Source organism: Cyprinus carpio, chromosome A14 (assembly GCF_018340385.1).
Source record: "Cyprinus carpio isolate SPL01 chromosome A14, ASM1834038v1, whole genome shotgun sequence".
NCBI lineage: Eukaryota > Metazoa > Chordata > Actinopteri > Cypriniformes > Cyprinidae > Cyprinus > Cyprinus carpio.
Genome location: NC_056585.1, coordinates 9215005 through 9359183, shown reverse-complemented (window position 1 = coordinate 9359183; position 144179 = coordinate 9215005). Strand labels below are relative to the sequence as shown.

The 144179-nt window shown below is 35.6% G+C and overlaps 5 protein-coding genes, 1 long non-coding RNA gene and 1 pseudogene across 9 annotated transcripts; 2 read left to right on the top strand and 5 right to left on the bottom strand.

The window, feature by feature from the left end:
- Positions 1 to 13009, bottom strand: part of LOC109085891 — a 38291-nt pseudogene extending 25282 nt beyond the window's left edge.
- Positions 13010 to 25867: 12858 nt separating this feature from the next.
- LOC109085888 (H-2 class II histocompatibility antigen gamma chain) lies at positions 25868 to 30612 on the top strand. The gene is made up of 7 exons (XM_042770622.1): positions 25868 to 26025; positions 27811 to 27980; positions 28226 to 28335; positions 28433 to 28484; positions 29157 to 29252; positions 29362 to 29562; positions 30298 to 30612. The coding sequence occupies exons 1-6, from the start codon at positions 25949 to 25951 to the stop codon at positions 29559 to 29561; spliced, it is 705 nt and encodes a 234-aa protein (XP_042626556.1). The 5' UTR covers positions 25868 to 25948; the 3' UTR covers position 29562; positions 30298 to 30612.
- A 6618-nt stretch (positions 30613 to 37230) lies between these two features.
- LOC122147568 lies at positions 37231 to 38284 on the bottom strand. The gene is made up of 2 exons (XR_006161673.1): positions 37579 to 38284; positions 37231 to 37452 (listed from the first exon to the last, which is right to left on the bottom strand). It is a non-coding gene; the product is annotated as an uncharacterized LOC122147568 (long non-coding RNA).
- Positions 38285 to 38816: 532 nt separating this feature from the next.
- Positions 38817 to 40693, bottom strand: LOC122147511 (SLC35A4 upstream open reading frame protein-like). The gene is made up of 3 exons (XM_042770528.1): positions 40659 to 40693; positions 40385 to 40550; positions 38817 to 39236 (listed from the first exon to the last, which is right to left on the bottom strand). Exons 1-3 carry the CDS (start codon positions 40691 to 40693, stop codon positions 39036 to 39038), a joined length of 402 nt encoding a protein of 133 aa, XP_042626462.1. The 3' UTR covers positions 38817 to 39035.
- Positions 40694 to 41727: 1034 nt separating this feature from the next.
- On the top strand, positions 41728 to 57591 carry LOC109085853 (HMG domain-containing protein 3-like). The gene is made up of 21 exons (XM_042770620.1): positions 41728 to 42243; positions 43529 to 43655; positions 43726 to 43900; positions 45147 to 45584; positions 45723 to 45821; positions 46560 to 46691; positions 46955 to 47265; positions 48032 to 48135; positions 48234 to 48317; positions 48429 to 48520; positions 49839 to 49937; positions 50085 to 50231; positions 51295 to 51578; positions 51663 to 51790; positions 52947 to 53078; positions 53162 to 53346; positions 53641 to 53860; positions 54295 to 54428; positions 54723 to 54842; positions 54925 to 55131; positions 56486 to 57591. The coding sequence occupies exons 2-21, from the start codon at positions 43531 to 43533 to the stop codon at positions 57008 to 57010; spliced, it is 3741 nt and encodes a 1246-aa protein (XP_042626554.1). The 5' UTR covers positions 41728 to 42243; positions 43529 to 43530; the 3' UTR covers positions 57011 to 57591.
- Positions 57592 to 58942: 1351 nt separating this feature from the next.
- Positions 58943 to 89311, bottom strand: LOC109085854 (macrophage colony-stimulating factor 1 receptor). 2 transcript variants are annotated; one of them, XM_042770581.1, is made up of 22 exons: positions 88954 to 89311; positions 87648 to 87843; positions 78320 to 78601; positions 76524 to 76811; positions 75295 to 75431; positions 74445 to 74607; positions 74062 to 74263; positions 73772 to 73887; positions 72694 to 72805; positions 71446 to 71636; positions 71274 to 71365; positions 70057 to 70183; positions 68787 to 68891; positions 68197 to 68307; positions 67829 to 67982; positions 66208 to 66290; positions 65438 to 65547; positions 65160 to 65282; positions 64729 to 64840; positions 63538 to 63637; positions 60327 to 60435; positions 58943 to 59830 (listed from the first exon to the last, which is right to left on the bottom strand). In XM_042770581.1, exons 2-22 carry the CDS (start codon positions 87694 to 87696, stop codon positions 59672 to 59674), a joined length of 2925 nt encoding a protein of 974 aa, XP_042626515.1. In that variant the 5' UTR covers positions 87697 to 87843; positions 88954 to 89311; the 3' UTR covers positions 58943 to 59671. The 2 variants fall into 2 exon arrangements, with proteins under 2 accessions (XP_042626515.1, XP_042626516.1); XM_042770582.1 differs by having other exon boundaries at positions 87648 to 87795.
- A 1848-nt stretch (positions 89312 to 91159) lies between these two features.
- LOC109046274 (platelet-derived growth factor receptor beta-like) lies at positions 91160 to 142162 on the bottom strand. Of its 3 annotated transcripts, none has more exons than XM_042770577.1 (23): positions 141770 to 142162; positions 119405 to 119478; positions 118459 to 118743; positions 117102 to 117359; positions 114121 to 114251; positions 108486 to 108651; positions 107211 to 107382; positions 107008 to 107123; positions 105669 to 105792; positions 104153 to 104361; positions 103529 to 103623; positions 103319 to 103451; positions 103054 to 103158; positions 102861 to 102971; positions 102604 to 102760; positions 101592 to 101758; positions 100777 to 100892; positions 98135 to 98257; positions 97899 to 98010; positions 96669 to 96768; positions 96357 to 96462; positions 93059 to 93300; positions 91160 to 91941 (listed from the first exon to the last, which is right to left on the bottom strand). In XM_042770577.1, the coding sequence occupies exons 2-23, from the start codon at positions 119445 to 119447 to the stop codon at positions 91824 to 91826; spliced, it is 3189 nt and encodes a 1062-aa protein (XP_042626511.1). In that variant the 5' UTR covers positions 119448 to 119478; positions 141770 to 142162; the 3' UTR covers positions 91160 to 91823. The 3 variants fall into 3 exon arrangements, with proteins under 3 accessions (XP_042626511.1, XP_042626510.1, XP_042626512.1); XM_042770576.1 differs by lacking the exon at positions 141770 to 142162 and adding an exon at positions 139984 to 140158; XM_042770578.1 differs by lacking the exon at positions 141770 to 142162 and adding an exon at positions 119553 to 119771.
- Between the last annotated feature and the right edge of the window lie 2017 nt (positions 142163 to 144179).

Here is a 144179-nt window from a genome sequence, read left to right as displayed (position 1 = left end):
CGCTAGCCTAGCTTAGCACAAAGACTGGATGTGAATGGATAATGGTAGCATAGTAATCCCAATAAGTGACAAAATAATTCAAACATTTCCTATTTACATGTTGTGATCTGTATAGTCACAGCGTGTACAAATAACAAGGCTATATGAGACAGAGACCATTTTTAATCGTATAAATACTGGGAACTATATTCTCACTAGGCGTAGGAGCACAGTTAAAGGTTACTTGGGCGGAGTGGCTACTTGGGCGGAGTGATTAGCGCAGCACACGAGATGCCCTGTTGATGGTTCCGTAAACAAAACAAACGTGACTAACTAGCTAGACGTGACTCGTGATCATGGCTGACTTTGAGGAATTGTAAGACTCAGAGGAATTTTACTGTGTATCAAACCAAGATCCAGAACCATACAGTTTTTGAGCCAGAATACACAGACGAGGAGTTACAAAGTGCTGTAGAACACTCATCTCATCCTGATTGATAATTATCACAGAAAATGTATAAAGAATTATTACAGGAATTGATATATTTGAAATGCAATTTATTACAGCTGACCAAATACATTCAACAGCATATAATACAGTAATGTTAGATAATTGCATTACAATAGCCAAGAATATGGGGAAAGTAATAGCTCAAGGCAAATAGTTTTTGCACAATGAACCCACAGACAGTAACGTTAGCCTACTATTTCACAAACATTTTCTCAAAAAAGAAAACTGCCCATCCCCCTCCAATTCATTAGCAAGTTGAATGTATTAGTCCTGAGAGTTACATTTAGCGCCGCTCATTTGTTATTGAGCGACAGTGTGTTCATGACAACACAATAATAACAATAAAGGGGATACACGGAGCCCCTATTCACGTAATAGTGTCACTACTAAGGTTATATTACATTAGCATGGCACTGTTACAGTATGGCTAATTTTAGTCATCTCAAAACATAACGGAACACTTACCGCAGCAACAGGTGATCCAATTTGTCCTGTCTTTATTGGGATGGCTGTATCCTTTATCACACGTTTCATGGCCCGTGTGGCAACTTGCTTTTTTTCAAAATAGTCGTCTACAGTAAAATGTTCAGAGCAAACGAAATACTTCGTGATGGTGTTTACAGGTGTGTTTGGAACTATACCCAGAACAAGTAGCCATCGATTCATCAGGTCAGCGTTTTTGATTGGAATTCTATGAAACATCATAGTATTACCTGGTCTCCCCTGTTTATTGTCGCAGCTCTTTACAATACAGCGAACACCCATGATTGTACACTATAAATTTACTATCTAGTAATTTGCTGACTCTATTACTCCAACTCTGAGCGAACTCTCTGCTCCTCACCACGGCGCGTCTCGAGTGCTGCGCTAATCACTCCGCCCAAGTAGCCACTCCGCCCAAGTAACTTTAACTGTGCTCCTACGCCTAGTGAGAAGATAGTTCCCAGTATTTATACGATTAAAATGGTCTCTGTCTCATATAGCCTTGTTATTTGTACACGCTGTGACTATACAGATCACAACATGTAAATAGGAAAATGTTTGCATTATTTTGTCAACTTAATGGGATTACTATGCTACCATTATCCATTTACATCCAGTCTTTGTGCTAAGCTAGGCTAGCGGTGGGTGCGTCAAAATAACACTTACAGAACGCACAGAAATGAAAAAGGTATGTATGGACTTATCTAACTCTGGGGGATACTGTGAATAAGCTAAAGTCCCAAAAAGTCGGAGTGTTCCTTTAACGATTCTAGAACTCCCTCAGCAGATTCTCAAATTCTATCCACATCTGCCCACAGATCCACACAAGCCAATTTTATTAACACTTTTTTTTTTACTTCCTTTTACCCTGCAACATCTCTATCCATCTCTCTCTTTCCATTAAATATGAAATAGAATAATCAATCTTTTCTTCTGTAAACACACCACACAGGCAAACATTTCTGTGGCCCATATTCTGCCTCATAACCTCATTCTGACTGTGATGAATTCAGAACATAAAAGACTTTTATTATGAAGTCAGAAGTGGATAAATGACTGAAGCAGAAACCCAGAGAGCAGCACAAGAGGACGAGGTCATCAGACATCAGCGGGAAACACAATCATGAGTGACAGATCCATGATGAGAAAATTAACAGTAACACCTCAGGCCATGTACGACACACCTCACACACTTTACACAACCCCATCGACCCACACGAACCAACCAACACACACACACACGTTTGTGTAATTGGATATGCTAGAAGATTAAACTGCGCAGATTCCCTTGAGACAGCCAATAGAGACCTGAAGGGCAGAGCAGCCACTCATTTATCACTTTTGGCAGCTCTGGGGTTTGTGGGTTTGTGCTGAACACAATGACATGCTGGAGCGAGCGGCTCATTCAGCGCCGTGTTTAGAAACAGCTGCAATCAACACTTTAAATGCAACCAAAACTCAAAGTCAATAATCACTGCAGTTGCTCTGTGCAGGTGTGACGCCATCGGCGATGATGCTAGGATTTGATTTCTACCACCATACTTAGTTCTGGCTACGGTCATGCAGGCTAGCAGATCAAAACATGCTTTTATGGTGAAAAGAAGATGAGTTTATTTGAATAATTTAACGGGAAATTATCAAAATGTGACAGTGTCTACAGATACAGACATAGTTTGTATACGTGCATTATAAATTTATTATACTATCTATATTTATCTATCTATATCTATCTTACTGTATCTAACACAGAATCACATAAACCTTGCTTTTAAAACTTCAAATTTCAGTTGTTTTTAAATGAAAATCCAGCCATATTTTCTCCATGAAACATATTTGCTTTTCAAGTTTGAAATAACAATTATAACTTTTTTAATTTCTGTTATTTTCTTTTAATAGATTTCTATTTTTATTCATTTTACCGCATATTAACCTTCCTCACATTCAAAATTCATATGGCAATTCTGCATCCTATTTGCTGCCTCAATTCAATTTCAAGAATTTAAGTGGAATTTAAAATGATTTTAAATGGATGGGACTTAAAATTCTATCCAGAACTTGCTAGCAACCACCTGTCAATGCCCTAGTAAACACAGACTAGAATTACAACTAACAAGCACTTCCCAGTGGTAAGGATGATGAGTTAAAACCACAGGCAAAGGCAAAACACGTTCACCTTTAAATCTAATTAAGATTTATTATAAATGTATGCATTTGAACCTTAATATTTATTTAAATGTTTTAAGAGTCTTACAGCAGCCTTGTAAAAGGTTTGAGCTGTTTTGATTCTATGATCTATGAGATGACTGATGCTGTACTTTCATCAGCAAGACTGATTTCCTGATTCTTGATTGTTTATATCATCGCAAAATGTAAATATCGGTCTGCTCTAATCTGCAAATGAAAGAAAATATTAATACATTAAAAACATTACTATGATGAGTTTCTGTAAAGATGTTTTGAAACAATGCATATTGTCAAAAAGTGCTTGATGTTCCTTGTCTGAACTGACGTGCACATGAACACCAGAATGACTGAACGAATAGACAATCTGAAGAGAAAGCATTACTTCAGCATTTTCATGATTAAACACTATTTCAGTGCATCACTAAAAATCATGTGTGGTTTAACAAAATACAGAATCCACATTTTTTTGCACGTAAATTGCATTAAATTAGAACAGTAAAGACATTTATAATATTACAGAAGATTCAATTTCTAATAAATGCTTTCTATAAATCTAAAAACCCTAAAATATAATAATAAGATTGAATTATGGTAATAAGAATTAATAATAATCAGAAATATTTTTTGAGCAGCAAATCTTTATATTAGAATGATTTCTGAAGGATCATGTCACACTGAAAACTGGAGTAATGATGCTGAAAATTCAGCTTTTATCACAGAAATAAATCAAATTTTTGATTAAATAAATACACCCTTGATGAGCAGATGAGAGAATAAAAATTAAAAACCTTTTCAAGGTATATGTATGCTATGAATAGCAAGGTCTGTGCTCACATTAGCCAGCTATAACGCAGTAATGACCTCAGCGGAGACGTACTGCTTAATATGAGATAATGAGCCCCGCTGAGACGAACGCTGCGCTTAATTACACGTGTTGACTGTAGGTGATTGATTTCCCCCTCATTAAGAGCCGAAGAGCTCTGTGTTTCTGACTTAGAATAGCTTCATAGCCATAATTCAGTGCTGAAATCTGAATCGATGAGATGGAAAATGACCTAAAAGCGAAAAACTCTTTAGTTTCAAACCAATACTGAGCAAATCTTTCCTAAACCCAGCAGTGATGGTGAAATAAAACAAACAGCTGCTAGAACATGTTGGATAAACGAACATGCTGAAGAGAGAGAAGGTGTTGCAATATCGGCCATCCATTATTTAAAGAGATCAATTATACATGAAAGTCTAAAAGAGCAGCTACATGCGTTCAACCTCTGTCCACTGCAGCATTCTCAAGTGTCCAGTTTCTCTGGATTCAAAAGTCTCACTATGAACTCATTTCATGCATCCAAGAGCAAACCTTGTATAACTTTTACTCTCATACTGAATAGTGAATTTTGGAAGAAACATCTGACACAAAGTCGATACTCACATGAAACAAATGAGAACTCATAACTGAGAGGGTTTGTAATACCATTTTCAGGCAATAATTTCTCATTCTCACTGATGTTGATAATGGAACGATGCTCAATAAAAGCTTCAACTACATCAACAGGAAAAATCAACATATGTCATAAAACTCTTATCTTTAACTAAAAAACAAAACATACATATATATATATTTTTTTTTGATGCTGCTCACGGCTGTTCAGGTTTCTCGTTCTTCAAACATGATAACATCATGCTAAACTGATTTAAAATGGTAACTTTTTGGCTTAAATGTTTTCTTTTTGAAAGAACATGTTTCAATCAAGTAGCTCAAAATAAGTATTACACTTCCCATCATGCTTTGCACAAGGCGTTTTTTTTTTTTTTTTAGCAAAATGAGAAAATAGGGAGACTTGTTAATGTCTAATGTTCTATTATGTTGGCATTTTAACTTTGTTACGTTAGTGGTTTTTGTGTGAGTTACCATTGTGGTGAAGTGTGGAAAAGATTCTAAGTTGCTTTAAATAAAGAAGCAACTCCAGTTTGAGAGCTAAGGATGAGCACAGTGCCATTCTTAAACAGCCAACAACTAACATCATACGTGTGAAGAAAAAAAAAAGTAATATTTTACTTGCTTATATATTATTTTAACACTTTGGCTGAACTTGCATGGACAGTGGTCCTCCATGATGTTATCTCTACTCAAATATTTAAAAGTAGGAAGAACTGAAGCAAACTGAGCAAACGCAACAAAATTAGACATGACTGTCCTGACTGCTCTTTACAGCAGATAGAGATGTGTGTGTTACAGAGGGACATGGGTAATGAGATCGCCTCACACACTGGCCACTGATTTGAGCTGGACAGCAGATGATTCTTGTGCCCTGTGACCTCTGACCTAAATATGAGTCTAGAACCGGTGTCTGGATTGGCCGAGAGCTGGTAACGGGTCAGATGATGTAATATAATCCTGTCGTCTGACACCTCTGAGACTGGGGCAACCACACAACCCCTCACTCACTATCAGTGTCTCATGTGAAAGTGCACTCACACTACACTTCATGTTCCCTTCAAGCATTCAAAGACTACATACACAAGCACATGCAAAAAGCATCTTAGTCTTCCGCTCAGTACTAAAGGTCAATTTTGGTGACCTATGAGCTGTTGTGTTTGAATTTTGTTGCATACTCACGACTGACTAAACAACATCAGTGATGCACCATTACAGTAAGTGGCAGTAATGAGTAGGGCTGCAATGGACCGCAGTTGATCCATGATCTATCTCTGATATGTCCTGTCCCAACATCATGTCTGATGAGGAAGTTGTCTCTCTATGAATGTGAGTAAAACTAAAGAGCTGATTGTGGACTTCAGGAAGAGACAGCAGTGGCCCTACACTCCTCTTAAGATCAGTGGGACCCCTGTGGAGAGGGTGAGCAGCTTCAAGTACCTTGGTGTAAACATTTCTGAGGTTACTAAAGGTTAATAAAGCTAGGCAAAAATGGTACCATCTGTGACAGCGGAGCAATCCTGAAAACTTCCAATCAAGGGCCAAAAAAAATTTAATTGACACACAATATATCTCAGTGTGATATGGGACCGGCTCCAGTCAAGACCGCAAAGCCCTGCAGAGAGTTGTGCACACAGCTGAGCACATCTCAGGGTCTGCTCTCCCCTCTCTGCAGGACTTCTTCCTCAAACGCTGCAAAAGCAGAGCTGTTAAAATCATTAATAGGGGTGGGGGAAAAAAAAGATTCTTAGATGCATCGCGATGCAGACGTGGACGACTCTGAAACGATTCACAAATGTCAAAAATCAATTTAAAAAAAAAAATTATATATTTATTTATAATAATGTAATATTGACGAGGAACTCTGAAGTGCGGAAGTGCAGTGCCCGGACCATCTGTGGCATGCACATAACAGAGACGCAATGGCTGAACACGAAATCCAAACACCCTCCTCGTTAAAACTGACGTGTGGAAATATTTTGGCTTCTATGAAGCTGAAGGGGGAAGGAGCTGGACAAGAGCCATACTATTTGTAAGTTCTGTAGAATAAAACTAAAATATTTCGGAAACACGACAAATATGAGAAGCCATATGACACGTTTCCACCCAGAGGAGGAAAAACACTCAGTTGTACCGGTCGTTGCTGCCAAACAGAGGGCCATCGAGCAAACTATATTGTCGAAGCTTCCACCCGGCTCGGAAAGGGCAAAGCGCATTACACAATCAATCGCAACTTTTATTGCCAAGGATTTGCGTCCATATTCAGTCGTTGAGAACCAGGGCTTTTGCACTATGTTGCACACTTTGGAGCCGAGATACAATGTCCCATCTCTGAGATATTTTACAGACACAGCGATCCCCACACTCTACAACAAGACCAAAACCGAAGTCATGGAATCACTGAAGAAAGCGGGTAGGATAGCTGTAACATATGATGCATGGACATCCATTGCCACAGAATCTTATGTCACCGTAACTGTGCATTTTATTACAGATGAGTGGCAGCTAGCGTCTCATGTGCTTCAGACAAGAGCAGTGAATGAGAGCCACACAGGTGTAAATATGGCTGAACTGTTAAAGAATGTAGCAGAGGAATGGAAGGTCACTACAAAACATTTAGTTTTAGTTACTGATAACGCATCCAACATGGCTGTTGCTGCCGAACTGTGTAATTTCCTGCATGTGAAGTGCTATGCCCACACGCTTAACCTGGCCTCTCAGCGGGCGCTGAAGTTGCCCACTGTGTCAAGGCTACTAGGCAGGGTGAGACGCATTACTACGTATTTTCACCGCAGTACCACTGCAAAACACCAGCTTGAAGAGAAGCAGATTCTACTTGGTCTGCCGAAACACAAGCTGAAAACAGATGCGAGTACCAGGTGGAACAGTGCGTATGAGATGGTTGACAGGTTTCTGGAGCAACAGTCTCTGCTGCCTTACTGTCTCCTCAGGTAAAGAGAGGAGAGTCTGACATCTGCACGCTCAGTGAAGCACTCATCTCAAATGCAGAGGATATTATTAAGTCCCTAAAGCCAATGAACGATGCAACTACTCTCATGTCAGAGGAGAGCAGCCCCACCATCTGTTTGCTTGCTCCTTTGCAAGCTCAACTCATCCAGGACACGAAGGACTGTATTGGAGAGTCATCAATGGTCCGGGAGATAAAGCAAGCCATCAATGTGTTCGGATTGAAGATAATGATTTAAAAATGTAAGGCTTTTGTGTTGACCTGTTCTTCTCATTGTGTTTACCTACAGCAAGAGGTGAGAGTTGAAGAGAAGGAAACCCCAGAGCACAACACATTGAGGTAAGAAGACACCCTGACCACTGAGGAGGAGCAACACCAAAGCCCTTCTAACAAAAGAAAGTCATCATCTTCTCTGCAAGAGAATCTGCTGGGGCAGACCTTTACTGATGCTAGAGTCCAGCAGCAGCCTATGTCCGCTTATGCCAGAGCGGAGGAAGAAGTGACCAAGTACTGGAGTGCTCTCCGAGGACCCTCTTAGCTGGTGGAGTAAGAATCAGATGATGTTTCCTCTGATTTCCAAGTTGGCCAAAAGATACTTGTGTATTCCTGGCACCAGTGTCTCTACAGAGAGAGTCTTTTCTACGGCAGGAGATATAGTAACTGCACAGCGGAGCACACTAGCATCTGAACATGTATACCAGCTCCTGTTCTTACACAAGAACTTACACATTTGATCTAGCTAAGCACATTTGCACTGCCACACATTTGCATAATTTCATTGTGGTCTATTTTGCTACTGCAAAATGTTTATTTTTTTGAAAGATTATATTGCACATAACAGGAGGATGTTTGTTTGAAGTCCATTTTATATGTTAGAGATTCAGAATATGCTGAAGTTTGTTATAATTTGTTATTGTTATATTATTAATTTACTACAAGTATTCTGCTAGTTCAGGCACACATTTATTTTCCTGTTGGTTCTTTGCAATGTTAATAAAATATATTGTACGAATATTCTTTATGGGTCATTACTTGGTACTTTTAAAGCAAAAGCTGGTAAGCGCTTCCGTAGCCTGATGATAAAACCGAGAGACTTAGGAGGAGCTTCTTCCCCCAGGGCATCAGGCTCCTAAATTCAAACTCAGTCTCTTAACTTCTACATGACTTCACTTAATTATCAGTAAGACACATAATACATATTGTCACTTGCACACAGCAATTTCTGTCATTTTTATTTATTTACCTCTATTGCTGCTATGTAAATACCATGTACAACCTGTTTGCACATTCTTCTCTTGTACATTCCTGCTCATCTTAATATTCATTAAGTCTACCGTATACGGTCCTGTGCATTTTATTTTATAATCATTTTATTTTATTCTTATTTTATCTTACTTTTTCCATACCATAGTTATATATAATTTTCTTGTGTTTGTATCCTTTAATAATTGCACTGTCCATGGAGTGGACCTGACTTACATTTCACTGCTGGTCATATGCTCTCCATATAACCATGTACGTGACAAATAAAAATCTTGAATCTTGAAATATGTTAAAACGGGTGGGAGAACTGCGCTTATCAGGCCATTTAGAGTGGTATTTAAATGCAAAAGCCAAAGTTGTTTAAAATATTTTTACAGTAATTAGCATGAATAACAAGAAAACAACAGATTCATTACAACACTGTTGAGAATCTATCAGAAGGAAAGAGACATCAGCCCTCCATGTGTAAGCGTGCGTGTAACGTCCTGCTCAACACACGCTGACCTCACATATCCCACAACGCACTGCATGATGAATGAGCGCGGCACAAGCTGCTGTCCTCCAACACACATCTCCCATAATCCTCTCTGCTTCACTTCCTCTCTCTCCACCTGCCCGACAGAGTGATTAATGTCTGTTCTGTGCTGCTCGACACAAAGACACATTACACAGACCCCCACTCAGTGTTCTGTCATGTTTTCCAGTACAAATATCTATAAACATTCTTAAAATTTAGATACAATTGTTTAAGAAGGAAAATGAGACTTGTTTTCTGAGAAACTGATCAAAATTACTTGAGTTTGTGCTTAAAACAAGAACAAGTATCTGCCAGTGGGGTCAGTGTTTTCACTTTGAAGTAAGTTATTTTTCTGAGCCCACTAGCAGATATTTCTATGCATAAACTCACTTGATGCTTTTTTCAGAAAACAAGACTTTATCTAAAGCAATTTTGAAATTGAAGTAAATGGCTTTTGATTTAAGAACGTTTCGATATATGTACTGGAAAACAAGACAAATACTGATATATACATATAAATATATTTCAGTAGTATATAGTGTTTATTGTGCATAGAACATTTTGTGTGTGTGTGTGTGTCATAGTTCCTTCTGTTCACCTTGAGGGCAAACGATTTGAGTGATGACATCATCCAAAATCAGACCCCACTGAACAGATGAAGATTTCAAAGTCAAATTACCCACAATCCATCACCCTCTGCCAAACAATAGCTGCCAACCTGCCTCTCCTCAGGACAGAATAAATAAAGGTTTGTAGCTTCCTGAGAATTGCCAGTGTTTGTGTTCCTAAACAGACGGTAACTCATTATGCAGCAGTGATATTAAGGGTTAAAGCAGCTCACAGTCTGTCAGGACCATTAAAGTCTCTGATCAGAGTCTCTGAGTTACTGAACGGGTCAATGTTCGGCTGTAAAGACATGAATTCACAGACAGAGCGGACCTAAAGAAAGAGTTTCAGTAATAAATCACATACATAGTTTGTTTTATGAGTCACTTTATTTAAAAAAGAGGCAAAACAAAAAAAGAGGCAAAACAACATTGTGTATGTAACTTTGTTATAAATTAAAATACCAACTCCCAACAATTGTGTAATTTAATAAAAAATTATGCCTAATTTGCACAATCAAGTCAGTTTAATGTTTTCTTTTGTGTATTTGAATATACAATTTGAAAAAAAAAGTGATTTTTCTGATAATTGCGACTGTAATTTAAAGAAAGAAATCTAATTTTGTCCCCATAATTTTGTGATTATACATCAACATTGCTATAAAACAAAAGCAACGTTAACTATTAATTACTGCTACTAGACTGTAAAAAAATACAAATAATATATAATAATAAAATTTTAAAAATAATAATACAGTTTTTACAGATATTACAATTAATAATTATTATTATTATTATTATTATTACTATTATTATTATTATTATTATTATTACTACTACTACTTATACTACTACTAAAATAATATATAAATTACTAAAAAAAAAAAAAAAGAATTGCTTTTACTGTTGTAATATTTCACTTTAAATTAAAAAAAATATATAAAACAATATAATAATTTTACTTTCCATTACTTTCTTCATTTTTTTAATTTTTAAATGATTACAGTTTTATTTCAATTAATCATGCAGCCCTAGATATAAATAACTAAAAACAGTAAAACCGTATCTGATTCAGACTGAATCCTTCTGACTCTGCTGCTGGAAACACAATCAATCTATCAACCCATCAAATCAGCACTTAAAGAAACAAATCAACCAATAATCTCTTCCTCTTCAGCCCCAAAGACCCGGAAAACCACCTAGGTGTCAGTTCAGCTAAAAATAAACTTCACGCACACACGACAGCTGTAAAGTGGATGAAGTTCACGAGTCACGTGCAAACACACACACAAAAACGCAATGGTTTTTGATCTAATCAAAGAGATTAAAAAAAAAAAAAAAAAGTCTGAAACTGCTCATGATTCTGTTAGATTCCTTTTGATATGAGTCGGATACAAGTACGAGATACAGATACGAGTTCGTGTCTTAAGTGAATTCAAACAAGGATTATGTTCAAAAGATTGAATATCTACAGAAAAACTGCCAGAAACATCTGACGTCCATCTGCTTCATGACAACAGACAACCTCAATATATGACACTACTAAAGCATGTACTCAAATCAAACATATGAAGCACTTAAGATTTAAAAAGCAAGAAAAACAGATGTAACATACACTTTAGTTTTACATGCAAACCAGAATCTCATGCACAACTTCTGTGAAAAATAAATGGAGAGATGAGACCTTCCTAAGCACTACAGACTCAAATATTTCTCATCAAAATCTCCAGACTTACATGATCAAAGTTTAGATACATTTGACTGAATTTATGTTTCCTCCATGATCATGAGGCTTCTGCTTAGATGCTTAAAATGAAAAGCTGTAGACATAAATACTTTGATTCTGCAATGCTCTACATGTATGAAACACACTTGCATCATTCTCATAGCTCCTATTGTGTAATTTCATCATCTTGATGACTTTGTTATTCTTACATGCAAAACAAATCATAATAAAGAGGACACTTTGACTGGTACAATTTTGTAACTAAAAAAAAAAAAAAAAAAATAAAGACCAAAAATCTTCATACAGTTTAAGTTTACTTACAAGAGTCTACTTGCAGAAAAAGGGAGATCATAAATAATAGCTTTTATTGCTTACCTTAATAGGCTGATTCACATAAAATATAGTTACATATAGCACAAAAAATAAAATAACTGAATTTACACAAATGACCCCATTCAAAAGTTTACATGGCTATACATTTATCTCCTGAGAAACATGGACTTATTGGTCCATTTTTTTTTTTTTTTTTTGCTAATTCTGCTAAAAGAATGTAAACTTAAGACTCTCCTGAGTTTAGAAAGAGCAAGATCTGAGCAAAATACAGCTCATACATGTCTGTCATGTGACAGAATCTAAATCATGTGTGTAATCTAAATCACGTTTTACACACAGTTCATTTAATTAACCCCAATAAAGCAATCTACCCATCATGTGATACTTTATTCAGTTACAGTACAGTACATGATTTAACTTAAGTGACTGCATCTGGCACACACACACACACGTATGCATGCATGTATGCATTCACAGAAAGTAAGGTGAACTGGCTTCATGCATCCATTATAAATCACCAAAACACGAGCTAAATTCTTAATACTTAAGTATTAGTGAAATACTTAATTCGTCTGTAAAGTTTAAACACATCAGAACATCCTAAACACTGATTAATGCAGTAACAACAGGTGCAATAGCTTTTGGACTTCCGATCCCATCATTGGTACAGTTCTGTGTCAAGAACACATAAAATAATACGAACTCAAGCCTGTTAGTGTCAGAACATGCAGCGGATTTTCACTTACCTGATTCACAGAAGAACCGGGCTGAGCGCGTCCATGCGCGTGCCCTTCCCTCACCGCTCATCCTGAGAAATGCTCACCCTGTGGTGGCGTTCCGACTGTACTCCGATAAATCCGGGCGTGCGTTTCGATCAGCCTGCGTATGCTGCGATGTGCACGAGCCAACTGATGAGACGCCAGCTGAGTGAAGCACACGTGCCCTGAAATGACGCGTTCGGCGACAGAAACCAGATACACAAACACACAGCGTGTTATTAAAAGGGTTAGAGGGCGACGACTAATGGTCAGAGAACGATAATACAATCCGATGCCAGACAATTAACAAACTCTCAGACCCTTTGGTGTGTTCAAGTCCTCCTGGGAAGTTCGTATATACAGTACGACATCGAGTGCGATCATTTGGTCGGAGCAAGATAATGATGTAGCTTTCCTTCAAAAACAGCAAGATTTTTAAACTCTGCTTCTAAATGATTAATAAAGAATGTGCATCAGTGTATTTTTATGTTTTCATTAAGTTTTTTAAAGATGTTGTTTCATCATTATATATTTTACTGTAATTTACTTTACTATAATATTTTGTACTTGCAACTTAGTTGGTTTTATTCTAATTGAAAAAGAAAATAATTTCATTAATTTCAACCAATTTACCGCCAATACAGAAACTGCATCAATGAACCCTTTTCACATTTCCGGGTTTCTCAGCAGTGGAAGTTGTCATAGTTGTGTTAACTTGAACGGGAGAGTACCACAAATATATATTTTTTTGCATTCCCATTTGCTCAAATAGCAAAAGAAAAACTCCACGATAGTTTTTTCTTGACTTTCAATAAAATAAAAAAAATTGAGATAGACTGATAACGGGCAGTCAGAAGAGAGAACAATGTCAAATTTACCGTAAAAATTTTACCGTTAAACACGTCAAATGACTGTTAAACACGTCATCAGTCTTGTGAAAAGGGTCCATTACGTCAACCATGTTTTCTCACTGACACGCCCACAACTCAAAGTAGTGTAAGGGAAACAGGTCAATTTAGCTCAAAGGGAATCATTTAAGATTTTAAAGGGAATTTGAACAGAATCACTGTTTCACGGCTGATCACTGAAACGGCCAGCGATTCACTGAACGAGCCGTATAACATCGAATCTGCGCTGGATATTAATATCCAAAGTATAGTGAAAACACTATTAATTAGCACAGTAACAAGATCGGCAGTTTAAGACATTAACTTGTGAGCACAAAACACAAGATACTTCTCTTTTCAATATAAATAAGGCTTTATTAGATAAATCTAAGACATATAAACTAATCTAACACATAAGCACACGCACTCACACATTCACACAAGTTGCAGGAGGATAGAACGTTAGGAAAGAGTGAGTTTAAGAGAATGAAAATGTGAAATCCCAAGTTTACAGCAATACGTGAAATTGCATAGACATGAACAACCATTTAATCACTTAATTAACCCTCACACTGAGTTCCTCAATGAGGTTAAAATTATATTAGATAACACCAGTACAGATGTGAGTCTGGAGGTTACTTGCGTTGCCTGTTTAACGGGGTTCCCTTTTGTTGTCGCTGAAAAGGGGGTTTCCCGAAGTTGCTGATTGGCTGGAAGTTCAGTAGTCGTTGAAGGGACGTCTTGGGAAGCCCGTGGTTGGGCGTTGGCTGAAGATGCAGAGTTGTGGGCTAGTTGTAGTTTCAGACGGGCACGCGAGGTCAGACTCGGAGACACGGCGTTACAAAACTTAACTCAGAACACGAAACTCTCAAACGGAAAAGAAAAGAAACTAAAGTAAAAGGACAGAAGTAAAGTTTGACGAGACTAGGTGGTGTTTCTTCTCATCGTGGCTAAGTAGCAGCAGGCGTGCAGGCCGAAAAGAACTGGAACGGCGCTCGAAGAACGCTAAAAGTGATGACAAAGCATGACTAAAAGCTAAAGCTAAAAGCAAAAGCTAAAAAGCCGGCATGACTGATAGCAAAAGCTAAACGCAAGCTCAAAGCTAAAAGCTAAAAGCATGACTAAAAGCTTAAACTACAAGCAAAGCTAAAAGCAAAATTTGATGGTGTCCTGAGTATTTAAACTGGCATTTTGGCCACACCTCAAATGTTGTCTTGACCAATTAGATGCTGGTCTTTTCTCAGGGTGTTGCATTGTCTGTCCCACCCATTCATAAATCATATGTTATCTTATCAAGCTCGTGGTCCGAATTTTCCCGCTCTTGCAGGGTATAATTTGGACATGATTCCTATAACAAGAATATGATACATTTGACAAATAACTGATGGTCAGAAACCTTTCAAGCAAGAAGATTCGAACACACACATACTAAACATGAATATGATCCCTTAAGCTATTCAAGAGTTATTTAAAAAGACATACACAATAAGTGATTAGAAACATTATAATCAAATGTGGGGGTTACATGTATGATATGGAGTTGAGTAATGGACTGATATCCATTTAGAAGTCTTTTTTGAGTTCATTTTGGTGCATATATGCATTGGAAGGCATTCTCTGTGCCATTCTGGGGAGTAAGGATATGTCCTGTGGAGACCAGAGGGGTTAACAGGTCTCCTTAGGAATTTCAGTCTGGTTTTGCTAGGTGGGGGGGAAGTCAATCCGACGATCTTGTTTAATCTCATGGCTTTACATGTGAGGGTCAGACTGTCCATCTCTTCGATTACTTGCCCCAAATTAGACAATCTCTTCTTCGAATTGAAATTGTCAATAATTGTTCTAATGGTGTTAATGTTGAAAGCTGTTCTGTGACTGTGGTGCTGGGAGTTGATTTACAACATCCTGCCTTTCTGTGGAATTCGGCTCATGTTTCAACCAGGCTCCCGATCGAATCTTTAATTTGTCTGGTTCACGCTACAGTAGATAAGGTTCCCTTATCCTCCTAGATGCTGAAGCCTGACTGAATCACTTTATTGCTCTGCAAAAGCCAATGGCGTCCAATTTACCACAGAATCAGTGTTGCCAAGTCTGCGGTTTTCCTGCATAATTGAGCTACTTTAAAACTGTTGCCGTGGGTTTGTTTTTCATGTCCGGGGGTTGGAGCAACCCCAATAACATGATATTTACCTCCTAAAATGTGAATTTTACCAGGGGAAAAAAACAAACATGTATTTTATCCACCAGAATGCAATTTTTATTGGGGGACCCCCCTCAAAATGTGATTGGGCTAGTTTTGAGTAGCAATTGGGCGGGTTTTGTTGTGAAAACCTGGCAACACTGCTCAGAATCGTTCTCCTTCACTTAGCAATGCTGTTTTCAAGAAGCCTCTTTCCGTTCACCATTGAAGGTACACTCTTCACTGGAAGGTGACCGGATTGTCATCCATTTTCAAATTGTACGGATAAGCTGTCCGTTCATTTCTTCACCTCTGCCAGTGGGGAAATAGCCCTGTTGCTGACAGTGCTGTTTATGAGAAAAGGTTTACAGAGGTTCACAGACCCTTATTCTCATGATTTAAGTAGCCCCTGCCTCAGATCTACGGCCTGCCATGTACAGAGCATGATTGGTCATTCACACAATACCAGCAGCCCCTTGATACAACAGTGGCCACTGGCCAGTCATGTGCAGAGCACGGAAAAGTTCCAGGTGCTCACTAACTCACTGGATGTCAGCTGCCCCTTGCTTTAGAGCAGTGCCCAGCCGTGTGCAGAGCCTGGAGAAGTTCCAGTCACTCGATCGACCATCCATGAACTAAGCATAAAAAAGTTCCAATTGCTCATTCATTCATATGATGTAAGCAGTCCCCTGCCTCAGCCCAGCAGTTAGCGGAGTACAGAGCACAGAGCAGTTTTCGACTGCCCACACAGCCTTACGCAGCCCCCTATCTCAGTGCAGCAGTCAGCCATGTACGGAACACAGAGGAGTTCCAGTCGCTCATTTGTTCACGTGTTATAAGCAACAACTGCCTTGGAGCAGTGGGCAGCCATGTACAGTGCACATGCACACTTTGGCCACTCATTAACTCACGCAGCACAAGCAGCCTCCTGTCTCAGTGCAGCGGTCAGCTGTGAATGTTTTGTCATCCACTGGCATGCAGCCCTCGCCACCACAAACACTGCTGCCCCCTTTATCGAGCCACCTGAGCGCGTGGGCAGAATTGGAATAGTCCTAGAGGTGTTCAGAATGCAGTGTAGGGTCTGGACTCAGCATTGACGGGTACCTGCCAGTACACCTTACACAGGTCTAATGTGGTAATGTACTGGGCTCTTTCAATCTTCTCCAGCAGATCATCCACTCTTGGCATGGGGTATGCACCAAACTTAGATTAGGCATTGAGCTTGCGGAAGTCGATGCAGACACGCAGGAATCTGTTTTTCTTGGGGACGATCACCATTGGGCTGCTTGATCTCCTCCTTCAAGGGTTCCACCAGCTTCTCAAGCACCCGGTAAGGACGTTTGCGTGATGGTGATGGATCGGAAAGGTGGATGGTGTTTAAGGTACAGAACAAGAGGACGACAACAAGATGGTACAATTAAACATGTCACATCATTGGTTCGCACATACAACACCCCATTCCTCACTACATATTCTTTATTGCACAGATTTGATGGTTAGGCTCGATTACTCCTAGCTCCTTCATAAGCTTGATCTCCTCCTTCAAGGGTTCCACCAGCTTCTCAGGCACCCGGTAAGGACGTTGGCGTGGCGGTGATGGATCGGAAAGGTGGATGGTGTGTTGGGTTAGCTCAGTCCGTCCAGGCCTCTGACAGATCAATGCAGGAAACTGGCTCAGGAGGTGCTGCAGCTCTTTTCTTTTGGAGTCTTCTAGGTGATTTAGACTCACCACAGATGGCTGTCTTTTTGCAACCTCTGAATCCTTTTCTTCGTCTATCTCCACCTTCCTTACAAGAAGTGATGTTTCCGGTCCCTTACCGGGTGGCACCTTCCACTCCTTTACCAGGTTCACGTGTAGGTCTGCCTGGTCTTGCCCTTGTCTGGATGATGAACTTCATATGTGACTGGCCCCATCTTGCGGACCACAGTTTATGGCCCTTGCTGTTTAGCCAGTAGCTTGCTCGTCGAAGTTGGCAACAGGAGTAATACCTTCTGCCCAGGTTGAAACTGTCATAGTCTGGCGTGTTGGTCATACCATCTTATCTACGCTTGCTGCTTTTCTTGTAGGTTCTCTTTGGCTTGCTCGCTGTACTGCTCCAAACGATCTCTAGCACATACCTCACAATGCCTGTCTTCTCCATCTTGGATGCAGGTTCCTCCTCCCAGATTTTATTCAGCAGGTCCAGGGGTCCTTGTACCTGCCATCCATAGAGGAGCTCGAACTGTGAGAATCCCATAGACACTTGGTGTACCTCTCGGTAAGCAAAGAGAACAAATGGTAGCCACTTGTCCCAGTCTCGTCCTGTGTCTGCAACAAACTTCCACAGCATGTTCTTGAGAGTTTGGTTAAATCTCTCCACAAGAACGTCCTTCTGTGGGTGGTATGGAGTTGTTCAACTGCTTGTTCAGCTGCCCCATCAGGTGTGATAGGTGAAGTTTGTTCCCTGGTCCTTGAGTTTCTTCTCGGGTATGCCTACTCTGGAGAAGAGTTGAACCATGGCATGGATGATCTTAGGTGTGGTGACAGAACGGAGTGGGAAGGCCTCAGGATACCTTGTGGCATACTCGCTGACTACCAAGATGTAGCAATGTCCAGCACTGCTCTTTTCCAAAAGCCCTACAGCGTTCATGGCGATCTGCCTAAAAGGTGCAGAGATTACGGGGAGCGTTTGCACGGGTGCTCTGCCCCACTGGGACACAGCACTTGTCTTTTGGCAGATAGCACATGTGTTACAGTGTGTTTGTACATCAGTGTATAGTGTGGGCCAATAAAAACGTGAGCTAATGCGTGCATATGTTTTCTGTTGGCCCAGGTGGCCAGCCCATGGAACAGTGTGTGCAAGGTACAGAACAAGAGGATGACAACAAGATGGTACAATTAAACATGTCACATCATTGGTTCGCACATACAACACCCCATTCCTCATTACATATTCTTCATTGCACAGACTTCAAGACCCTCCACTGAGGCCTCAGAGGCTGGGGTACCCAGGTACTTCTCAAGCCGCCGTTGGTGCCGTGACTTTTTAGGGCCTTTAGTCCCGCCCTGCAACAGACTACCGTCCAAGTCTGGCAGTGGCTGAAGACCTGCCCTGGCTTGACATGACATGACAAATGACATGACAAATCAACAGTCGCAGTTGCAACAGAGTGTTCAGAGTCCTTGATGGTGGGTTGCAAGAGTTCATATAATACTGGCAAGCCTCTTCCTAGAATCATATCATCTGGTAAATTGTCAACTACGGCAACATTAAGTAAGTACATTTGTTCCTGTACTTCCACCATTACCTCAGCTCAGGGATACTACTTTACATCCCCATGCACGCATTGAACAGAGGTACTGTTCACATAATTGACATTATTTACAAAGCATGATTTGAACATTGACAGAGAACTTCCAGTGTCCAAGAGTGCTCTCAGTTCATGTCCATTAACAGTCACATCATATAATTCTTACGTTCCCCCACAGAGTCAAAATCACATTCCCCTTATACTGTAGTCGATCGGAAGTGCTGACGGTAGGTTTCTGGAGAAATGTTGTATTTCTCCAGCAGTGCTTCCTTCAGGTCAGCGTAGACATCAGCCTGCTCCTCGTCCATTGCCAAGTACAACTCCAATGCTTGCCCTGTCAGCAACGGAACCAGACGATATCTCCACTCCTCCTTAGGCCCCCTCCAGGTCCTGGCCAGACACTCAAACCGCCAAAGATAATTCTTGATAACTTCCCCCTGCTGGATGCTCAGCATCTTCGGAAAAGCCCACTGCACTGGCTCTCTCGGCAATGTGACATTCAGGGAGTCTTGGTCATAGGCTGGTCTGTGTCTTGTGGATACCTTTGATGCTGGCATCGGTAGCTCCATTTGGACGCTCTCTATGTCGAGCGAGGTCTCTGCAGGACGAATTGATTGCAAGATGGACTCATGGAGACCTTGGAGCTCATGCAGATATTGCTCCTCTCACTGCTCTTGAGTGCTGATAAATCTGCACATCAGGGAAATCATTCCCTCGCCAGCTGTAGCGTCTGGAGTGACGGGCTTGGTCGGTGGTTGACTGGCCTTTGAGGAGACTTTGGGAAGACTTGTGGCTCGCTCCTCATCCTCCATAGTCTCAGCAGAGTTCCAGGCTGCATCCTCCTCTGACACTACCTTCACTTGGGATCGTAAACCCACACTGGGTTTTCTACCTTTCAGCGCTGTCTTGCGAGTAGCCATTTCACCGCTGCCACCAAATGTGATAAAGTGAGCACCACCAGCTCGCTTGGGAAGTAACAAGTGTCCGTAAAAGATGTTTAAAAAAAAGATGGCTCACTCACAACAGCACTTCCGTGCACAGTGTAATTTATTTACAGTGCCAAAAGTGTTAGTCCACAGTAAAGTATTTACAGGTGCACAATAAAACAAAAACTCAAAAGTATCAAAGAAACAACAAAAGTGGAAAACAAAAAGAAAATCCAAAATACTTATGTACAGGTAACACATATTCACAATATACAGGGTTGAGGTTCGCATGAGGCACCGCAGTTGCACTCTCACTTTGACTTGGTAAACAAGTCCCGTTTTAGGTTTGGCCTTGGCTTATATAGGCCAAACACCGTCCCCTTTCAGGCCAATCCCAATCTCAGTTAAATATAAAATTTAACACACAAACAAATACCACATCTTTTTTGTCATCTGTTATATGATGTCAATAATAACCAATTTCCAATCTATATATGTACAGTATATGTATATGTACTCTGATAGCTGCAACGGCAGGGAGGAACGGTACGGAGGATGAATGAGGTAAGTAGGCGGGTGTGTATGTGTGTTTGTGTGTGCCAGTGCTGCTTCCCCAGCGGTGGCAGGTAATGTGACTTTATCACACCCACTGTCCGTTATTCTTCTTGATAAAGACTGCCCCCTTGGAAGGGGACATGCTGTTGGGTGCTGCACACAATAACAGAGGCTAGAGCCCCTTTGACGAGGCGCCTATGCACTTTGAAGAGGAAAGTGTCAGCAGACATGAGGGCCCATCGAGTTGCAATATCCCCACTATTTTGAACTTCTGCAGGAACGCAGAGATGTGGGCAGCTCTCCCTCAACGCTAAAAGTCTATGTGGCTGCTATCATTGCCTCTTATGTCACGTTTGAGGATAGCTTAGTGGGTAAACAACCCCTAATAACAAGCTTTCTTTGGGGCACAAGATGGCTGAATCACTCCCCTGCCCTGTGTGTGCACTGCGTGCTTATGTAGACAGAACTAGACTGTTTCGAATTTCGGAGCAGTTTTTCATCTGCTTCATGGGTGCAAAGAAGGGCGGCCCACTATCGAAGCAGAGGCTGTTACACTGAATTGGAGAAGCTGTTTGCCTAGTTTATTCCTCTCTGAGGACTCGACTGCCCAATGCATACCCAATTCATCGGGAGTCTGGCTTCTTCATGAGCCTGGGTTAAGACATGTCTGTTCAGGACATCTACCTCGCAGCGGGCTGATCGTCCCAGAACACTTTCCAGAGTTCTTTCAAACTGGATATTCTCTTTTTTTGCACCGCACCTTCTGTCTGTGCAGGAGGGGAAGGCTGAGCAACCATTGAACAACAAAGTCTCTTGAAGCCACGCCCCTTTCTGGCATGTGTCTCAACTAGGTCATTTAGGCACATGAGACAGCGCTGCTGTATGTACGTGGCCTTATGCATTCTTAATGGTTCAATAAACCCGACGCTACCCACGACCTGCAAGGATGCTGTGAAATACTCATTCAGCCGTGGGCAAAGAATTATGTGACCATAGTAGGCACTGTATTGAGCTAATCCGACTGACTCCAAAACCCAATCCTAATCCTAAACCCACCCTCCCTATAGTGCCTACTAGGGTCACATAAATCTGCAAAATCCATGCTGATAATTTTTCCGGGTTGCATCTGTTGCTGGATTGGCTGAGAAAGTCCGCTGTCATTATACAGTACGACATCGGCCTCTAGAGGCGGAAATCACTGACACCACATGCTGTTTGGTTTGACATGTGACACTGCATGCAGCACAGAGCTGGGGTGTGTTCCAGAAAGAAAGGTTAATTTAGGGTGACATATACCCTGAACTTTCATTTGATTAACCCTGGCTTACTTCGGTATGCTGGTTCCAAAAATGCATCCGGGAGTAAGTTCGGTCAACTCAGAGTATATTCATGGTTAACACACAAGACATTCTCAACAGAGCAACAAATAGACAAGTCACCATGGAAACGGATGCTAAGAAAAAGAAAAATTTGAATAAAATAAACATTACCTTAACATTATTACCATAATTTATTTATTTGATAACTATATTGTAATCATATATAATAGTCAAGCATGTGCTGACAGCGCTGAAGTAAATTAACCCTGAAAAATAACCTACTCCAGAGCAGGTTATGTTCAGGGAGCAACTATGGCTACTTACATACCCTAAGAGTTACCTCCGTTTTTGGAACCGAAAGCTGAGTTCATCCACTTACTTTCCCTTTAACATACCATAATCTGCTTTCTGGAATACCCCCAGGACACTTCAGATGCGGATTTAAAACAGACAACAAAACAGTGTGTATACAGTACAATATATAGTGCATGTTACACTGACAGTGAATTCAACTGAATATGTGACTTAATCAATTTGCTTAATAGGCTATAAGCTAGTAGTCATATTTTTTACTCCAGGTAATATTTAACTAATATAGATTTACTGATAGATTTATTATGTCTATATAGTGTCTTTATAGTGGGGTAAGTTGTCACAATAAAAACCAGCCATTAAATCTTATTCAGAGCCTTTTATAGACAATTCTGAATGTATAAAGGGAAAACTATTATGAAGGGCAACATAGTACATGAAGGTGAGGGAAAGTGAAGGACCCTGTTTATATCTTAAACATCACTACAGTTATGATGATGATGATGATGATGATGATGATAACACTGAAAGCAAAATAAATGAGATGTGATCGACCAGTTTTACATATATTTCTGTCGTTGTTGCATGAGGGAAAGATTATTTGAAAAATAAAAATGTTTCTTTGTTTAAATGTGTGGTTTTGAATGGAGTTCATCAACATGAGCATCTACTGTATGTACAGTAAGAGTTCCAGAACACAAAACACTCTGTCTACTTTGTGTTTATGTGCTTTTCAGTTGTCTTTAAAATTATGAAATGTATTTCTTCAGAGGTCAATTTCTTCAAAATTCAGCCTCAAATTGTCATGTGACAACAGCAAATCTGAAAAAAAAGTCTAATATTTATTTAGATATAAATATGACCTGTGTGATCTTATTCAAGAAAACAGAAGAAGAAGAAAAAAACATCAGTTGTTTGTATACATTTACATTTAGTCATTTAGCAGACACTTTTATCCAAAGTGACAAATGAGGACAATGGAAGCAATCAAAATCAACAAAAGGGCAATGATTCAATTATAATAAAATAATATAATTATGTAATGTAACATAATAAAACAAACATAGCCTAATATAAATATCTAAAATATAAAATACAATATAATAGAATAAAATAGTTGCAAAAATACGTATATATTTATAAGAACACAGACTGCAAGCACTTGAGCAAGGTTTGACGAATCAGTGGTTTGGCACGTGCAAGTTAAGATTCCTAAAAAAAATTTAGATTCCCCTTTGCGCATGTGCAAAGAAGTGCTCGCACAACCGCGATTGATTTAATTTTCCACTCAAGTAGGCGACCCTAATACTCAAGATCAGGAGGCAAAAATGCCTCTGTATGTCTTTTATATCATTTAATATAAATAATCTATACCACACGAAGAGTAATGTTTTTCTCCAGATATCAGCATGATAACATAATTTCGATTTTATAGCTACAATATAAAGTTAATATAAAGTGACTTACATCCTAGACACCATATTTAGCCTGTTTGCTCAATTTCTCCAACGAAAATAGTCCCAAACAATCCACAGCACTGTTTTGCGTCGCTGAGGAAGAGCAACATGCAGGATGGTGTTTCCTTACTGAATGAATCAGCTTTGAATCAGCACTGAATGAATGATTCAGTGACTCACTCATTAAAAGAGTCAAATGCTTCGTTCGTGATTGAATCAGCCGTTGAATGAATCGGTTGAATCTCAATGACTCGCTCAGTAACAGTAATTTGCTGCCACCTTCTGGCGGTTTTAATTTCACATTTCAAGTGGCTTTTCGTGTTTTAAATCATTTCAAATATCAGTATTTAACGTTTTATGTTTAAAACCAAGCATTATTTATGCATTTGTAATATCTGCAGGTTAAATGCATCCATGTCCCCTCTGAGCTTCATTAAACAGTCTGTGTAAAATGCCACTTCAGATCCAGATTCCATAGGCCTACTCGTGAGAAATGTTTTCTTATGTTGGAATGAAAGAGTCTTCGTACCATATGAAGTGGCTCTTATGCTAACCCAAAGACACATAATGGAAGAAAGAGCTAAAACTGAACACAATCTTCCTGCTCAAACTGTGTATAGAACAAATTTGAATATTTATTTGCTCCTTTTCAATTCTACATTTACTTTCAATACTTAAGTAAGTTTAATATTTAAAAAAAAAAAAATGTTATATACAATAAAATCGCATAGCCTACTTTAAAACTTGTACTTAAGTAATATTCTAAACTTCTACCAAAGTCATTTTCTGGTAAGATATCTATTTTTTTACTTAAGTGTGGCTTTCAGGTACTTTATGCGCCACTGACATCAATGATATGTTAAGTGCTTAAATGGGCTTTATAAGTAAAATTTCAGCACTCAGACTTATAATAAAGTTTTACCCAACAGTCTTTACACAGCTGTAAAATATTGTAAGAAATAAAAACACGAAGATGATGAAATGTGAGGGAAATAGAGCAGGTTACACCGTAAAAAGAAAAAACAAACAGAAAATGTATGTACAAGATCATTATATGAAAAATTCCCTGAATTAAATTAAGAATTAATGCAGTATATTGTGTCCTATTTTTTTTTAACAGTGTGAATGTTATTTAGATCTGTTTTCCATTCTTCAGACTGCAAGAACATAAACCTGTTGTGATTAGCCTTGTGCATTAATTATCTTTTATCTCTTTTTCTTTAGGCATAATGATATATAAGCCTTCATATCTTCTCATTTCGTATTGGTCCTCAAACTAAGATTTGACTGAATTGTGTCTGAAAGACATCTCATCATTTGATTATGTAGATTACAGACCTTAAGTGATTGTTTTTGCAGCAGCAACAGAAAAGCATTTCCAAATATTTGTTGTTTTTATAGTAAATGCCACTTTTGTAAACCTCAACTGGCTTCACCATTTCTGATAAATACGTCAGAGATTTAGTTTCCGAAAATCAAGCCATAAATCAAAGATCATGTAGCCTACTGATTTCACTTCACGTTTGATATCTGGAAAGGATGGCGTATCACAGTGAATTTTGACAACTTCATTTCTTCTTTGCGGATTCTTCATTTCTCAGTTTTGCCTTTCAGGAAAAATCAAAACATTTATTTACAGGAAAACCAATGAATGTTAACTGTTTTGTTCTGTCCTGTCAAATCAGAGAAACTGGACACGTGAATCAGTTGTATCTTGGCAGAACCTGAACTAATTCCCTCACATTTCATCATCTTTATGTTTTTATTTCACAGTAATGCCACTTACAATATTATAAGTTTGAGTGCTACAACTCATAAAACTCATTTAAGCACTTAACATATATATAATTTAAAATGGTTTCAGAAATTTATGATACAAAGATATAAGTATTACAAATGTCTGATTGATTATTATATTTTACATATATAAATGCATATTTTCTAGCATACTTTTATAGTGATTTAACTCACTATTAATGAGAGTTGAAAGATTAACTTTATATGGGTGTCAAATCAGTCTCTGAAATACGGATTTATTCTTCATTTGAAAGAGGAATTGGGATATTTGTTTAAAATGTTATTTCTCATGTTTGCAGCTTGAAGTATTCGTCTCTCCAACAACTAATGACGCTCTTCTCATCAGCCAATCACATTTGGTTCACCTTCACATCCGGGACTTTCACAACTGAAGAAGTCCTGAAAAACGGGTTCTAGAGGCGCATAAAACCTTTCAGTATTGGAGACATAAACACACATACAGAAAGTGATGGATGAGCACCAGGACCAGGCGCTTTTTCAGCGTGTGCCAAGCCAAGAGACCGTCGTGAACCGCGGTGGCACAGGGTAAATTATTTTATTTTATTTTATTTTATTTTATTTTTGCTATCACAAAGTTTGTGGGACATAATCTTTTTTGCATTGCATATAAAAATAGTAGCTATATATTGCATTCCATTAGTGCATGGTGGTAATTTATAAAACATTTTTACATAAATGTTCAAGAATTCATGCTTTGAAATGCTCTGTGGAACTTATTTTTTTGTTTTGTTTGTTTTTCAAAACTTTATTTTGGTAGCCTGCTCAAATACAGTATTGTGCAAATAAAACATTAATTGATGATGATCACGAATAATTATTTAACTCATATTAGTGCATAGCTTGTTTGGGTTATTTAGTGTGAAATTCCCATTTAAAAAGGGGAAATCAGAAGGAAGGAACACAAAGTCTGCCTCGCTACTGGTGACGTCACAGGCGCTGATGTTATTGATTGGTTGTTTTTATTAAATAGACAGTAGAGCGACAAGACTGTTTTGAAGTTTTTATACATAATGATTTTAATATATTCAGTTATTAGTGATTTAGATTTAAGACCATACAATCAAATAGACTTAACATTTAAGGGAGTTATTGACAAATAACAGACATTTACAACATTGATTTGTTTTTTTATGCTCTTTGCATAATAATTTTATAAATGAAATAATTTTCAGTATCTTCTGTTTTCATTTTAAAGTTTAAGTATTATGCTGTGTTTTGTCATTTTTTAAATGTCTATTTAATTAATAATTACTATTAGTATTTTAGTTTCAGTTGTTTTAGTAGGCTAGATCAAGTTAACTAAATAACTAACTAAATAAAATAAATGCTACCTTGACAACAAGCTAAAATAAAACATTTTTTTTTTGTTAATTTTTTTTCATTCTCAGTTCCCCTGAAAACCAGAACCAGCCAACATAATCGATGATGAATATATTTAAAAACTGAAACCATTTAATTTATACTTTCATTCATTCATCTCATGAACACTTGATAATAACTGTGAAACACACAACACTATTTATACACACATACACTTATTTATCTAACACACATACTTAGTCTACACTTCAAATTTGCATGTAATATACCTGTACATACAAAACTGCCTATTGTAATATACCTGCACATACAATTGTCAATTTGTATATTGTTATTACATACCTACTTTTTTGTATTTTATATATTCTTTTATTATGTGTTTTTTGTTCTGTCGCCGTCATTCTGTTGCACTGCGGAAGCTTCTGTCACGAAAAAAAAAAAAAATTCCTGGTATGTGTAGACATACCTGGCAATAAAGCTCATTCTGATTCTGATTCTGATAAGAGACTCATAGGTGTCACAGATCCTGTTAGTTTGGACTTTATGTTTGCGCCGTTGTCATCGTCTTGTTTGTTGTCATGGTTTTTGATTTAATTTCGTCTGATTGCTTCTAATGTTCTCATTTGTAAGTCGCTTTGGATAAAAGCGTCTGCTAAATGATTAAATGTAAATGTCATAAAGAAGATGCTTTTATCCCGAGCAACTTACGAATGAGGATTATGAAAATTCCCCAAATTAATTTCTCTCTTTTTATAAATCAAATTAATAGAAAATCAACCACGAAAAAATTCGCCTGGATCGCAAACGATTTAAAACTGACACGTTGTGAATCACTGCAAAATTCCATTTTAAGGGGAATTTCACTTTCTGTGCTAGAGAGATGACCATTTCATTAAAGATCATCACCATCACCCACACACAGAAACAAACATGAGAAATGCCCCTGAAGAGTAGCAGGTCTCAGATGTTGTTCTGTGGCTCCTCCTGCAGGGGCTCTAATGGAAAGGCGCTGAAGGTGACCGGACTGACGGTTCTGGCCTGTCTTCTGCTGGCGGGACAGGCGCTGACCGCGTACCTCGTATGGGGTCAGAAGGAACACATCAGCGCTCTGACCACCGGCCAGGAGAAGCTGAAGACGGAGCTCACCAGAAAGATGTCCGGTGAGCAACACAGCCGAGCAAAAAACACCAACTAAATACACAAAACACATACACATAAATAAAAATACACTTACAAAAAAACAAGTATCCTTCACAACAAATTATTCATGTGTATTATTCAGGGCCGATAATTAAATGCAGTTCTCAAAAAATAAGGGGCTTAAAGCTGTTTCTCTGGCACCTATGTATGGCTTAAGAGCTAAATGTATCATGTTCATATTGTCTGTCTATGTTTGGTCTGACAGGTGCTCCTCCAAAGGCCATGCATCTTCCCATGAAGAGCATGCCGCTGCTGAAGGATTTCTCTGATGACTCCTCTGACCAGACCTCCAAGAAGAGCAGCGTTCCTCTCACTGTGAGATTAAAGATCTAATAATAATCGTCAATACAGCTGCAATACACTTTCATTCAGTTTGAATATCTGATTCTTATTCTTTTTTTTTTTTTTTTAGAAACTGCAACCAATTTTCACAAACCAGAAAGAGGGCAGTGGACAACTGGATGGTACAATCACCAACTTATATATAATACAAATTTTATATATATATATTAAATGTTATAATTTAATTCAGATTTTTCAGATTAATTCAGATTTTTCCATTATGGATTATATTAGCAGCCAGTGTTGTTAATAAAATTAAAACTATTCTTTTTTTTTGGAAAAACAAAAATAAATCTGAAATACAATAAAACGTAAAATCAAAAAAAATAGTTAGAAATGTAACTGAAACAGATGCTGATATTGTATAAAACAGTGATTTTATTATTTAATGAAAGTATAATTTACAGTGAGTACAAAACAATAAAAAAACAGATAAAAAATAAAAATGATAGGCATTGATTAAAAAAAAATATATATATACACACACACTATAAAAAAAAAATAAAATAAAAATATAAAAAAATTAAAAAAAAATAAATACACTATATAAATACACAATATTATTGTAGAATATAAATAAATATAAATATATATATATATATAGTTAATATATAAATACACTATATTATTGTAGAATATAAATAAATATAAATAAAATATATAAGTTATAACTATAAACTATGTATTAAATATAAACTTCTGTATATCATAAACATTCTGAATATATGACATCGTCTTGTCCAGTAAATTAAATTAAATGATTGTTGATCTAAATCTTCATGTTCTGTGTAAAGCTTCCAGACTGATGCCAAAGCAGATGCAGCTGCCAATGAGGAGCCTCCCACTGCTGATGGACACGGATGATGACGTGAAGAGAACCCCTCAATCACGCAAAAACACACAAAAACAAACCACACACACACAAAACACAGCACGCACGCACACACACACACAAACACACCCTGCTCACATCTCACACATGTGCGTATCTCCCCGCAGCTGTTGAGGTTCAGAGTAAGTGTCAGCTGGAGTCTCAGAAGCAGATGAAACCCGGGTTCTACAAGCCTCAGTGTGACGAGCAGGGCAACTATCTGCCCATGCAGTGCTGGCACAGCACCGGATACTGCTGGTGTGTGGATAAAAACGGCAACGAGATCCCGGGCACAAGCGTCCGTGGTAGAAGACCCGATTGCAGTTAAGGTGCGTTAACACTTTCTTTGATGAACTGAACTTTGAATAGACCTACAAAGTGGGCTAACTTAAGAATAAATGATTAATAAAAAACTGTTATGCCACTGACTACTATTTTAGGATTAGTAATATTTATACGTATTTATTCATATTTTGAATTAGCTTTCTTTTTTTTCTTTTTTTTATCTTTTTAAAAATTCTATTTAGCTTTACTATTTAATTTTTTAAAATGTATTTTAGTACTTATCTTTCTTTATTTTTAGGTAGTTGCCAAGGCAACATTTCAAAACCATTAAGGGTCGTTAAATTAGAAAAATGCACAGCAGAAGCACATACAGTATAAATACATACTATGATCGAACAAACTAGAAATGATTTCATGCACCGTCCTTTACAAGAAAAAAACATCAGTCAATAATACTGACATCTTTGTCTGTGTTTATTTCATGTATTTCTCTGCTGATGGATATTCACAGATGCTGATATTCAGTCAAATGCAGATTAGTCTGCTAATACGAGCATCTAAACCACTGATATGCACTAGTAATACTAGTAATACTAGTAATATTTACTTAGAAATTGCTAGTAGATTTCAATGAAGAATTACAAAGAAACAGCTAGTGTGATTTTGAATTAAACAACATTTTGAAGCATAAAGACTGAAATACTATTGTCTTGTAGCACGTACTCTGATGATCTTTGTTGAAATAATTTTCTGATGTATTTGTGTCTCTGTTTCTTCAGTGTGAATCAGCACGTCCAGCGATAAAGAGAAAAACTCCTGTCTCCTGTTTCAGTTCCTGAGTATGATTCAGTCATCATGGATGATATTCGATGGGAATAATCCAATAACCTTCCTACTAAAGATCTCTTCTTCTGATCTGTGTTCGGAATAGATTAACATACGCAGCATATTAGCACTGGGCTAAGCCTTATTCTAATAATATCTTCTTTGTGATACCATTTCTCTGTTTTAATTTTAACTCACAGCATTTTGTTAGAGGTAGCATGGATGAATATGATTATGACTGTAAATAAACACATGCTGTTTCCAAATAAGATTGTGGGTTTTATTTAAAAATGATTTAAACTATCCATAACAACTGTGAAAATATACTATTTATTAAACCCGGATATTTTCAATTCTGTCTGAACGATCTCAGTGTGTTTTAAAGAAGAGAAGAGAAGATCATATGAACATATGAAATTAACAATATTACATTTATTGTGTAAACATGTACATGTAAAAGTGGCAATTAAATAAGGCACAAAATACATTTTTTAAAGTATTTATTAATTAAATAATTAATGTTTTAAAATTTATTATTTATAATTTGTTAAAATGTATTTATTTTATAGTTTTTTTGTTATTATTTAGATAAGATTCAAAACTAAGAATTTCTTAATATTTCTGTTTAGCTTTAATTAGCTTTACTTTTTTATATATTATTTTATTTTACAGATATTTTTATTTATTCAAGATAAATATAAATAAGTAAAATAGATAAATAAGAAATGTATAAGGATAAAAAACATTAAGCTTTTTTTTCATTTAAGTCATTTAAGTTACCATTTAATACTTTTATTTTGTTTTATTTTAGCTTTCAATTTTAAGTTTTTTATTAAAGTTCTTAAGGTTGTTTTGTGTGTGTGTGTGTGTGAGTGTGTGTGTGTGTGTGTGTGTGTGTGTGTAAAAGAATAATCTCATTATTAAATCCGTACTTACTGAAATGTTATGCTGCTTACAGTTTATATACCATTTTAATACTTATATACCATTATAATACAAAACAATAATTGAAAAACTGAAAAAAATGATGTAAGTGCTATTTAGTCTGCACTAAACATGACTCAAAACATCAGATGCATCATCAGAATTTTGATTAGCGTAATAAGTTGCAATTAATCATGCAAAAATGCTCATAGAGCAGGACAGCTGCACATACAGATGTAAACACGAAGTGTTCTGTGAAATACAGCACAACCATTACACTTCCACTTCCAGAACACATAAAATCAATAACAAAAAAATAACTACAAAACAACAAAAGAATTCAAAAATCAAACATGAATATTTAAAAAATGTCATAAATATTCTGTTTCATCTTCCTCTGAATGCACCAGACATTAGCAGGTCAACAGAAGTATGAAATAACAGAATCTACACTGATTGTTTAGGACGGTTATTCCACTGAAATACTTTGTAGAGTCACTGAAATTATGAATATAGTTAAACTGATTTGTCAGATGTTTTGCTCAGTTCAGCTGGTTTTTACACTGATAAAACATCTACATTTTTCCTAAATGATCTCAAGCTTCCTTCTCTTTTTCGAAACAGAAATGCTCAGTATCACTTCCTTATTCATTTCAAGGTAACGTCATTAAAAAGACTTCCTGAAAATCAGGCATCTGAATATGACACAGACAGAAGGAAAGTGTTGCATGAGGTCAAATGAGGAAATGAATCTCACAGGAAGAGGTTCAGCATAAAGTGACCACAGGGTTTATTTATAGGACGGAGCGGACATGAGACGCAAGCAGTGACATTTTACTATCATTGAGATAATATTATAGCTTTTATTAAGTTTATTAAGTTTATTAAACTGTTTTTATTTTTACAATTGTTTTTAAATACTATACTATACTGTGCAACTTTATTTATTTATTTTAAAACACACATAGAGTCACATAGAGTATATATACATTATTTTTAAATTTAATACTTCTTAAATTACATTTTGAAATGTCTATGTAGGTTTTTTATTTTTATGTCAGTTTTGTTGAGACGTATTTATAAAAAATGTCATTTAAAAATTAAGAATAGATCCAAATAACAAAAAAAAACAAAAAATAAAAATTAAAAATAAATAAAAAAAACAAAAAACAAAAATTTACATTAAAAAACTGACATGACATTAAAATTTTTTGTATTATTTTTTTTTTTTTTTTTTTTTAAACTTAAACAATGAAAATTAATATATAAAATATCCAAATAACAAAAATAATATAATAAAAGTAATAATATTAAGCATATATATATATATATATATATATAATAGTTTTAGTCAGCTATAATAACCCTGAATGCAACACATTTAAACACACACAGGTGAAAGTGAACACTAATGAATATTTGAAGAGAGAGAGACACAAGCACACCCACCTTGATCTTCAGCTCAGAGCCGCGTGACACACAAACATGGACTCGTCTGTGAGTAACAACACACTCATAATCTCATCTATATGATGCATTTCTGCTTGTGTTTCGTGTGAAATATGAGTTTAACGCTGACTGGGATGATTTCTAGCTTGTGCGTTTGTGTGTTGTAGGTGGTTGAGGGAGGAAGAGCTGAGGAAGAGTGTGAGACAGCAGACAGGAAGAGGAATCTGCAGGACCTCCTCAGACAGGAAATGGACATGCATCTTACTGGTAGGCATGAGGAGACTCACATCAGTCCGTGAGATGATGACGTTGATGATGAGGAGGATGATGATGATGATAATAATAATAATTAAGATGGCAGGGCCAGCGTCAGAGGGCAGGGCCAGCGTCCAAAGGAATCAGGAGAGAGTGAACCGCATCACACAGCTGAAAGAGGAGATCAGGTTACAGGAGACGCACAGAGAGTCTGACCAATCACACGCCACCAGCACAGTGAGTGACCAATCAGGAGACATTGCGGAGAAACTCAGTCCACTGCTGACACCTGATAACAGTTAATCATCTGACTTCTGCCTCCTCTACCCTAGTGCAATATTTATTATTTTAAATGAGATTTTATTTTGTATATTTTCAGTTTATATTTTAATGTTTGTTTGAGTTTTAATAACTTTATTTATTTATTTATTATTAGGTAGGTCATATATATATATATATATATATATATATATATATATATAACAGTACAGACCAAAAGTTACAGACCAAAAGTCACACACACACACACACACACACAACATATAGCTTTTATTTAACAACATTTCTATTTGTCATTGTTCATGAAATATTTGTATTTTTTTTTTCAATTTAGCTTTATTTAAATTACCAAAAATGATTTTAAATAGTTTTAGTAATTTTGTTATATGATTTTCTCATTGTTATTAGTTTGTCTTTTTTTTTGTTTTTTTGTTTTTTACATATTTCTTTTCAGCTTTATTTTTTACATTTCAACATTTCTATTTGCCATTGTTCATCTAATATTTGTATTTTGTGTACCAAAAATGATTTTAAATAGTTTTAATAATTTTTTACAATTTTGGAAATTGTTACAAATTTCATGCTGTTATTAGTTTTTATCTTTTTTATTTCTATTCAGCTTTATTTTATTTTTATTTTTTATTTTTTAGTTTTTGCACTTTAATTAAACATTTATTTCAGTTAGTTTCCAAGGGAACATTTCTATTTGCTGTTGTTTTTATCTAATCTTTATATTTTATTTTATTTCATTTTTTTTATAATGACTGACAAATTATTATTTAATAGTTTTAGTTATTTTAGTCATTTTGGTATGCACTTTTCACATTGTTATTAGTTTTTGACTTTTTAGAAATATTTCTATTAAGCTTTAATATTTTTAGATTATTTTTATTTGCAATTTTAGCATTTTAAATGGTTGTTTTTTATTTCAGTTAGTTACCAAGGCAACATTTCTATTTGTCTTCTATTTGTTAGATTTTATTTCAGCCTTATTTAAATAAACAGTAGTTTTAGTTAACAATACCAACACTTGTTGCTTATATAATTTGTAATGAAGAAGTTGAATTAAATAAAAAAAATGCAAGTAAGTACATACAGTGTGTACACAATGTGATCAACCAGTCAAACATAAACTACAGATGACTTGTCTTTATGAATCTATATGTGAAATTATGATTGTTTATAAATAACACAAAATGCATACATTAAAATAATCTCTTATTTATGAAAAAACAATCCAAGCCATCAGTCCAGCTCCGTCAGCACCAGCTCCAGCAGTCCAGAGATCTCTCACACCAGCACAACCCCCACATCATGAGAAACTCCTGGAGCGCAGAATAAGACTGAGAGAGAGTCACGAGAGACTGATCGAGAATGAACTGATGAAGATGGAGAGAGAATTACAGGAGGAGCAGGTGAGAGCGGAGGACACGTGAAAAAGAACAAAAAACAACACCTCTTAAAAATACAAAGTCATGTGTTTATATCAAAATGTTCTCCCTATTCACCTTTGTGTGTGCTATTAAACAGATATGTCCAGTCCTGGCTTCTGATTGGTCAATCTGTTTATAAAATGTTGTATATAAATTATTTTCAGTGTTTTATACCTATAACAGTTATCATTGTGGCTTTCAAGTGAGTTCTGGTTGAGTTAAACAAGCAGAGCTCAAACGGGCCGCTCTGATCATGTGACTGACTCTGTCCCGTCGGCAGATGGGTGGTGTGGAGGGCGAGATGTCGTACCTGCGCAGAGAGAGACACATCCTGGTTCTTCAGATCGAGGCGCTGCGCAGGGAGAACCAGCAGGCGTCTGCAGACCTGGAGACCCAGAGCAGACAACACCAGCAGCAGATCAGCAACCTCAGAGAAGAGAGTCTGCAGGTGAACATCTTTGTTAGTTTTTTTTTTTTTTATGGTAAAAAAAGTTGGTACTCAAATTACAATCAGCTATAAAAATGAAGGTTTCGTAAGGTGATATGCCATAGAAAACCATCTTTGGTTCCTCAAAGAAGCCTTTAGTGAGCAGTTCTTAACAGAACCTTTCTTATCCTTAGTGTGAGGAACATTTTAAGAAACCAAAGGACTTTTATTCCAATATAAATACAACTAAATATATGAACAGAAAAAAAATTAACTTAAATAAAAAAAAAAATAAAAAAAAATACAGACTCAGGAGAATAAATACAATTATTCTAAACACAAAAAAGGCATATCAAAGAGCAGAAAAAATATCCCAGGTATATTAACACAATTATAAAATTATAATAAAAAACCTAAATCAACAAAATCCCAGCTTTTAATTTTAATGTATGAAATATTTTTTGAAAACTACAAACGTGCATGCAATATGTAATAAATATTTGCTTTATGTATATATATATATATATATATATATATATATATATATATATATATATATATATATATATGTAATATATATATATATATATTATATATATATATAATATATATAAAAGTAAATTACACATAATATATATATATATATATATATATATATATATATATTATGTGTAATTTACTTTTTATTGTTGCATAATTTTGTGTATTTTATTGTGTTAAATTTGCTATTATTTAGCACTTTGGTTGGCTTTGCCATTATTAAATGTGCTATATAAAGAAACTAACCGATTATAGTGGCGACTGTTTTTCCAGTTCTGAGGGTGACACGTGACACATTTATGCTAATGCAACTGAAAGCATGAAAAGTAATGCAAATAAATTTAGCGCTCACATAAACTTTCAGAATCTGAAATTGGATGGGACACATTCAGATTGAATCCTAATTGAAAACTGACATCACTTTCAGTCTGTTTCTCATACAACCATCATATTTATAAGAAATCAAATGGTACCTCATATTCATTTGAAGAATATAGTTTATACACACACACAAAGACATCAAGTTATGTAGCTGCATTTCCTTTAATATATCATTATGTCATCTAGTGGTCTGAATGGGTGTTTTTTGTGCTGGTTGTGTTTGAAGTGTTCAGGGCGTTTCGTGAGGTTCTGGAGGAACAGAGGTGCATGTCTGAGAGAAGGTACAGGAATCTGCTGTTAGACGCCATTCAGGATGCTGTGCATCTGTCCTCACAAAACCTGCAGCTCCAGGACGAAATCCAGCAGCTCCGGAAAGGTCTCAGTCCCACTCCATGACGCATCTGATCCAACACAGATTAATTCATCTGTGGGTCTTAAAGTCTTCATTTGCCCTTCCATAAATTAAGACCTAAAAACGTCTTTAATCAAAGCAGAAACTCTATAGAAATGCGTATAGTCATGGCATTAAATGTTGCATGCAGTGCAAAATGAATATCTTCCACACTGTTTTTTTTTCTTCCCCCAATACAAATATCTAAACATCTTTAATCACAATACATTTACAAATTGAACAGTTTGATGTCTTGTTTTCTGAGAAATTGAACAAAATAAAGTGAGTTTATGCTTTAAAACAAAAACAAACATCTGTCAATCTGGAATGAGAACTTGTTTTCCTTTCGAACAAAGTTGATTTTTCAGATTTTTCTAAAGACAACTTTACAGGTATAACCTCAATAGACACAAAACACATCAGAGACAGTGTTGTTATTGTTAACTAATACTAAGACTATTAAAAATGTATTTATCTTTTTTGTTAACTGAACTAAACCAGAAATAAAATAAACATTTTAGATGCAACTGAAAAAAAAAAAAAAATTTGAAGAGGAAGTATATTTACAAATATGGAAATAAAAATAAAGCTGGCAAATTAAAATAAAAAAAAATAAAAAAAAAAAAAAAAAAAAAAAAAAAAAAAACCAAAAATAAAAAAAAAAAAAAAAAAAAATGAAAAAAATATATATAAAAATTCAAAATATTAATTAATGATATAAAAATACAACAACAATCAGACAGAAACAGCATTTTTCTGTATAATAAATATTAATCACCTCATTATCAAAAACACTTGACCAGGCCACTGATTGCTCCATTATATTTATTTGTTAACCTTTATTTAAGCAGGTAAGTCAGTTGAGAACTAGTTCTCCTTTACACTTTGCATAAATTTGCCTTAAATATGAGTGCTGTACCATTCATTTCAACATTATTTTAAAAATAAAATACGGCACATGAATAAAACCAACACATGAACAGAGATTCAGTCTTGATGAGATGGTGTTCATTCACAGTAAGATGCACTTCTAGAAGGAGGACAAAAGCAGAAGACAGAGATATCTGACGGCACATGCTAAAAAAAATAAACGCTTCACTACAGATAAAGAGAAATAAAAAAGCAATAAAATCATCTTTGGTGGCGTCCCATCTACCTGTAATACAGGCCCATCCAATCAGCAGCACGGGAAACAGGAAGTAAGCTGTATCCCCAGAATCATCCATGACAACACGTCATTCACCTGCACAGAGGAGCTGACAAACAGCCACGTGATTCATGACGACGGACACGAGGAGCCCGTTAGCAGCCTGTCCCACAGTAATGAGCCAAACGAGAGTGGAGAAACCACTGCTGCCCGCTGGGTTTTCAGCATCCGTTCGGTGTAAACGGCGGCCAATCCTGAGATGAAACAATAGATGAAGAAGAAGGAGACAAACCCAGCGTCTTCTGCGAGGAGGTTCTGCTTTAGATGAACCAACATTATCTATCACAATCATGCTCAGCGTCTGTCAGCAACAGCTGCTTCTGAAAGAACAGGAGGAAGTACTACAAAAGACTGAAACAAAGCACGGTTCAATGGTGCAGTATCAAACAAAACAGACATGATGCTAGAGCCACGTGATTTGGGGCTGAAAATACGGAAAAAAAAATTAAATTAAAATTTTGATTAAATTATTTATTTTTATTTTTTTGAGGTTTGCTGTGCTAGTCTGTAGGGATGCACAATTTGGACAAAGATTTTGTGATTATATATCCATATGATTATAAAAGAATAACAACAACAACAAAAATGACTAACTACTAAATAAAAATAATAATATTGTAATTTCACTGTAAAATAAAAAAAAAGAACATTCAAGAAAAATATGAAATATTAAAATATTAATACTATTAAAATAATATTATAATACTCTCTCTTTATACAGTATATACTGTATGTGTGTGTTTATAAGAATTTTATTTTACAGTACAGCTGTAAAATTACTTTTTTACTGAATTGTTATTACAACTAAATAAATATACAAAGAAATATTACTACTGTAATTTCAATGTAAAATAAAAAATTTGTATGTAAGAATATTATAATATAATAAATGTATCTAATAGTGCAGCTGTACAATTATTTTATTACTAAATTATTACTACTAAAAATAAAAATATGAAAAAAACCTACTAATGTAATTGCACTTAAAATAACTGAGTATTTAAGAAACAAAATATCATGTAACATTTTTTACTGTAAAATTACAATACTAATATTTATGTATGTCTAAATTTCTTCATTTTCAAATGTTAAACCGACTGAGCACAGTGACACATTTCACTCTGAAACACGCATCACATATTTAATTAAATAAACAGCCACTGCAATTTGATAATCGTACTAAGCTCTATTGTGATTTTGATTTTATTTCGATTAATTGTGCAGCCATACATGACGCCCACTTTTCATCAAAACATATTAAAGTCCAAATCCACACACACACACATAGACCTCGAAACACTGTTTTCTCTAACTCAACAGTTCTGTTCCGGAGGGAAGGAGCTCCGATGTGACGCTGAAGGACACACGCGCTCCTCTTCAGTCTGAATTTGGTTGCTGAGGAATTGTTAATCACTCGGTCCTTTCTTCAGAGAGCTCAGGAAGTCTCGCAGGCTCGTCTCAATGTTGGGCACCTGATAGTTCTGAGCGGCGTAGATTCCCGTCAAGGTTCCCAAAGCCACTCCCAGGACGGCTGAGGAACGCAGTTTGGAAATCACATACCCGGCCAGGAATCCTTTCAGGAAAGGAGACGCTAAAAGTGAGCCACCCTAAGAAACACAAACAGGACAGCCTTCAGCTGCTGGGAAGCATGCAGGCGGTCGATCTTAATGTGTATGAAGTGCAACATGTTTAGAAAATACACCACAGGAGTTTTCGGACTGGGGTCCGGGGATGTCAAGGGGGTGGGGGTCCTTAAAAAAATTGGGGTTTTTTTTTTTTTTTGTTTTACTATATATACACTTAAGATATTAAGTATGTATTTTTTTATTCACTAAATTATTTTTAAATAAAATAATATAATTACAATAATACATACAAAAACAATTATGATATTCATAAACATTTCGCGTTCTAAAGACAAGTCAAAAATCTTTTTTTTTTTCCCAAGAAAATATTTTAACAATTTGTTTTATTTAATTATTTAATTGAGATAAAAAAAATATATATTATATATATCGCTGTCATAATATATATATAAACTTTTCCAAAAAAAACAAATAAAAAAAATATTAACATAAAATAAACTTTGACTGAAATAAAAGATAAAAAAATATATAATATTAGATTAAAAAAAAAAAAAAATATATATATATATAATATATATATATATATATATATATACACCTATTTTTAGGCAAGGCAACATCTCTCATTTTCATTTAGTTTATACTAATGTACTAAAATAACAAAACTAATTAATAAAACTAAAACTGAAATAAACATTAATAAAACTTATAACAAACTAAAAAAAAAAAAACTATTAAAAACGCCAAAAACACAACAAAATTACTAAACTTTAACAAACATTAAAACGAAACCAGAAAATATAAATGAAAATATCTATATAAACTATATAGATAAAATTTCAAAACTAATAAAAATAACAAAAACAGACAAAAAAAGGAAAAAAATGAAAAATGAAATCAGAAAAAAAAATAATTATAAAAAAATAATAGTAAAACTGGTAATAATAATAATAATAAATATAACATTAACCCCACAAAGTATAAATTGATTTTATACATAAAAATGTACAGCTACCGTTATATTTATCAGTGGGGTCCCTCACAAGGGGACCTTCTCATTACCAAACTGAACTATTCATCAGTACAGCAGCACACTTTCTGTACGTGTTCTTTAGTAATCGTTGGGACCGGACCGATCCGGATCAGTCGTGGATCTGGTTCTGAGGTACCTGAGGGATTCCTGCTTGAACCTCGTTCTCCACCTTCTTCTGGATCTCCTCAAGCTGGTCTTTGAGCTGAGCCAGATCCTTCAGTCCACCCAACCCATAAACAAAACAAAAACAAAACACACCATACCATACCACACCACACCAAAACAAAACAAAACAAAACAAACTAAAACAAAACACGTCAGACCACACTAGACCACGTCAGACCACACGAGACCACATCAGACCACTGACACATCCAGACCATACAAAACCACATCAGACCATACGAGACCACATCAGACCATACAAGACCACACCAGACCACATCAGACCACACTAGACCACGTCAGACCACACGAGACCACATCAGACCACTGACACATCCAGACCAGACCAGACCACGTCAGACCACACGAGACCACATCAGACCATACAAAACCACATCAGACCATACGAGACCACATCAGACCATACAAGACCACACCAGACCACACGAGACCAAATCAGACCACTGACACATCCAGACCAATGATCGAAGCAGCACGCTGTTGTTTATGATTAGACAGATGGCAGACCGACTGCAGTGATCAATTTTACTCGATTTCAAGGCACTTTCAGTCTAGTTAATGAACTCTTATGTTTGATGTTGTGTTTTCTGTCAAATGCCAAGAGTTCAGAAACACAGCAGTGACTTAAAACATACATAACTCCAATAAAGCTTTACAACAGCGCTAATTAACAAACAGCAGGTGCCATTGATAGCACATCGCTTAAATATACACTACATACGCGTTTTGCTACTAACTGTACAGTAATTCGTTTTAAAACAGGGTTTGTTTTGAAGACAGCCAGACTTTCTCTCACCTTGTCCTCCGCCATACTGCAGAAATGACAAACGATTCAATCTGTGCTCGACTCGCCTGGTCTGAATCATGACGACTCGCTCGAACAACACAAATCACGCCTGGGCTGTTGTGAATATATTTTATTTTTATTTTTTGTTAGAATTAACGATATACGCAACAAAAGAAGCGTTATGTATAAGCTACAATAATAAATACATGAGCTTCTCAAAACAGACAAAGCTTAGCGACTCGAAATTCCCTGTAATTTGTCAGGTATGACGGCTCGAGAGTATAAGTAATAACAATCACATACTAAATTATGTTTTTTCCCCCCATGTAATGCCTATTTAAAGTTTTTCGGTGTCATTACTGAGGTGTAAATAAACGATGCTAAAGCAGACGGCGTTGTCACGTGATACGCGTTACTTTTCTCATCGCTCTTCGCGGTTGCCCAATCACTGTCATTCCCCATTACAGTTTGGTGTTATCATCCTATAGAGACTGAAGGGGATGATTTCTGTTTGCGTCTCAGGAAAAGATGTCTGTAATTAAAAGGTTTATATGATGCTAATTTCTCTTGAAAACAAAAGCCAGCATTAGGAAAACATTCAGAGTTTCGAACACGACTCAACAGAGGAATCGGCACGTGACGCCACCAAGCGCCCACTGCGGGAAGGACAGTTTTATGTATCCTGGGAAAGTTATTAACAAATATATATGTCACCATATGGCTTTTACATACATATAAAATAAAATAAATCCGTGTAAAAATATCGCTTAAACCCGAGGGGGAAATAAACGTCGTACTATTCAGTTGCAGCCGCCGCAGACCAAACTCTCATTGGGCCTCCAGTTGTTCATCTGATCGCTCCTCCGCCATTTTATAGCAGTATACTGCAGGAAACACACGCTAAACCCGCGACTGAACCCTCACGCCGCACACACACATGATCCGGACCGCTGGTCCCGCGGCTTTAGCGCCGGTGTGAGGAGAGATTTGTCTAGATTTGGACCGATCCCGCGCTCGCTCAGGTAAGGCTTCAATAAGAGACGCGCTCATTGGCCGCGGACAGTCAGTATCAGCGCTCAACAATAAGCGACATCGGGAGCGAACAAAACACACTCGGACGTGCCGCAAACACTCCGCCACCTGCTTTAACCTCTTAAACTGTGCTTTTATGATAATAAAATGCAGTTAAAATCATATTTGTGTGTATATTTGTGTGCGTGAAGGCGGTTAAGGAGTGTCACGTGACGCGGTCCAAATAATGTTGCTGTTTACCTGCAGCTGCTGCAGTAGCACAATGTTAACTAACAGCAACAACTATTACCTTGTTTATAAAGTAGCGCCATGTGTTGTGTAATACAGAAATACCATATACAATATAGTAATACCATAGTATTCCCTGAAGTACAGTAGTGTCATGTAAGTAATGTAACGAATCCTGTCAAGAGCAGCTACAAAATTAAATAGGATAATACATATTAATAAATATTTATAATAGAAAATTTATTTTGCAAAAATAAAAATAATATATATATATATATATATATATATATATATATATATATATATATATATATATATATAATATTTAATTTAATTTATAATAATAATTTAATAATGGCCGGGCGGTAATTTGCAGCCATTTTTGCTGCTTTTTTATTTCTTTTTGCTGTTAAAATAAGCAGGACCTATATTATTTTAAAATGAGTGGTGCCCATTTACATTTGTATGTATCTGTAGCACTTTACTGTAAGGTTCATTAGTTAACATGAACTAAGAATGAACAATACTTCTACATCATTTATTAACTAATTTTAATTTCAACATTTGTTAACGCGTTATTAAAATCTAAAATTGAGCTTGTTTTCATTAGTTAATGCACTGCAAATTAACATGAACAAACAATGATTGATTGTATTTTCATTAATTAACACTAACAAAGATTAATAAATACTGTAATAAATGTATTGTTCATTATTTGTTCATGTTAATTAACTAACATTAATTAATGAAAGGTTATTGTAAAGTGTAACTGAATTTTCGATTGATAATATTCCATATTTTAAATTCAACATCATTGACATAAGACACTGCATTTCGATATGTCTATTATTTTTGTATTTATGAAAAAACAATTCTCTAATTTCTCTCATTAAAAAAGCATTTCCAAAACCTTAATCACCTGTTTTTAAAGAATAAATCTAGTGAACAATCTTGAATGACACCTCTCTAATTTTATTGGTAATACATTATTTTAAAGGCCTCTATCCTCTATCGTGGTTCTTTGATTCTCTTTCTCTGTTTCTTCAGAGATGGAGGCCATCTATGGAGAGATGGAGGTGGAGAGCTGCTACACGCTTCTGGAACTTCCTTCACCCAAGAAGAAACGCAAGAGCAAAGGCAGCATGGAGAGCTCAGACAAACCCAAGAAGCCCAGGTAGATCTTCCCTGAGAAACATGAACACGCAGGCAGTTGATTTGTATTAACGGCCCGTCTGCTGTCACAGGTCAGCGTATCTGCTGTATTACTTTGACGTGCATCAGAGCGTCCAGCAGGAGCATCCGGACCTGCCGCAGTCTGAGATCAACAAATGCATCAGCGACAGCTGGAAGAGGCTGAACGTGGCGGATCGAGGTTATTACCTGGAGAGAGCGCGCATGGAGAAAGACGGCATCGACCCGGTGAGCCAGTTAACTGAGTAACTAAATATGGAGTTACGTGTACTTGTGTCGTTGCATTTTCCTGAATTTACATTAAAAATACTTATGAATTAAAAGACAACTTTCGATTTTATTCATCAAAACTGATTACATTTTGAAAGTTATGAATACTTTATGGTAGGGCTGCATGATTAATTGTAATAAAACCGAAATTGTGATATGACTTATTATTATATGGCGATTATTAGTGTGCAAAGGCTGTTTAATGAAATAAATATGATTTCAGAGTGAAACATGGCACTGTTTTTTCTTCCCAGACTTGTGATGAGAAGTGCTTATAAACTGGCTGCTATCCACTAAATAAATAAATAAATAAATAAAAATGAAGATTGATGGTTTAACACTTGAAAATGAAGAAATTAAGACAACCGTAAATATTAGTATTGTAAATTTACAGTCCTGTACTGTAAAAAACATTCTTATATAATTTTTCTTAAAAAATTTGTTTTTATTATTTTACAGTGAAATATTACGATATACTTATTTTTAAATATTACAAATAATAATATGTTATAATAATATTAATATTAATAATAATTATTATTACTGTTATTATTAGGGTTATTATAGTTAACCAATACTAAAACCATAAAAAAATTATTGTTATTTTAAATAAAATAAACATTAACTGAGATAAAATATTAAAGAAAGAAAGAAACTTGAGCTTATAATATTTCAGCTAGTTGCTAAGGCAACATTTCTCATTTTCGTTTAGTGTAACTTGAAGTACTAAAATATCGTAAACTAAATTAACTAAAGCAAATAAATAATAAAACTATATAGACATATTTTAAAAAATAATAAAAATGAAAACAACATAATTACTGAACATTTTAAAATTAAAGTGAAAACAGGAAATATATAAATAAAATCTAATTTAAAATATTACTCTTATTATTAAAATCTTACTATATTATTATTATTATTAAAATATTACTATATTACTTTTATTAAATAAATCAATAATACATACATTTTTTAAAATATAAAAATTAATAGTATATATATTTTTGTAGTCGTACTAATATATTATCACAAAAAAATTTCATTTAGATTTTTTTTTTTTTTTTTTTGGATCTTTTTTCTGCTGCACAGTTGAATCTCCACAAAACTGTAAACAACATGTCTAGGTCATATTTCACAAATAAAGAAGAAATTATATTTTCCTAATGTCTTATGACAGTAAATTTTACGTCTCTTTTCACAGAGCAGCCAATCAGCAGCTGCGTCCTCTCAGGACGTACCAGGTTTCCGCAAGATCCTCCCGAGGGCCAATTACGTGCTTCTGCCCAAGAGTTCAGCGGGAGGCGAACAGGTGGAGGGAGACGGCGAGACGGACGCGCTGGTGGATGGGGCCGTGGATGGAGCCCCTCAGGCCCCGGCGCAGGAGACGCTGGTGTCCCCCATGACTCTGGGCAGTGAGGTGGAGCTGTCGGAGCAGTGCATCGCCATCGAGGCGCTCAGTGAGGACGCACCGTCCCAGAATCACACTGAAAGACTACCAGCTCTGCTTGTGAAGAGGGAGGAGTCTCGAGTGTCGTATGGTGACGTTGGCATGGCGATAGAGAGTGGAATGGAGGGCGGGGCTTTGATGCCGCAGATCAAAGCAGATGCCACTCATCTAGTTGCTATAATACCCAATCAGGTGAGCTGTCAGTCATCCACATTAAAACATAAAGGTGCTTTACAAGCACATGAATGAAGTGAATGTACAGGTGATGCACAGGTTTTTAGAAATGATAAATGAGTGATTAATATTTACTCTGTGTCTTGTGTTTTTCAGGGTGTCATGGAAAATAAAGTGATTAACACAGCCAGCCCAATAATGATGTTTCCATTAGTGAGCAGTGTGAAACCAGAACCCAAACTCTCCTTTAAACTGGTCAGTAAATCATCTGTGAAAACCATAAACAGCATTTTCATATGGGTCATTTCTAGGGCTGGGCGATATATCTAACGATATAATCATGAGCATCTAGTCAGTAAAGCCGGTTCCCTGATTAGCGCTAAATCGCCATCACCTGCTTTCAAATGATCGCCATAGTCAGCTTTCAAAGGACCGGCATTTAATAGACAGAGCGCTAGATCGCTGACAAGCTACGCAATATCACGTGCATTTCAAATGCGATTCATCTGCATAATAACCCGATATAGCTTGACAGATCTACCGCTCGTAGATCAAAGCAGGTGACAAGCGGGAACTACGCACTATGGCTCATGATTATCATCGTTGGATTATCGCCCAGCCCGATCATTTCATCTGCGTTATTTTAGTATCAATTAAGTATGAAATGTTTTTACCAATAAGTTAATTTTATATCTAAGAAAATATATAAATAATTTTAGTTAAACAATAAATTAAACTAAATTAAATTTATAAAACAAAATAAAAAATAAATTATAGATTTTACTTATTTCACCAAAAAAAAAAATTGAAGTAATGAAAATGTTTTTTTATATTTTTACAAAAAAAATCAAAAAATATGAACTAAAACAAGTCTAAATTTTTAGTATAAAACAATAACTATAATGCACCTCAAGAAGTCTGATATGAGCATGAGATTTTTCCAGTTCATAATGCATCAGACATGTATAACTAAGACATCTGTTCTGTTCTCAGCCCATCAAATACACACGGCGAGGACGGGGCAACTGCACCACACCCGGGTGTGTGTTTTCATACGTCACCCGTCACAAACCGCCCCAGTGCCCTGACTGCGGACAACACCTCGGGGGGAAATGGGTTGCCCCTGTGAGTCCTCAAACCTGTGCTCCTGTTATTCTGTGTTACTCTAATTCAATGTTACTCATGTCTGATACCCATTCAAATGCATTTATATTGTATATACTGTACAGTGGGTGTAGAAAAGAATTACCCCTCTTTAAAATATATATATATTACGTTTTAAAAATTATTTGAACTGATAATGTGGCTTTTGTTTTTAAATTTGCATTCCTAATTATAATCCTAAAAATATAGTAATATAAAACAAACTGTATTTCTCTCTGTTACAGGCTAAGAGAAGCTCGGTCAAAACTTCTGACCCGTCTTCAGGAAAACAGTGTGACGATTCCAAGCCTCATCCGTCAGACCCTAATGAGACCTTATCAAAAGACACAGAACGCACAGTAGAGCAGACAAGCGCTTCTGTTATTACTCAGAAAACCTCTTCAGATAAAGCTCTGGACGGCGGGACTGCGGCTGCTCGCAGGGCGGCCCGTAGAAAGAGAGAGCGGGTGAATGCAGCGTCAGCCCAACAAACACCTGATCGAGTCGCTGTCAAAACATCTGATGGAGCGCAGAGCGCCGAATGCACCGCTGTGCTGTAAGAAACCCAGTAGTATGCATACTGTGAACATAATTCTCTGTTATGCTTGAAATACCTGGATGACTTTCTGTATTTGCCAAAATATGCAGTTTACAGCAGAATCACACTGTGAGATGATGTATCCCACAATGCAATGCACTGACTCGACCTTCCATGTGTCGTAATATATATAAATAATTAAAATATTTATTAACATTTTTATACACACTATTTACAAACTAACTTTAAATTTTACTTTTTCATTATAATACATGTCTTTTTATTTTTTTTTTTTCATTTCTTTTTACATTTTAAAAGTGATTTTCTGTAGCTTTTAATTAACTTCAGTTTTTGTCATTTTACTACATATTTATTTTAGCCAGTTTTAGAGAGTTTTTAATATTTTTCATCTAATATTCATATATCAGTTGATTTCAGCTTTCAATTAGTGAAAATGATTTTTAATAGTTGTATGATTCTTTTGATTCTTTTTATCCGACTGCAAACATTTCCTACAACTAAGATTATTAACACAAAATTGGATAAAAAATTAAAAATGTGAAAAAAATGATAAATTGGCGGCACTCGCTGAATTAAACATGCAGCGTAATGAGGTCATGTGACTAAAGTGTAGCTTGTATTTCTGTATAAAATGTCTATTATTGCACACTGTGTACTGTTTCACATAGTATTATAATAGTGGACGGCACACAGTGTGTACTGCACAATATGCATAGAGTACTGATGGTCTTCTTCATTCAGCTGTGTGTTTTGCTCGTTTCAGATCATTGGGTGCTGGTCAAATTCAGGTTGTCACGAGAGAAAAAGCAAGCGGTGCTTTACAGAAACGCCGGATACGAGCTATTCTTCCAGCTCCGGCACAGAATAGTGAGTCAAGCTTTATTTAAAAACACTAAACTAGTGCCTGATCCCATGCACATGTGCAGAAAGTGAAAATGTGAATGAAATGCATCTGATGTGGACAGATACAGCCGCTCAGTCTGCAGTTGTGCAGTGGATCACGGTTCCTCCTGATAAAGTCAAATCAGACGCTACTGTCATCAAAGCTGGTGAGAAACATCTAATGATCTGTTGTTCTCGTGTTTATATCCGTTGGGTTTCATATTATCTTATTATCTGTTGACTCTCTGAGGTGTAATGTGTTGTGTTATTGTTTCCAGTAAAACCATCAGCCAATGAACACATCGCAGGACTGAAACCCAGCACCCTCAAACAGCTGGGTCACATGATCACACCCAGTGCCTTACAACAGGTGACTTTACTTACACTGCACTCTGAGAGAATTATGATGATAATACATAAAGGTAATACTATTTATAATAGTAGCAATGCAAAATAAAACGAATCTGAGAGAATAATAAAGTAATAAAAACAAGAAGAAGAAAAAAATCTGAAAAAATAACAATCAAATAATCTGAGAGGACAATAAAAATAACAACAACAATATTAATAATACATAATATTGCTAATAATAATAATAAATATAATAATTATAATAATCTGAGAGGAGCATAAAAAATAATCTGCTAAAGTAATAAAAACAACAAAAATAAAAACAACAACAACAAGAATCTGAAAAAAGAACAATTAAATAATCTGAGAGGACAATAAAAATAATAACAACAATCGTAATAATACATAATAATAATAATAATAATAATAATAATCTGAGAGAAGAGTAAAAATAATCTGAGAGAATAATAAAGTAATAAATATAACAATAATAACAACAAGTAAAATAATCTAAAAATATAAATAACTGACAATAATAATAATAATAAGGATAGTACAAAATAATAATAATAACAGTAATAATCTGATAGAATAATAAAGTAATAAAAACAACAAGAAGAAAAATAATCTGAAAAAAGAACAATCAAATAATCTGAGAACAAAAAAAATAATCTGAGAGAATAATAAAGTAATAAATATAACAATAATAACAACAACAAGAAAAATTATCTAAAATAATAATAATAATAATAATAATAATGATAATACAAAATAATAATAATAATAACAGTAATAATCTGATAGAATAATAAAGTAATAAAAACAATAAATTAATAAAAAACAACAAGCAGAAAAATAATCTGAAAAAGAACAATCAAATAATATGAGAACAATAAAAATAACAACAATAGTAATTATACATAATAAAAATAATAATAATAATCTGAGAGAACAATAAAAATAACAACAACAATAGTAATAATACATAATAATAATAATGATCAGAGAAGAGTAAAAATAATCTGAGGGAATAATAAAGTAATAAATATAACAATAGTAACAAAAACAAGAAAAATAATCTAAAAATAAAAATAACTGTGACAATAATAATAATAATAATAATAATAATAATATAATAATAATCTGAGATAATAATACTAACAATAAAAAATAACAACAACAATAAGAAGAATAAAAATAATCTGAAATAATAATAATAATAATAATAATAATAATAATAATAATAATAATAATAATAATCTGAGGTGATGATAATAAGAATAAGTTGAGCCTGGTGTGTGTGATACAAGGTAAAAGCTGTTGAACTGTGATTTCAGAAGCCCATCACGGTCAGCAGTAACCAGTACATCATCACAGACAACGGCGTCAAGATCCTCTCCATGCTGCCCTTCAAGAAAACAGCTGGATCCTCCCTAGTGAGTGTTCACACACTGCTGAGACAGACGACTCAACCTCTGAGCATGTTTGTGTTTCTCTGTGTTTGTGATGGATTCATGTGTACAGATTCAGGGTTCAGTCTGGTGACGGTTGATCAGCTCTGTGTGTGTTGTTCTGTTCCTCAGGCTCTGGGTTTGTCTACAGCGAGAGGTCGCGGTCGATGTAAGAATCCTGCGTGTGATTACGTCTATAAGAACAGACACAAACCTCAACACTGTCCGACCTGCGGCTGTGAACTCGCCAACAAACCCACCAAGAAGAACAAACTCACAGTTAGTTCCAGCACTCACTGCACAGCCGACAGTCAACTTAAACCAAACTAACTCAAATTAAGCTCAAAACAATTCCATCTGAATAATGTTATTATTATTATACTATTATTATTTCCATTAGTATTTTGAATTAGTTTTTATATTTTCATTTTGATAAAAGTTTTAGTAATTTTTTTTGTCACTTTTACTTATTTATTTTTAGTTTTTTTATATATAATTTTCAATTTCATTTTGGTCATTTTTAGTAATTTTAATTTGTATTTGTCATTTTTATTTTATTTATTTATTTTTTACATATGTTTATGCACTTTTTACTAACATATAGTTACTAACATATAGTATATTTTAATATATTTAGAAAAAGAAAATAACTTGGAAACTAGCTGATTTTAAATAAGTTGTATATATTGTATTTAAGTAGTTTAATTTATTCCAAGTTTAAGTAGTGTTTTTTTTTTTTTTTTTTTTTTTTTTTTTTTAGTACATCAGGTTAAACTAAACAAAAATCAGAAATGGTGCCTTGGCAAATAAAGGAAATTAAATATTTTTTATATTTTATGTTATTTCAGTTAACATTTATTTTAAGTTTTAGCAATTTTGTTGTGTTTTTTGTGACTTTTATTGTTTTTATTGTCATGTCTTTTCTTTAAATATATCAATAAAGTTTTACTAACAGTTTTAAATTAAGATACCCTAAACAAAATAGGAAAATTTTGCCTTGAACTAGCTGCGTTAAAATAATATTTGTACTTTTCTTGTATTTTTATTCAAGTTGTTATTATTATTATTATTATTATTTTTTAAATTAGGGATTTTTAATGTGTCAGTTTTTGTCACTAAACAAAAATGAGAAATGTTGGCAACTAACTGAAATAAAATAAGTTTAATTTTTTATTTCAATTAATTTTATTTCAAATAATGAAATGGTTTTATGGCCATATTTTATTAAGGTTTTAGTTTTAATTATATCAACTGGTTTCAGCTCTAGTTGCAATGTTAATGTTTGTTTAAGCTGAACTGAAATTGTGTTTCCTCTGTGTGTGTGTGTGTGTGTGTTCTCCAGCCGTCTGCTGAGGATGTGTGTGCTTCTGCGCTTCTGTCGGATGCGTCTCAGCCTCTGAGCAGCGCTCAGAAAGATCAGCAGCGTCACTCCACCGTCAGTCTGCTGCGCTCCTGTCTACAGTTCCCTGAGAGTGAGAGCGAGCTGCAGGATGTCTTCAGCCTCATTCAGCAGCTCAACGGCCAGCAGAAGCTCACCGAGGAGGGCAGCGGATGGCCGAGCTTCTTCGAGCCGGCGGCCACACACTGCAGTCTGTGTCAAGACCCACTGCTCAAAGGAGACCAGAGGTGAGAGCAGACTGATCCGACAAAACTCATATGTTCTCAGATGGAGATTTGCATGTTGTGTTGTTGTTGTTTTGTATTTTATAGTTCGCTTGCGGGGTTGGAGGAATGCTGGTTGTTGACGGAGTGCTCGATTCGTCCTGTAACTCTACAGCTGAAAGTCTGTACAAATCTCCAGTGTCTGGCCATACACAGTTTCACAGACCTGCACCCGGGTAAGAACACACACACACACACACACACACACACACACACACACACACACACACTAAAATATGTTCATTTGTCATTAAATCAGATGTTAAATATACTTTTTATATAACTTCTTCAGATACTTTTATATAAATAAAATAAAGTTAAAACAAACAAAACTTAAACTTATTTCATTTCAGTTATTTGCCAAGGCAACATTTTTAAGTTTAGCTTAACTTGAAGTACTAAAATTATTAAAACTATAACTGTTCGTAAAAAAATATATAGACGTATGTAGAATAATAATAATAACAATAATACTAATAATAATAATATAAATGACAAAAAGCACACAACAAAATTACGAAAACTTGTAAATAAATATAACTGAATGTTAAATGTTAACTTAAATAAACTGAAAAATAAATAAATAAATAAAAATCCTTTAACTTATTTTATTTCAGCTCTTTGCCATGGCATCATTTTTCATTTTCATTTAATTTAACTTTATGTAGTATAAGATAACTTATATAAGAAACTTAAATAAAAAATGTATCCATAGACATATAAAAGAAAATTATAATAATAATAAAAAATGACAAAAACACAACAAAGTTACTAAAACTTTAGCTGAAATTAAAATGAAAGCAGAAAAATGGAAATAAAAGCTAATTCAAATAAAAAAAAAAAATATATAAAAACTATATAGGCATATTTAAAAGAAAATATTTAAAATGACAAAAACACAAAATTAACAAAACTTTAAAATTCAAATAAAAAACGGAAAACATGAAAATAAAAACTTACTCAAAACAAAATATAAAAAATAATTAAAAAAACAAACAAACAAAACAAAAACCATTAAGAACACAAAAAACACACACACACACACACACACACACACACACACACACACACACACACACACACACACACAACAAGACTACTAAAACTGTAACTAAATTAACATAACATTTAAAAAAAAAATGATAAAACACAACAAAAAGTCAAATTAAAACGAAAACAGAAAATACAAAAATAAAAACACAACAAATTCACCCCCAAAAAACAAACAACAACAAACTAATGTTATCTCAGTACTAAAATCTAACACTGATAAAGCACCATGTTGATATGTATTACTGCAGTTAGCGTTTCAGTGTGTTTGTTTTTTCTCAGGTCTGTTTAACGTGGGTAACAAGCTGCTGGTGACGCTGGATTTGTTCTTTAAGATGAGACATCAGATCAGACTGGGCGATGAACCCGCACACGCCGCTCTCAGTATAATCAAACACTCACTGACGCTCACAGGTGCTTCATCATCATCATCCTCCTCATCTCTCATCTACTGAGCGAGTGATTGAGGTTAACGTCTCTCTCTGTGTGTGTCTCAGACGGCGCGCTGAGCTCGGATCAGGTGTCGTGTGTTCAGGACCTGTTCTGCAGCGGTTACTGGGCGTTTGAGTGTCTGACGGTTCGAGACTATAACGACATGATCTGTGGCGTGTGCGGCATCGCTCCCAAACTGGAGATCGCACAACGCAACTCCAGCAATGTGCTACTGCTCAAAAACGTGGAGGTAACGGCAATGTTATATATATTTATATATTTATATATATATATATATATATATGCGATATATATGCGATATAATTAATAATTAAATGTATTAATATAAATTAACACTAATAGAAATATTTAAAAAATAAACTTAGTTACTAAAAAAAAATAAAAAAAAATATATAAAAGTTAAATCTAATCCAAAATAATAATATACTATGTCAATACTAAATGCACAAGTAATACTAAAATAATAAAAAAATTGTAATGAGGTCAAATATAGCACGGTAACTCTGTTCTTCTCTCTGTGTAGTTCACATGGCCTGATTTCCAGGCGACGGATGAGGTTCACGTTGATGAGTTTTGGCTGACGATGGAGAACGAGGCGCTGGAACAGGCAGCGTTTCCCTCCAGCTTTCCCATCACGCGCTTCGACGCCTCTATCATCGCCCCATTCATCCCTCCTCTCATGAGAAACACCAGCGTCATCAACACAGAGAAAGACAAAGACACGTCTGACACGCAGCTCAGAGGTACTGAGATGACCGAGTGAAAGGATCAACACGATCAAAACTGAATCTAGTACAATCCTTCTGTCGTCTGATTGTTTCGACTTCTGTAGAAAGTAATGGTCTTTTAGTAAAAGAAAAAAAAAAAACATTTTACAAAAAAAAAGAATAAAACTGAGCTGTTTCTTCCTCCATATTCTCACTATATCAGGAATAAAATCTTGATGGATCAAATATGACACAAAACATAAAACACATATGCAAACCTTTTGTTAATATTTTGTCTAAAGGTTCGATAAACTGTTCCATTTCAGTCTATATTTCAGACTATTATGTCATATGCCAGGCTTTATTATTAAGGTGACTCGGCACTTTGATGCTTGATTTCAGTGTTATTCTCTCTCTCTGTGTGTGTGTGTGTGTGTGTGTGTGTTTGTGTGTGTGTGTGTGTGTTTCAGGAAACCCATCTGTCCGGGTGCATCTGATCCATGAGGGTCGTCTGATTCCAAATCAGAAGGATCTGCTCAGTGAAGAGGAGCTCAGAGACGTGCTGGAAAAGTGTGGGATTCCTGCTGCTACACACACTGATAAAGTACACTGTGACACACACACACACACACACCTTAACTCAGCTATCTAAATGGGTACATACTAGAACCTAATATTAACAGAAAAAATGTTGTATACAAAGAAAAAACTAAAAAAAAAAATAATAATAATTAATTATATATATATATATATATATATATATATATATATATATATATATATATATATATACTTATATATACACTTTCTCCTCCTTTCACCTGCCACTTCTAGACAGTAAGTCAGATTACTCTGAATATTCCTGTACTGTAGTAATCATGCTGGTCTCGTTTGACAGGACGAGCTGCTGGCGTCTGTGTCTTTGTTGTATTCACACTCACAGAACGGCCTGTGGACGGCACAGCAGCCCGACGCGCTCCTGACGGCAGGCAGAGTCAGTAAAGTGTGTCCTCATCAGGTACCAGACTCACTACAGCACAGCTCTATGATGATGATTTGATTTGGTCAGATGAGCTGATGTGTGAGTCTGATCTCTGCAGGTCGTGTGCGGATCCAAGTACATCGTCCGCAGAGAAAGCGCTCGAGATCATCTGGACCTGCTGGTTTCGTCCAGGTTTTGGCCGCCGGTGTATGTGGCGGATTGTGCCCAGAAGGTGGCGCTCTGCACTGATGTATTATATCCTGAACTGGCCTCACAGATGTGGGGGAAAAATCAGCGATGTTTCTCCGACACCACCACACCACAAAAATCGACAGAAATACATCAACAAAAAACCCTAAAAATTTAATTATTATTTTATTGTTAATTGTAACGCTTCTGTTGCATTTACATATTTCACAAAAGTCCACTTATGAATTGTTCCAAAAAACAATCATAACTTATCATGCTCTTTCAGTATTGCTGCAGAAACAAAAACATATAATATTTATAAACAATAAGGGTTATTATAATGAACTGAAACTAGACTTAGAATAAAATAAACAGTAACTGAAATAAAATAAAAGATATTAAGGGAAAAAAAATTATTCTACTTCAGCTTGATGCCAAGACAACATTTCTCATTTTCATTTAGTTTAACTTCATGTACTAAAAGAACCAAAACTAAATAAATTCTGATTTTTTTTTTAAATATATCGAAACATTTAATAACAAAAAACATATAAAAATTACAAAAAACACCATTTAAAATTAAAATGAAAACAGAAAATATAAAAAATGAAAAATAATAATAAAAGCTATAATAATATCTCAATTATACTAAAATAACATATACAGTTTATATATATTACTTTTAATTCATTATTAAAGCCAGATAAATATTTACTATAAATTATAAAATAATAATATATATAAATTTAATAATATATAATATTAATAATATATTTAAAAAATACAAGTTATATTATTAAATAATATTGACAATAATATTCATCATCATAATATATCATTAAAAACATTTAAAAAAAAAAAAAACTCTCCTTTTAAAAACAAAAGAAATAATTTTTTTTCTATTACATTTTAGTTGCTGTCTTAGTAATTTTGTTGCCATTTTTAGGATTTTTAAAATGTTTTTATTCATTTTTATTCCAGTTTTAGTTATTTTAGTACACCACATAAAATGAACTAAAATAAGTTTAAGGTTTTTAAATTTAATGTAAGTTACATACAAATAAAATTGCTGATATTTTTTATTTTTTTTTATAGCTTTAGTTTTATTTACCTGTGATAACCCTGCACACACAGACATTATATTATATTACCACATATACAAATAAAATGTCATTTTGGTGAGGCTTTTAGCTGCATGTTTAAGAATCTCTTTCTGTACGACACATTTATTGTGGCAATTCCAAGAAGGAAATTAAAATATCATAACTTAGTCCATTTATTTCTAAAAAGCTACTTTGAGATGTCACACTCAATACTGTGAAAAGCACTGTATATATAAAAATCGAAATGAAAATATTCCTTCAAAAAATAGGTTTTTGTTGAGTTGTCCACCTCATGGTGAATTTTCCTTGCTGTGAACATGTACACAGATTTTAAAACGCCTGATTGACCATTGAATGTGTCAATCACATCTGTCTCCTCCCCTCTTTCAGTACGTCTCCTGCTCGGAGCTTCAGGACCAGCCGTACAGTTTGGATCTGACAGTGACTGAGTCCAACCCTCATCTGCACCCGCTCACCAAATCCGCCTCTCGCTGGATAGTGCGACCCGACGGACCGAACGCCCTCCACGACGCCCACCACGCCATCACGCTCTGCAAAGAGCTGGAGCCGTACACTGCCGCCGTCGCAGAGATCTGTGACGAACCCGAGGGTGAAACCAGCATCAACGACAGCAGCGCAGCGGCAGTCCGGCGGAAAGCTCTCGTGTTCGATAACGCAGCGTATTACTACCTCTATAACCGCCTGCTGGACTTCCTGAGCAGCAGAGACATCGTGAACCATCAGATCACGGAGGCGCTGAGTGCCTGTCAGCCGGGAGAGGTGGTGATGATCAGAGACGCCCTCTACAGGCTGGGAGTCGCACAGATCAACTCGGACCCGCAGGAAACAGCTGACGGAGGACTGGACAAACACTCAGATGGAGTCGTGTTCGAGGAGGTGATGCTCATCTGACTCAGGTTTACTCAACATTTTTAAAATAAAAAAGACAAAATGTGCTTGGAAAGACCAGTTTTTTATTTTATATTTTTGTTTATATACATATATATGCATTTCAAATACATAAATCTTACATTTTGTCCTAAAAATCAGTGTATTGTGCTTTTTGGAGCTTTAAATCCTGCTTAAACACCATTCACTTACATTTTATGGAGTGTCTACTTTTGTGTACAATTTAAAGGTTTGGAATGATATGAGAGTGAGTAAATGATGCCTGCAGATTCATGTTCCTTGAAATATAACTGGCCTTGTGTGTCTCTGATGTTGTATCTGACATATTTATGATTGTAAATAAGAAGCATTTTATTGCCCACAGAAAAGTGAAACCCACTACAAGTGGGAAACTGACAGTATTTATTTGAATTTCACATTTTGATGGCTTTTTCATGCATAGAAAATCTTTTTGACATGAAGTATTTATTCTGAGATCTGGTTCAGAACAGATAATGTGCTCAAACTCAAATATGAGTTTGTGTTTGACATGGATTGACCTCTCAAACGCTCCCAATAAACTGTATTTTCACTGATAAAAACAAGATCACGTGACATTTCCATGGTTTATTAGTAGCTTTCAGTAGCAAAACTAAAATATACAGATGTGTAGCTATTAAAGGTGCAGAACTCATTATGATAAGACTCATGGGAACTAACACAGATAAACAGTCCTTATAATGATTAAACAACACATAATTGAACTATGAAAATAAAATTGTTGCATGAGAATAAATGTAAATAAGAATATAATATAAACATATAAACATGGCAGTTTGTGCTTTGAGAAAGAAACATCAGGTTAATCACATTCTACACAACCTAAAGTTACTCTGGCAGCGTGTCTGTTCAAATAAACTTTGATGAAAGCAAACAGTTTGGAATATAAAATCAAAGATTTACCCATTTCAAACTGTTAATAAACTACAGAACAAATTACAGATTTTTCTGTTTGAGAGTTTGACTCTTGTTGAAAACAAAATGTGACATTCAGCTTACATTTCTCCTATATAAACATTGCCTGCACATCAAAATAATCAAGTGTAAATATGCATATGAAAATGAAATTAACTAACTATCAACTATTAAATTGACATTAAAGGAAAAGCAAATGGTTAGTTTTTCTTCCTGAAATGGTTTCTGTGCAGTCAGTCATTGTCCTCAGGATCCATTTCTAATGCTTCAGTGATAAATGAGAACGCATTTAACCTTTGACCCTCATTTATCTGAATAAATAAGACAACGTTCAGCCGAAACATTATTGCACCAACAGCATGTCAATATTTCACCCGTTGGAGACGTGAATCTGTCCTCCAAACCTGTGCTGACCTCACGCTATCACTCTAAATGACCGTAATCACTCTGGGAAGCAATAAAATGTTGTGTTTGCCTACAAGGATTGACTAAGAACTAGAGCAGGAGACAAACTGACAGAATGTTTTCATATCTGTCCTCCAACCTGCACTGATTACCTTATTGAGATCCTGCATGAAACTCAACCGTGTCGGGGACAGGTGTTATATGTGATGGGGAGTTAAAACTAAAATGCAAAATTAAAATAAAATAAAAAAATTAAAATCCAAACAAAATAAAATTAAAATCCAAATTAAGATGCGAAAAATTTATTTAAAAATAAAATGCAAAATTAGAACAAAATAAAATTAAAATCCAAAATGTGAAAAGTTATTGCATACTGTTGCATTGGCTAAGTCATATATGGTGTATACACTATTTTTAATGTAAGAACATGGCCATTTGTAACTTGCAAATGTGAAAAAAAAAAAAAAAAACTTTAGAATGCTAAATTATAATGCAAAAAAAAAAATAATTTGCTGAATATGCTAAGTTACAGCATATTGTTGCACTGCCAATTTAACAAAAAAATAGTAGACTGTATATGGTGTATACACTTTATTTTTAACATAAGATTGTGGCCATTTATAACTTGAATGTGCAAGGGTCAGGGGCACTTTAAAGGGGAGGTTAGGACAATTCCGAAGGCCTGATGAGGAAGAGGGGGCCCAGAACGGGAACACCCACCCAACGCTGCTTCCCCACCAGAACACAATCGTGGAAGGGGCCCCGAGTCACTATGCTGTTCAGGGGGCCCCAGAAACCATAGTGACCCCTGACCGGTGTCATTCCAGTTATTTTAGCAGCATAAAAAGTGTTACGTGTGTCTGTATTCATTTTCATTTACTTTAAAGGAAGAAGCACAACTGACACGCAGATCAAGTATGAAGTGGAAGTGGAACATGTAGCGTTTGCATTTAAAACGCTGAACAAACTGCTTTCCAACCTGGGCAACAGAGAAGTTCAAGTAACAAAAAAGACGCACGGTTATCAAAAAGGCACATCGGACAACAAACAAATCCGAGATTTTGAGGTTTTCGACTTTGCTAAGAAGTGAAACTGGTTCATTTAAACACGCTTCAACTCTGAGTTCAAGACTGTTTACGAGATTTCAACTGCAAAAGCAGAGCGGGCAAAATCACACAGTGAGCGTGTTTGGGGACAGATCAGATCTTTGTTCACATGCATGTGATTGTGGACGGATTGTGCAACTATTGTTGATGTTAAGACAGAAGATCCCTGTGTTAGTTAATTAGCTGGTTAGTTAAGCCCTCAGCAGAACTGGTAGGTGTTGGGTTTCATGAGTGGCTGATCATCTTCTTCTTGGTCACATGACGTCTCAAATGATTCATCTTCATGGTTCACAGGGTCACATGACTCTAGTTGTTCGTCACCTTGTGCGTTGGACTGGACATTTTGGTACTGTGTCTCCTATGGAAATATTTAATGAATATGACTCGTTCATTACTCACTCAGACTAGATTGTGCTCAAAATAACACATATTAATAACTAATCCTATAGTATGTTCACAGTTTTTCTATATGCATGGAAGGAATGCACTTAAAATTATATCAACCTCAATTTTTAACATCTCATCTCATGATCTGATCAGACTGCAAAAAGTTGCCTGCAATGGAAATTGCTATATGGAAATTTAAAATATCCACAATTTGAAATAAAATGCAAATGCGAAATTGAAATGGAAAAATTAAAATGAAAAATGCCAATTATAAACAATGGTTTGTTGCACAAATAGTTATTTACCTATAGTGGCTAATGAATCGGAAGTCTTACCAGTAACTTGAAATATCTTACTTCTGCTTTGAAAAATAAGGTGATGTAAATATGGGATGGATGTTCATTCAAAAGTGTCTGGCCTAACTGTGTCTTCAGGTCTGACTGCATGAAGTCTCATGAGTGATGTACCTGTGGATCGGCTGTGTCTCCCAGCATCCTCTCGATCAGCTGACTGATCTTACTGAATGTTGGTCTCTCAGCAGCATCCAGGTTCCAGCACATCTTCATGATGGTGTACCTGGACACAACATGTGCTTTACTATCACAAAACCTCAATCACATTCACCACAAAACCAAAAGAAAGAAATTAGAATATATTGTATATGAACAGCAAAGCCTTTGTGTTTACGAGCATTATGAGTTGTTGCAGTAAGTGTTATCATTAATACATCATGTTAAGGACATTTCATTAAGCACATTTATTGCTTGACATAAACTGTAAAGTATGAGTGTCATAGTAACACGTTTTGTATCGTCTTGATTTATTATGATTAAATTACAGTATTTTTCTTTAATCGATTCTCCCTCTTAATGGTGCAAACAGAATTATTTTAGATGTATTAAAATAAGTAAAACTGAAATAAAAATGAATAAAAAGTATATTGACATTTAAAAAAACCTAATAAAAATAAAACACAAAAAAATACTAAAACTAATTACTAAATTAAATTACTAATATAAAAAAATATATGCAAAATTAAAAAATAATAATAATAATAATAATATATATATATATATATTTTTTATATATATATATATCTTCATATATATATATATATATATATATATATATACATATATATATATATATATATTTTTTTTTTTTTTCTTCATATTGTGAGGTGAAATGTGGCCTGTTTCTCATAACAGGGGTTTTTGTTGTGAGTTGAGTGTAGCGTGACGAAACACTCGATTGCTGTTATTTGGTCACATTATATTTTGCACGCAACTTTCAGGCAGCGTGAACTGAAGAAATAATCAAACCCTCTTCTGGTTTTGTAACAATATAATTAAAATAAAAAACATACAGTATTATCACCATGTTTCAGATTCAGTCTTTATAGTTTTATTAGTTGTTTTAAAGCACTGAAGCACCTAATTGAGATGCTCAATGAAAAATACTGCTTAGTTACTTAAAATAGTGATGTTTGTGACTCTTTACTCTGTTAACCTAACATACTGAAGTTCAACAAAGCCACTGCAGAGAGAGAGAGAGATGTAAAGATGAAGCTGAGAGGACGAGCATGAAATGTGTGGAAAATCAAAGCCTCGCTGTCAGATCATGTGCTTAACACGCAGAACTAAAGATCTGAGCAGAACATAATAAAGCAGCAGAAATGGAGCGAGACGCAGGATCTGAATCAGAGCCACCCATGGAAAATGTCAATATCAGCCACTGTTGACTTGCGTGAGAACTCATAATCTCATGCTATTTTTCTGTTTGTGTGATTTGTTTAGTGCTGAGTCTCTAGAAAGCTTCATACGCGTCATGATGTCATGAGAATAAAACTACACACTACAAAGATTAGGACAAACTCAACTACTGATGTTTCAAAACCTTTTCATCCAAAAGTTTCTGCTTTAATGCTTTAATTTAGCTTTGGAGACAAATACATTTTGGTTATAAATGCCTTTACAAAAATGAAATATACAGATTTAAAAAAACACACACTAAAACAAACTGAAATAAAATATTTTTAAACAGTCTTATTTTATTTCAACTAGTTGCCAAGGCCACATTATTCATTTTCAATTTAATTGTTGTACTAAAATAACTAAAACTTAACCTGAAATAAAAATTAATAATAACTATATAGCCATATTAAAAAACTGATAGAAATGACAAAAAATAACCCAAACTGAAAAAAAAAAAAAAAAAAAAAAATATATATATATATATATATATATATATATATATATATATATATAATATAATAAAAAGACACGATCAGTTGGCAAATTTACAAGACTGTGGGATGGATAAAAATATTTTATCCATCTCTGATAATCACTGGTTGCTATGGTCATGCAGGTTTGTTTATGCATTTAACTCGTGGCCATGAGAAAAATATGTTGTACATCTCGAGACCACAACTTCACATCACATAAGGATGTTGTTACCTTGACAAAATGATCTCGTGGCCACAACATTTTATCACATTCCCACAAATTAATATCTTGTGGCTACTACAAAATTAAGTGAACCGAACATGTCCCCTCCTGGTCACCGTACGTATCAATCTTTGCAATAATTTTTCTCTGTTAAAATCCATACTACTAAATCTTCATATCTCCACAACAAGATCAACAGCGCTTCATTTATACGTTATCTCTTTAAAACATTAAATTCTCTCCTCTGTCCCCTTGTCCACCTCCCACCACCAGCTGATGATTTTGCTATATTCTTCACAGACAAAACTAAAACCATCAGCAGTCAGTTCTAAGCTCCACACACACAGGAACTCAAACCAGTTACATCCACTGCTGAAACTCTCCTCTCCTCCTTCTGTCCCCTCACTGAGGCAGAACTATCTAAACTTCTCCTCTCCAGCCATCCTACAACCTGCCCTCTAGACCCAATCACCTCACACCTTCTCCAAGCAATCTCTCCTTCACTTCTGCCTTCACTCACACATATCATCAACACATCTTTTCTCACAGGCATTTTCCCCACCGCATTCAAGCAGGCTCGGGTAATCCCACTGCTTAAAAAACCTATTGAAAACTTGACTTGTAGATAGCTACAGACTGTCCACCCTCTCATCACTGGGCATCACAGGGATTCCTATCTCACAGGTAAGTCTTTCAGGGTTGCCTGGGGAGGAGAGCTATTCAAAGCACATCGACTGGTCACTGGGGTTCCTCAGGGATCAGTTCTTGGACCCCCCTTCTTCCCCTCTTCTCACCTGTAGCTCAACTCTACAGCATTATTTTACCATCCAGCTAGATTCATCAACAATTACCTCTTCAATTTTGGGTCAGAAATCTTGGTGTGATCTTTGACCAGCTGACTTTCAAATACCACATTGCAAAAACCACTCAATCATGCAGGTTTGCATTGCACAAAATCAGAAAGATCAGGCCCTTCCTAACACAGCATGATGCACAACTTTTTGTTCAGGCCCTTGTAATTTCTAGGCTGGACTACTGCAATGCTCTTATGGCTAAACTTGCATCATGCACAATCAAACCTCTACAAATGATTCAGAATGCAGCAGCACGACTGATCTTCAACAAGCCCAAAACCACTTGCATTTGTGTTATTTCATTGTTTTGTTGACTTCACTATAACATTGTGAAAGAATGATTATGTGTTTGTTATGCTGTTCATCTCACTCACATCTCTGGAGGTGCAAAGTCAGGTCTGGACATCTGATAGCCACATTTGATCATTTTATAAAACTTGGAGTCCACCAGTATGTTGGGATACGGGCTCTTACCTGCAGAAACAAACATTTACTCCAATAAGAGAAAATCATGCAATTGTTACAGAGACTTCAAACCAGAACCCAGCATTCAGTGAGACTGGAAATTATTTAATATATTTTAATTAAAATAAAGGTTTTGGGTTCAGCAGAGAAACCACATTTCAAACCATACAAACTTCTTGTTGTCAGAAGTTTTGATTGTAAAGTGTGTTTGTGCATCTTACAATAAATCTCTCTTGCTATATATATATATATATATATATATATATATATATATATATATATATATATATATATATATATATATATATAATATATATATATATATATATAAATCTGGGTATGATTGTGATGTTCAGAGTCAAATTGACCCCAGTTGGATTCAGTGTAATTTAGCATAAAATAAGTAAACTAAAATAAAATACAATTTACAGTATTATAAGTTATATATAGTTCCTGTTTATTAAATTTATAAACACTATTATAAGTATTTTAACATAAATAACATTTTAAACAGAAGAAGTGTGTGGAATATCACTTTTTGTGTGTGGTTTTCATAGCTTAAACAGTATAAGCACATGACGCTTGCAACACCAAGATCATGGGTTAGATTCCCAGCAAAATGAACATGCAGGAACTGATAAAAATGTATACCATCAATGCAGTGTACATGTCTTTAAATAAAAGCAAATGCATAAATATGAATGCCATTTTTTTAGCCATGAAATTAAAGGGGTCATGGACTGAGAAATCAAAATTCCCTTGATCTTTTGATATATAAAAAGTCATTGTACTATTAAAACATCCTGTAAGTTTCAGAACCCAAATCTTTCTTGTTAGCCTAAAAACAGCTTATATTGAACCAATCTGCCAAAATGACAGGTTGTGGAATGTGCCACTTTATGATGTAATAGTTTGGCTAAACCTCGCCTCCGCAGAAGATCATCAACGCCTGCTTCGACATCACTGCCTGTTTAGCCCCGCCCACTGATTCGTGCGTGTAGTTTAAACAACAAGAGAGGAAAACACAGATCTACGCAGAAATCAAACTTCAGGGTTAAATTGACCCGCAATGTAGGCTAATATAAGGGTTTCAGTCTCACCCAGTGAGAAGATCTCCCACAGCAGGATCCCGTAAGACCACACGTCACTCTGAACCGTATAAACGCAGTCGAAAATACTCTCTGGAGCCATCCACTTCACTGGAAGACGCGCCTACACACACATACACACACACATAAACTGTATATTTCTCTCAAAGTTAAACAAATGCTCTTCCAGCAACATTAATAGAACGTTCATTCTAATTTATCTGCTACTTTATAATGTTCCGAAAACACTGGCACAAAAACATTTTTACATCATTTTTGGAACGTTTTTTTTAAATGTTTTTTTTTTTTTTTTTTTAAATGTAACTACTCATTTCAGAATGTTCAGAGAACTTTCAAAACTAACGTTCCCATAATGTTTACCAAACGATAAAATTGAGTAAAATTGAATTTGAAAATTGAATTTGTGATGTTTGTTCGCTCACGTTTCCTTTGACTACATAGTTGGAGTCGTTCATGATGTCTCGTGCCAGACCAAAATCACAGATCTTGGCCACTCGGCTGTTGGTGAGGAGCACGTTTCTGGCCGCCACGTCTCTGTGGATGCACTGCCGAGAAAATATGACACCAATTCATTTATGATCAGTTTTGGATTTACTAAAGATGAGGTTTAAATTGAGTTATTGTTTGTGATTGTAACTTCCTCCGGATCTCACACAGATCTCATTGTTTTTAGTGAAGGCTGCTTATTTTAGGGACTCACATTTTTAGCAGTGAGGAAGTCGAGTCCCTGCGCCACCTGATATGAGAATCTGAGTAAGTCGTCCATGTCCAGCGGCCATGAACCATCAGCCTCGCTATCCAAAGAAGAACCTGCAGCACAAGAAGAAGCAGCTGAATGCTAGCAGCTTTTTTTTTGTCTCTTAAAGTTAAGATGTTCTTAGTATTTAGTATTATATACTATTATAGTTTTTCCTTATATTTTGAATTAGTTATTTTTGTATTTTCTGTATTTATTTTAATTGTAGTTACATTTTTAGTAATATTGTTGAGTCATTTTTATTAGGTTGTTTTTTAAAAGTATGTCTAAATAGTTTTTATTAATTTGATTTCCGTTTAAGCTTTAGATATTTCATACGACAGCGTTTAAGTACCTCGTAAAAAAAAAAAGATTACAAGAACAATGTCACAATATTTTGGGAATAAATTCAAAATTATGAGAATAAAGTAAAGTAATATGAGAAATAGTCTTATATGTGATTAAACGTAATATATTTTTGGAAATAAAGTCAAAATTATGCGAATAAAGTCTAGCAATAAGAGAATAAACTCTTATATGGGATGAAAAAAAAAAAAATATTTCTAGTATCATTTTTAAAATAGTTTTTAGTTTTAGTTAACTGTAATAACCCCGGTCCTCAACTCATTTCACTTCAATATTGAGCAAAAAAAATATTTCATACATATAATACATATATCTACCGTCTTTAATATCTGATGACGTGTGTCTGAGGAAAGCGGATTGTGACTCACTCTGAGCTGGGTTAGTGGGTCTGGATGAGGCCGGTCTCATGTCCAGATAATGACCAGAGCAGGTGCTGGAAATCCCACTGTCACTGTCACCGGTAACAAACAAATAATGAGGAAAAAAAACATGCACTTTCAGTTAAACACAATCAAACATACATATATATTATTAATATAAACTCAAAAGGTATGGTCACATTTACTGCTGTTCTGCTAAAATCCAGTCATTTAAATATGAATCCACGTGGTCAGGAATTTTGCTTGCAGATTTTGCAACAGGTTTCATACACAAAATCCAATAGTTTACCTTACTTAGATTAATTAGTTATCTTTACTTAGTTGTTATAACTTAAAAGGTTTTATTAAGTTTCAGCTACTTTCAAGGCAATTAAAACAATTTACTTACTGTTTTGAGTGACACTTAATTAAAATATTCAAGTAGCCACAAAGGAACCAATGACATTAATAAACCAGTGAGAGGCAGCAGTGCACTAATATGTTACTAATGCCGTTTTTTCTTTTTTTTAGCTCACCATTATAGTGATTAGCGTTCCCTTTGGGTTGGGCACTTGAAACTTCAGTTATGTTACTATAATTTTCTCTCTATTAATGCATCATGAAATCAGAGTTTATTTGATTTCAAAGAGAAGTAATAAGTAGGTTGCTTTTATAAAATGACCTATTTTTTTTAATTAAAGTATTTTTCTGTGTGCGTTTAATAATGACATTTTTGAGATTTTATTTTTCATAAATATCTTGATATGCTTTATATATAATCCTTAAATAGTGTGTGGTAATATGCTGAAGTCATACACAGACTTAAACATTCATCACGTGAATCACAACAATGGTAGCAATTAAGTTAATTTATTTTCATTAATTGTAACAATAGCCATTTAATTTGCTCTTTTTGTTGTGCTACTACTGACACAAGACAGCAAATAAAAATAACAACTGTAAAACAAAGCAAACTGCATAAATTCTGCGCAATGCATTCTGGGAGTCAGTGAGTAGCTATACTAAGTTGTGAGTAAACCTAAATGAAAGGATCAAGTACCCCCTACAGTTCTTTTTTAGTTACTAGAACTCTTGTGTAAGTTAACTATACTAAGCATTTGTCAGTACAAGCCTATTTCTGCAACAGGTTTCATTTCAACACAATCAGTTTGCATACTTTTTTTAAGTAAGCCCAACATATTAAATTTAAACATTCCAACAGGTTTCAGTTTGTCACCTGGACTTTGCAGATTCCTTGCATTGATAAAGTGACTTCTTTGTAAAAGCAGTGCTTTTTATGTTGTTACACTATTGGTGGTGGTTGAGGATATTCCCCCTTCTATGTAAAGCACTCTGAGTGCCCAGAAAAGTGCTATATAAATGTAAGGAATTATTATTATTATTGACAATGGACATTTTGGACATTTAGTGGACATTTTTTGTCCACAAAGTTTCACCAAATTTCCGTGAATGTGACCGGACCTTAACTGGCAAAGACTAGTGAGTCGAAACAAATCATTTCATGGGGTTTAAAAATTATGTTTTTCTTTTAATCTGCTGAAATGTTTTGAGATACTGTATAATGTTTATTTTTATTATTATTCTCATTATATATGTTTGCTGAACGGACCTTCTGAAAAACATTCGTTCAGTGTCTACGTTCTTATAATCCGTCACCGGAGTCGGAATCATCATGACGAAGTTCAGGAAGTTCTCGGCTTTGTTGCGCAGGAAATTCAGAAGATCACCATGACAACAGTATTCTGTGATCACCAGCACAGGACCTGGAAACAAGTCGGGAAAATGTCCAAAATTGAGCAAATCCTGCAGGGAAATCCAGCTATGCTTTTACATGGTTGCTATAGCTGGTACAAACTGGCTTAGAGAGTCGATTAGCTTGTTGGTAGGCCTGGTTTTAATGTGGTCAGGTTGAGTGGTTCTCAAAAAACCATCTATTAAAACCAGTCTGAGCTGGTTTTATTAGCTGGAAGGTCTTACCGCCGTGTGTACAGGCACCCAGCAGGTTCACGATGTTCTTGTGCTGCCCGAGATGACTGAGGATCTTCAGCTCGGACATTAGAGCCTCTCGCTCGTCTGGATGAGCGCTGGCTGCTCCCAGCATGCAACACAACACAATTCACTCACTTACTGGCTTTGTAAAGTAAGTTTTGTCAGAGAAACATAAAAAAACCCAAAGTGACATTTCCAGTGTCTGATGCCGATTATATGAAGAAGTTATCTGTATTTACTGGACTGATCCCTCTACAGCTGAAATTCAATTTGTCTCATAACTGATGAATTTTACAAGCTGTTATCTTCCTGTTTATTCCTTTGAAGCTGCTTTGACACAGTCTGTATTGTATAAAGTGCTGTACCAGCTAACACGGAACGTTTTTAAAGGTTGTGTAAATGTCAGGACAAAATGTTTAAAAAATGTTCATAACATATTTTTGTCAGCTGGAATGTACATAAAAATGTTATATTTTTACATAGTGTTTCACACTACTAATGACCATGCCATAATATTACCATATTACATATCTAAAAAAAATACTGTTGCACTCTTTGTAATTTTCATGTTTTCTGACCTTTCAGCATTTTGACAGCTACACGTGTGACATTGTCCTCTTTTCCCAAGCCGTACGCCCTGGCCTCCACCACCTTCCCAAAGGCTCCTGCTCCCAGAGTCTTTCCTACACACACAAGCACCAGAATCACTCCATCAGTGACTGTATGCATCAGTGACTCCATCAGTGACTGTATGCATCAGTGACTCCATCAGTGACTGTATGCATCAGTGACTGTATGCAAATGCACAGACTGCTTCTGAGATGAACTTGCTTTGCATTTTAGAATTAAAATTCATAGTGATATTTTTGTGGGGCTTAAAGTCAAAAATGCCCAAATGGAGTTCTGTTCTGAGATTATAAAGAAGTGAAACAAATCAGAAATGTGTTTAGAAATGGATAATCGTGTATTATTGTTATTTTTTAAAAGGAAAAACGCAGTTTCATTATTATAGAAATCAATCAATCAATCTCAAAACAAAGTCATTAAAGTGCAACTGACAGGATTAAATCATAAAAAAATCATAAATAGTAATAGTGATTAATTAATAATAATGATTATGTTTTTTTTTGGTTAGGATATGGTTACTGTACTGCGGTCTTTCTGCTAATACTATAATTAAATTACTGTCACTGTAGTAAAACCATGGTTCATTCTCATACGGGACTGCAGTGACAGGCTGTTGCACCATAAAGTACAACCTTTGCACACTTTTCTGACAGTGTATGATTTATATTAACAACAATTATAGAAATGATCAATTTGGACTTTTAGCATGCAGTTTAAATAAAATTTAATAGCACAAACTATGTGTACATTGTGAAATAACTATCTAATGGATCTATATTATGTTCTTCTGTCCCCTGATAAGCATTGTTCTGAGTCGTGTTTCTCAAAAGCATTAGGAGCCTAAGATGATTGCAAAGATGGAAACAGGTTTTTATGATGCTTTTGGGAAACGCAGTGCTGTTTGAATTTAGTGTCATTAGCCAGCACACTCTGATTGATTTGTTCTGTCTTGCAGCATTTTCTTGCTAAATGAAATAATAATTAGTATGATTGTTTTTTGTTGTTGTTTTTGAGTATCAATGCTTTGGATACAACATCAGCATTGATGTATCAATATCTGGCCATCCCTACCCTGCAGATCTGAAAAATACCAGATTATTGAACTTTTATGAGCTAGCAAAGTTAGTTCAGGTTAATGGTGTCAAATGAAACCTCATGATATTCATGATTCAGAAATCTGTCATGTGTGAGCGTGTGAAGCATTAGTGACGCAATACAAACCGAGCTTTAGTTTGTCTCGGGGAAACTCCCATTTCTCATTGTATGGCAGTTTTGTTGGGTCTATGAAGGTGTAGTCGTTTCCATTTGTGGCTTCAATGATTTTCCAGCGGATCTCATATCTGGGTTTCTACCAAAAGACACAAACTAGAGTTCAGTCTGCAGTTTAAAGGCCTTATACACATATCAACAAAATACAGAGGAGTGATTCACGGTGTGTGAAATCAACAGGTTTGAAATATACTAAATTTCATGTGATAAATCATTCATGAGTTTAGGGACGGTGTAATTTTGTTTACTGTTCACACAGGACTCCTAAAATTAAGATACTTAATAAAAAAAAATATTTTATATATATATAACACTGTGGTCATTTTGAAAGTTTGACAGCCATAGGCACAATATGTCAGACTGTGTCAGATTTAGTGACTCAGATTCAGACTTAAGATACTTAATAGAAAAAATACATAGAAAAAGTTTTCAGTCAGACTGCTGTGATCTGATCCTCTCAGAGTAATGATGGACCGCAGGAGCTTTCAAAGCTCCTCTACAGCTGTGATCAATGACTTCTCAATTAGTGCTTAATTAGTGCTTGTGAGTTCTCATTGGTAGAGGAGGAATCTCAATGAACCACAACACAAAAAATATCTGCCTCTTTAGCACTTTGTATATACAGTAACAACAGCTTGGCTGCTGGGTGGAAGAAAAAAATAAAACAAACAACAACAAAAAAACAAAACATGTTTTTGGAAAAGAAAGAAAAAGAGAGGGGGGAAAAGGACAAAGATTTTCCAAAAATATTTTACAGAGAAATAATATTTAAAATAGAAGGCAGACCTCAATTGCATGACTAATGAATTAAGCAGGAACGAGGAACTGAGATTTACACCCTCCTAAAAATAAAGGTTCTAAAATGGTGTTTTGGCCTTTGAGAACTATTTCTGGTTCCTCAAAGAATTTATCAGTTTGAAGATCTTTTACTTTTAAGAGTGTAAAGTTCGTATAGTGGTTCCATGGATGTTAAAGGTACCATCTATACCAATAAAGAAGCCTTACTTTTCAAAGCGTTGACTGCATAATGAATCCATCACAAAAAAACACAGCAACATGATTTAAAGATTAAACTGAATTTTGATGTATAGCTGGAGTGAAAAACAAGAGGTGTGGATTTATTTTAAATGAAGTTTGGCTGAAGTTAGAAGCAGCTGTGATGATCTCACCTGTCTGTATTTGTAGATCATAAAGATGAGCAGCAGCGCTAGAACCACTATCGCGACTGTAGCTCCACACATAGCGCTGGTGAAGAGCTGATCTGAGACAAAAGCACACTCACATGATCAATAAACCAGATAGATGTGCTCATCTTTTTTAAAGTCTGAAGCGTTTGTTTACCTGATACATCCATAGCGAAGGTGTCTCTGCCTTGTCCGACCAGATTGAAGGCCACACACACCACGGTCATTCTCTGGTTGGACGGTCCCACGGTAAGGACGCTCTCCACACCCACCGACCCGTACGGATTCTTCTGTAACGCCAGCGTCTGCGTCTGGATGGGCTGAAGTCCGGTGGAGTTTTCTGGACAGCTGATGAACACATTATACAGCTCAAATATGACAATAATCAAAGTCTTTCAGACGATCTAGAATCTGGTCTGCATCTTATCTGCCAAATAAATCCAATACTTGTTTCTGACTAATTATGAGATGCTGATTTCAAACACTTTCTCACTAAATATATGCATTTTGTAGCATTTTTGCTTTCGATGAGCATTTGTAAAGTGAAGAAGTCTTGTATTCTCCCTTAATCAGTGGAAAAACACCAAAAACACATACTGTAATTCCTGTATCCTCTGAGCTGGATTGCAACTACACATTCAATGCTCAGCCCATTTCCACATATATGACAATATTTTTTATGCCTAATCCTGACAGAAGAAAACGCAAATGAGTCAGATGTTTTCTGCTGCACTTGTGGGTGGTTAACTGCATCCAAATAGTCATAATAAAGGACAGATTTTGTGAAAAAAAAAGCTGATTTTGCAAAGTGTAATGTGCATTAAATTGTGTATTTGAACATTATTGATTTTGATGGCTTTTGTTATTTTTAAGTGCATTAAAGCTGATAAAAATTGACACATTTTATCAAATTAAACAATACTGGCTGCTGTTTGAGTTAAGTTTGTTGTTTTCATGTCTTGTTTTGTGTAATTTCACTCCATTTTCCTGGTTATTTGTGAAATGTTGCACAGCATCTGTGTCTATGGAGTGAGATCAGTCAGTTCAAAACTTTTGTCAGGTTAAAATATCTAACCTTCCCCAATAATAATGAGTCTGAATGATTCATTATTTAAAATAGTGGGGAAAAAGTTGAAGGTTCTCTAAAGTTCTCTAAAAGTTGCATTCGATTACAGAAGTGAAAATCGAGTTTCTTATTGAAAAAGATATAGAGAATGACCTGAGGAATTGACTGGATGGTCAAAAGTGTTTCTATATCCTGGCTGGAATAATGTGCACTGATGAATCATTCACAATAAAAGCAAAAATGGAAATTTTTGAAAATAGAATGGTTTTAAATTTTGATCTCATGTTGGCCTTGAGCTCATAGCAGGCTCTCAGTGTCAGGTGTCTAATAATGACGTACGTGGTTCTGATTCCTGTGCACTGGTACCAGAGGATGCTGGGAGCTGAATATCCATAAGACCTGCATGACAGAGTTGTGACGTTCTCCCATCTCACCGTCGCTACAGGTTTTGCTGCGAAACAAAATCAGCTTTAATGTTGCAGAAGGAAATGTTGTTGCATCTTTGACTTGATTTCTTTACAGGTTATGGGTTCAGAAAGTTCAGCTCTATCAGCAGCACTGATTTCCTCGAAATGTTTTCATTCCTCAAGCTCTAATGAACCAATGGAAACAGGCCTAACTGAAAATACAGACTATATAATACAGAATTTATAAAATATATTAACTTCTGTCATGAACATGTACCATTTTCCATGTGTTTTTGTGATTTATATATATGGACACAAGAACAAGGTTAAAAAAGATGATTTAGATCAATTTAGAGCACATTAATTGGTAAAACCACAATATGGTCCTAGTTATTGCCTTAACATTAACAATGAGCAATACAGTGATTAAATACATTTATATCAGGTTCATTGAATAATATTAACCGATACAGCTTTTGATTTGAATGTTTAAGATTAATTTCACCTTTTTTAAACATTAATCTGGAACATGTAATATAAAAAATAAATATAAAATAAATAAATATAAATATAAATTAAAAAAAAAAACTTACTGAATAGATGTTAAAATACATACAATTATAGAATATGAAATATTTTTCCACTTATAAATGCAACTGTTGATTGTTAGTTCATGTTATCTGGGATTTATTAAATAATATTAACAGCTAAAAGTTTTGATTTTAATGTTAAGGTTAATTTAACTTCTGTTTTTTACAACTGAAGTGTCTGATTATAAGTGCTGCTGGTGAAGCTTAATTTGGAACATAAAATGATAAATAAATTAAATAGTAATTATTCAATTTAAAAATAAATATACAAATATATAAAAATATAAAATTAATCAAATATGATAAATATAGAACTAAATACAAAAATGTTTATAACAATTTACTAAATAAATGTAAACTGAAATGCAATTAAAAATATAAAAGTATATAATTTTTGGAATGATTTGCAACTGTACTTACTGTACATTTTAATATCAAAAGTAATGGAGGCATTTTTGATGCTGCTCTTGACGTGAAGAGTGTAGCGGCCGGTTTCCTGGAAGTTCAGTCTCTTGAGGAACAGTAGCGCCTCATACCTACAGTTCCAAAAAAAAAAAAAAAGCAAAAACAATCACATTCAGCTTGCGGATATGTCAGTCAGCCACGTCTACAAATGTTATGTTCATCTTGCTTGCTATGCCTAATAATGCCATTATTTAAGACTGATTGACTAAATGTAATGCTGGCCTAAATGTGTGTTTTAGACTGACCTGTCGTTATAGTTGTAAAACCTGTTCTGTGGGAGTGGGGCATTGTGGGATGTTGGAGTCTCCCACTGGTGTGAGATCAGCGGTGGATATGCTTCGATCAAAACCCTGAGATCCACATCGTTGCCTTCGTTCACCTCGATGGACAGGCCACGGTGAGTGAGCTCAGAAGAGAGCTTCGGGATGAGTCGAATGTATGGTTCGTCTTTCACAAATCAAAGTGTTTTAATAATGTCAATGGAAATTAACTACAACAATTAATATAAAATAAAATAAAATATATTATTTATCTAAATATATGTATGTGCATTCTAAATATAAATGTATTTATTTATTAATTTCTTTAAAATCATCAATTAACATCGTAATTGCTCTCCGTTTCTCACCCACGACCAGCAGGTGTGTGGTGGAGCTGTTTGCTCCGGCCTCGTTCTGACCCGTACAGGTGATGTTCCCCGAATCAGACAGCTGAACAGCCGGTATGGTCAGGATGCTCTCGATGGCCAACCGATCCCCTTGCATCATCGATTTCTCTTCTGCTCGGGGCAGCTGGGATGAACAGAGAAAAACAAATCTCTTCTGCTCAAGAACGTCGCATATATATGATGAAAAATACAGTAAAAATAGTAATATTGTGAAATATTATTACTATTTAAAGTAAGTGTTTTCTATGTGGATATATTATAAAATGTAATTTATTCCTGTGATGCAAAGCTGAATATTCAACATCATTACTCCAGTCTTCAGTGTCACATGATCCAAAAATTATTTTAATATGCTGATTTGCTGCTTAAAAAACATTTCTTATTAATATCAGTGTTGAAAACACATGTACTGCTTCATATTTTTGTGGAAATTGTGATTATTTTTTTTTTTCAGGATTTGATGAAAAGGAAGTTCAAAAGAACAGCATTTATTTGAAATAGAATTATTTGTAACATTATAAATGCCAATTTTGAGCAATTTAATGCATCCTTGCTGAATAAAAGTATACAAAGTGAAAATCATAGTGATCCCGAGCTTTACATTGTATATTGTATACTGTATTTTATATTTATAAGGTTTTTTTTATTTTTTTATTTCACACCTGAAGAAATTGTTTCCCAAAAATTTAGTTTAAAGGCCAATTAAATAAGATACCACTGACTTTTGAGTATATTGTTGGAGTCCTTATATTTTAAATAAATACTTTATAAATACTTTATAAATACTGAGCCCAGAGGTCAGAGGTCATACCTTTCTAGAGGAGTGCGTCCATGTGATGTTATAGTAAAAATTGGGGTTGTTTGTGGTGCAGCTGATCTGAAATTTCTCTCCCACCAGTTTTACATACTCGCTTCTCTTCAGAAACACATACGGTGGAAAATGTAATCCTGAATAAAAAAAAGTATAGAGGAGTTATTAAATGAGTAGCTTTTACTATGGTACATATACATTTAATGATAATATTAATTAAATAATCATATTATATATAATGAATACATTTTCATTTAATATTTAATGTTTACATAAGTAAATATTTCAATAACACATTCCCATGTTCATGGTTCTTTGATGTTGGTTGATGGCAGGCAGGCAGGCAAACAAATACAAATATTAAAGTTTTTAAGTAAGTGTTCATTTTAATTTGTTTATATTTTAAAAATATTTATTTACTTATTTTACAATTTAATTGATTATTAGTTTTTCATCAAGTCTATTTTGGGAAACCCTGTTGTACATTATTTATCCAGCGTAAGAATAAATTAAAAACCTTTTTTAATTTTTAAATGTTTCAATTTATACTTATTCTTAAATTTGAACTGTTTGTCATTTGATTAGACAATTATTTATTGAGTTAATAAATGAGTAGGTTTTTTTTTTTTTTTTTTTTTTTTTTTTTTTTTTTACTTAAATATCTTGTTTTGATGCAATTCATCTGGTACATCGGGGATTCCCAAACTTTTTTGTCAACCAAATCCATTTGCTCTAAAATATTTACTTGTATATCTAATAACATTATTAAATGTAATGTTAATAGTATATTTAATTAATAAATATATAATTAATATGAATATAATTAATATTTATATATTAATATATCAATAAATTTAATTATATAGGTAAGTTTTTATAATATTAAGAGATTTTAAATTAATGTTTTAAATTATTAAACAACACAAGGTTTGCACAATTCTCTGATGTCTTTATTTATTTATTTTGATTGTTTTCTGAACTTTTTTTTTATTATTTTAATTTGACATTTGATTTTGTTGATTATTAGCATTTATCAACTCCTTTTTGGCAAACTCTTTTGTGCATTATTCATTCAGCAATAATAATAAATTGAAACATTTTGGAATTTTGTGAATTTTGGAAGTTTGTCTGAAACAATAAATGAAATTACAAAATTCCAAAATGTTTCAGTCTGGAGCTTTTGTCCCTTGATTCATATGAAAGCACACATGGGTTTCAATAAAACTCACGTGGAATGATGTTTATTGAGAATATCTTTGACACTTTCTCAACCCCTTTTATTCTAGCTCTGCAAATGTAGTCGGCGTTATATCCAGGCTGAACATTGCGAATCAGGACACCCTTTCTGGGGTCAAAGGTCACATTCATGCCGTAGGGCACCGCTGAGCCATTATCCATGCGGAAGGTGAAGTCTGTGGCGTCGGGGTCAGTCAGAAGACACGGAAGCGTCAGATCTTCACCTTCTTTCCGTACATAACGCACAGATGTACTGGGTGAGATGAAGAGAATTTGGGGATCTGTAACCAACACAGATTCAACATTCAATTTGTTTCTGCATTTATAAAACATGTTCCCTATTGATACTTCACTCGTACTACATCGCTAAGACGCTATGGGACAAAGTCCTTTTCTCTCAGATACTGAAGCCTTTTCAATAACGCAGTGTAACTGCATGGCCATTGCAGTGAATAAAAAAAACTAATGAACCTATGGCCGTGAAGCCCGCCAGAGCCCGCCAATATGGGCGGTACCATCTGGCAATTTAAGCGGGCGTTTTGGCAAAGGATCCTTAGATTTCTTCTGCTTCAGTGATGACCACAATCTTCGCTCTACGAGACTCAAAGCCTACAACGATGACAAGCCTCGCAGCGGTTCAAGACCTCTCTACTCGGCTGACTTCGCCGCTTCAGCGTCTGCAGCAGCTGCTGTCTCAGCAATTACTGTCGCTCTTCCGCTGATGGTCACAATGAGTGCGTGCCTCACTCTCTTCACACAGAGTGGCTTCTCTGCTGCGTAGAAGTCATCCCGAGCGATGCAAAACTTCTTGCCAAAGAACTCCAGCTCTGCAGCTGCTTCCAGCCACCCCAATTCTGCGTCTACTCAGTCCAGTGGCCCAGCCAGCTCCCAAGCCTGAGTCTTGAGTTCTTGAGTGTCACCCTCACGGTGACATACTACTCTAATCAATCCAACCCCTTGTCACATGGGCCGAGGCCTGGCAGACCATCCCCAGAGTGTTGGACTGGGTTTTGGGGATAATAAAACGATGTTACTCACTTCAATTTGCTTAAAGACCCCCGTGATTCAGCGGTGTGGTTCCCACCTCGGTACAGAGCAAATGAGGTTATGAATTTACTGGCAAAAGGAGCCGTGGAGATGGTTCCTCAAGCTCAGAGTGAGTCAGGCTTCTACAGCTGTTACTTCCACGTCCCCAAAAAGGATGGCAGCTTATGGCCCATCCTCCATCTCAGGCACCTGAATCGCACACTTATTAAATTGGCATTCAGTATGACTATATTGAAACAGATCCTCTTGCAAGTATGCCCAGGGGACTGGTTCTTTTCTCTGGACCTGAAAGACGCCCTACTTTCATATCCAAATAGCCCCCAATCACAGACGATTCTTGAGATTCGCCTTTGAGGGAATCTCCTTCCTCCATGGCATTGCCCTCCACATTTGATAAGTTTTACAACCTGAATGTCCCTGCCTTACAGGCTAGCATCCATTACTCCTTGTATGCTCTCGGCCCTCCCTAAGTGCCAAGGCTGTATGAGTTTTTCTTGGAACGATTGTCCAGTCTGGGAGTGACCTCTGTGAGTTGCCACATGAAGGGCTTACCCTAAATGGCATGATATACGTGCAATTACACTGCATTATTGAAAAGACTTCAGTATCGGAGAAAAAATTACTTTTTCCCATAGCGTCTTAGCGAAATAGTACTCATTCCCGTATCTCAAGGAACTGAGTTTACGTTAGTAACTAAGTACGTTTAGTTCAGAAGCAGAAATTAAAGCGTTTGTTCACTTACCCCTGACAAACACGTGAACCGAAGATGACTCATTTGAATCATTTCTGTTCATATAGATGCATTTATAAGTTCCTGTAAAATCTGCCGTGGCTTTATCCACATGGAAACTCCGGACATTTCTGATTTCCTTGGAAATAAAACGCTTGTGTCTGGCCAGTCGGGGAACCCATGTGACTGGACCATCACCTTCACAGATCAGATGAAGAGGAGAACCGGAGTCAAGAATCACATCTGTACCAACCGGAGCTCCAGAGTTCAGTCTGATCCGCGGCTCAGACCAACCTGCCAATTAAAACACAGACAGAAAGATAAACCTGTAAATTCCCAAAAATTAAATATATTGCCCTAAATTTCAAGATATTGATATATATATATATATATATATATATATATATATATATAATATATATATATATATATATATATATATATATATACTGTGTGTGTGTGTATATATATATATATATATATATTTACATGGAACAGCTTATTGAATTAAAAAAGTTTGCATTTGTGTTTCATGTGTTGTATCATATTTGATCAATCAGGCTTCTAAGGCTCATATAGTATGATATAGTGAGAATATGGAGGAAAAAACAGATCAGTTTTATTCAGAAACTCAAACTAAGCAAAAATATGCAATTTGGTGCAGATGCTGATATTTATATGGACACAAATTGAGATGAAATTCTGATTGTGATGCAGATCAGTGAGACTTTATAACAGTATAGCAGATGCTTACATAAATTATATAAATATTAGACATCACTCTATATTTCCAATAATGTTGTCACAGTATACCAAGGACAAGGACAAGGAAAATGCAGGTAAAGTGAACTTCTCTTTAATAGTGTCAGCATAAACTCATAACAAAGGAGATGTCTCCGAAAAAAAGGCAACTGAGAGTATATCAAGCAGAGAATGCAAGGGGACAGTCTAATCTGCAATGCTCGGTACCAGTCCACAGTCCAATAATCCAATGAGAATAAGCAAGGTTGGAAGAGCACAGGTAAGAGTCCAATAGTCAACAGGGCCGAAGAAGGGAACACTGAATGAGTAACCTCGAGACCAGCCAATGAACTAGAGGAGTGAGTGTGCTCTTATAGTGCTCTGGTAATTGAGTGCAGCTGCTCAATACTCCAATGATTGAGGGCGTGGTTGAGTGGCTGGTTCTGTGGCTGGTGTTTCAGTGTCTGTGTCTGGTGCATACGTGACCGTACCCCCTCCCCCACGGGCATCTCCAGACGTCCAGGAATGACAACGAGGTCGACCTCGGTCTCTGGGACCGGGATGATCTGGGTTTAGCTGGTGGTAATCATCACATAATGAAGGGTCGAGGATGTCGTCTCTGTCCACCCAAGATCTTTCTAAGGGACTGCACCCCTCACAGTCGACAAGGTATTGTAGACGGCCACCTTGTCACCTGGAATTTACGATTTCCCAGACCCAGTAGATGGTGTTGTTGGCGTCAACCTCGGATGGAGGAGGAGGTACTTCCGGTTCTGTGGAAGGAGGGAGAACAGGATCAGTGACAGGTTTGAGTAATGATACATGGAAGGTTTGTGAAAAATGGTATTGTCTGGGAAGCTGGAGTTCATAAGTCACTTCATTAATCTGCCTCAAGATGGTGAAAGGACCTATGTAGCGGGGACTCAGCTTTTTGCAGGGCAGTCGCAGGCAGATGTCTAGAGTGGAGAGTCAAACTCGATCACCTGAATTGTAGAGAGGGGTATCTCGACGACAGACATCCGCCTGTATCTTCTGACGTCGGACTGCCTACTGAAAATGGACTTGAGCTGAGTCCCATACACTCTCACTCTCTTTGAACCAATAATCCACGGATGCTACTTCGGACAGTTCTCCTGTCTACGGGAATAGTGGTGGTTGGTAGCCAAGTATACACTGAAAAGGGTGAGGCCGGTAGACTCCTGATGAAGAGAGTTTTGTGCGTACTTGGCCCAAGGAAGGTATTGGCTCCAACTGTTCTGTTGGTTGTGACAGCAGGCCCTGAGGTAGCGCCCGACCTCTTGAATCTTCCGCTCAGTCTGGCCATTTGTCTGTAAGTGGTATCTGGAAGACAAACTAACCGACACTCCCAACAGTTGGAAGAATTCGTGCCATACCCTGGAAATGAATTGAGGCCCTCTATCTGACACTTTGTCTTCTGGAATACCAAAGTGTCAGAAAACGTTGTTGAAGAGGGCCTCTGCTGTTTCAAGGGCTGTAGGCAGACTTTTGAGCAGGATGATTTTGCAGGCCTTGGAGAATTGGTCTATTGCAACAAGGATGGTGGTGATGCCATTGGAGGCAGGTAAGTCGGTGGCAAAGTCAACTCCTAGGTGAGACCAGGGTCGACGCGGAATAGGCAGTGGTACCAGTTTGCCTTCAGGCAGACGGTGAGTGTGTTGAGATAGTGGCACAGACTGAGCATCAATTCACAAATCGGGTGATGTCCTGGGTCATGCTGGGCCACCAATACCTTCCCTCAAGGAGTGAGAGGGTTCGCTGCCTGCCTGGATGACAGGATCCCGGAGTTGCATGTTCAGAGTCCAGAAGGGAAATTCGTAAAGATGTTGGTAAATATGTTCTACCTTCTGGACCTCCTGGTGGAGCAGGTTCTTCTTCGGTGGTGGCACGGATGTCATTGTCGAGAGACCAGATGATGGGACATACAAATAGGTCTGGAGGGAGGTTCCAGTTCCTCAGGTACAGGGTCGGGTGAGTGGATTCTGGATAGAGCATCTGTGTTAGTATTCTTATGTCCGGGACAGTAGGTGAGTGTGAAGTTGAATTGAGTGAAAAATAATGCCCATTGAGCCTGTCTGGGGTTTAAGCGTTTTGCTTCCCTGAGGTACTGCAAGTTCTTATGGCCAGTAATGACTTCAAATGGGTGATTTGCTCCCTCCAGCCAGTGCTGCCACTCTTCAAGGGTCAGTTTGATGGCTAGCAATTCTCGGTTACCAATATCATAATTCTGCTCCGCCGGGAATAGTTTCTTAGAGAAGTAGGCACATGAATGGAGTACAGGGGGCTCACCTCCCTGCTGGGATAACACTGCTCCAACTCCAAGGGAGGAAGCATCCACTTCCACGATGAAAGGTCTTGTTGGGTCTGGGTGGAGGAGAGCTGGAGCAGTGCAGAAGGTGGCTTTCAGCTTCTGGAAGGCTTCAACTGCATCTGGTGTCCAACGGAGAGATTTAGGTTTCTTGCAAAGGAGAGTGGTTAGTGGAGCTGAGAATTCACTGTAACCACAGATGAATCTATGGTAGAAGTTTGAGAACCCCAAGAAGCATTGAAGATCCTTGATGTTAAGAGGTTGTGGCAAATTTCTCACGGCCTCCACTTTGATATGATCCATCCAGATAGCTTCTGGCATGATGACGTAGCTGAGGAACTGGATGGTAGGTTGGTGGAACTCACATTTCTGTAGTCGGCTGAGTAACTGTTGTACATGGTTGATGTGGTCAGAGAGGTTGGAGGAGTAATGAGGATGTCTGCTACGTATGTAGATAACAACAAATTTGTGAAGCATTTACAGGAAGATCTCGTTCATGAAGTTCTGAAAGACTGAAGGTGAGTTGGAGAGCCCATACGCCATGACTTGATATTCATAGTGCCCAGATGAAGTAATGAATGCAGTTTTCCACTCATCTCCCTGACGGATGCGGATGAGATTATAGGCACTACAAAGGTCTAGCTTAGAGAACATGAGAACTCCAATCACACAATCAAATGCCTCTTGTACCAAAAGTTATGTGGAAACTACATAGATTCTACCTTTAGGTAGTTTGGCCCCAGGCAGGAGGTCTAATCACACAGTCAAATGGATCCTGTAACGCAAATACTCCTCCAGCAACTTGACTTTGGCGGTCCTTTAATGGCTCTCAATGAAACAGAAGATGACTTTTACTGTGAAATACCAGATAACAATGTTGATCGATGCCAGGATGACAGTTCTTTGGGTAGGAGCTGGAAGTTATTGGAGGCATTGTTGAATGCAGTAGTTACTCCATTGGTCAATTCCTCCTGAGCTCCAACTAATATTAGGCTGGTGTTTGGCCATCCATGGGTGTTCCAGGATAACATCGACAGCGGATTCCTCCAGCACCAGCAAAGAGGGAGTTTCTACTTGAAGGCAGCCAATGTGAAGAATATCATTGGAGTTCTCCACTGCACCAGTCTGTTGTCCAGCAGTTTTCCCTGGATAGTAGTGATCTAATAGCATGTGGGTTTGTAGGCATGAAGAGATGAAATTTCCCAAAGAACCAAAATCGAAGAGGATTTTTACTGGGAAAGACGGACTGGCATAAATTAACAAGAGATATGAAGAGATATGATGAAGGATATCTTCGCGCTGTCTCCGGAAAACTGATGGGGAAGCATTTAAAAATACAATTGGCATTGCAACAGGAAACCATTACACTCTGACACCTCACCCGAATACACTGCTGGCTTGGCCATGGGACAGGTGTAGGCAGAAGAAGTGATTGATGTTTGAAGTGCAGTGCGAAGTGAAGTGACGAGTTTGGTGTACGGATCCGGTTCGATAGGATTTCAGTTTCAGTAAAAATGGATCAAAATGAGAAGTTCTCTCATCATTTTGTAACAATGAATGTTTTATGACTCACAGTAATGACATTTTGAGCACTTTCCTGACCTCTCATTTACCCAGACATCCATAAATTTAGTCAGTTTCACCAATAGGTTACTGAAACTGAATTTTGCAATACTGCTATTTTTCCTGTATATTTCTTTGAAGCTTAATTTAAATGGGTCATATTATGCAATTTCAAGTTTTCCTTTCTCTTTGGAGTGTTACAAGCTCTTGGTGCGTAAAGAGGATCTGTAAAGTTGCAAAGACTAAAGTCTCAAACCCAAAGAGATATTCTTTATAAAATTTAAGATTTGCCCTCCTAAAATGCCTCGTTTAAACACACCCCCAAATGTCTACATCATGATGTGGGAAGATTTGCATAACGCCGCCCAAATGTTCACGCAAAGAAAGAAGGTGTAACTCTGATTCGCGCTGTAGCCGTCGGCGCCATGTTGTGGAGACGCTGCTTCGTTGGGAAAGCGAAAATACTTTGTCTGGCCTTCCAAAAGAGGACACAACTAGAAATCAGTGGTTAAGTTGTATTTATAACCCTGTTCCAGAACAGTTCAACCCAAATATTTAGATGTGTGCAACGCATTTTATGAAGGACTGTTCCCTGATCCTGGGAGAGAAGACTACAATGCTGGTGCTTCTGACTCACAGTCTGTAAGTACATTTACATATGTAAAGGTGCTCCTGTAGCTCAAGTGGTAGACCATTGTGTTACCAAGCGCAAGGTTGGGGGTTTGATTCCCCGGGAACACATGATAGGTAAAAATTGATAGCCTGAATGCACTGTAAGTCGCTTTGGATAAAAGCGTCTGCTAAATGCATAAAAAAAAAAATTAAAAAAAAAAAGATTTCCGAATTCCAGTTCATGTGTCCCCCCGCTCTGTCTGCACATTTTATATGTTTCTCTTATGGCTTCAGACGTTTGTTCTATTTGAAGTGCCCTGCGAAGTGGACATCACAGGATATTCCGCCATGATTCCAGTTTGAAGCGAACATATATGTTCCATTCAAAGTGCATTGACGTGTGCGAGACATGAATTTAAATTGTATTTATTTACAGAGGTATGTGATGTCACACTTGTCCATGTGTAAAAATGTTGCACACCGCAAATCCATGAATAAATGTTCCGAAGTGAGGTAAACTTCAACAGATTTCCCCTGCTCAGGGAGTAGGGAGCAATGAACATTGTATAGGGACCATGTCAATGGGAACATAGTTCATGCACGGAGCTCACTTCTAAAGAGCTGATTATCTGAATCAGGTGTGGTAACAGAGAGACGTGCAAAATATGCAGAGCTGGGGGATGCGAGGACTGGAAATGAGAACCCCTGGTGTAGAGTAGAGCTTGTTGTTTGTCATTTCTCCGATCACAAATGCAGACATGGTTTTATGTTTACGCGATATAAAAACACAATAGAAGTCATTATAATCCATAATTATGTCCCCACTGGATACAACAAATGGCTCATTTGAAATGGGTTTTATTGTTTTTGTCTTGTCTCGCCGGTGTTCTGACCAGGACACACATCACAGTACGAAAAGGGGTGTAACATTTCTGTGACACGCTTGAGACATTCGGCCAATCACAAAGCACTGGATAGCTGGCCAATCAGAGCATACATCACTCTTCAGACCGATGAGCTTTGTTTAAAACAAAACATTTCATAAATGTGGGGCATAGAGGAGAAACAATGATGTACATTATATGGAAAATAGTGTTTTTTTTTTTTTTTACCTTAAACTGCATAAACACATTTCATTACACCAAATAGAAAAAATAATGTTCTTTTTAGCAACATCATATGACACTTTAAACAATCTTTATTGTACAAAGTGCTATAAATAAAGGTGACAACTTGAATTCAAACTCTAGTGTACTGCATACTGCACACTTTAAATATATATATATACTATATATACTATATATACTGTTTGTTGTAAAGTCCATATATATATATATATATTAAATAGTATGTGAAACAGAACAGAAATAGCTGAAGAAGTGTCATGTGGTTGTGTCATACTGAATGGTTTGTCAAACCACAAACCATTCAATGTAATTGTTTGTTGTAAAGTCCCTTGGTTTTCACACAAGATCTGACCACATATATCTTGGTTTACAAAGTTCTCTTTCAGATTTGTGTTTGAGAAAAGAATGCTGACCAGATTATGACACACTTCTTTAAAGGAATAATTCCCCCAAAACTGAATGCTTAAAAATGACCATCCAAAATGTAGATGAGTTTGTTTCATTATGGGAACAGATTTGGAGTAATTTAGCATTACATCACTTGCTCACCAATGGATCCTCTGCAGTGAATGGGCACCGTCAGAATGAGAGTCCAAACAGCTGATAAAAACATCACAATAATCCACAAGTAATACACATAACTCAAGTACATCAGTTATTGTCTTGTGAAATGAAAAGCTGGTTGTAAGAAACAAATCCGTCAAGACCTTTTTAACTTCAAATCTTTGCTAATATATGAGTCCCTATTCCATAATAACGAGAGAGAAATATGCACAGATCAAGCACCGTTTACAAGCCAAAACTGTTCTAGACAAATACGCTGGTGGGTTTTGATGTGAGAGGACAAAAGGACTTTTTCACTGGAGGAAGCATTTTCTTACGTATTATGGACTCTAAAAGCATAAAGCTTAAAACGTTTAAAAAGTCCTGATTATGTATTTATTACAAACTCACAGCTTTTCATTACACAAGACATTGATTGATGGACTGTAGTGGTGTGGATTACTTGTTTTGTGGATTATTGTGATGTTTTTATCAGATGATTTATCTCATTCTGACCCATTCACCGCAGAGGGTCCATTGGGGAGCAAGTGATGTAATGCTACATTTCACCAAATCTGTTACCATGAACAAACAAACTCATCTACATCTTGGATTACCTGAGGGTGAATACATTTTCAGCAAAAGTTTATTTTTGGGTGAACTATCCCCTTATAATGGAAACACTCAGATCTTGGGCTGGTTTTATTGCTTAGATGTCTAAAAAAATTTAGTTGAGAGAACATGTGGAGTCAGTGATCTGTACTGCGCAATCAATGTGCATGTGTGTGGGGGGGGGTGGGGGGTTTTTTGAGAGAACATGTGGAGTCAGTGATCTGTACTGCGCAATCAGCCCAAACATCCGGATCCTCCTCTCACTTCTGCTTTCCCATCTGATGCACAGACCGGTATCATTAAGACTTTTTTCCCTATCATATTCAAACTCTTTTCAACAAGCTATACTAAGAATTTAATATCAATTAAAGAACCAGTTTACAATATATAAAATTCCCCAAAGTGAGTAGACTGGAAAAACTGATGTTCTTCCACAATATTTTGTCATTTTCTAGTGCAAATATCTGATGCAAAATGACAGAATTAGAACTACTGTAAGTTTATTTTTTAAACAAGAACAAATATCTGCCGACGGGGTCAGAAAATGCATTTTGCAGTAAATCAAACTGAAAATAAGTAATTTTCTTTCTGACCCTGCTGGTAGATATCTGTTATTGTACTGTATTTAATTGTATATATATATATATTATATATATATATATATATATATATATATATATATATAATATATATATATATATATATATATATATATATAAACACCTTAAAAAGGTCATTTTGCAACTCAAGTAAATGTATCTAGATTTAAGAATGTTTAGATATTTGTACTGGAAAACAAGACAAATACTGAGACAGAAATACTTTTATGCAATGTTATTTGTAATTCTTAATTTCTCTGTATTTTTCCAATTAAGAATATTTAGAGAACTTTCTGAACTTGTGGTTTCACTTTATTTTGATGCTCCCTTTATCACATTCTGTTGACTATAAGTAACATTGCACCTACATGTCTATGAGTATTAGTAGACTGGTCGGTTTAGGGTTAGATTAAGTTGATATGTACTTGCAAAGTTAGTGGAATGTCTGTTGGGAGACCATGACAATAAAGAGTTAGCAGATATTAAGCAAACAGTCTACTAATACTCTAATGAGAGTTAGTATGTAGGTGTAGTGTCACTTATTGTCAACAAAATGCTCAAAATGGGACCATCAAAATAAAGTGTTACCAACATTTAGGAAAAAAAAAAAAATTGGCTTTTCATTCATCTGAAGACTTATTGGAGAGTTACGTCTCATTTTAGAATCAAATTCTCTTAGATGTTTCTCTTTAAAGAATTAAAATCAGACGCAAATGAGCCACCACCCAGCTAATGAGGAACGTTCTTAAAATGTTATGAAAAAATGTTCTTCCAGTAACAGTACGAGAATGTTCTCTAGTCTTTTAGTAAGCTAATGTTCTCAAAATGTTAGCACAAAAACATATATATATATATATATATATATATATATATATATATATATATATTTGTATATATGTTATATATATATAAATGTATAATTTTACTACTCATTTCAGAATGCTCAGAGAACTTTTAAAGAAACATTTGCAAAATGATAAAATGGAAGAATTTTTTTTTTTTTTTTTAATACATTTAAGTTTAGGGAACATTCATAAATAATGTTTTCATAACTTAATGGGAACTTTAGGAAAATATTCATTGAACATGTTTTTTGGGACATTTTCTTAAACGTAAAAATGTCCAGCTAAAATGTTATTTAAAGGTTACAAAAAACATGAAGTAGATCTCATCTGTAATTTTTGATCTTACAGTAAGGTAAGTGCTGATTTTCTCACCCTGAGTTTGAGCAAACAGGATCCCGCAGACGAGCAGGAGCGCAAACATCTCGGAGCAGCTCCTGTTCAATAGTTCATCAGTCTTCAGCGTCTCAGAGGAAATAAGGACTGATCCTTTGGACCTTCAATACAGACTTCTCATTTTTGTCTGACAGGATATGACAACAGTGGCAAATCAACTGACCGTGCAATAATCCTAGAAACACCATCAAAAATAAACATTTTGTGAAGATTAAGTCTATCAGTGTGTCCAAAAATCATGTAAATCATTCATCAAAATTATCAAAATCGACAATAGCAGCAAGCACACTTACTTATCATTATTATTTAGTATTTTATCTTTTCTAGTAAAAATATCAAAACATCCTTAAATCGAGAATTATTTACTGAAAAATGACTATTTATAAATCTTGTTTTCAGAAAGAGTGAACAAAATGAAGTTTACATTTAAAACATGAAAAACTGGGTCAGAAAAATCAAGATTATTTTTCTCACACCATGGACAACTATTTTTTCTTGTCTTAAGCATAAACTCACCTAAATCTGATCATTTTTAACAGATAACAAGACTTGTACAGCACGTGCATTGCACTTGTACAGTATTGCATCCTTCTCATGGGCATTTAATAATTTTTGACTTTTAGTTTGAGTTAAATCTCTTTTTTGCCTCATTGTATATATAAAAGAAAACATGCCTAATAATTATGCACAACTGAATATAAGGAGTTTTACACTTCCAGCCTTCATGGGTAATTATATATATCACATATAAATGATCAAATACAAAATTAATAGTAGATTTTAAGATTGATGTGGTTTGGAATTGATAAAATGATCTTGAAAAAAAAAATTATCAGAATATCATTGTGCCTAATAATTATGCACACATTGTATATAGCTCTTTCTCAAGTGAAAGTATTTTGATTTTGAAATATTTGTACTGGAAAAGACAAAAGAAAAAATACTAGGAACATTTATTTCAGTTTTTGTATTTAGTTTTTATTTGTTTCCAGTTAGTAACTTTAGTTTTAATTTGAGTTTATTTCATTTGTTAGATTTTTTTTGTTTAAAAAGTTTTCATCAGATTTTTATATTTTAAGCTTTGTTTCAATGAACATAAATGTTTTTAATAGCTTTAGTTTTAGTTTAAAAATCAGTTTATGCTTAAACAAGAAAAATGGGGTAAGATAAATCAACAGGATTATTTTTCTTAACCCATGGACAAATATTTGTTCTTTTCATTTAAATTTGATCATTTTTATCAGAAAAAAATAATATATATTGTTTTTTTTTGTTTGTTTTTTACCTGAGTGTCAGTGAATCTCCTAAGATTGAGATGAGAAGATCTTCATCAAAGCTCCTGTTGCGTGTTGATGATCTCTGATCTGAAGCTCAATCTGAGGTTGAACAGGCCTCAGTCGGTCGGCTTTGGGTTTTCCATCTACACCGCGGTACTCAAGTGAAACGAATGTGAAGCCTGATCACTGAGACTGCAGGAGTCTCTCCATGACCTCCTGAACAAAACAATCCTGTGTTCATTCAGCCCCATGACCAGTGTTTACATGTCAACAACAGGCCATCAACAGCTTCTTTTAATATCAGATGAAGAAAGACTCCAGCTGTATTTGCCTGTAATCAATTTTGTTCACTTTAAGGCTTTTTCTGTTGCTTTAGTCTGCAGAAGGAAATACATGATTTCCAGAATACTCCATTAAACTGACATCTCAAAGGTCTTCAGTAAGATGTACTGAAATCAAATCCTGAAGACAAACCAGGATTTCTTTGCCTAAAACATTACAGTATTAGTTTGACAGAGTTTTTTTTTTTTTTTTTTTGTCTTCAAAATGGCAGTATTGAGCAGTGTTATTTAAGTATTATTTATATACCATTACAGTTTTTATTAATATTTTGAATTAGCTTTTTCAGATTTCTCTTTAATTTTGTAATTTTGATCTGCACTTTTGTCATTGTCAGAAGTTTTTATTTATTTTCACTATTTTTACTATGTTTGTCTAATTTATTTTTCAGTTTTAGTGTTATGATAAAGTTATGATAAACCCACGAGAAATGAAAATTACACAGCTCTCGTTAATCGCAATTGTTTCTTAGAGACAGTAACAACACTAAATTAGGAGCAAACTGAGCATTCTGCTAAAGTCTGTCGTCTCTGGAGCAAAGCTGATACTGTAGAGCATAACTTAAATCTCCTAAACCATGAAAGAGCAACCACTGAACATTATAAAGACCAACAGAAAGATGATTAAAGACTTTATCAGAGTTTTATTTTTGATCGTACATAGAATGTGTAAAAGAGCAATGTACAAAATATCTATACAAAAATATACTTGTAAACATACATAAAGCTTTGGTACCTTAGAGTGTGTAACTTTATTATGTGATATATGTACTGAAATGTGCAATTTTAATAAGGCCTTGTGCATACATATGAATGCCTAGAGTTAAAATCAATAATAAACAAGACGAGCATATAAAATGAAGCCTTTATGATCACCTTCTCAAACTGTGTTTGAGTATATTAAATGCTTGCATGAAGTAAAGTTCAATGTTTAGTACTCATGTGGATGATACTGAACTAATAATTTGAAGATGAAATACCTTTGCTGCATGTAAAGTTTCATCTTAATGAAAGAGACCTGCCAAGAGCATGTTAAATGATCTCGAATATAAAATGCTTTGGATGGAAAATATCTGCTAAATGATGTTTTTCTCATGTACCGTGTGTCATTCAGATATACTTTCTAATGTACAGAGTCAGTTCAGATATACTGTTAGTATGAATCTCACACTTAACAGCTTGATTGTATAGTAATCTGCCTTGTGTTCTGAATGGAAGCTTGTTTCCAAGATGGGATTAAAAAAAAGATAACTGAATTACGTGACAAAAAGTCAGAATTGTGAGACAAACTTGTAATTGCAGGGGGGAAGTCTGAATTATGAGATATAAACTCCTAACTGTGAAGAAAAAAGTCCAATTTGTGATATAAGCTTTGCGAAAGAAAATAGTCGGAATTATGAGATATAAACTCATAATTGTGGGAAAAAGTCAAAATTGTGAGACAAACTTGTAATTGCAGGGGGAAAAGACTGAATTATGAGATATAAACTCCTAACTATGATGAAAAAAGTCAGATTTGTGATATACATTTGCGAAAGAAAAAAGTTGGAATTATGAGATATAAACTCATAATTGTGGGAAAAATTAAAAAAGAAAATAGTCAGAATAAAATATTTAATATAAGAAAAAAAACTAAAAAACAAAAATATAAAAACCCATACAGTCAATAAAAAAAATAAAAGATAATTTAAAATATTTGCGAAAGAAAATAGTCGGAATTATGAGATATAAACTCATAATTGCATTTAAAAATCTGAATTGTTAGACAAACTCATATTTGTGAGAAAAAAGTCAGAAAAACTAAAAATAAACTTTCAAATTTAACATTTCCATTTTAAAAAACAATAACAAAAACAATAACAACAACAAAAAATTCAATTCTGAGAAGAAAAGTCCAAACAGACAGAATTCTGAGTTTATACCTCACAACTTTTTTTCTCAGAACTGCCAGATTACATCTCGGAATTTTTTTTTATCTGTGGTGGAAACAGGCTTCCATGGTTCTGTCAGTTCCATTTGTGGAATGTAAAAATAGAAAATGAAATCACAAATAATCACATGGGTGTGTATAATATATTTGCTCCAATCACTCATAAACATTAAAGTGCAAGTTTGCTACAAGAATCTTGACAAAAAAGGTCTGAAGTTAAAATCAAGTCACAGACAGCTGTCTGAATATAGAAATGAAATATGCACTCAATTTCAAAAATGCTGAGATTGATTTTAACACAAAAAAAGTACAATATAGTATATCATATTTGTGTGCTGACTGACAGTTTGAAGTTTGATTTTAAACCATAACACAACTAATGAACATATCAGCTGATTGTAGCTTTGCCTTCTGCAGTTTTTAATACTGCATTGTACCACCTCAGTAAGAAAGAATACAAAACAAATTAAAAACTGGTCTGGTTCAAGCCTTCACAGACGGTTTTTAAGGGCACATGAGGAAATCTAGCATATCATTCTGATGCATTTGATAAAAATCTGCTCAAAATGTACATTAAAATTACTTCATGATGACAGGAAGCAGGAGTGTGTCACAGGAAGCTCTCCTCCACTTCTGGACTTCCAGAATGATCTGGCAGCAGCTCCTCGTGCTCGGGTTCGGTGCTCGGGGTTTCCATGGAGACCGTCTCCTCATCAGAACTTAACAAGCTTTAGAAGAGAAATAAAGAGCACCTTTAACATCACAATAACACACACACAAACACACACACACACACACACTGTTATAAAGTCTGAACCTCCAGGAGGAGCCGTAAACAAAGAGCACATTCTTTAAAAGAGGATTTCTGGGTCATAACTGTAAGTCATTTTTACATCCATATAGAAGACAAGATCTTTAAAGAAAAGTCAGTAATTAATTTTCTAATGAACTTAATGTAATATAAAATATATAAGATGATAAATCAGTATAAATAGTATTGAAAATTGAGACCCAGTATTGCAACACTCTGTCAAAAATCAGAGGAACATATTCATAGTAAATGTGATAAATTATTTGTTACAAATACAGTATTTATATTATATTATATCTAACTATAATAATATATTAATAACATTAATATTATATATTATTTATATTATATACTCCATTTTATCATATTACATTATTTATATTTATTATAAAAATATGGAACATACATCTTAATAAATTAATAAATAAAAACATATTTTATAACATATATGTTGCTTGATCAAATTAATACATGTAAAAAAAAATAGCCTTTGTTTTATTATATTATTATATAAATTATACATACACACTGTATATCTGATATATGTATATACTGCATACACACACACACATACACACACATAACCTATATATATATATATATATATATATATATATATATATATACAAACACACACACACACACACATACTGATAATTCATCACATTAATATTATATATTTTTATATTATTTATATTTTATATTTTATCATATTAAATGATCAAAATGTATAAATATTAAAAAAACACTGAACAAACATGACAAACCAATTTATATCATGGATACATATGTTGCTTGACCAAATAAACAAATGTAAAATCAATCAATCAATCCATCAATCACAGTTTAAGTATGCTCTCATTCTCATGTTAAAATGACTTCCTTTGCACTGATAAACAGATGATTAATGCGGTTTTGAATAAAAAGAGAAGTGGTCCCCCTGTGTAAGGAAGAGGAAGAGGTGATGTCTCATCTTTCCTTCATCCTCTGTGGTCGTCGGATTTATTTTTGAGCACACAGGAAGTCAGCGTTACCTCGAGGGGATTTCCGTCAGCACCGGCCCGTCCTGGGTCTCCTCCCCCGGTTTGGGATCGGGGATGGGGATGATGTACTCGTTATGCGGAGCATCAGCGATGTCTCTGTTGACCTGTGGGCGCGGGGTAGGGTTCGGGCTCGGATCTAAGGTTCCCGGGAATGGAGACGGGACACGTGGCTTCACACGGGCCACCGCAGGGTGATCACTCTTCAGAAAGCTGTCGCTGACCTGAGAGTATCTCTGAGGAGACACATTATGATGATGATGCTTAATCTATGGTTTTTACCTGATCTCTGATGCATGTTTTGCTTTGAAGGTTTTAAAAAGGTTAATTTCTCCCCTCATTAGTGTACACTATTGCTCAAAAGTTTGGAATAATTATGTTTTTTTTTTATGTTTTCAAAAGAAATCTCTCTGCTCACCAAGACTGCAAGGTTAGTTTGGTTCAGAGTGATTTTAGAAAGTACTTCAGCAAAAGATGGACAAAAAAAGATTAATAATATAATAATAATAAACTAACAACAAAATATGATTATAATATATATTAAAACAATAAAAGAGATGGTTTGCTAAATATTTGTCAATATGTCATTCTTAAATTAAAAATGGCTCCCATTTAAATAGATTATTAATGCATTTGAGTTTGACTGAATGTTTAAGTTCTGTGTTTCTCTGAAGTTTCCTTTTCATTGTGTGATTTTATAAAGTAATAAAGCGAAAATTATATATTTGTATCCATAGGCGCCGATTTATGTTTCTGCCGGTCGGTGCCCACCCTCCATAACAACCGTTTGGGACAAAATTGCCCCTGCACAATTAGTGAAAGTGAAAGTGACATACAGCCAAGTATGGTGAGTGACCCATACTCAGAATTCGTGCTCTGCATTTAACCCATCCAAAGTGTACACACACAGAGCAGTGAACACACACATACCGTGAACACACACCCGGAGCAGTGGGCAGCCATTTATGCTGCGGCACCCAGGGAGCAGTTGGGGGTTCTTTGTGCGTTGCTCAAGGGCACCTCAGTCGTGGTATTGCCGGCCCGAGACTCAAACCCACAACCTTATTAGGAATCAAACTCTCTAACCATTAGGCCACGACTTCCCAATTAAACTAAATATAAAGAATAAAGTGAAAATGAAAATGGAACATGTTGATTGGGTCTTTAAATTTAGATCTGCTCATGTTGCATCAGATTTCTTTGTACATGTTTTTACAGCAATTTAATTTACAGCAATGAGTTTTGAGTGTGTGTGTACTGACTAAATTCTGCACTCTCCCAAATTTTCTCATCACTGATAATAATGTTCTGTGATAATCTAAATGTTCTTGCTTTCTGCATATAATTTATTCACTGTTTGAGTAACCGTGGAAATGAATGCGTTTATTGATTTGGGATCACCAGAGGCATCACCAGAGGCATTTCCACCAAAGAGGTAAGGGAGGCAGATCCTCCTCAAAATATTGGATGAGAAAAAAAAATTGTAGTACAAAAAATAAAACATCGCCAATATTACAAAATATTACATTAAAAAGTGTATAAATTACTCATCTTTCTAAAGAAACAATGTCCAATAGCGACACCAGCAGGTAAAGTAACCGCGGGAATCCACTTCTCTCTCAACTCCCCTGAGCCCATTGAGTTTTAACAGACCAACTAAAGCCTTCAGTGAGTTTGGTGGGGGGTAATTAAGAATGAATGGAGGAAAGTCATGTGAGAAGAGGCAAAGCCTCCATCACGATATGATTGGATCTGACTGGTTATGCTCAGCTGTGATTGGTTCATGCGATAAATCCTGCTTCTTGTGTTCATGTGCGAATCAGTCTGAATGAACAATATAATGGCATTAATGGAAAGACTAATAAAAAAGTAAGTAAACAACTCTCACACTTAGATATAACCACTTTGTTATGTCAAAATAAGACTTAAAATGGCATGTAAACATGATCTGTTGGAGCATGGGCGTAGAATACATGGGGGACACTTAGTGTGTTCACATAGAGATTTTCAAGGTCCAGTGTGAATAAACCTAGATTCAAATGCAAAGAGACAAGATAGTCTTTGCATGACCTGACATTTTTTTTTTTTTTTGTATCCAAAATGAAGCGCTGTGACCATCACGGACAGGGGCGCCGCTATGGTTTCTGGGCCCTCTGACACTATGCCCTTGGAATCTTCCAGGCCTCCTCTCCCTCAGGCCCTTGGAATCGTTCTAACCTCCAATATTTATTACGGTATCCTATGAATGATAAAAATGGCAAAAAAGTGTTTGTCATTAGGAAAATATAGGGAAAATATTATATAATACAAATTATTGGTTATTGTCCAGCAGCAATTAAAAGTAAAGAGATAAGAAAAAAATAACAATAATAATATTAGAACCTATTTTTCTGATAGTGTAAGTAATGTTTATTTAACCAAGAAACTGTGACTGAGGCCTGAATTTAATAATAAAAAAAAAAGATATATATATATATATATATAATTACTTTATTTATATCTATATATATATATATTATATCTATATATAATATATTGAAATTTCACACACAAAAAAAAAAAAACTTTGGGGACTTTGCCTCCATTTCAGAACAGCACCGCACACCACTGATGATCACGTTAATCGCAGTAAGATGTTTACATGACACAAGCAAACCTCTTCACTCCAGTTTACATGCTATTTCATTATTCTGATTATTTGCTAAGAGGTCTGGTTATTTTTATTGTCATTATTCGCATACTTCACAGCACAAGTTATGAACTCATACATTAGGCATTTTACTGGCCACTGTCCACTTAAGTCAAATGCAAAATAATACTACTGATGTACTGGAAGGTTATTTGGCATCGTGATGAACATCGCAACATCATAGTTATTTTAGTACTTTAAGTTAAACTAAACGAAAAAAATAAATATTTCCATAGCAACTACATTTTTTTATATTTTCATTTATTTAACGTTAATTTTATTTCAAGAAACAATTTTTTAAATTTATCATTAGAATTGCTTTGTGACCTTTAATTTTTTATAGTTTATTCATATGACAGAAGGTTTGTTTAAAATGTGTCAATGTTTCTCATTCATATATTTAAAATCATTCCCATTTGAATGCATCATTAATGCATTTAAATTTAAATTCTGCGTATTGGTGCATGTTCCTTTGTGTGATTTCAGAAAGTACTCTAGCAAGTCATCACAACAGAATTACTGAGAAAATGAATATTACAATTACAATTTCTTTGCAAAACTATGCAGTAACCGTGGAAATGAAAGAGGAAACATAAAGGAAACCTTTTTATAGCCATCTGACAGCATGTCCCCCAATGTGTGCACCAAAAAGGAGAACTCCGGACGCTTCTCGAACTTCTCATCCCAACATTTCCTCATGACCTCATAACTGTAGAGGAACAAAAGCACCAGCATTCACTCCAAATCCGCTGTCACTCATTCACAAAAGCCACAAGAAATTTCCAGGATTTCATTTTTAAAACAAACCTGCCTGTTACTATGCACTTAAACGTGATTCACTGTATGACTGTATAACTCGAGCATATGTGCAATAATAAGCAAGTAGCCTGTTTATGTAACCTCATTCAGACATACATGTCGTCGGAGGCGTACGAGGGTTTGGCCATGCGGTATCCTCTCTTCAGAGCGCTGTAAAACAACTCATTCATGGGCAGGTCTGGATACGGGGTTCCTCCTGCAAAAATCACACACAAAATCACCAATAAAGACAGATTTTCAAGTTTTAAAAAGCAGAAACTCTGGGAGTAAAAGAACAGAAAGCTTTAGGTTGTTAGTGATTCAACACTGAGCACTTACATGCTTAAAATTAATTGTTTTAAATCTCTTACAGACAAAAAGACCTGTGAAAGAATTGGTAACACTTTACTGTTAGGTTTCAGTTGTTAAAATAGTTCCATTATTTAACTACATTACTATGAACTAACAATAAAATTTTTTATCTTAGTTAATGTTCATTTAAACATTTATTACATTATTAAAACCAAAAAATGTATCTGTTATATTATTAAATGGACCTGATCTAACATGAAATATAACAATGAACAGTTGTATTTTTATTAATGTTAACAAAAATTAATAGTGTTATTTTAGTGTAACTAAGATGCGATGATAGTTTATATTAATATTTTGAATGTTTTTATTTTCATGTTTATATTTTAATCTTGAAGCTTAAGTTATTGTTTTTTAATGTCTGTATAGATTTTAGATATTTTTATATTTCAATTTCCGTTGTTAAATTATAATATTACATTTATACAACTTCAGCTGGCTAAAAGTAAAAGTCATTAACATTACATTTATACCAGTGTTATTTTAGTATCATTGATATACTATTGATATACTATTTTTATTTATTTTTTTACTTATTTTGAATAAGATTTTAATTTTATATTTTCTATATATTTTAGTTATTTTGTTATATGCTTTTGTCATTTAAAAAAATATATTTCTATGGTATTTATTAATTTTTATTTATTAATTTGAGTTATTTTAGTACTTCAGTTTACACTAAATGAAAATGAAAAATGTTGCCAAAATGAAATAAGTTTTCTATTTTAAGTAATAAAAATGCTATATGGTTTTAGTTTTAATTTGAATAAACAAAAATAAAAATCTACTTTTGTTGCATTCAATCTATAAATGTTTTCAAAGCGTGCATTCCCCTGGAAATCAAACCCATGCTTGCTCAGAACACACATTTCAGGTCAAACATACTTTATTGTTCATTTCTATTTGGGAGACTAACATTTAATATTAATTTGCACAAAAGCATAGTGTGGAGAAAGAATAAGCGAACAGACTGACCAAGAGTGAAAATCTCCCACAGTAAGATGCCGTAGGACCAGACGTCACTCAGCGTGGTGTACAGGTTATGAAAGATGCTCTCCGGTGCCATCCACTTCAGAGGAAGAAACGTCTGCAGACAAACACACAGCCCCTTTAATCAGCAACCAGAGTTTGTTTGATTGAATGTGTTGTTGTTGTTTTTTTTGTGCTTTATTACAGTCGTAGAGACAGTAAAAACCACAGGATGCACGTACGCTGCCTTTGGAGATGTAGTTGTTGTCGTGCATGATGTCTCTAGCCAGTCCAAAGTCACAGATCTTGGCCAGTTTGCCCTCACAGATCAAAACATTTCTTGCTGCCAGATCCCGATGGACACACTGACAGACAGACAGAAAGACGCTTTACTTAGCAGTTTCTCTTATTATTTCAAAGAAGAAGGTTAGTCAACTTACTAGGGATGCATTTCCCATTTCCGTCAGTAGATGGTGATGTGAGTTTATATTAAAACATGCATGACAGACTCTTTTGGGTGAAAGGTGAGCAATTGGATTAATGTGATCATTTTCGGTCTAATGTTTAGAAATGGCAGGTCTTACTAGCTATTGCCATTATCTATAGTCAGAACACAACACATTTATTTTATCATGTGTTACAGATTTTATTTTCAGCATTGCAAGCAGCCTAGTAAAGCATGTGTAACACTATGACTTATCCTGGACTAATATGGAATAAAGATAATACATATTTGTGGAGACAGATTGCTGAAATATGTTCACAAATTTTGACAGCTTATCTTAATTCCTCATGGGGCATCTAACGTGTATAAATACAACTATAGTCAAGAAGTTCATTAAAAAAAAAAAAAAAAAAAAAAAAAAAACCTTTTTGTAGTTAATTAGGTTTAAACTATTATTTTCTGTATTTTTACTTTTCATTTCATGTGAATTACATTGTATTTTTACATTGTCTAAATGAATACATTGACTGGACTTTTTTTGTCTTTTCCATTACAAATGAAAAAAGTAAGTTAACTTACATTCGCTTAAGAAGCAAAATGACTTCACATATTAAGTCTTATTTTCTGTTTCTGTTTTTGTTTTTTTGTTTTTTTTTTTTCAAATGAAAAAGGAAAACACGTTTATTTTGAACCCATTGACAGATATTTGTTCTTGTTTAACTCATAAACTCACTTCATTTAAGTCTTAATATTTTAAGTCATTTTGTGTCTCAAGTAAATGTATCTTGATTTAAGAATGTTTAGATATTTGTACTGGAAAAACTAAATACTGTGGAAGAATATCATTTTTTGCTATTTAAACATTTCAACAATGACATTCTCGCATACCCATGTATCCCAAAGTATGTGTGTGTTTGACAAAACTGTCATAAAGATAAAGATTTAGGGTCTGAGTGTGTCTGTAGGCTTAATATTAAACAACAGAGTTGACATGTGCTCATTTAGATTTGTGTGTGTGTGTGTGTGTGTGTGTGTGTGTGTGTGTGTGTGTATGTATGGAGACAGATTAGTCTCAAATATAATTCACGCAAAAAAACGATTCACACATGCGTAGACAATTTCACATGCATGAAACCTAATTCACGTACACACAAAAAAAATTCACGTGCGTGAAAAAAAATATATATTCACAAAAAAGCAATTCACATGCGCAAAATAAAATTATATATTCATAAAATACATTTCACAAATGCAAAACACAATTCGTAGATATACAACTGTGCACAAAAACCTTTGAATGTTTAAAATGTACGAGTGTCTGAATGTACAAATCGTCATTTACTACGAATCCACTCGGATTTGTGTGTGTGTGTTTTTGAGACTTTCCTGGCAGAGCTCTCTTCCCACATGGGTCTGTCGTACTCTTTAGCCAATCAGATGCGAGCTTACCATTCAACCAATCATATCATAAGCCGCTGAGAGTGCATTCAAGGAGCACGATTCTGCGCACCTTTTGCGCAATATGGATTAATTAGAACAGAAATTAAGCCTTTACATCAGTAATCCCATAGACAGTAAAAAAAAATGGACACAGCGACCCAATTGGAACTCAATTGAGACAAGTAAAGCCCGATTTTTAGCGATTTTTAGAACTTCTATTTTCTGACGCGCGCAGACTCAAACTAAGCTTGATGACGTCAGCAACCTGTCTGACAGATGTAAATCTTCTAGTAGCTGTGCGTGCAAACTGCCATCGTTAATCTTGCAGAGACGGCGAGCTTGAGCGGGGAGATCTTTGGCGTGAGTGAGCAGGAGTAAGTATTCTGATTAATTATTTTGTATAGTATTTTAAAATGTAACGCCAGGGCTTCTATGGGCTTCTCTCTTGACGTCTCCCCGATGCCTGCGAGCTTCTGAATGCACTCTCAGTGGCTTATGATATGATTGGTTGAATGGTAAGCTCGCATCTGATTGGCTAAAGAGTACGACAGACCAAAGTGGGAAGAGAGCTCTGCCAGGAAAGTCTCAAAAACACACACACAAAAATCGAGTGGATTCGTAGTAAATGACGATTTGTACATTCAGACACTCGTACATTTTAAACATTCAAAGGTTTTTGTGCACAGTTGTATATCTACGAATTGTGTTATGCATTTGTGAAATGTATTTTATGAATATATAATTTTATTTTGCGCATGTGAATTGCTTTTTGTGAATATATATTTTTTTCATGCACGTGAATTTTTTTTGTGTGCACGTGAATTAGGTTTCATGCATGTGAAATTGTCTACGCATGTGTGAATCGTGTTTTTTGCGTGAATTATATTTGAGACTAATCTGTCTCCATAGTGTGTGTGTGTGTGTGTGTGTGTGTGTGTGTGTGTGTGTGTGTGTGTGTGTGTGTGTGTGTGTGTGTGTGTGTGTGAGACAGACACTCACATTCTTTGAAGCCAGGAACTCCATGCCTTTGGCCACCTGATAACTGAAACCCACGAGATCAGTGTAGCTCAGAACTGGAGAATCACTGATGACCAGAGACTGATCCACCCTGTGACCTGTGATAAACACACACAATTAATCACACACACACACACACACACACACACACACACACACACACACACACACACACACAACATCTGATTGCAAATACAAAAAAACATGCAATACCATGGCATTCTCTGACGTACCGCTGAAAAAAGTATTATTTTTTTTACTGACCCCAAACTTTTGAATGGCTTTTGAAAGCAGCACAACTGTTTTCAGCACTGTTAATAATCAGAAATGTTTCTTATAATTGTTAATTGTGATTATTATTAATAATTATTATTTTTAATTCCTATTTACTTTTCTGAATTTACTGTGCTATTAATTATTATTAAAAACAAATGCAATGCAATTAAAAAATGTTTCTGAAATAATTGTTTATTGTGACTATTATTAATACATGCAATCAAAATGCACAATTTTATATAAATTATTATTTTTTTATTTGCATAAAGTATATTTATTATTAATAAATGCAATGCAATTAAAATGCACAATTGTATATGTTTTATAATGAATATTTTTATTTTATATATTAAATTGATCATTTTACGTAGGTATTTAAGGTTTTCTGGGTGCTTGCTATAGATGCTGTGTTAAGAAGACTGACTAAATGTGGTCAAACCACAGTAACGCAGAGCTTTGAGAGGCTTGTAGCTGTAGTTGATCTGAAGGTCTGCAGACAGCGGGATGAGTATGTACTGTACCTTGCTCCTGATAGATGTCTTGCTGGTAAGGAGACTCGTAGGGTGATGGCTGGATATCTGCGTACTCGATAGAGTCGGAGAGCTCCTGCATTGGCACATATTCGGTCTGCTCGTCTTTGGTCATGTCCATGTATCCTCCATCACACTCGCTGCCGAACGACACGTATCTGCAAAGCACAGATACATAACCTGATTACATTTGGTTTACTTCATCAAATGCTACACTCGAGCATGATGATATTAACCATAACACTTCATGTTATTTTTAAACACACACTACCAGTCAAAAGCTTTTGATTCCTCTGCTCACCAAGGATGCATTTATTTGCTAAAAACAGTGAAATATTATTACTATTTTAAATATTGTAAAATGTAATTTATTCCTGCGATCAAAGCTGAATTTTCAGCATCATTACAGTGTCACATGATCCTTCAGAAATCCTTCTAATATGCTGATTTGCTCAAGAAACATTTCTGATCATTATCAGTGTTTTTGTGGAAATTGTGATGCATTTTATTTTTCAGGATTCTTTGATGAATAGAAAGTTCAAAAGAACCCCATTTTTTTTAAATAGAAATCTTTTGTATCATCATAATTGTCCTCACTGCCACTTTTAATTAATTTAATGCATCATTGAATAAAAGTATATATTTCCAAACTTTTAAACAATAATGTATCATGGTTTCCACAAAACATGAAGCAGCATCAAATTAGAATATTAGAATGATTTCTAAAGGATCATGTGACACTGAAGACTGGTGAAAATTCACTTTTGCACAATTTATTCACAAGAATAAATGACATTTTACAATGTATTCGCATAGAAAACAGCTTCTTTGAATTGCAATAATATTTTTTACTGCATTTTTAATAGCTTAAATAAATAATTTAGGAAATGCAGCCTTGGTGAACTGAAGACACTTCTTTCAAAAACATAAAAAATAATAATCATTCCAAACTTTTATTGATATGTGCAATAGGAGAATGAAATCACATGTTCGTTTGTCTTACTCTTTCCTGGTCGACACATCGCTGTCGTTACAGATCTGGTTGCCGTTGGTGATGTGGTTCTTGTCGGCGTAGTGCTGGAGGAAGCTGTGCTTGTTCCTGTGCAGATAGTCAACCAGATCGCCATAGCGACAGTATTCTGTCACCAGATACAGCGGACCTGTGGAACAACAAATAAAGACACAACAAACCTGAAATGAACTCCTCAAAAGGTCTGATCTAAGGAGTTGTCTAGGAAGGCTCGGCTGCTGTCTGCTCACCGTGTTTGGTACAGGCGCCCAGCAGGTTGACGATGTTGAGGTGAGGACCCAGGTGACTCATGATCTTGAGTTCAGACATCAGAGCTTGAGTCTCGCTCCTCCGTGCCGTCGCTGCAGTGAGCAGACAACACGATTAACTATAATCATCAATCACACTCACATACGTGTGTGTAACCGAGTGTTTCACACGCACATTTCAGCATTTTCACTGCCACTTTAGTGGCAGACTGGGAGTGGCCGAAACCGTACGCCGTCGCCTCGACAACACGCCCGAAGGCTCCAGATCCCAGCGTCCGACCTGAAGAAACACATGCATTTCAATACATAAACATCTGGACTTACCAACAGTGAGTGGTTGCTATAGGCAGCTGCTAAACAGTTGTGTTTTTGGCCACATTCAGTGTCCATGTACAGGAAAAGCTGAGTATTAAGATAAGATATTAAGATCCCGCTCTCACCCAGCACCAGACTGTCCCGCGGCATCTCCCAGGCCAGGTCATAGGGCAGGTGAATGGGGTCGACGTAGATGTACTCGTGCCCATCCAAACTGACCGATTCGATCACCTTCCACCTGATTTCATAGCGCGGCTTCTGCAGAGTTCCAGTTCAGCAATGTTAAATCTAAATGCTAAGTCTCAGTCAGACAGACAGGATGTGAGGTCACTGACCTTCCTCCACACAGCGATGAGGATGATGATGGAGATGATGGCGATGACCACCAGCGCTAAGACAGCAGCCAGAACTGCCACCTGAGAAAACAGCGCTGGAGAGAAAACACAGTTTTTATCAACTCAATTCAAAAACACACTAAACAGTGTAAAACAGAGACTGGATAGGTTTCACTATCCAATCAATCACTTCCTGTGCTACATTCTTTTTTTCTCATTGAATAACCCTTACATATGTCAAGTTAGGAAAGTAAAATGGTACAAAACCGAAGACTCGTGTTGACTTTAATTCAAGGCGGCCCGGGACTGTGGGCTCATATAGATATAGAGTCAATAAGAAGTGTTTTCGCAGCTCTGGCAGGTGTTTGTGTTTCTGGGTTTTCTCACGGCTGAACCAGTATCAGGTTCTCAATGAGCTCAACGGGTTTCACGCCACATTCACGGAGCTAATGAAAGCAGTCCTGGAGGATCCGAAAAGTCACTCTGTGTTTGATCTCCACGGGTGCTGCTCCATTCAACAGATCCTCATTTCACACATTCACAAAGAGGCTCTAACACCCTCCTGACACACATACACACACACACACACACACACACACACACACACACACACACGTTACTCACTGCTGTTGACCAGTCTGATGTCTCGGGCTCGAGCTCCTCTCTCGTTGCGGGCCTCGCAGCGGATGGTGAGCAGCTGCGGCCGCAGGAGAGTCACCTGACTGTGCACCTGGTGGATCTTGCGCGTGATGTTGTAGGTGAAGTTAGTCTGGATGGTGACTTTCTCAGGATCCTCCACTAGAGGGCTCCACGCCACACTTTTGTTACTGCACCTGATGACAACAGAAGGGAATACTAGTGTACTGATTTCTGCATACTGTACAGAATATACATATTAGTTACATATACATATTAGCTGTACGGTATATACTGTACAGTAATATATGTATTAGTTATTATTACACAATACAAGGATATGTTAGCAGTGTTTCTCTAATTTTCTGTAAGAAAATATATATTATATTTAATATATTTTATTAAACTAATTAAAAAGTTAAACTACTTAAGAATTAAATTATTAAGTTAAACTTTATTAAACTAATTAAAAAGTGACACTAATTAAGTATTAAATTACATATCTAATTAAATTTAACAATATTTATTTGCTAATAAATTTACTTATTTTTAAATGAAGTAAATTTATTAGCAAATAAATAAATTTTTCCTTATTTGATAATTAATTTTACTCTATGTAATGTTTTAATAGTTAGATGTTTTTTAAAGCAATTAAATATTTTGTTATTTAATTTAATATTTATTTGATTTAGTATTTCTTTTAATTACATTAAGTTAATCAAATTAAATATAAATTTAAGTAAATTAAATATTAAACAAAGGTAATGTTTAACATATGTCAAACAATGTTTAACATAAATTATCCAAATATATATATATATATATATATATATATATATATATATATATATATATATATATATATAAATCATATATGGTTGTGTCATATTCTGGTAGTTTAACAAAAAAATTATCCAAAAAATAAAAAAAAAAAAAAAAAAACACACAAAAAACATAAATAAATATATAACAAAAAATTAAAAAACACACACATACACATCAAAATGCACAAAGGCAATTTACAAACCAGATAAAACACACCCAATATTATACATGCATTATATCTGCGCCTCATAAGTGTGCTGCACCCATGACGGAAGTGTGCAGTGATAGGAGAGGTGTGCACTAATGGCCGTTACAGCATATGTGCTATATATTATTCATACAGAAGTATTTCTGTGCAGCTCTTTGGTGTTTTAATCAGTGTTTGGATGATGGACAGACACAAACTTCATTACGCTGATGTGTGTGTTTATGTAATGCTTTCTGAGTGCTCTGCAAACTCATCAGCCCTATATTTACTCATCTCGCAAACAGCTTATATTAAATATGAATGATAGTCATTAAAGAGGAAATATTTAAAAAATGCTGGCTGATAATCTAGTATTGCACCTCACGGTATGTGCTGCTCACTTTGGTGGGAGCCTAACAAATGCACGGACTCATATACGATGTATTTGTAATGATGATGATGATGATGATGATGAAGAAGGTGTGTCATTACTTGGGCATGCTGTCACAGCTGAACCACTGAATGCTGGGAGACGGTACTCCCTCTGCCACACAGGTGACCGCGTGCTTCTTACCAGGCAGCTGATGGTCAGAGAGTTCAGTTATCTGTGGAGGAACTACAGAGACAGGAAATGACATCAGTCAACAACATTGATACAAACAAAATATATCACAGAACATATGAGAAAATAACCGATCAAGAAGCTTACAGGTGAATAGTCATTTTTAAATACAAGTAATGAGTAATTTATTTATTTATTTATTAATTGAATTAAACCAATTAGATTTTCCATTAAATATTAAATTAAATTTACAGATTTAAATATTAAATTACAGTACATATACTTAGATTAAATTAAACATTGAATTAAATATTAAATTATACTAAATTAAACAATTTAAATATAAAATTACATATTTAAATATATTAAATGAATTAAATAATACATTAAATATTAAATTAAACTATTGAATTATTAAATGAAGTTAATTATCAAATAAATGCATAAAAATAGGTTAAACTAAATAAATATTAAATTACATATGTAATTAAATTACACAAATTAAATATTTGGTTATATTATAATACATTAAATGAAATATTAAAATAAAATAAACTATTTAAATATTAAATAAAGTAAAATTATCAAATTTCATCAAAATTAAATTCAACTATTTAAATTTTAAATTACATATGTAATTCAATTAAACAAATAACATACTGAATGAAGTAAAATTAATTGTAAAAATAAATTAAACATTTAACTAAACTATTTAAATTTAAATTACATATGTAACTAGATTAAACAAATTAATATTTTGTGAAATATTTAATTACATTAAATAAAATTAATTAAATATTGAACACAAATATTTGGTCAATAAAATAAAATAAAATAAAATAAAATAAAATAAAATAAAATAAAATAAAATAAAATAAAATAAAATAAAATAAATGGTTTCACAGTAATCCAAACATGATCATGTGACACTGAAGACTGAAGTAATGATGCTGAAAATTCAGCTTTGCATCACAGATATAAATTACATTTTACAATAAATTCACATAGAAAACAGCTACCTTAATAATGATATTTGACATTTTATAAGTTTTACTGTATTTTTAATCAAATAAATGCAGCATCTATGAGCATAAAAGACTTTAAAGGCATTAAAAATCTCACCCACACCAAACTAAATTAAATTGCAATACATTACATGCAGGGTTTCACAGTGATACCAACAGCTGGTGTTATTCTTGGCCCAGACTTAAACAGGTGTCTGTTTTCAGGAAATGGGGCGGTGTGTAAATAGATGTCAAACTGTCTCACCTTTCACCTCTAGGTCAAAGGTCAAGTCTTTAAAGTCATCTTCGTTTTGGACACTGACGGTGTAGAGACCCATCTGCTCCAGTCGGATCCTGACCAGAGTCAGTGTGCTGACAAACCTGCAGCAGATCCAGAGCACACGTCTGACATCCTGTGGAAAGGTTTAATGTTGTTTAATAGAGCTCATGTACTGAGAGGATCTTTACCGGGTCTCGTTTTCCTGTCTGGTGTTGTGTCCTCTAATAGCAGTGCCGTCTTTGGTCCAGTGGACGGTGGGTTTGGGATACGCCTGGATCTCCACCGTCAGCTCCACGTTTTCTCCAAGCTGCGCCGAGACGTTCCTGTCCAGATGAGAAGAAAGAGCCACGAATCCTTTCTCTACAGACAGACAGAAGAAAATATCATGCTTACAAACAGTCACGGTGAGTTACACTGAAGTATATCAGGGTTTCCACAAAAATAATAAGCAGCACAACTGTTTTCAACACTGATAATAATCAGAAATGTTTCTTGAGAATCAAATCAGCATATTAATATGATTTCTGAAGGATCATGTGACACTGAAGACTGGAGTAATGATGCTGAAAATTCAGCTCTGATCACAGGAAAAAATTACATTTTACAATAAATTCACATAGAAAACGGCTACTTTAAAAATGATATTTCACATTTTTATTATTTTTACCGTTTTTTTGTTTGTTTGTTTGTTTCTTATCAAATAAATGCAGTCTCTATGAGCATAAAAGACTTTAAAAGCATTAAAAATTTCACCTACCCCAAACTTTTGAAAGCTAGTGTATCAAATTATGATGCCTTACAAGCAAGAGAGAGTGAGTTTTGCTTGCTCATCTTTCTACATAATCTATTTAATATTCCATAAGTGAGCTCATGCTCACAGCTGATAGATCATAATCGAAACATTCAGGTGCTAAAAGCTTTCTTCATAAAGGCTTGCCTGCAGTCACTGCATCCTGTGTGTGTAAGTGCTGCAGACCGCATTGATCTACAGTCAGCTCCTGTGACCTGCGTATGCGCTACTCCAGGGTTAGAATCACTAGGATACTATTAAAGATTTATTTTATGTGATATAAGTTTTTCTCATGTTTTCTTTTTTTTTTTTTTTTACTATAATAACCTATATATAATATATATATATATATAAAATTAATTTTTATTTCAGTTATTTTAGTATATTAAGTTAAAATAAATGAAAATGAGAAATGCTGACTTGGCAGCTTGCGGAAATAAATTTAATTATAATTATTGAATAAAATAAAAAATACAAAACAGATAAATAATTTATGCTTCTCTTAGTGTGTGTGTGTGTGTGTGTGTGTGTGTGTGTGTGTGTGTGTGTGTGTGTGTTTTTTTTTTCAGGTTTTCATGGTTTTAGTTAACTCTAATAACCCTGTTGTTGACTGGCACTGATTTGAGACTTTATTCTATACTTTATGTTAATGTGATGCATCTGCAGCTCTTACCCAGTACAGTGATGTTAATACTAGCTGAAGCTTTATGGTTCTGCACACCCTCATTCACGTTACAAATGTACTGTCCTGATCTGGCCAGAGACACGTCTGTGATGTTGAGACAGGACCGCATGCTCCTGGACGACAGGACATCAGTCAAGAGCTCAACGCCCCCCGTCTGTGGGAAAAATGTTTGGGGTTTTTAGTGTTAGAAACTTTCTAACTTTTCCACTAGCATGCAATATTTGCTCCTAGAAACTGATTTTCAGGGGCATTTATTTTCTTTTTTTTAATCATACAAAAAAACATAAAAATTATTATTTTTGTCCATTTGAATATTAAATATTATTTTTTTTAAATGATTACAAATACTTTAATCATATAATATAAATAAATAAAATGTTACATATTTTTAAGTTTTTCAAAGCAAATGTCCAATAATTAGAATTACCAATTAATGCAAAAATATAACATTCAAAAACACACTCATTTGTTCAAACAAACTCCACAATTTGAATTTTAGGTGCATTTTTGTTATTTTTGTGGCATTTTTGCCCCAAAACCAGCTTAATTTCTAACTGGTGTACTTTTACATTTATTTATTTGGCAGGAACTTTTATCCAAAGCGATTACATTGCATTCACTGCAAAAAAAACTACATTAAACACTTCACTTACAGATAGCTACAGACCTGTCTCTCTCCTTCCATTCATAGCGAAAACCCTCGAAAGAGTTGTTTTCAACCAGTTATCCTTGTTTCTCTCACAGAACAACAAACTGGACGATAACCATCTGGTTTCAGGATTGGCCATTCAACTGAGACTGCGCTACTGTCAGTCACAGAAGAAAGTTCTTATTCTGCTGGATCTATCTGCTGCTTTTGATACTGTCAATCATCAGATCCTCCTGTCTGCCCTCTCATCACTGGGCATCACAGGGATTCCACTTCACTGGCTTGAATCCTATCTCATTGGTAGGTCTTTCAGGGTGGCTTGGGGAGGGGAGGTATCCAAAGCACATCAACTTCAGTCCAGTTCTTGGACCCCTCCTCTTCTCCGCATACACGACATCACTGGGTCCCATCATACAGCAACATGGCTTCTCCTACCATTCCTATGCTGATGACACACAGCTCTATCTTTCATTTCAACCAGATGATCCAATAGTAGCTGCACAGATGGTGTTATCTATTGCTCTCGATGGCGCCGCAGACGGCTGCTTCAGTGCTTGGCTCTCCAGTGTTTGTACAGTTTTTGTTTGTTTTTGCTGTGTTTTGTTTGTCAAACACGATCAGTTTCACCAGGGATGAACTGCTGAACATTCGGCAGAACACACCACAAAATCTTTTACCGGATTTCAATTATTCAGACGTTTTACTGAACGTTGTTGTCGGTGGAGCAGCGGCGCTAATCAAACGATTCAAAAAGCGCAGACGAGGGAAGCGAGCAGGTGCGCTCATTAGACTCAGGAAGCGCTGATTTCGAACGCTGTTGCCTAGCATCCATCTGGCAAATCTCCGCTCTCTACCCAACAAAACGGACAAAATCCTTCTGCTCTCCCGGACAAATAAAGATTTCTCACACTCTGCTGCTCTGTGTTTCACGGAAACCTGGCTGAATGACGCCATCCCAGACAGCGCGCTCCATCTGCCGGACTTTCAGCTATTTAGAGCAGATCGCGATGCAGAATCAACAGGGAAATCGTGCGGCGGCGGGACATGCTTTTACATCAATGAACGGTGGTGTACAGATGTAACTGTGTTAAAGAAGATGTGTTGTTCAGATCTCGAAACACTCTTCATTAACTGCAAGCCGTTTTATTCGCCGGGGGAGTTTCACTTGTTCATTCTGGTGAGTGTTTACATCCCTCCGCAAGCGCACATAAGCCTGGCTTTACAGAAATTCATTGATCAGGTCACGGAGACAGAACAACAACACCCGGACTCTGTTTTAATCATTCTTGGAGACTTTAATAAAGCCAATCTCTCCCGTGAACTGCCAAAATACAGACAGCATGTTATACAATTAAAACCGGAATTCATGTCCCACCAGAGACAGTAATATATTGGATCACTGTTACACCACAATAAAGGATGCATATCACTCTGTTTCATTAGCAGCTTTGGGGCTCTCTGATCACTGTCTGGTTCATCTTATACCAACCTACAGGCAGAAACTTAAATCTGCTAAACCTGTAGTAAAGACTGTAAAGAGATGGACCAACGAAACAGAGCAGGATTTACAAGCTTGTTTCGACCTCACTGATTGGAGTGTTTTTGAAGCTGCTTCCACCGATCTGGACCAACTCACAGAGACTGTAACATCCTATATACGTTTTTGTGAGGATATGTGTATTCCTACCAGGACTTATTTAACATTCAACAATGATAAGCCATGGTTTACAGCAAAACTCAGACATCAAATCAGTGAAAACGATGTGCACCAGGTCTTCAGGAAGAACAAAAAAAGAAAAGCACCAGGCCCAGATGGTGTTACACCAGCCTGTCTGAAAACCTGTGCTGACCAGCTGGCCCACATCTTTTCATAGATCTTCAACAGATCTCTGGAGTTGTGTGAAGTGCCTTCCTGCTTCAAACGCTCCACCATCATCCCCGTTCCAAAGAAACCCAAGATAACAGGACTTAATGACTACAGACCTGTGGCTCTAACGTCTGTTGTCATGAAGTCATTTGAAAAACTTGTTCTGGCTTATCTGAAGGACATAACTGGACCCTTACTGGACCCCCTGCAGTTTGCTTACCGAGCAAACAGGTCCGTGTATGATGCAATCAACATGGGATTGCACTTCATCCTACAACATCTGGACAAAACAGGGACTTATGTGAGGATCCTGTTTGTGGACTTTAGTTCGGCTTTCAACACCATCATCCCAACAGCCCTCCAGACCAAACTGACTCAGCTCTCTGTTCCTAGCTCTATCTGTCAGTGGATCACCAGCTTTCTGACCGACAGGCAACAGCTAGACAGACTGGGGAAATACATGTCCAACAGCTGCTCCAACAACACTGGTGCCCCTCAGGGATGTGTTCTCTCCCCACTGCTCTTCTCCCTGTACACCAACGACTGCACCTCTAAAGACCCCTCTGTCAAGCTCCTGAAGTTTGCAGATGACACCTCCTCCAGGATGGTGACGAGTCTGCTTACAGACAAGAGGATGAGCAGCTGGCTGTCTGGTGCAGTCTTAACCACCTGGAGCTGAACACTCTCAAAACAGTGGAGATGATCGTGGACTTCAGGAGAAACCCCCCTGCACTCCCCCCACTCACCATCATAGACAGCACTGTGGCTTGCAGTGGAGTCATTCAGATTCCTGGGAACCACCATCTCTCAGGACCTGAAGTGGGACAATCACATTTGACTCCATTGTTAAAAAGGCCCAACAAAGGTTGTACTTCCTTTGCCAGCAGAGGAAGTTTAACCTGCCACAGGAGCTGCTGAAACAGTTCTACTCAGCCGTCATTGAGTCTGTCCTGTGTACTTCAATAACTGTCTGGTTTGGTTCAGCTACAAAATCAGACATCAGAAGACTACAGAGAACAGTCCGGACTACTGAAAGGATTACTGGTGCTCCCCTGCCCACCCTTCAAGAACTGTATACATCCAGAGTTAGGAAAAGGGCTCAGAAAATCACTCTGGATCCCTCACATCCAAGTTACCCCCTTTTTGAACTTTTGCCATCTGGCCGGCTCTTCAGAGCCGCAAATACCAGGACAGTCAGGCACAAGAACAGTTTCTTCTCCCAGGCAATCTACCTCATGAACAGTTAAATGTTCCCCACTTATGCAATAAAAATGTGCAATATCCTTATATTTATTTGTTACCCCTCCATCCAAGTACATCTCTGCATCTTACTCTATTCTATTCCATTATCATCTATAGCACAACTGTTCATACAATTTATTTATTTGGAATTTTATTTTTTTATTTTTCTGTGTGTTGTTGTTGTCTCTGTGTACTGGAAGCTTATGTCACTAAAACAAATTCCTTGTATGCGTAAGCATACTTGGCAATAAAGCTCTTTCTGATTCTGATTCTGATTTCTCAGGCTGCCTGGCAGACATCTCGGCATGGATGAAAGTATATCACCTACAGCTCAACCTGGCAAAGACTGAGCTTCTTGTCTTGCCTGCCACTCCAACTCTACTGTATGATTTCTCCATCCAGCTAGGTTCTTCTAAAATTTCCCCATCAACTTCGGTCAGAAATCCTGGTGTAACCTTTGATGACCAGCTGACCTTCAAAGACCACATTGCAAAGACTGCTTGATCTTGCAGGTTTGCATTGAACAACATCAGAAAAATCAGGCCCTTTCTAATGGAGCATGCTGGACAACTTCTTGTTCAGTCCCTTGTCATTTCTAGGCTTGACTACTACAATGTTCTTCTGGATGGACTTTGATCAAGCACAATCAAACCTCTACAAATGATTCAGAATGCAGCGGCACGACTGGTCTTCAACGAGCCGAAAAGAGCCCATGTTATACCTCTCTTTAACTCCTTGCACTGGCTACCGATTGCGGCTCGCATAAAGTTCAAGACATTAATGCTTGCATATAGAACAGCCACAGGCTCAGCACCTGCCAACTTCTACTCACTACTACGAATCTACATCCCCTCCGGAAGTCTGAGATCCGCTAGTGAGTGACGCTTCGTGATACCATCGTAGAGAGGCACAAAATCACTTTCCAGAACATTCTCGTTCACCATTTCTGGCTGGTGGAATGATCTTCCCACCCCTATCCGGAATGCGGAATCCCTGACAATTTTCAAGAGACAGCTGAAAACTCATCTCTTTCAAAGCTACTTGACTTCATAAAATAAATAAATAAATAAATAAATTCTCTTCCTCTTTATTTATTCATTCTCTTTCAAGCTTGTACTGTACTTATTTGAATAATGTCTAAAACTTGGTATTACAAGCACTTCCTGTGTCTGCCTCTTTAAGAAGAATCGCTTTATGTATCCCCAATTGTAAGTCGTTTTAGATAAAAGTGTCTGCGAAATGACTAAATGTAAATGTAAAAAAAAATAATAATAATTCTTCCTCGGTATTTTTAACTTGTTATCCAGTTCAAAAATGTAAACATCCTTAAAATAAGATACATTTATGTGAAAAGCAAAATGACCTAAGATATTAAGTCTTGTTTTCTGAAAAAAAAAAAAAAAAAAAAAAATCTTGATTTAGGAACGTTTAGATATTTGTACTGGAAAACCAAACACAAATACTGAGGAGGAAAATGTTCAAGGGAAACAAACCCATATTTCCTGGGAATTCAAAACCATGACTAGCCCCATGATTGTGTTAACATTTAACTGACCCCTCTAAAACCAGCAAACCTGACTAGTGGAGACCAGTTCAGTGGCAAGTCAAAACCAGCAAACCACCTCAGGCTGCATCTGTTTTTTCAGAAATTAACAACAAAAATGAGGCGATATTCATTATGCTAATGTGCATAAACTAGAACTAAAATCTTTTTTTGATTTACCTCTTAATAAAAACACATGTTCCTCGTGAAGGTGTGGCCACACATCTTGAGCTCATTTCAACATGCAGAGCTTCTCACGGGAGCTCTCAGTGCTCGATCGAGAAAATAATGAAACAAAGAGTTTTATTTTCAGCCCACTCACGTCTTTGTTGGGAATGTCCCAAACGAAGAAGACGAGCTCCACGCCATGAACTGTGCAGTTGATGTTCAGCGTCTCGCCCTGTTTCAGGACCGTTTTGGAGGCGTTGATGTAGGGATCCAGAGCCTCAGGAACTGAAGCCATGTGTGTGAACGAAAGAACAAAAACAGCTATTGGTTGATATAAAATAAATCATCTGATGTGTTTATGAAAGACTCGGTCCGGTAAATGTGTAACACATGGACTCTCTCTATGATTTTACCATCTTACAAACACAAATTAAAAGAAAATGCTGAGCATTTTAACTCAAAACAGAAAATAATTGCCTGTAATGTTGTTACATGAATGGTAAATACAGTCAGAAATATCTGTAATATTAAAGCATTAGCAGACCATATATATAGGACAAATATGAAAATAATTTCTCCTACACTGCAAATACATATGCTTGTTTATGCTTTAGACGAGAACAAATATCTTCCAATGGGGTCCGCAAAAAATAAACTTAATTAAAAAACTAAATTAACCAAGTTTTATAATGATTTTGATTTTAAAGCCCCCCAAAAAGTGCATCCATCTATTATATAAAGGGCTCTGCATGGCTCCTGGTGGTTAATAAAGGCCTTCTGAAGCAAAGCAATGCGTTTGTGTAAGAAAAATATCCACATTTAAAACATTCACGTTGACAAGAGAGTGGCGTTCCAGCCTATGATGTGGGACGTAGCTCTGGAGAGAATAGTCTCACAAGAACCAAGTTTTGTTTACTGCAAAGAAACACCATGTGAATAAGTGAATTGCTTTAGCCATACTCTACGTTTTATTAGTCTTAAAATGGTGAGTTCGTGTGTATATCTAGGATGCTTCCACATAACTAAAGTCGTGTTTACCTCCTTGTGTCAGTATTTTGTTGAAGCACCTTTTGCTTTAATTACAGCCTTTAGTCTTTTGGGATTTGTCTCTACTAACTTTGCACATCTAGACTTTGCCATATTTGCACACTCTTCTTTACAGAACTGCTCAAGTTCAGTTAAATTTGACAGTGACTGTGGACTGCAGTCTTCTGTCATTCCACAGATTTTTTAATGGGGTTTAAGTCTGGGCTCTGACTAGGCCATGCAAGAACATTCACCTTTTTCTTCTTCAACCACTGTTGTATTTATTTACAGTTTTTTTTTTTCAATTGCTAACATCCTTTTGTCCAATCTGTAGTCACATTTTCAAAACACTATACACAATTAGCACATCAGTCTGTTGTGACCATACCTTTAACACAATTCATGTTGTTTTCACACAATATTCAGTAAATTAACACATTTCTAAAATGCTTAAATTTTCTTTTCACGTAAGCTTACCCCATACCAAAATCACAGATCTTTCTTATCTTTTTTACAAATGCTTAAACACAGCATGACAGAAATGAAGACCTAATTTTCCAAACTTTAAATATAGTGTAAAGCCTCTACTTCTGCAACAACAGCAACTCAAAAGTATTGAAAAAATATCTCTATATAAAATATTTTAACAACTGATAAGCATTTTTAAGTAACAGATCACTAAAATATTTAGAAATAGCTGATTCAAGTCTCAGTTGGAGGAATAGTCAGGTGTTGATGCTCTTTCCATTACAGCAACATAGAGTAAAAAATACCTCTTTGAATTGTTTTTTTTAGATGCAGAACAACACAAAAATCAGAGAGAGAGAAAATAATGCCTGGGAGAGTAAGAGGAATAGTTGGATCAGAAGAAGATTGGTAAGGAAGAAGAAGAGGTAAGGGAGGGGGTAAGAATGTGTGCAGGACTTTGTTTGTTTGTTTGTTTGTTTGTTTTTCCCTCTTTCACATGTGGAACCTATGAAAGCTTATTTCTGCCACGGAATATAAAGGGTAATTGTGACTTTGTTTCATCTCACAGTTTTATTTCTTGCGATTGTGAATTTATCTCACAGTTCTGATAAAGTCTGAATTACAAGATGTAAACTCACAATTCCAAGAACAGAAGTCCAAATTGTGAGATAAAAAGTGCACAAAAAAAACAAAAAATTTTTTTTTTACTTTATCCTGTGACGGAAACAAGCTTCCATAGTAACCAAAGGCCATGTATGTTGTAATTTTTGTTGATCACTGGCATCAGCTACCATCCACATTCAACCCCCACCCACTGGAGAGCAACTTCAATCAAGGTTCCAAATGAATTTCTGCATAGAGGACCCCATTTTTTCTATTGTTCATTCTATAAAGTAATGACTCATTCAGTTTTAGACAGTATGTTGCCAAGAATGAACACATTCAACACTTAAAAATGTAAAATGGGTTTCAGTTGAAGGTAACTAAATTACAAAAAACAATGAATTTTTATATTGTCTATATGCAGGTAGAACTGTCAAACATATATAAGAAAGTAATGCAGTTTTTGCAAAGCCATCAACTGTTAGTATTTTGACAGTCACTGTGCTATGATTGTCTATATGTTCCTATTAGATACAAAAGTAGTGCTAATGTTTTGTCAAAATTACTCAATTTTGAATTGGGTTTGCTGTGTTTTGATAGAGTTAGTATATGTAGAAAAGGGTATTCAGCATTTTGAAATTTAGAGTTTGTATTTATTTAACAAAATGTGGTTTGGGCCAGAAAATGAACTATTTGGCTAATTGTGTGATGTAGGTGTGTTGCTGTGTTAAGAGTTTAGAAAAAGTACTTTAAGTATTGGTAAACTCTTGTTAGCAATTGAAAAAAACTGTAACAAAATGTGGTTTTGGCCAGTAAATTAACTATTTGCTAATTGTGTGAGGAAAGGTGTATTGCTTTGTTAAAAGTTTAGAAAAAGTACTTTAAGTATTGAAAAAATGCTTGTAAGCAATTGAAAAAAAAATGTAAATAAGGCACAATTGGAAATTCCAGTAAGTCTACTGAGCAATAAAAGACATTTGAGCAAAAAAGACCCTTCTTATGGTATAAAAAGAGCATTGGATCAAAATTCAAAATTACCAAATATACTGAAGACGTAGAAGAGGGGGGACTCTTTCTCCTCTCCGTTCAGCTCTCCTTTGCATTTGTAGGTTCTGTCCTCAAGGGCGGCGGTGTAGCCCGTGCTGGGGTTGTACGAACCCTCCACCTTTATCTCTGAGTCTTTTTCGTACAGAGCAACGTTTATCAAGGGATTCGTTACTAGACATGGGATCGTGCCTTCCACTCGCGTCTTAGTCACCATGAAATGATCGTTCTCGAGGAACCACACCTCAGGATCTGATGAGAACAGAATCAATGAATCAGTGTGTGTGAGAATTAATCAATAAGTGAATGATTGCGTGAGCAAATGAACAAATGAATCAATGCAGGAATCAAATGAATGCATGCAAACAATTCAGTGACTGAACAAATAATTTAAGGTGTTAATAAATGAATGAATGCATGAGAGAGTGAGTGAATGAATTAATGAATGAAAAAAACAATAAATGAATAAAAGTTTGAAAATAATGAAAGAATAAATGCATGAGTGAATGAACAAACTAATGAGAGAATCAATAAATTAATGAATGTGTGAGTAAATAAATGACTGCATAAGTGAATGAATGAATTAATTTAGGAATCAAGATATAAGTGAAAGAAATTAATGTGAGAATTAATGAATTAATGTGTGAGAAAATGTATAAATAAATGTGTCAATGTGAGAATCAATGAATGAATGAATGTGTCGGTGAATAAATGAACAAATCCCAGTGTGAAAGTATACAAATGAATGAATGCATGAGCATATGAACAAATTAATCACAGTGAGAATAAAATGAATGAATGCATGAGGGAATAAACGGTAATAACAAATAAATGTTAGAATAAACAATTGAATAAATGCATTAGTGAATTAAATTAAATAAATAAAACAAAAATAAAAATACAAAAAAATGAATGAACAACAAAAAAAATGAATGAATGAATGCATGACTTAATTAAATCAATGTGAGAATTACCAAATGAATGAATGAACAAATAAAGTGAGAATCAATAAATAAATGAACTCATGAGTGAAGGAATGAACAAATCATTGTTAGAATCAATAAAGGAATGAATACACGAGTGAATGAACAAAAGAATCAATGTGAAGACCAATAACTGAATGCACAAGTGAATGAAAGAAAAAATGAATGAATATGGAAGTAAAAATGGATCAAATAAAACTCACACAACATTAAATCAAAGGAAAAAATCACACATTTTAACATTTTAATGTTAAAATGTTCAAATATACAGTACAATGTCTGTTGTTTTTACGTGCTCTTTTGAAAACTCGCAGTTAATTAAGAAATGTATCAATTAAATAGTTTTGAATATTTGCATGAGTTCTTACCAGGCACAAACACAGCCACCTCTCTGGTCTCGTTTGTGCTGTTCTCTGAACACACATAGACGCCCGTGTGCTTCCACGTCACCTGCTCCAGACTGAGAACGCTGGAGGAGGGACTTCGCTTCTCGGTGTGGAACTCTGGAACATTCTCCTCCCGCTTGAAGCGCCAGGTGACGTTACTCCAGCCGGAGCAGGTGATGCTGAAGGAGGAGTTGATGGAAAGGACGACCTGAGTGACGCTGGGATTGAGCTCCAGACCTGAACTACCCAGACAGAGCAGGAGCAAACCTGCACAAAAACCAGCACTGAGATTAGTTCCACTTCACTCAAACAATAATGCTCTACAATAACTCAAGGTGTGCAAAAATTATTTGGGGAAAACAAATGTCAGGGTTCCTCCCTGAGATTTTGGGAAGAACATTTCTCTTTTTTGTTCACAAAAAAACCATACTCACATAAATTTTAAAATATATAAAAGAGACACACACAATATTTTTTGGCATGCATTGTTTAATTTCAAGCTATTTTGCTTCTATAACATGTCTTCATTAAAAATAGTGGAAAGAAAACATTAAAAATACACATTTAAGTGTTTTATTTTACTACATTTTATCTATATATGTGTCTGTAGATTTCAAATACAACTGAACTAAATTTTAAGAAAATTTTACCTGGCGCTGGTTAATTTACTATTTTGCTTCTATAACATCTTGTTTTATAATAGTGGAAAGAAACATTCAAAATACACATGTATGTTTTTATTTTATTTCACTTTATTGCATCTGGCTCAGTTTGTTTTTAATAACAGAATGTGTGAAATAAGCCATAAACGAAAGTCTTTTGAGTTACATTAAACAAGTCAAGTGCTGAATATACTGAGCTTTAGGTTTGAGTTTATTTGGTTTGGTTTTGATTGTAACATTGTTTTGAGGTTTGTTTAGTCTGTTACCTGTTGTCATGACAGTCAGCTGGGACCGGCTAAAACTCTTCATGCTGCCCTCCAGAGCAGGACACGTTTAGACTCTACAGACGGAGGGAAACAACTCAGGATTGATTCGCCTCAAAGCCAAAGGAAACAGCAATCTTACCAAACTTACCTCAACATTTATTTTTACAAAAGAGAAAATTCTCTCAGTGTTAGTTATTCCTCTAGTAAAGTCCTTTTAAAAACTCGTGCACACAAAAGAATATACAAAGAGTTCATGACTGTATTTCCATGAAAGGATCTTTAACTTTCTTCTGCATTAAGATGACTGGATGTGCCTCTTATGTGTCCAGCACTGTGGAATAACACACAGGTTTTTTCTCACACAGGCTTCAGAGAGGGACACACATGCATGACCGCACACAAACAGTAGCATGTTTCACAAACACTGTAACACATCCACTCACCACCACAGCAAACACACCAACAAAAAAACAACATAAAAAAAAAAAAACAAAAAAAAAAACAACACAAAAAAAAATAAAAAAAAAAAAAAATAAAACAAAAAATTAAATTAAAAAAAAAATTAAATTAAATTAAATTTGAGGAATCAGTAATTTGAGGAATCGGTGTTGTGGGACAATGCACAAACTCAACATTATAATAGTGTTATTAGAGAAACAAAAATATATATACAGTACAGGTCAAAAGTTTGGAAACATTACTATTTTTAATGTTTTTTGAAAGAAGTTTCTTCTGCTCATCAAGCCTGCATTTATTTGATCAAAAATACAGAAAAAAAATGTAATAGTGTGATATATTATTACAATTTAAAATAATTGTTTTTTACATTTATTATACTTAAAATTTTCATTTATTTCTGTGATGCAAAGCTGAATTTTTAGAATCATTATCACATGATCCTTTAGAAATCATTCTAATATGATGATTCATTATCAAAGTTGGAAACAGTTCTGCTGCTTAATATTTTTTCAGAACATGTGATACTTTTTTTAGGATACTTTGATGAATAAAAAGTAAAAAAAAAAAAAAAAAAAAAAAAAAAGAAGAAGCTATGTTTTTAAAATATAAATATTTTGTAATAACAATATACACTACTGGTCAGTAATTTGGGGTCAGTAATTTTTTTTTCTTTCTTTTTTTAAAAATAAAATCAATACTTTTATTCAGCAAGGATGTGTTAAATTGATAAAAAGTGATAGTAAAGAAAATATATTATTAGAATATATATTATTCGAATTTTTTTTTTTTTTTTTGAATAAATGCAGTTCTTTTTAACCTTTTATTCATCAAATATATTAGACAGCAGAACTGTTTCCAACACTCATAATAAATCAGAATATTAGAATGATTCTAAAATGATCATGTGATAGACTGGATGTTACATGTGACACTGAAGGCTGGAGTAATGATGTGAAAATTCAGCTGTGCATCACAGGAATAAATTTTTTTTTTTAAGTATATTCAAATAGAAAACTATTATTTTAAGCTGTAATAATATTGCACAATATTACTGATTTTTCTGTATTTTTGATCAAATAAAAACAAGAATAATTATCACAAAATACTTCCTTAAAAAATATGTTTAAAATAGTAATGTTTCCAAACTTTTGACCTGTACTGTATATATATATTTAAAAAAATTGTTAATTAAAAAATAAACATTAACTAAAATAATATAAAGAACTACAACTTTTATTATAGCTATTCGTCAAGGAAATATTTCTCATCTATGATTAGTTTAATTTGTAAGTACTAAAGTAACTTTTAATTAGTAAAATAACTAAAACTAAATACAAAATAACAAAAACTATACTGTATGTACATTTAAAAATAACAAACATTGAACAAAATTGAAAAAAAAAACATTAAAATTGTGGTGAAAACAAAAAAAATAAAAGTAACATCTAATTCAAAATATTCAATATAGTATATATAAAATAGTAAATCAATGACATTAAAACAACGCTGGTTTGTGTTAATACTTAGAGGTTTGATCACACTATTATCTGCACTAGTACTAGTACGGAGTGACTTACACAACTAATAAAGATGTCTGAAAAACTAGATAAAGTTTGCTTCTAAACCTGCATATAAACATTAGATTTACAGGATCTGTCTAATTATGAGAGATATGATCCCTTTCAAAGTGTTCTAGAGATCATTCACAGAGGACAGAGGTCACAAAAGACCCAAATCCTCCAGGATATTTGTGTGTGTGTGTGTGTAAGCAAACACTAGGGTTAATCGGACAGGGTTGTTGTGGGTGGAAATGGACGGAGGGATGGATGGATTGGGGGTGGGTGTTTTAGAGGTCTGGAAACAATTAAAGCTGGATAGCCAGTTGCTAAACCAGGGTGGGAAAACCAGAGAGGACGGAAGAACATAAAGCAGAGAAGAGGGAGTCTTTGGAAAAAGAGTGACTCTGAAGAAATGTTCTTAATTCGTAAAAGATGTTTGTTAGGGTGATCTAATCATGACTATTTTTAGCCACACTATTAAACTCAAGAGTTGCTTCATGAAATAAAGCAGATAACTTTCAATAGGAAATCATCATCCTGACACAACACTACAGTTTTGAGATTCTTCTCAGTCTTCTTTCAGAATTTTTGAAAAAAAAAAACTACATCCAAAATACACTTATAAGTGTTTATTTTAATGCACTTTATCTATTTGCACCTGTAGATTTCAAAAACAATACATTTCTTCTGTTTTGAATTTTTTTCTCCACTTCAGCAGCACTTACATGCACCAAACTTTACAGTTATATTCTTATATATATTCTGAAAATTTTTACAGAGCTGTTTGTTCATATCATTCGCTTGATTTTATTATTGTACTTTACCTATTTGCATCTGTAGATTTCAGTGAAAGGAGTTTTTCTCAAAGTGAGTTTTTTTCTCTACTTGAGTAGCACTTACTGTACATACACTGAACTTAGCCGTTTTGTTCCTATCTATAATTTGAAGATTTTTACTGAAGGATTTGTTCATATATCATTCATAATGACATTTTATTCCTAAAAACCTGGTAAAAATGTATTTTTGCAGTGGTTGAGTAGGTTCTATCCTACTGTATATTTACCCAGCCTTTAGATTTGGGTTGTTTTTAACACATTGTTTTTTAGAGTGTATGTACATTTTAACACAGATGCATCACACTGAAAACATTTTCCGACAAGGCAATAAAAAGGAAGCGATAATGTGCTGTTATGTGTCTAAACATGTCATCATTATCTCACCGAAGCAATCAAAATCAAACATCCCACACAAATCCTGCATCCCTCTCGTGCCTAATATACTGCCAGAGGAAAGGTGTACTTCATAAAGTGCTGCCGGTCCCTTAGGAGCGACGTACAGAAGAGAACAAGGAGCCTTGAGTGCAATTATAGTTGCTTTAGGAGGAGTTTGTCCAGTGTATATTCCCAGAAAAGACTTGGAAACTTTCTCATGATCTCCAATACACAGGGGACACACTCAGAGACCCCATATTTACACATACAAGAAAACGCTGTAAAAATAGGCCACAATGTACTGTCAATATTTCCTGTATTGATTTTTCACTGGTGTTGTATCTGCATTTTGAGTTACGCATAGCATTTTGTTAAGTGAAATGTTCTGGCAGAAAATTACCATTACCTTTTATGTTTTTCCACCATTTTTTCTTACAGTGTAAAGCCACACTTCAGTACACGCATTCAAACATTTACTGTGTTAGCACTCATTCATATACTCACTCTGATGTCATTCCAAACAATGCAACTTTCAGTCTTCCATGCAAATTGGCATCAGGAAGAATGACAGACTCCTTTTCCATTAAATAAAGCAAGTTCTAGACAGGTTATATTTCCATTAAATAAAGCAAGTTACTGTATATACAGGTTTGGAACAACATGATTGTGAGTAAATGAACTAACCATTAAAATGCATAAAACATGCATAAAACCAATGTGAAGAAATAATCTTAATAAAAAAAAATAAAATAAAATAAAATAAAATAAAATAAAAAGCACACTTCTCCTCAAGACACATGATTTGAGGAATCATTCAGGTCTGGAATGCAAAAAAAAAAAAAATAAATACATAAATAAATAAATAAATAAATAAATAAATAAATAAATAATAATAATAATAATAATAATAAACAAATAAATAAAACCAAACAAATAAATAAATAAAAATATTTCTTTTATTTTAAAATTAAATTTACGTAAATTTAAAGGTAAATCAAATAAAATAACCAACAAACTTATCCTCAAAAAGACACATGATTTAATTAATTATTCATGTCTGGAGCACGAACACTGCAGAATGATTGTGAGTTAATGAACCAAACATTTAAATACCTAACAAAACAAATAGATAGATAGATAGATAGATAGATAGATAGATAGATAGATAGATAGATAGATAGATCAAATAAAATATACAAATTCAAAATATACAAATTAAAAAAGTTATTAATAATAATAATAATAATAATAATAATAATAATACAGAACATTTCTCAGCAAAACACATGATTTGAGGAATCCTCCATGTCTAGAGCACAAATGCTGCAGGACATCGGTCATGTAAATAAACGAATGAACCATTTACACCATCTGAAAATACACAAAAAAACAATGAAAAAAAAAAACACAAAATAAAAAAAAAAAACCAAATTTTGAAATGAGAAACATCAGGTCTTTTAACCTCAACCAATTTCCCAAGTTTTATAATGTGCTGAATCCTCTGAAAGCTGTCATGAGATCAAGAGCACCCGGAAAAAAAACATAATGTCTGAAAAAGGCGAGATGAATACGGTGGAATATTTCGCTGCCAAGCAGCCCAGCAGTGAAAAGAGCTCTGAATTAAACCCTTTCAGAGAGAGACTGGCTAAAAACACAGAAAAGGAAGAATATGAAAGAACAGGCTCTTTTTCATGCTAACGTCTCTCTGTGCTTTAGAAAAGCTTCACTGCGGACAACCTGCATCAGAGAGAGCAGGAGCCATCAGATCACTGAAAGGAACCAATGCAAAAACAATTATGCTACAGATACAAGGAAAATCTAATGCTGCCATTGCTATCGACCCACGTCTGGCACTGTTGAATTCAACATTAGCAGACACAGCAGATAAAGCAGCATCAAAAAGGCCGAAATCATTTATGAATGCAGCTGGGATTACACCATACCTGAGGGCATTGCTATACAGTTGCTAAGGCACTTAAGCGTTTTAGAGTGTTGCTGTGTGGTTTTCATGGTGCTCCGGGGTGGTTGCCGGGGCGTTGCTATACAGTTGCTAAGGCACTTAAAGCGTTTTAGAGTGTTGCTGTGTGGTTTTCATGGTGCTCCTTCCTGGGTGGTTGCCGGGGCATTGCTATACAGTTGCTAAGGCACTTAAGCGTTTAAGAGTGTTGCTGTGTGGTTTTCATGGTGCTCCTGGGTGGTTGCCGGGGCGTTGCTATACAGTTGCTAAGGCACTTAAGCGTTTTAGAGTGTTGCTGTGTGGTTTTCAAGGTGTTCCTGGGTGGTTGCCAGGGCATTGCTATACAGTTGCTAAGGCACTTACGCATTTTAGAGTGTTGCTGTGTGGTTTTCATGGTGCTCCTGGGTGGTTGCCAGGGCATTGCTATACAGTTGCTAAGGCACTTAAGCGTTTTAGAGTGTTGCTGTGTGGTTTTCAAGGTGTTTGGTTGCCAGGGCATTGCTATACAGTTGCTAAGGCACTTAAGCGTTTTAGAGTGTTGCTGTGTGGTTTTCATGGTGCTCCTGGGTGGTTGCCGGGGCGTTGCTATACAGTTGCTAAGGCACATAAGCGTTTTAGAGTGATGCTTTGTGGTTTTCAAGGTGCTTGGTTGCCAGGGCATTGCTATACAGTTGCTAAGGCACTTACGCATTTTAGAGTGTTGCTGTGTGGTTTTCAAGGTGTTCCTGGGTGGTTGCCAGGGCGTTGCTATACAGTTGCTAAGGCACTTAAGCGTTTTAGAGTGTTGCTGTGTGGTTTTCAAGGTGCTCCTGGGTGGTTTGCCGGGGCGTTGCTATACAGTTGCTAAGGCACTTAAGCGTTTTAGAGTGTTGCTGTGTGGTTTTCATGGTGCTCCGGAGTGGTTGCCGGGGCATTGCTATACAGTTGCTAAGGCACTTACGCATTTTAGAGTGTTGCTGTGTGGTTTTCATGGTGCTCCTGGGTGGTTGCCGGGGCGTTGCTATACAGTTGTTAAGGCACTTACGCATTTTAGAGTGTTGCTGTGCATGGTGTCAAGGTGCTCCTGGGTGGTTGCCGGGGCGTTGCTATACAGTTGCTAAGGCACTTAAGCGTCTTAGAGTGTTGCTGTGTGGTTTTCATGGTGCTCCTGGGTGGTTGCCGGGGCGTTGCTATACAGTTGCTAAGGCACTTAAGCGTTTTAGAGTGTTGCTGTGTGGTTTTCATGGTGCTCCTGGGTGGTTGCCAGGGCGTTGCTATACAGTTGCTAAGGCACTTACGCATTTTAGAGTGTTGCTGTGTGGTTTTCAAGGTGTTCCTGGGTGGTTGCCAGGGCGTTGCTATACAGTTGCTAAGGCACTTAAGCGTTTTAGAGTGTTGCTGTGTGGTTTTCATGATGCTCCTGGGTGGTTGCCGGGGCGTTGCTATACAGTTGCTAAGGCACTTAAGCGTTTTAGAGTGTTGCTGGTGTGGTTTTCAAGGTGCTCCTGGGTGGTTGCCAGGGCGTTGCTATACAGTTGCTAAGGCACTTACGCATTTTAGAGTGTTGCTGTGTGGTTTTCATGGTGCTCCTGGGTGGTTGCCGGGGCATTGCTATAGAGTTGCTAAGGCACTTAAGAGTTTTAGAGTGTTGCTGTGTGGTTTTCAAGGTGTTCCTGGGTGGTTGCCAGGGCGTTGCTATACAGTTGCTAAGGCACTTAAGCGTTTTAGAGTGTTTGCTGTGTGGTTTTCAAGGTGCTCCTGGGTGGTTGCCGGGGTGTTGCTATACAGTTGCTAAGGCATTTAAGCGTCTTAGAGTGTTGCTGTGTGGTTTTCAAGGTGCTCCTGGGTGGTTTGCCGGGGCGTTGCTATACAGTTGCTAAGGCACTTACGCATTTTAGAGTGTTGCTGTGTGGTTTTCAAGGTGTTCCTGGGTGGTTGCCGGGGCGTTGCTATACAGTTGCTAAGGCACTTACGCATTTTAGAGTGTTGCTGTGTGGTTTTCAAGGTGCTCCTGGGTGGTTGCCAGGGCGTTGCTATACAGTTGCTAAGGCACTTACGCGTTTTAGAGTGTTGCTGTGTGGTTTTCATGGTGCTCCTGGGTGGTTTGCCGGGGCGTTGCTATACAGTTGCTAAGGCACTTCACGCGTTTTAGAGTGTTGCTGTGTGTGGTTTTCAAGGTGCTCCTGGGTGGTTGCCGGGGCGTTGCTATACAGTGGCTAAGGCACTTACGCATTTTAGAGTGTTGCTGTGTGGTTTTCATGGTGCTCCTGGGTGGTTGCCGGGGCATTGCTATAGAGTTGCTAAGGCACTTAAGCGTCTTAGAGTGTTGCTGTGTGGTTTTCATGGTGCTCCTTCCTGGGTGGTTGCCGGGGCATTGCTATACAGTTGCTAAGGCACTTACGCGTCTTAGAGTGTTTGCTGTGTGGTTTTCAAGGTGCTCCTGGGTGGTTGCCGGGGAGTTGCTATACAGTTGCTAAGGCACTTACGCGTCTTAGAGTGTTGCTGTGTGGTTTTCAAGGTGCTCCTGGGTGGTTGCCGGGGAGTTGCTATACAGTTGCTAAGGCACTTACGCGTTTTAGAGTGTTGCTGTGTGGAAGCGTTTAATACTCCTGGGTGGTTGCCGGGGCATTGCTATACAGTTGCTAAGGCACTTAAGCGTTTTAGAGTGTTGCTGTGTGGTTTTCAAGGTGCTCCTGGGTGGTTGCCAGGGCGTTGCTATACAGTTGCTAAGGCATTTCAAGCATTTAAGAATGTTGCTATGTGGTTTTTAAGGTGCTCTTGGTGGTTGCCAGAGCATTGCTATTCAGTTGTCAGGGCATTCTAAGCATTTTAGAGTGTTGTTATGTGGTTTTTAAGATGTTCGTGGTGGTTGTGAGGGTGTTGCAATCCAGTTGCTAAGATGTTTAAAGAATTGTAGAGCACTGCTCATCTGACCCTTCCCAGCATCCTGGACTCCTGCTAACACTCTCAGACGTGTAATTTGTGACACAACATCTAAATCCCAGAATTCCCACCAGACGTCACACGGCTTCCGCAAGGACCGTCACTCTTGAACACATATAAACTACCCCTGAGCTGCTCATCTCCACTAGAACATGCACAGAAGAGGAAGAAAACTTGTTAATGAAAAACAAAGCAAACCAGCAGCCAGTCTGTTCTTCTTTACAGCCCCCTGGCAAACATGCACAGTCGTGGAAGAAAAGTGGAAAAAGAAAAACAAAGGCACTGAAAGAAGAAACAATTTTCGATGTTGTTCTTTGCATTCAGCTGCAGGGCCTCCTGCTTCCTGTGTGTGTTTGGGAACATGTGTAGGGATTCAGCGTGGGTGTGTGAGAGACACACAAACCTTCAAGGCCAGGAATAACATACATACGCACACATATGAATAAAACCATCCCAAATTCCCCCTTGCCTTGGAAACCCAGAGCTCCTTAAATGTTGCAAAACACACTGTGTCCGCTGCTGTCCCCCCATATGGTGATGAGACATCACATTCCCAGTACAACAGGACCGCATTATGAAAATATACACCAATGGGGGAAAAACGTGTGGCACTGCTTAGCCATTCCTATAATATTTTGAGTTGACAGCATAATGCTGAGCAGTTGCACGGGTGTTTTGGCTTGTTGCTAGGGTGTTCTAAGTGGTTGTTTGATGTTGCTAGGTGGCTGCTAGAGCACTAGAGTGTTGCTATGATTACCCAGGTAGTTGCTTGGGTGTTTTAAGTAGTAGCTTGATGTTGCTAGGTTGCTAGGGCATTTCTCGGCCATTCCTATTGTATTTTAGGTTGATAGCATGATGTTGAACAGTTGCAATGGTGTTCCTATGGTTTTCTGTGTTGCTGCGAGTGTGTTCTTAGTAGTTGTTTGACATTGTAAGGTGGTTGCTAGAACATTGTTTGGCGATTCCTATTGTATTTTGGGTTTATAGCATGATGCTGAACAGCTGCTATAGTGTTGCTATGGTGTTTTGGATTTGGTTTGTTGCTATGTTGTTCTAATTGGTATTTTTAGATGTTTTAAATTGTTGATTGACATTTCTAGGTGGTTACTAGACCACTGGGGTGTTGCTATGGTGTCCCAGGTTGTTGCTAGGGTGTTCTAAGTGGTTTTATACTAGGGCATTGCTTGGCCATTCCAATGGTATTTTGGGGATAATAGCATGATGCTGAACTGTTGCTAAGGTGTTGCTATGGTGCTCTGGGTTGTTGCTAGGGTGCTAGCAACAAGGGATTTGCTATAATATTGCTATGGTGTTTTGGTTTGTTGCTAGGGTATTCCAAGTGGTTGTTTGACATTGCTAGGTGGTTGTTAGGGCATTGATTTACCATTCCTATGGTGTTTTGAGTTGTTTGCATGATGCTGAACAGTGGTTAGGGTGTTGCTATGGTATTTGTGTAGTTGCTAGGGGGTCCTAAGTGGATGTTTGATGTTGCTAGGGCATTGCTTGGCAGTTTCTATGCGTTTGGGGTTGATATCATGATGCTGAGCAGTTGTTAGAGTGTTGCTAGTATGTTGCTATTGTTTATCTGGTGATTGCTAGGGTGTTCTAAGTTGTTGTTTGACATTACTAGGTGGTTGCAGGGGCATGGCTTGGCCAATCATATGATATTTTGAGATGACTGCATAATGCTCAACTGTTGCTAGGGTGTTTTAGTAGAAACATCTCACTTTCATTTACTTACTCTCATGTCATTCCAAACCTGTATTTATTTTATTTTTTTTCTGTGGAATTCAAAAGAACAGATTTTGAAGACAGCTGGGGTTCAAACAACACTGGACCCCACTGACCAAAAAACACACAAAGGGATTTTTCCACAAAAGAAAGATATGAATATATATATATATATATATAATTATTTTTGAGTAAATATATATAATATATATATATATATATATATATATATATATTTATATATATTGGGAGAACGATCCCTTTACATCTTCAGAGCAGCAACATTTTCCTCTGTGCAAACACCTTTCAGACAGAGTCAGCATCTTCTATGAGCAGCACATAAGTGTATGGAGCTCTAATGGTCTTCAAGAGCACTTCCTGCTCTGGGACAACGGTAAATCCTGTAGCAAGAGGACTGACCCCAAACCATTCATCACAGCTAATCTCACAGTACAAAATGTTCACAGGCTCTTATCGCTAGTTATGAAAAAGCAGCATGGTCTGGGGCTAAACACGAAGATGGTTATCATCTGGAGGGTGTCCAGCACACGTGCACACACACTCATAACTCTCAACTCGTCTTCCTGTTCTCAGTTAGCGTTTATTAAAGGTGGGCACTGCTTTAGGATCAGCCCTCCTAGAGCTGAACTTCTGGCACAGGCTGTGGGAAAACTGATCCAATGTGTCGCTGTTAAAATAAACGTTTCCCTTTTTCTATCCCAGTTTTCCCCTGGGATGATGAGACAGTCGATCCCCAAACCCTTGTCAACTCCCTCAGGGAACAAGAAAACAGTTTTTGCAGTTTGCAGACTTAATATAACTTTATAGTGGAAAACAAAGGCTAAAAACACCCATTTGCGATCTTAGAAGAATCTTGTTAGGATCTATCATATAAAGCAAAGACTTTACTAGGGACTCACCAATAATATTCAACTGAAAAAAAAAAATTGCTAGAAAAGAAATAACTAACATTTTGCTAAATATACACACTACAATATATATTCATTTACTTAGCCTGTTATTGATGGCTTCATTATTTAATGTATATTTGAATAAATCTTTCATGAAATCCAGTTTATATAAAAACCATTGTTTAAATGTTTACATTTTACATTTCAACAACAAATTGGAGAATTGGATAGAAACCTAATCATATAATTAAAAAGTTATATTGAAAAGTAAAATTTGTATATATATATATATATATATATATATATATATATATATATATATATATATATATATATATATATATATACATATGTTTGTACACACATATATTATATAAACAATTAACAATTTTATTTTAGATGTGATTAATTGTGATAAATCATTTCACAGCACTAATTATTTTGTATTTTATTATAACTCAGTTTTTATTTGAGTCTTATTAAATCAATGTGATTAAAAGTCATTTTAATTTAATGAATTACCTTTAATTTAAACAAACTTTATTTTCAGTTTCGGTTTCGGGTTTCAGCTAAATTGAAACTTTAATTTCAGTGTTAAAATGAATTTTGGTGCACTGATTTTTACTATATGCAAATTCACATTTGCAGCAATAATTTGTTGTACTTTTTTTTTTTTTTTTGGAGATTACATGTGTTATGACACTGTTTGCACGACAGCAGATGTTTTCTTTCCCTTGGAATATACCTTGGCATTGACTATTCGACATATTGTATAAGAGATTTAAGACAATGCGAGTGAGAGGATCTGTAAACAATATTTTTGCAAAATTATGTAAATAATGGAAATGCAACATGGCGACAAACAATGTGACATTAAATTGCTGTGAGTGTGAATGCAGCTGTCAGTCACTGCCAGTGAACTGTAAAACAACAAAAACAGTCTGTTATGGTGAGATACTACAATCAAATTATTAATAATGAATTTTTGATTTGCCTGTTTTGTTTTCCTCAAGATTCTTATAGATTGAAAACGTTTGTGTGATTTTTAACACAAATTGCAGAAAAAAACACAGCATTCCCAGCATAGTTTCCCACTGTCCAGAACAACATCCACTCCCATTTCAAGCTGTTTATTAAGTGCACTGTTTCAGCTCTTATGTCTGGTCAGATATATCATGTTTAAAGCTGCTGTAAAATAACAAATACACATACTAGTGACTGCAAATATGACTGATATACAGTACTACACTGTAAAAAATGATTACCATGATTATTTATCTCAACTTAATTCAACATCAGAATAAGTAATAATGTGTGGTTTCAGTTTAAAAAAGTAGGTGTTTGTGCTTGATTTCAAATTATATGTTTAGTTAACTTTAGGTTAGTTAAGTTAAATATTTAAGTTCCCTATCAATACTTCACTCGTACTGCATCTACTTAAGACACTTTGGGGAAAACTCCTTTTTCTCAGATGACTGAAGCCTTTCAGTAACGCAGTGTAACTGCACGCCCATTGGTTTGTGCAGTGAATAAAAATGAACCAATGGCTCGGCAATAGAGCTTAGAGAAGTTTCCCCAGTCCACTTCTCCCTCCCAGACTAGTGTCCCTCTGCGGTTGCGAGCGATCTGGTCTCATTTGGAGGAAGTGAGTGTGACGCCATGGATGACAGCATGTCATTGGAGGCTTCCATCTTCCTCCTTGTCATCTGCACAGCCAGAACAGGCATGGACGCCGAGCTTTTCGCATCCTGTCTAAAGATGTGGAGGAGCTGGGTTTGGAGTGGTCTCCGCCAGAGAAACCGACCCGCAACCGCCTGGATGAGTGGTTCTTGCCAGGGTGCAGCCAGGCCCCCCTGACAAAGAGCTTCATCATTCCTTCCGGACGTCCACGACGAGATCACCAAGTCTTGGCGTGCCCCCATCCAAGCCATGTAGGGTGACTTCAGCTCTCGCCGGACAAGCCTACTCGTCTGCTGGACAAGCGACCTCAGCACTTCATTCCATGGCGGTCTTACAAGTCTTCCAGGCCAAGTTCCTCCATTGCATGGACAAGTCTTGCCCAGACCCCACAGCTTTTAAGGAGCTGCACAGTGCGAACGACCTGGCGCTTGCGCTTGGCAGATCCATGGCCAGCCTAGTGGTGCTTGAACGTCATCTATGGCTAAACCTCACGGAGATCAAGGACGTGGATAAGGTCCCCTTCCTCGACTCCTACTGGCCTGTTTGGACCTGCAGTTGAGGGTCTCACTGAACGTTTTACCGCTGCACAGAAGTCGTCCCAGGCAATGCGATACTTCCTGCCAAAACGCTCCAGCTCCAGCCAGTTGTTCCCATGGCTCCTAAGTCCAAACCTATCCAGCGCTCCCGCTCGGCCAGATGCTACCAGTTTACTAAACGCCAGGGCCCCCGACCCTAGATAGTGTTGGACCCTGTGCCTCAGGCGTCATCCTGATCTGGGGGACAGGAAGAGGAGGGGGCCAAAACTCTCTCCACACCCACAACACCCCAAAAAACCTCCTCTATTATTCCAACAAGCACCTTGTTCAGTTCCGGGTGCCAATGGCAGTGTGTTTGTGGCCAAAAATACTGTTGTGAACATGGGGCCCGTTCTAATCGCATCCACACAACAAAGAATTAAGCAATATGTAAAAACTAAGGCTAATGTTGCATTTATGTAAGAATTATTATTATTATGAGTTTCTAACTTAAAAATGCAAGAGGAAAAAAAATAATTACTTGAAATAAAATAAACATTAACTGAAATAAAATGAAATATATAAAATAAAATACCTTTCAGCTTTCTGCTACTAGCCAACATTCTCATTCTCACTTAGTTTAACTTGGAGTACTAAAATAACAAACGAATAAATGAAAACATTATAGGCATATTTCAAAAACATAACAAAATTACTCAAATTACAGTGAAAACAGAAAATCTAAAAATAAAATATTATAAAATCTAAAATATTACTTCAAAATATTTACAAAAACTATAAAAGTATGGCTATTATCATTAACAAAAACTGAAATTAAAACTATATATATAAATATTTTAGTTACTTAAAATAAAATAAACATTAAATTAAATAAAATTAAATATAATAAAACTTAAACATCAGCCAACATTTCTTATTTCCATTTAGTTTAACTTGAAGTACTAAAATAAGTAAATATAAATAAACCAAAACTAATAAAAGTAATAAAAACTATATGTTTCTTTAAAAAACAAAACACAAAGTTTCAAAAAAAAAAATCATAAAACAGTTTTAATAAATGTTCACTAAAATTAAATTGAAACAGAAAATATAAAAATAAAATCTAGTTCAAAATAACAAAAAAAAACTGTATATAATTATTACTAAAACAACACTGTAATGAAGTTGTTCTTCACCAGAAACAATGAAACATTTTGATAAAATGAACAACAAAGCATAGATCCATTTAGTGTGAGCAAAATCTGTGAATTGTCGTCTCATAATTACATTAATTCTGACATGATGCTGTGAGTTCATTCAGCCGTCAGGTTTGTTTGAATGTCGCTGACAGACAGCGTGTCTGAGGTTTCAGGCTGCATCTGTGAGGAGTGCAGAAATCAGTGCTGTGAGTGAGTGTGTGTGTGCACATTAACATTACTCTCCTCTCAACTCATTAAACTCGATAAATTGTTATTGTGTGTGTGTGAGTGTGTGTTTGAGATGTGGGAGGCCAGCATCACTCACATTAACCTTACTCTCCTCTCAACTCATTAAACTCGATAAATTGTTATGGAAAAAAAGCATTTGTAAAGATCCCACATTAAACAGGCGACTCCACAAGTTAAAGTTCATCTCGTTTTTCTCCCGGTTTCTCGTAATTCTCCAAAGCGCTGTACAATTCTGACTTTATAGTGGTGTTTATAACTTTTGGGCAGACTTTGAGCCAGAGAGACGTCACCAGAGAATGTCAGAAAGTTCCGCTCCGGATGCCGAGGAACGGGGGGAAACTGCAGCATGAAGCTATTGGCCACATCTGGAGTTTCAGACCCTGTCCCAAACAGCCGTGGAAGACATTAAGATGAAGTGATGAAGCACTGCAACACCACTCCTCCCGGCATCCGCAGATCAGTGTGTTTACGACCGACAGGAGCGTATCTGCTGTGTTCTTTTAATGTGAACACAGAATTGTTATATGATAGTTTGGAGTGGATTTTAATTGACATTTTGATTTGGAATGGATTTTGAATTTAACTGGCAACAGCATATGGGAAGTTGAACTGGAATGACAGGAAGAGGAATTTATAGTTAGTAATAGTTAGTAGTATTCCTCCACCTTTGACTGCTAAAGTTACATCTATCTATCTATCTATCTATCTATCTATCTATCTATCTATCTATCTATCTATCTATCTATCTATCTATCTATCTATGATTGTGTGGTGAAGTAAATACTACAGTTCAGGCAATCATTTAAAAAAACAGTAAATTCTATATTAGTACTCAATTCAAACTTGTAGTAAGTGTTGCATTACTAATTATGTAGATATAGTGTCTACATGATATCTATTGTATTATTGTATTATTTAGTAACACAAACTTTTGAAAGCATGGTTTAATTCAGTGCTATTTTGAGTAAAAAGTATTGCCAAGTAAGCTTTGACTAAGTAAAAATAACTTTTTACTGGCCAAGCTAAAGTTAAACTTAAGTAAGTAGAATTTACTTAATTCTATATGTAAAATTAAATATAATTATGGAATGTTTATTTAATTTCTGTTTATCTATCTGTCTTGACAAACTTTGCTTATCTAGTTTTTAAAAAAAAAAATGTTATATACTATACAAATCCTGCTTCCTTACATTCAAATTTGAATTGCTATTCCGCACTGTTTTCAATTCAGTTCAATTCAGTTTAATTCCTCAATTCAAATTCAATTCAAAATCTGAATTTAAAACAAAATTTAAAGGACATTCTCAATTTAAGTGACACACAACCCTGTTACATAAATGATCTTGAAAATAACATTTTAACATTTTCTGAAGAAAAATATCAACATTAAAGAGTGATGCTCATCTTTGCAAAACTCACCACCATGATGCTCCAGTTTTGTGGGTGGTTGCTAGGGAGTTGCTATGGAGTTCTCAGTGGTTATTAGGTGGTTTCTAAAGGGGTGTTTATAGGACACTGTTTTCAACTAAAAACTGAAAACTTTTTTATGCGTTTCATGTACATGTCCGCAGCATTTTTGGCGCCTGAAGCTTCAAAGTGCATGTCTTCGAAAACAGTACTGTTATGGTCTCTGTGTAAACTACAAAAACGTGAATTTGTGCAAACAGTAGTGTTTCTTCTTTAGAAAGATATCCCCAACTACTGGTATGAATAATGCAGCATTTTTAGTAGTCTACATCTTTGACAAAACAGCGATCTTTATAACAAAAACCTTTCAAAAACACAAAAAACCAAAAAAATTTCTGTTTTACATTTTTTTCTGTTTTAAGTAAGTTGTTGTAGTGTAAACATGACCTTATTGTCCTGCCTGATATGAGTCCTGCACAATCATTTCTGCTCAAATCAGGTGAAAATGCTTCTATTACTCAGAAAAAAAAAAAAAATTCTCAAAACACCAACTGTAACCATGAGCAACAGTAAGTGAATTTTGCCTTAGTAAATAGCACTAATAAACAATGACTCAAAAAGCCAGAAAGACAATGTCATCAACTTACCCAGTCAAAAACACTAACTCATCAAACCAAACCCCATCCTCTCTAAACAACCCGTCTAACACCCCCACATCAGAGAGAGAGCTTTAAATGATTACAGCTTAAACCAGCCGCTGACAGAGTGACACACAGAGAGAGAGAGAGGATGGAAATGAAGGATGAGGAAGAGGCAGTGACATCCGTGCGGTGCTGGAGAGATGAAGAGCATAAGACCAGAAACACACTCGACACACTGTTAGCATGTAGTCTCATTATACACTTCACATGCAGTATCAGCTGTTTCCATCCACACATATTTTACAAATTTTGTGATTTCACATAAAAAATGTAAAAAAAAAAAACCTAAATAAAAATGGCAAGATGCGCATAAAATGTTCATTAAAAAAAAAAAAAAAAACTTGTGCATGCGTATAAGGGGCATCATTTTTTTTTAATTTGGTAAGAAAACATGCACATAAACTATGATGGAAACTTATTTACCTTCTAAACTCCTGGATGCACAAAAAAAAAACCTTGCCTCAGCGGACTAACCAACCAGCAAACAAATCTCATCATACATCATTTCAAATGGTAACTGGTGTAATTGTCTCACACGATTGCACTGCCAAACATCAGGCATCTGAATGCAAGAAAACACAACAGAGTTTGTTGTCAGGGTTACAATAGTTACTAAAAGTAAAGTTGAAATAAAAATTGTTACTTGAAATAAAATAAATGTTAACAGAATTTATTTCAGCTGGTTTCCAAGGTTAAATTTCTCATTTTGATTTAGTTTTACTTAAATATATAGTATAGACATTTTTAAGAAAAAAAAAGAAAAAAAGAAAAGAAAATTAAAATAAAAATGGTTTCAAAATATTAATTAAAACTATAATAATAAAAATGTGTAAATTAAAATAAATAAATTAAAAACTATACCATCTCATCAATACTAAAACAACACTTTCTGTTATTGCATCTCCACATTTATTATTTCAGAAAAAAACATAGCTATTGCATTGCTGTCTCAGTACAGGTAGCCTGATATAAACATATTGACAGTTTATCTAACTTTAGTTTTGCCATTACTGTAGTTTACACACATCTATAGCGATCCAACACTGAGAGTGCAACTTGGTCTGACACATGAATTAATGTAGAGATGTGTGAAATCAATCTACGACCGTTTGCATTCACATATCTGAGTAAAGAGCACTTCAGTCCTTTCCTTGAGGAAAGAACACATATCCAAAACAAGAATGACTGATTCATCTCTATAATCAGAAGAGCTGGAAGTACAAGTTGCATTGCAGTGAAATGACTAAAACGCAACACAAACACTCATATATGCATTCCAATGCAAATACACACACACACACACACACACACTGTCTTTCCTATCGAGAACTGGTTATATAAAGAAGGTCTGGTAATATATATATATATTTTTTTGGTCTCCTAAGCCAGTTTTCTCAGTCGAACCCAACACTGTCTCCTTGTGTCTCTGTTTGACTTGGCTTGAGTGCAGAGAGACAGCAGAAACACAACTCATTGAGATTGATGAAGACAGCGTCATTTCTCTTCTTTCTGCATTCTTGTAATAGTTGTTATGCTGCAGTCTTAGCGGTCATTAACCACAGGATGCAGACGATTAAACACACTTGAGTGAAGGAGCGAAGGAGCTTCAGCCTGATGAGAGAAGAAAAACTTCTGCTCGAGTGCTGAAGGAGACTGAAATCTTGGACTGATGATATGATTCTATGTCATTTATCGTGGTAATGTCATAATATCATGTTTTTATATGAATGAATACATTTTAAATACATCTTTGTTTTAGATTTTGGACTATTTGTTGGTTGTTATATTTCATAAGTTCTTAGTAAAAGTCTAAACAAGGACAATTAAAAAAAACCTGATTATTACAGTTATTAACAGTTATTCTGTACTGTAAATTTCAAATAAACAATAAACAAGTTAAATTTTATATCTATATATTATATATATATATATATATATATATATATATATATATATATATATATATATATATATATATATATATATATTTTTTTTTTTTTTTTTCAATAGTTTCTTTAAACCCAAGATAGCTTTAAGAAACCAAATGTTCTAAACTATAGTTGGTGTAAAGTGTTTGGTGTGTTTGTGTTGATGTGGGTCTCTGCGGTTCTGCTGACGCTGTTCATGAGCACCACTCATCCGCTGCTAATGGGGAGCACATTTTTCACGGGACTGGTATGCGGCCCAGATGAGGGGGTCAGGAAACAGCTGGTGACGCAGCAGTGGCTCCGTCCGTCCCAACGAGAACCCCTCGATTTCACTCGTGACAGTCCCATCAGAGATATCGCTCATGTCTTACTCACGTGTGACTAATAACAGCGTGTTCTGAAAGAACGGCACAAAAACTCCTCATGACACAACAATGAGCTGTAGGAGAAACGCATGAGTAACGGGACTTTCTGTACCAGAGCACTCGTATACAAGAGAAACGGAGATCAGCTGCTGAACATCTGTGTGACTTACAGACCAGACTGATCGAAAAATATACAAAGAGCTGCTTCAGATAAGCGTCTTATAATTATATATATAAAATATATATAATTTTATATAGTATACAATGTAGTAGTAAACTGATAATTTTATATTTATATAATATTTATTTATATTATATATTAATATACAATATATGTCTATATTTATCATTTATATTTACACATAAATTGTGTATTTTTATATTTATATAAAATATATAATTGTATAATAGATATTTATAAATGTATTTACCATAAATTATAGAAATATTTTATGTACAATGCAACATGCCACTATATTTTAATTAATTATCTATCTATACACACACATTATTTTGCGAAATTTTAGACTATATACTCACTATATTTTACTTTTAACTGTTAGTGATGTCTTAATTATTTAATGTATGTTTAAATAATTCTGTTATGAAACACATTATGACAGCCACTGCGTAAATTACTATATTTCAACAACAAATAAAAATGTAATAATTTAGAAGTTAATTTAAAAACTGCATTATGTGTAATTTAGTTTGGATACAAAGTTTAGTGTTGATTGTTATATTTACAAATAAATTGTAATTAAATTTAAGTTTGGGGTCTGTTGTTAATTGTAACCTTATAAGAATGTAAAAGGGTTCCCTATAGTTTAGGACATAAGCTGAGGTAGATTTAAGAAAATTTTATTTAAATATATATATATATTAAACCACAGGTTTTCTTTGTTTTATGCAATATGCTGAATTTTTTCTCCCTGCTGTATGGAAACCATACTGAACCATGACGTCAAAACCGAGGTACATACCAAACCTTCATGTTTGTGTACCCTTACACCCCTAATATCTGTGCTATTTTAGAGCTTATCTGGGGACAAAGGCTTGTCATAGTGATCTAAACTCTGTGACATTTGATTTTACGCTTTCTTCACAATGTTTGTAAGCAGCGAATGATAAAAATCACAAACATAAACAAATGGGTTCTGGAATGCTGTCAGCCTTTAAATGCCATTATACGACACACACAAACACGACGACCAGTTTCAGTGACAGGAGAACCATTCAAACAAACCATCAACACACGTCTCGCCAAACGAGAAAGCAAACACCTCTACAGTCTTGACCATGTGTAAAGGTGCTCAAACACAGACTGTAAATCACAGATTTGTTTGTTCTAGCTGAATTCAGTGCATTTTCATTCAAATGCAACACAAACAAACAGCAGAAATCAGCCCTTCCTAAACAAAAGCTCACAGAAAAGAGATACTGAGGCATCTCTCAGATGAAATATATCCCTCAAAACATCTAATGGCTGTCTATCATCACCAACATCTGGATGAAAACCAGCAATCTAGTGACAGAATGTGCAAGAACGATCTAAAAGATGGTGTAAGAGGGGTACCAATGAGGTGAAGTTCTCCAAACAAAGTTCTGTCTAAAACTGAAACCATCTAACTTCTGGAAGAGTCACATTTCAGCTACTTTATTTTTCACGGTTTCTCCTGGACGTCAGATATTCAAAGCAGCATTTTTCCAAAACCTCATGAAGTAAAACATTTAGGACTTACAGGAGAGCAGACACAACCAAAAGCTTCCGATCACGTCTCTTACCTTCAGCAGACGCCTGGAACTCAGAGCGAAAGCATGTCTAGGAAAAGCCTCCGTTCTTGTTAACTTCTCACTCGTCTCTCTCTCTGTCTGAGATCTCTGTAGCGTCACTCATACAGCTGCTGGAGGGAGGACAGAGCTAAAGCTCGGGTCTCCAGGGTCTCAGACGGAGAGAGGCGGAGAGGAGGTTGGGCAGCAGATCTGTTTATTTAGTCAAATGACCACAGCAGGGTTCACTCACTCAATAGTAAAACTAACATCCCTATAAAAGTACCACAGATTAAACCCAGTGCAGTTACATTCAAGATTCTAGATTTTTATTTGTCACATACATGGTTATATGGAGAGCATATGACCAGCAGTGAAATGTAAGTCAGGTCCGCTCCATGGACAGTGCAATTATTAAAGAATACAAACACAAGAAATTTATATATAAATATGGTATGGAAAAAGTAAGATATGCATCCACATATAAACACGAAAAAATTATATTGTCTCAATTATTTCTGCTATGCAAGACTTATGCTAAAGTCTATTTCCAGAATAAATAAAAAATAAATAAAAACAATAATTAAAGGTATATTGCAACCTTTTATCTCATAAATTATCTAACTTTTTTTTTTTTTTGCCAGAGAATAAAAAAGGTAAGAGTGACTTTTTATCCCACACTTCTGACTTTTTTTTTCTCCAGAATTGTACATTTATATCTTGCAAATCTGAGTTTATGTCATGCAGATCTGTATATATCTCATAATTCTGATTTTTTCTCAGAGTATACATCTTGCATTTCTGCCACAGAGTAAAAATAAATAATAATAATAATAATTAATAAATAAATAAATAAAATATTTTATCAATTTTATATATATATATATATATATATATATATATATATATATATATATATATATATATATATATATATATATATTATATTTATTAATTTTTTCTTGTTAGAAACAAGCTTATATAGATGTCTCCTGTTTCTCCTGGTAATCTCACATGATCTCACATGTGTCTCTTCTAGAGTTTCAGAGGAATCTCAACAATGTCTCAAACTGTGCTCAGATTTGCAATCTGTAATCAAAAGTCAACAGGAACTATTTTTTTTTTTTATCATCAAACGTTCTGTACTGCTCTTCACATTCATTTTATCACTCTATACTCTTAATGAATGATGAGTGAATCATTTTAGCAAAATCATCTATATTTTTTACTTCATTTACTTAAATGAGTAAGTGAGAATACAATCAGTTTGGGATCAGTAAGATTTTTTAATGGTTTTGAAGGTTGTCTCTTCTGCTCACCAAGCCTGCATTTATTTGATCAAAAATACAGTAAAGACATTGAAATATTATTACAATTTAAAATAACTGTTCTCTATTTGAGTATATTTTAAAATGGAATTTATTCATGTGATCAAAGCTGAATTTTCAGCATCATTTCTTCATCTTCAGTGTCACATGATCCATCTGAAATCATTCTAATACAGTATGCTGATTTACTGCTCAAAAAAACATTTCTGATTATTATCAATGTTGAAAACAGTTGTGCTGCTTCATATTTTTGTGGAAACCATTATACATTTTATTTGTCAGGATTCTTTGTTAAATGAAAAGTTAAAAAGAACAGCATTTATTTGAAATAGAAATCTATTTTAATATTAGAAATGTCTTTACTGTGCCTTTTGTTCAATTTAATTCGTCCTTACCAACCCCAAACCTTTGAACAGCATTTGCTGAGCTATGAAAGAGCAATGACAGTTTCCTGAAAACAAGAGCAGCCATACCGTGTGGAGAACTCTTGAGGACGAGGCTCAACGCAGCGGCGTCTGTCTTCCAAAGGTTCGCTAGACCTGAAGAAACACACAAAAACACGAGCCCAGCCAGAACTCCTCAGCAACAGTCGCCTGTTTCTATTTCACTGAAAACACGAGCCGCAGGGAAATGAGAAGGACTTTGGCAGCTCTCACAATGAAGCGCCCAGCTGAAGAGAAGAAAAGAAGGAGAAACAGAAAGAGGAGAGAAAGCTGTTTTCAGGGCAGAGAAGTGCTCGAGCCAAAGCGAAGAAATGGAAAATGCAATGGAATAAAGTGTGGTTTTGCTGAAGGGAAGGTGTGTCAATAGAGGCATATAGTGCTGAGAGCTCACGCATACACAAACACAGAGTATGAGGGTCTGTTTTCAATCTTGGCTCTCTCTCTCTCTCTCTCTCCCAGGCAGCAAGAGGAGTAGCTTGCAAATTCATAACAACGTCCAAGAGCTGAGTAAGACCTTTTTCTCTTTATTAAAGAGAGAGAGAGAGAGAGGGAGGGAGAGAGAGAGAATGAAGTTGTTGGCATTCGCCCTGTAATTGTGTGAATGAACACAAAATGTCCTGATCAACAGAGACTCATTAAAGGCCTTGAACAGACACACAGGAGCTGAATGAAAGAAAAGTGCAGGAATAAAAGGTTCTGTGCCAAAGAATTACAACGCTGGCTTGTCACAGAGAGTTTGTTGTTGTACATTCCTGGAGTTAGATTTTGTTTTGTTGTTGTTGTTGTTGTTTTTGTTTTTCAGCATAGGCTTGTGAAATGCAAAATATGATTACTGAATGACATTTGTATTAAATGCAACAGTCATTTTGTTTTTACTGCTACTAATGAGAACTACTTAAAATGAAAGTAGGCTACTTAAAAATGGCAATACATTTTTTACAATTTATGCGACAAAGTTGACCGACAAATGATGCAAAATTACTTCAGATGATTATGATAGCAGTAGTAGTAATATTAATAAACTCTCCAGCGTCTGTGTAGCTGTAACGGGGCTGACGAGACGTGAGATGCGCGGATCCATGTGCAAGGCTTTATTTACAAAGGTGTGGTCAATAAACAGGCAAGGGTCAGATAACACAGGTATATCACAGGCAAGACAAAGAATATTCCTAGGGCTAGCATGGGTCTTCGATCGGCGAACAGTATCCAGAGGGCTTGACAAGAGGGGTAATCCAATAACATGAGCAATAGTCCAGGTGAGGTCCAAACACAGTCCGAAACATCAAGACAAAAGGTTATTCCAAGAAACACAGGCAGAAGGTCAGGAAACAGACTAAGACTAGAACTAGAACTAGGAACTAGGAATTACTCTCTAAACATCTGGATTTTTATTATTTGCACTTAAGAAATCAATAAAGTAAATGCCTGATATGTGCATAAACTGTCGACATGCGCATACACAATGATGTGGATTTTGTCGTGTTTCGATCATTTCTGCACATCATATCATCACATCACGTATAGACAGACAAACTGACAGCTTGACAGCTGCCTTATAATTCATCTAAGAAACTAGTGTTGAACCCGCAGATGCTAGTCAAAGATGGAAGTGAATCGTGAATCGAGGGCGTGTAAATCGTTTGATTCAGATCAGCGATTCGAAGAGCATATAGCGATTTTTTGTATTTTAATCGGGGCTTCGGAGTGCCTACTGTAAATCTTTCTGTTCATTTAGGGGCTTCGGGGCACGTACAAATCTTCAGAGCTAGATTTTTTATTCAAATCAGCACTTATATGAGCGCGTCTCAAGAACCTTTTGATTCAGATTGGTTTGTGTGATCCATGGATGCTGCATGATCACAATCAGGTTTTCCAATGAGCTGCGCAATAAGCTAATTAAGTAAATAATAATAATAAATAAGCAAGTATAGAAATTTGCTCCACATCACTGGATTTTTTTATAGGCTTATAAATGTAATTCATCACTTAATGTAATGTAGCTTTGATTTATTTCTGAAATAGGCTAGTTCAGCTGAAACTTCATTTTAAACTCTTCTCTCAGACAAATGCAAGTTTTTTAGTTTTACATGCAGCATTAATTTAAAAGAAACAGATTGGAAATCCAGATGCCGAGACATTGCCTAATTTGGTTGAGCGGCCGACTCTGACTCGCAATAAATTGGAATAAAACTAATAAAAGTGAGTCTTGTTTTTATTTAAAAAGCTTGTCATGCTCATAAATATTGTTTTGTTTCAGGAAAGTACTCTTACTCTTATTAAAATCTGTCTGTTAGCTTATTTGCTGAATCAGAATAACAGTTTAATCAGAGACGTCAACACAACACCGGATCGTCTGTGAAACATTTGCTGCAGGTTTCTATCCATCTGTGAGGGGCCTGAAATATTCATCTGCATCATTCAGCAAAAATCCTCTAATTAC

Excerpts from the sequence above, each read along its gene's own strand:
- LOC109085888 (XM_042770622.1), top strand. The coding sequence starts at position 25,949 with ATGGATGAGCACCAGGACCAGGCGCTTTTTCAGCGTGTGCCAAGCCAA. Across the intron at positions 26,026-27,810 it reads GTGAACCGCGGTGGCACAGG|GGGCTCTAATGGAAAGGCGC; the intron begins GTAAATTATTTT and ends CTCCTCCTGCAG. Across the intron at positions 27,981-28,225 it reads GCTCACCAGAAAGATGTCCG|GTGCTCCTCCAAAGGCCATG; the intron begins GTGAGCAACACA and ends TTGGTCTGACAG.
- LOC122147511 (XM_042770528.1), bottom strand. The coding sequence starts at position 40,693 with ATGTGGTCTGGTGTGGTCTTGTATGGTCTGATGTG. Across the intron at positions 40,551-40,658 it reads GTCTTGTATGGTCTGATGTG|TTTGTTTTGTTTTGTTTTGT; the intron begins GTCTCGTATGGT and ends GTTTTGTTTTAG. Across the intron at positions 39,237-40,384 it reads TTCAAGCAGGAATCCCTCAG|GGTGGCTCACTTTTAGCGTC; the intron begins GTACCTCAGAAC and ends TGTGTTTCTTAG.
- LOC109085853 (XM_042770620.1), top strand. The coding sequence starts at position 43,531 with ATGGAGGCCATCTATGGAGAGATGGAGGTGGAGAGCTGCTACACGCTT. Across the intron at positions 46,692-46,954 it reads GGGGGAAATGGGTTGCCCCT|GCTAAGAGAAGCTCGGTCAA; the intron begins GTGAGTCCTCAA and ends TCTCTGTTACAG. Across the intron at positions 48,521-49,838 it reads CACCCAGTGCCTTACAACAG|AAGCCCATCACGGTCAGCAG; the intron begins GTGACTTTACTT and ends CTGTGATTTCAG.
- LOC109085854 (XM_042770581.1), bottom strand. The coding sequence starts at position 87,696 with ATGTTTGCGCTCCTGCTCGTCTGCGGGATCCTGTTTGCTCAAACTCAG. Across the intron at positions 74,608-75,294 it reads GGACGCACTCCTCTAGAAAG|CTGCCCCGAGCAGAAGAGAA; the intron begins GTATGACCTCTG and ends TGTTCATCCCAG. Across the intron at positions 60,436-63,537 it reads GACTTTGCACCTCCAGAGAT|GTACACCATCATGAAGATGT; the intron begins GTGAGTGAGATG and ends TGTTGTGTCCAG.
- LOC109046274 (XM_042770577.1), bottom strand. The coding sequence starts at position 119,447 with ATGAAGAGTTTTAGCCGGTCCCAGCTGACTGTCATGACAACAG. Across the intron at positions 103,452-103,528 it reads TCATCGCTGTGTGGAGGAAG|AAGCCGCGCTATGAAATCAG; the intron begins GTCAGTGACCTC and ends GGAACTCTGCAG. Across the intron at positions 102,761-102,860 it reads GGGCGCCTGTACCAAACACG|GTCCGCTGTATCTGGTGACA; the intron begins GTGAGCAGACAG and ends GTTGTTCCACAG.